The sequence below is a fragment of the Symsagittifera roscoffensis genome, chromosome 3 (assembly GCF_963678635.1).
Source record: "Symsagittifera roscoffensis chromosome 3, txSymRosc1.1, whole genome shotgun sequence".
Classification (NCBI taxonomy): Eukaryota; Metazoa; Xenacoelomorpha; order Acoela; family Convolutidae; genus Symsagittifera; species Symsagittifera roscoffensis.
Genome location: NC_087064.1, coordinates 44,430,442 through 44,574,620, shown reverse-complemented (window position 1 = coordinate 44,574,620; position 144,179 = coordinate 44,430,442). Strand labels below are relative to the sequence as shown.

The 144,179-nt window shown below is 38.4% G+C and overlaps 5 protein-coding genes and 1 long non-coding RNA gene across 11 annotated transcripts in view; 2 read left to right on the top strand and 4 right to left on the bottom strand.

Annotated features, from left to right (window-relative positions):
• LOC134841533 (heterogeneous nuclear ribonucleoprotein A1-like) overlaps positions 1 to 49,831 on the bottom strand; it is a 354,645-nt gene extending 304,814 nt beyond the window's left edge. Inside the window, exon 1 of the mRNA XM_063857562.1 lies at positions 49,827 to 49,831. The gene's annotated coding sequence lies outside the window, so the exon portion shown is untranslated. The remainder of the gene's footprint in view (positions 1 to 49,826) is intronic.
• A 24,214-nt stretch (positions 49,832 to 74,045) lies between these two features.
• LOC134841212 (uncharacterized) lies at positions 74,046 to 78,752 on the bottom strand. Its single transcript, XR_010162460.1, has 3 exons — positions 78,558 to 78,752; positions 74,708 to 74,916; positions 74,046 to 74,147 (listed from the first exon to the last, which is right to left on the bottom strand). It is a non-coding gene; the product is annotated as an uncharacterized LOC134841212 (long non-coding RNA).
• A 5,613-nt stretch (positions 78,753 to 84,365) lies between these two features.
• On the bottom strand, positions 84,366 to 86,081 carry LOC134842048 (negative elongation factor D-like). The gene has a single exon (XM_063858201.1). The coding sequence runs from the start codon at positions 86,076 to 86,078 to the stop codon at positions 84,366 to 84,368; it is 1,713 nt and encodes a 570-aa protein (XP_063714271.1). The 5' UTR covers positions 86,079 to 86,081.
• A 9,037-nt stretch (positions 86,082 to 95,118) lies between these two features.
• Positions 95,119 to 123,528, bottom strand: LOC134842887 (uncharacterized). Of its 5 annotated transcripts, none has more exons than XM_063859395.1 (11): positions 123,406 to 123,528; positions 123,170 to 123,291; positions 118,361 to 118,474; positions 118,111 to 118,176; positions 110,723 to 110,791; positions 108,973 to 110,026; positions 108,324 to 108,659; positions 106,391 to 106,636; positions 106,035 to 106,259; positions 105,468 to 105,931; positions 95,120 to 95,521 (listed from the first exon to the last, which is right to left on the bottom strand). In XM_063859395.1, exons 1-10 carry the CDS (start codon positions 123,515 to 123,517, stop codon positions 105,468 to 105,470), a joined length of 2,808 nt encoding a protein of 935 aa, XP_063715465.1. In that variant the 5' UTR covers positions 123,518 to 123,528; the 3' UTR covers positions 95,120 to 95,521. The 5 variants fall into 5 exon arrangements, with proteins under 5 accessions (XP_063715468.1, XP_063715469.1, XP_063715465.1 ...); XM_063859396.1 differs by having other exon boundaries at positions 108,324 to 108,638; XM_063859397.1 differs by lacking the exon at positions 108,324 to 108,659 and having other exon boundaries at positions 95,122 to 95,521.
• Positions 95,964 to 98,655, top strand: LOC134842890 (uncharacterized). Its single transcript, XM_063859402.1, has 3 exons — positions 95,964 to 96,951; positions 97,025 to 97,101; positions 97,416 to 98,655. Exons 1-3 carry the CDS (start codon positions 96,714 to 96,716, stop codon positions 98,106 to 98,108), a joined length of 1,008 nt encoding a protein of 335 aa, XP_063715472.1. The 5' UTR covers positions 95,964 to 96,713; the 3' UTR covers positions 98,109 to 98,655.
• LOC134842888 (innexin-11-like) lies at positions 111,284 to 118,118 on the top strand. 2 transcript variants are annotated; one of them, XM_063859401.1, is made up of 6 exons: positions 111,284 to 111,882; positions 112,196 to 112,782; positions 115,820 to 116,087; positions 116,235 to 116,588; positions 116,912 to 117,136; positions 117,387 to 118,118. In XM_063859401.1, exons 2-6 carry the CDS (start codon positions 112,665 to 112,667, stop codon positions 118,045 to 118,047), a joined length of 1,626 nt encoding a protein of 541 aa, XP_063715471.1. In that variant the 5' UTR covers positions 111,284 to 111,882; positions 112,196 to 112,664; the 3' UTR covers positions 118,048 to 118,118. The 2 variants fall into 2 exon arrangements, with proteins under 2 accessions (XP_063715471.1, XP_063715470.1); XM_063859400.1 differs by having other exon boundaries at positions 111,284 to 112,782.
• Positions 123,529 to 144,179: the final 20,651 nt, after the last annotated feature.

The following is a 144,179-nucleotide window of genomic DNA, read 5'->3' as shown; positions in this document are numbered from 1 at the left end:
AATCGTGGGTGGAACAGGGTCGAATCATGAGTCGAACAGGGTCGAATCATGAGTCGATCATGGTCGAATCGTGAGTCGAACAGGGTCGAATCATAAGTCGAACAGGGTCGAATCATGAGATCGAACATGGTCGAATCATGAGTCGAATAGGGTGAAATCATGAGTCGAACAGGGTGGAATCATGAGTGGAACAGAGTCGAATCATGAGTCGAACCGGGTCGAACCATGAGTCGACCAGAGTCGAATCATAAGTCGAAGAGGGTCTAATCATGAGTGCAACAGGGTCGAATCATGAGTGGAACAGGGTCGAATCATGAGTCGAACAGGGTCGAATCCTGAGTGGAACAGGGTCGAATCATGAGTGGAACAGGGTCGAATCATGAGTCGAACAGGGTCGAATCATGAGTCGATCTTGGTCGAATCAAAAGTCGAACAGGATCGAATCATGGGTGGAACAGGGTCGAATCATGAGTCGAACAGGGTCGAATCATGAGTGGAACAGGGTCGAATCATGAGTCGAACAGGGTCGAATCATGAGTCGATCTTGGTCGAATCAAAAGTCGAACAGGATCAAATCATGAGTCGAACAGGGTCGAATCATGTGTCGATCATGGTCGAATCATGAGTCGAACAGGGTCGAATCATGAGTCGAACAGTGTCGAATAATGAGTCGCACAGGGTCGAATCATGAGCTGAACAGGGTGAAATAATGAGTCGAAGAGGGTGGAATCATGAGTGCAACGGGGTCGAATCATGAGTCGAACAGGGTCGAATCATGAGTCGGACAGGGTCGAATCAAGAGTCGAACAGGGTCGAATCATGAGTGGAACAGGGTCGAGTCATGAGTCGAACAGGATCGAATCTTGGGTGGAACAGGGTCGAATCATGAGTCGAACAGGGTCGAATCATGAGTCGATCATGGTCGAATCGTGAGTCGAACAGGGTCGAATCATAAGTCGAACAGGGTCGAATCATGAGATCGAACATGGTCGAATCATGAGTCGAACAGGGTGAAATCATGAGTCGAACAGGGTGGAATCATGAGTGGAACAGAGTCGAATCATGAGTCGAACCGGGTCGAACCATGAGTCGACCAGAGTCGAATCATAAGTCGAAGAGGGTCTAATCATGAGTGCAACAGGGTCGAATCATGAGTGGAACAGGGTCGAATCATGAGTCGAACAGGGTCGAATCCTGAGTCGAACAGGATCGAATCATGGGTGGAACAGGGTCGAATCATGAGTCGAACAGGGTCGAATCATGAGTCGATCTTGGTCGAATCAAAAGTCGAACAGGGTCGAATCATGAGTCGAACAGGGTCGAATCATGTGTCGATCATGGTCGAATCATGAGTCGAACAGGGTCGACTCATGAGTCGAACAGTGTCGAATAATGAGTCGCACAGGGTCGAATCATGAGTTGAACAGGGTGAAATCATGACTCGAAGAGGGTGGAATCATGAGTGGAACAGAGTCGAATCATGAGTCGAGCAGGGTCGAATCATGAGTCGAACAGGGTCCAATCATGAGTCGAACAGGGTCGAATCATGAGTGGAACAGGGTCGAATCATGAGTCGAACAGGATCGAATCATGGGTGGAACAGGGTCGAATCATGAGTCGAACACGTTCGAATCATGAGTCGATCATGGTCGAATCATGAGTTGAACAGGGTCGAATCATGAGTCGAACCGGGTCGAACCATGAGTCGACCAGAGTCGAATCATAAGTCGAAGAGGGTCGAATCATGAGTGCAACGGGGTCGAATCATGAGTCGAACAGGGTCGAATCATGAGTCGAACAGGGTCGAATCAAGAGTCGAACAGGGTCGAATCATGAGTGGAACAGGGTCGAATCATGAGTCGAACAGGATCGAATCATGGGTGGAACAGGGTCGAATCATGAGTCGAACAGGGTCGAATCATGAGTCGATCATGGTCGAATCATGAGTCGAACAGGGTCGAATCATGAGTCCAACAGGGTCGAATCATGAGATCGAACATGGTCGAATCATGAGTCGAACAGGGTGAAATCATGAGTCGAACAGGGTGGAATCATGAGTGGAACAGAGTCGAATCATGAGTCGAACCGGGTCGAGCCATGAGTCGACCAGAGTCGAATCATAAGTCGAAGAGGGTCGAATCATGAGTGCAACAGGGTCGAATCATGAGTCGAACAGGGTCGAATCATGAGTCGAACAGGGTCGAACCAAGAGTCGAACAGGGTCGAATCATGAGTCGAACAGGGTCGAATCATGAGTCGATCATGGTCGAATCAAAAGTCGATTAGGGTCGAATCATGAGTCGAACAGGGTCGAATCAAGAGTCGAACAGGTTCGAATCATGAGTAGAACAGGGTCGAATCATGAGTCGAACAGGATCGAATCATGGGTGGAACAGGGTCGAATCATGAGTCGAACAGGGTCGAATCATGAGTCGATCATGGTGGAATCATGAGTCGAACAGGGTCGAATCATGATTCGAACAGGGTCGAATCATGAGATCGAACATGGTCGCATCATGAGTCGAATAGGGTGAAATCATGAGTCGAACAGGACGGAATCATGAGTGGAACAGAGCCGAATCATGAGTCGAACCGGGTCGAACCATGAGTCGACCAGAGTCGAATCATAAGTCGAAGAGGGTCGAATCATGAGTGCAACGGGGTCGAATCATGAGTCGAACAGGGTCGAATCATGAGTCGGACAGGGTCGAATCAAGAGTCGAACAGGGTCGAATCATGAGTGGAACAGGGTCGAGTCATGAGTCGAACAGGATCGAATCATGGGTGGAACAGGGTCGAATCATGAGTCGAACAGGGTCGAATCATGAGTCGATCATGGTCGAATCGTGAGTCGAACAGGGTCGAATCATAAGTCGAACAGGGTCGAATCATGAGATCGAACATGGTCGAATCTAGAGTCGAACAGGGTGAAATCATGAGTCGAACAGGGTGGAATCATGAGTGCAACAGAGTCGAATCATGAGTCGAACCGGGTCGAACCATGAGTCGACCAGAGTCGAATCATAAGTCGAAGAGGGTCGAATCATGAGTGCAACAGTGTCGATTCATGAGTGCAACAGGGTCGAATCATGAGTCGAACAGGGTCGAATCAAGAGTCGAACAGGGTCGAATCATGATTCGAACAGGGTCGAATCATGAGTGGAACAGGGTCGAATCATGAGTCGAACAGGGTCGAATCATGAGTGGAACAGGGTCGAATCATGAGTCGAACAGGGTCGAATCATGAGTCGATCTTGGTCGAATCAAAAGTCGAACAGGGTCGAATCACGAGTCGAACAGGGTCGAATCATGTGTCGATCATGGTCGAATCATGAGTCGAACAGGGTCGAATCATGAGTCGAACAGTGTCGAATAATGAGTCGCACAGGGTCGAATCATGAGTTGAACAGGGTCAAATCATGAGTCGAAGAGGGTGGAATCATGAGTGGAACAGAGTCGAATCATGAGTCGAGCAGGGTCGAATCATGAGTCGAACAGGGTCCAATCATGAGTCGAACAGGGTCGAATCATGAGTGGAACAGGGTCGAATCATGAGTCGAACAGGGTCGAATCATGAGTCGAACAGGATCGAATCATGGGTGGAACAGGGTCGAATCATGAGTCGAACAGGGTCGAATCATGAGTCGATCATGGTCGAATCATGAGTCGAACAGGGTCGAATCATGAGTCGATCATGGTCGAATCATGAGTCGAACAGGGTCGAATCATGAGATCGAACATGGTCGAATCATGAGTCGAACAGGGTGAAATCATGAGTCGAACAGGGTGGAATCATGAGTGGAACAGAGTCGAATCATGAGTCGAACCGGGTCGAGCCATGAGTCGACCAGAGTCGAATCATAAGTCGAAGAGGGTCGAATCATGAGTGCAACAGGGTCGAATCATGAGTCGAACAGGGTCGAATCATGAGTCGAACAGGGTCGAATCAAGAGTCGAACAGGGTCGAATCATGAGTCGAACAGGGTCGAATCATGAGTCGATCATGGTCGAATCAAAAGTCGATTAGGGTCGAATCATGAGTCGAACAGGGTCGAATCAAGAGTCGAACAGGGTCGAATCATGAGTAGAACAGGGTCGAATCATGAGTCGAACAGGATCGAATCATGGGTGGAACAGGGTCGAATCATGAGTCGAACAGGGTCGAATCATGAGTCGATCATGGTGGAATCATGAGTCGAACAGGGTCGAATCATGATTCGAACAGGGTCGAATCATGAGATCGAACATGGTCGCATCATGAGTCGAATAGGGTGAAATCATGAGTCGAACAGGACGGAATCATGAGTGGAACAGAGCCGAATCATGAGTCGAACAGGGTCGAATCATGAGTCGATCATGGTGGAATCATGAGTCGAACAGGGTCGAATCATGATTCGAACAGGGTCGAATCATGAGATCGAACATGGTCGCATCATGAGTCGAATAGGGTGAAATCATGAGTCGAACAGGACGGAATCATGAGTGGAACAGGGTCAAATCATGAGTCGAAGAGGGTGGAATCATGAGTGGAACAGAGTCGAATCATGAGTCGAGCAGGGTCGAATCATGAGTCGAACAGGGTCCAATCATGAGTCGAACAGGGTCGAATCATGAGTGGAACAGGGTCGAATCATGAGTCGAACAGGGTCGAATCATGAGTCGAACAGGATCGAATCATGGGTGGAACAGGGTCGAATCATGAGTCGAACAGGGTCGAATCATGAGTCGATCATGGTCGAATCATGAGTCGAACAGGGTCGAATCATGAGTCGATCATGGTCGAATCATGAGTCGAACAGGGTCGAATCATGAGATCGAACATGGTCGAATCATGAGTCGAACAGGGTGAAATCATGAGTCGAACAGGGTGGAATCATGAGTGGAACAGAGTCGAATCATGAGTCGAACCGGGTCGAGCCATGAGTCGACCAGAGTCGAATCATAAGTCGAAGAGGGTCGAATCATGAGTGCAACAGGGTCGAATCATGAGTCGAACAGGGTCGAATCATGAGTCGAACAGGGTCGAATCAAGAGTCGAACAGGGTCGAATCATGAGTCGAACAGGGTCGAATCATGAGTCGATCATGGTCGAATCAAAAGTCGATTAGGGTCGAATCATGAGTCGAACAGGGTCGAATCAAGAGTCGAACAGGGTCGAATCATGAGTAGAACAGGGTCGAATCATGAGTCGAACAGGATCGAATCATGGGTGGAACAGGGTCGAATCATGAGTCGAACAGGGTCGAATCATGAGTCGATCATGGTGGAATCATGAGTCGAACAGGGTCGAATCATGATTCGAACAGGGTCGAATCATGAGATCGAACATGGTCGCATCATGAGTCGAATAGGGTGAAATCATGAGTCGAACAGGACGGAATCATGAGTGGAACAGAGCCGAATCATGAGTCGAACCGGGTCGAACCATGAGTCGACCAGAGTCGAATCATAAGTCGAAGAGGGTCGAATCATGAGTGCAACGGGGTCGAATCATGAGTCGAACAGGGTCGAATCATGAGTCGGACAGGGTCGAATCAAGAGTCGAACAGGGTCGAATCATGAGTGGAACAGGGTCGAGTCATGAGTCGAACAGGATCGAATCATGGGTGGAACAGGGTCGAATCATGAGTCGAACAGGGTCGAATCATGAGTCGATCATGGTCGAATCGTGAGTCGAACAGGGTCGAATCATGAGATCGAACATGGTCGAATCTAGAGTCGAACAGGGTGAAATCATGAGTCGAACAGGGTGGAATCATGAGTGCAACAGAATCGAATCATGAGTCGAACCGGGTCGAACCATGAGTCGACCAGAGTCGAATCATAAGTCGAAGAGGGTCGAATCATGAGTGCAACAGTGTCGATTCATGAGTGCAACAGGGTCGAATCATGAGTCGAACAGGGTCGAATCGAGAGTCGAACAGGGTCGAATCATGATTCGAACAGGGTCGAATCATGAGTGGAACAGGGTCGAATCATGAGTCGAACAGGGTCGAATCATGAGTGGAACAGGGTCGAATCATGAGTCGAACAGGGTCGAATCATGAGTCGATCTTGGTCGAATCAAAAGTCGAACAGGGTCGAATCACGAGTCGAACAGGGTCGAATCATGTGTCGATCATGGTCGAATCATGAGTCGAACAGGGTCGAATCATGAGTCGAACAGTGTCGAATACTGAGTCGCACAGGGTCGAACCATGAGTTGAACAGAATCAAATCATGAGTCGAAGAGGGTGGAATCATGAGTGGAACAGAGTCGAATCATGAGTCGAGCAGGGTCGAATCATGAGTCGAACAGGGTCCAATCATGAGTCGAACAGGGTCGAATCATGAGTGGAACAGGGTCGAATCATGAGTAGAACAGGATCGAATCATGGGTGGAACAGGGTCGAATCATGAGTCGAACACGGTCGAATCATGAGTCGATCATGGTCGAATCATGAGTCGAACAGGGTCGAATCAAGAGTCGAACAGGGTCGAATCATGAGATCGAACCTGGTCGAATCATGAGTCGAACAGGGTGAAATCATGAGTCAGCAGGGTGGAATCATGAGTGGAACAGAGTCGAATCATGAGTCGAACCGGGTCGAACCATGAGTCGACCAGAGTCGAATCATAAGTCGAAGAGGGTCGAATCATGAGTCGAATCATGAGTGGAACAGGGTCGAATCATGAGTCGAACAGGGTCGAATCATGAGTGGAACAGGGTCGAATCATGAGTCGAACAGGGTCGAATCATGAGTCGATCATGGTCGAATCAAAAGTCGATTAGGGTCGAATCATGAGTCGAACAGGGTCGAATCAAGAGTCGAACAGGGTCGAATCATGAGTAGAACAGGGTCGAATCATGAGTCGAACAGGATCGAATCATGGGTGGAACAGGGTCGAATCATGAGTCGAACAGGGTCGAATCATGAGTCGATCATGGTCGAATCATGAGTCGAACAGGGTCGAATCGTGAGTCGAACAGGGTCGAATCATGAGATCGAACATGGTCGCATCATGAGTCGAATAGGGTGAAATCATGAGTCGAACAGGACGGAATCATGAGTGGAACAGAGCCGAATCATGAGTCGAACCGGGTCGAACCATGAGTCGACCAGAGTCGAATCATAAGTCGAAGAGGGTCGAATCATGAGTGCAACGGGGTCGAATCATGAGTCGAACAGGATCGAATCATGAGTCGGACAGGGTCGAATCAAGAGTCGAACAGGGTCGAATCATGAGTGGAACAGGGTCGAGTCATGAGTCGAACAGGATCGAATCATGGGTGGAACAGGGTCGAATCATGAGTCGAACAGGGTCGAATCATGAGTCGATCATGGTCGAATCGTGAGTCGAACAGGGTCGAATCATAAGTCGAACAGGGTCGAATCATGAGATCGAACATGGTCGAATCTAGAGTCGAACAGGGTGAAATCATGAGTCGAACAGGGTGGAATCATGAGTGGAACAGAGTCGAATCATGAGTCGAACCGGGTCGAACCATGAGTCGACCAGAGTCGAATCATAAGTCGAAGAGGGTCGAATCATGAGTGCAACAGTGTCGATTCATGAGTGCAACAGGGTCGAATCATGAGTCGAACAGGGTCGAATCAAGAGTCGAACAGGGTCGAATCATGATTCGAACAGGGTCGAATCATGAGTGGAACAGGGTCGAATCATGAGTCAACAGGGTCGAATCATGAGTGGAACAGGGTCGAATCATGAGTCGAACAGGGTGGAATCATGAGTCGATCTTGGTCGAATCAAAAGTCGAACAGGGTCGAATCACGAGTCGAACAGGGTCGAATCATGTGTCGATCATGGTCGAATCATGAGTCGAACAGGGTCGAATCATGAGTCGAACAGTGTCGAATAATGAGTCGCACAGGGTCGAATCATGAGTTGAACAGGGTCAAATCATGAGTCGAAGAGGTTGGAATCATGAGTGGAACAGAGTCGAATCATGAGTCGAGCAGGGTCGAATCATGAGTCGAACAGGGTCCAATCATGAGTCGAACAGGGTCGAATCATGAGTGGAACAGGGTCGAACCATGAGTCGAACAGGATCGAATCATGGGTGGAACAGGGTCGAATCATGAGTCGAACACGGTCGAATCATGAGTCGATCATGGTCGAATCATGAGTCGAACAGGGTCGAATCATGAGTCGAACAGGGTCGAATCATGAGATCGAACCTTGTCGAATCATGAGTCGAAAAGGGTGAAATCATGAGTCAGCAGGGTGGAATCATGAGTGGAACAGAGTCGAATCATGAGTCGAACCGGGTCGAACCATGAGTCGACCAGAGTCGAATCATAAGTCGAAGAGGGTCGAATCATGAGTGCAACGGGGTCGAATCATGAGTCGAACAGGGTCGAATCATGAGTCGAACAGGGTCGAATCAAGAGTCGAACAGGGTCGAATCATGAGTCGAACAGGGTCGAATCATGAGTCGAACAGGATCGAATCATGGGTGGAACAGGGTCGAATCATGAGTCGAACAGGGTCGAATCATGAGTCGATCATGGTCGAATCATGAGTCGAACAGGGTCGAATCATGAGTCCAACAGGGTCGAATCATGAGATCGAACATGGTCGAATCATGAGTGGAACAGGGTCGAATCATGAGTCGAACAGGATCGAATCATGGGTGGAACAGGGTCGAATCATGAGTCGAACCGGGTCGAACCATGAGTCGACCAGAGTCGAATCATAAGTCGAAGAGGGTCGAATCATGAGTGCAACGGGGTCGAATCATGAGTCGAACAGGGTCGAATCATGAGTCGAACAGGGTCGAATCAAGAGTCGAATAGGGTCGAATCATGAGTGGAACAGGGTCGAATCATGAGTCGAACAGGATCGAATCATGGGTGGAACAGGGTCGAATCATGAGTCGAACAGGGTCGAATCATGAGTCGATCATGGTCGAATCATGAGTCGAACAGGGTCGAATCATGAGTCCAACAGGGTCGAATCATGAGATCGAACATGGTCGAATCATGAGTCGGACAGGGTGAAATCATGAGTCGAACAGGGTGGAATCATGAATGGAACAGGGTCGAATCATGAGTCGAACAGGGTCGAATCATGAGTCGATCATGGTCGAATCATGAGTCGAACAGGGTCGAATCATGAGTCCAACAGGGTCGAATCATGAGATCGAACATGGTCGAATCATGAGTCGGACAGGGTGAAATCATGAGTCGAACAGGGTGGAATCATGAATGGAACAGAGTCGAATCATGAGTCGAACCGGGTCGAGCCATTAGTCGACCAGAGTCGAATCATAAGTCGAAGAGGGTCGAATCATGAGTGCAACAGGGTCGAATCATAAGTCGAACAGGGTCGAATCATGAGTCGAACAGGGTCGAATCAAGAGTCGAACAGGGTCGAATCATGAGTCGAACAGGGTCGAATCATGAGTCGAACAGGGTCGAATCAAGAGTCGAATAGGGTCGAATCATGAGTGGAACAGGGTCGAATCATGAGTCGAACAGGATCGAATCATGGGTGGAACAGGGTCGAATCATGAGTCGAACAGGGTCGAATCATGAGTCGATCATGGTCGAATCATGAGTCGAACAGGGTCGAATCATGAGTCCAACAGGGTCGAATCATGAGATCGAACATGGTCGAATCATGAGTCGGGAGGGTGAAATCATGAGTCGAACAGGGTGGAATCATGAATGGAACAGGGTCGAATCATGAGTCGAACAGGGTCGAATCATGAGTCGATCATGGTCGAATCATGAGTCGAACAGGGTCGAATCATGAGTCCAACAGGGTCGAATCATGAGATCGAACATGGTCGAATCATGAGTCGGACAGGGTGAAATCATGAGTCGAACAGGGTGGAATCATGAATGGAACAGAGTCGAATCATGAGTCGAACCGGGTCGAGCCATTAGTCGACCAGAGTCGAATCATAAGTCGAAGAGGGTCGAATCATGAGTGCAACAGGGTCGAATCATAAGTCGAACAGGGTCGAATCATGAGTCGAACAGGGTCGAATCAAGAGTCGAACAGGGTCGAATCATGAGTCGAATCATGAGTGGAACAGGGTCGAATCATGAGTCGAACAGGGTCGAATCATGAGTGGAACAGGGTCGAATCATGAGTCGAACAGGGTCGAATCATGAGTCGATCATGGTCGAATCAAAAGTCGATTAGGGTCGAATCATGAGTCGAACAGGGTCGAATCAAGAGTGGAAGAGGGTCGAATCATGAGTCGAACAGGGTCGAATCTCGAATCATGAGTCGAACAGGGTCGAATCATGAGTCGAACAGGGTCAAATCATGAGTCAAACAGGGTGAAATCATGAATCGAACAGGGTGGAATCATAAGTGGAACCAGGTCGAATCATGAGTCGAACCGGGTCGAATCATGAGTCAAACAGGGTCGAAACATTAGTCGAACAGGGTCGAATCAAAAGTCGAACAGGGTGAAATCATGAGTCGAACAGGGTCGAATCATGAGTCGAACAGGGTCGAATCATGAGTGGAACAGGGTCGAATCACGAGTCGAACAGGGTGAAATCACGAATCGAACAGGGTGGAATCATGAGTGGAACAGAGTCGAATCATGAGTCGTACCGGGTCGAACCATGAGTCGACCAGAGTCGAATCATAGGTCGAACAGTGTCGAATCATAAGTGCAACAGGGTCGAATCATGAGTCGAACAGGGTCGAATCATGAGTCGAACAGGGTCAAATCAAGAGTCGAACAGGTTCGAATCATGAGTCGAACAGGGTCGAATCATGAGTGGAACAGGGTCGAATCATGAGTGGAACAGAGTCGAATCATGAGTCGAACAGGGCCGAATCATGAGTGCAACAGTGTCAAATCATGAGTCGAACAAGGTCGAATCATGAGTCGAACAGGGTCGAATCAAAAGTCGAACAGGGTGAAATCATGAGTCGAACAGGGTGGAATCATGAGTGGAACAGAGTCGAATCATGAGTCGAACAGGGTCGAATCATGAGACGAACAGGGTCGAATCAAGAGTCGAACAGGGTCGAATCATGAGTCGAACAGGGTTGAATCTTGAGTCGAACTTGGTCAAATCATGAGTCGAACAGGGTGAAATCATGAATCGAACAGGGTGGAATCATAAGTTGATCAAGGTCGAATCAAGAGTCGAACCGGGGTCGAATCATGAGTCGAACCGGGTCGATTCATGAGTCGCACAGGGTCGAATCATGAGTCGAACAGGGTCGAATCAACAGTCCAACAGGGTCGAATCATAAGTCGAACAGGGTCGAATCATGAGTGGAACAGGGTCGAATCATTAGTCGAAAAGGGTCGAATCATGAGTCGAACAGGGTGAAATCATGAATCGAACAGGGTGGAATCATAAGTGGAACAGGGTCGAATCATGAGTGCAACAGGGTCGAATCATGAGTGGAACAGAGTCGAATCATGAGTCGAACAGGGCAGAATCATGAGTGCAACAGGGTTGAATCATGAGTCTAACAGGGTCGAATCATGAGTCGAACAGGGTCGAATCAAGAGTCGAACAGGGTGAAATCATGAGTCGAACAGGATGGAATCATGAGTGGAACAGAGTCGAATCATGAGTCGAACAGGGTCGAATAATGAGACAAACAGTTTCGAATCAAGAGTCTAATAGGGTCGAATCATGAGTCGAACAGGGTCGAATCATGAGTGGAACAGGGTCGAATCATGAGTCGAACAGGGTCGAATCATGAGTCGATCAGGGTTGAATCTTGAGTCGAACATGGTCAAGTCATGAGTCGAACCGGGTGAAATCATGAATCGAACAGGGTGGAATCATAAGTGGAACAAGGTCGAATCATGATCGGAAACGGGGGTCGAATCATGAGTCGAACCGGGTCGAATCATGAGTCAAACAGGGTCGAATCATGAGTCGAACAGGGTCGAATCAAGAGTCGAACAGGGTGAAATCATGAGTCGAACAGGGTCGAATCATGAGTCGAACAGGGTCGAATCATGAGTCGAACAGGGTCGAATCATAAGTCGAACAGGGTCGAATCATGAGTCGAACAGGGTGAAATCATGAATCGAACAGGGTGGAATCATAAGTGGAACAGGGTCGAATCATGAGTGCAACAGGGTCGAATCATGAGTCGAACAGGGTCGAATCAAGAGTCGAACAGGGTGAAATCATGAGTCGAACAGCGTCGAATCATGAGTCGAACAGGGTCGAATCATGACTCGAACAGGGTCGGATCATGAGTCGAACAGGGTTGAATCTTGAGTCGAACATGGTCAAATCATGAGTCGAACAGGGTCGATAGAGTCGAACAGGACCGAATCATGAGTCGAACAGGGTCGAATCATTGGTGGAACACGATCGGATCATGAGTCGAACAGGGTCGATTCATGAGTGGAACAGGGTCGAATGATGAGTCGAACAGGGTCGAATCATGAGTCGAACTTGGTCGAACGATGAATTGAGCAGGATCGATAGAGTCGAACAGGGCCGAATCATGAGTCGAACAGGGTCGAATCATGGGTGGAACAGGGTCGAATCACGAGTTGAACCGAGTCGAATCATGAGTCGCACAGGGTCGAATCATGAGTCAAACATGGTCGAATCATGAGTCGAACACGGTCGAATCATGAGTGGAACAGGGTCGAATCATGAGTCTAACAGGGTCGAATCATGAGTGGAACAGGGTCGAATCATGAGTCGAACAGGGTCGAATCATGACTCGAACAGGGTCGGATCATGAGTCGAACAGGGTTGAATCTTGAGTCGAACATGGTCAAATCATGAGTCGAACAGGATGGAATCAAGAGTCGAACAGGGTGAAATCATGAGTCGAACAGGATGGAATCATGAGTGGAACAGAGTCGAATCATGAGTCGAACAGGGTCGAATAATGAGACAAACAGTTTCGAATCAAGAGTCTAATAGGGTCGAATCATGAGTCGAACTTGGTCGAACGATGAATTGAGCAGGATCGATAGAGTCGAACAGGGCCGAATCATGAGTCGAACAGGGTCGAATCATGGGTGGAACAGGGTCGAATCACGAGTTGAACCGAGTCGAATCATGAGTCGCACAGGGTCGAATCATGAGTCAAACATGGTCGAATCATGAGTCGAACACGGTCGAATCATGAGTGGAACAGGGTCGAATCATGAGTCTAACAGGGTCGAATCATGAGTGGAACAGGGTCGAATCATGAGTCGAACAGGGTCGAATCATGACTCGAACAGGGTCGGATCATGAGTCGAACAGGGTTGAATCTTGAGTCGAACATGGTCAAATCATGAGTCGAACAGGATGGAATCAAGAGTCGAACAGGGTGAAATCATGAGTCGAACAGGATGGAATCATGAGTGGAACAGAGTCGAATCATGAGTCGAACAGGGTCGAATAATGAGACAAACAGTTTCGAATCAAGAGTCTAATAGGGTCGAATCATGAGTCGAACATGGTCGAATCATGAGTGGAACAGGGTCGAATCATGAGTCGAACAGGGTCGAATCATGAGTCGATCAGGGTTGAATCTTGAGTCGAACATGGTCAAGTCATGAGTCGAACCGGGTGAAATCATGAATCGAACAGGGTGGAATCATAAGTGGAACAAGGTCGAATCATGATCGGAAACAAGGGTCGAATCATGAGTCGAACCGGGTCGAATCATGAGTCAAACAGGGTCGAATCATGAGTCGAACAGGGTCGAATCAAGAGTCGAACAGGGTGAAATCATGAGTCGAACAGGGTCGAATCATGAGTCGAACAGGGTCGAATCATGAGTCGAACAGGGTCGAATCATAAGTCGAACAGGGTCGAATCATGAGTCGAACAGGGTGAAATCATGAATCGAACAGGGTGGAATCATAAGTGGAACAGGGTCGAATCATGAGTGCAACAGGGTCGAATCATGAGTCGAACAGGGTCGAATCAAGAGTCGAACAGGGTGAAATCATGAGTCGAACAGCGTCGAATCATGAGTCGAACAGGGTCGAATCATGACTCGAACAGGGTCGGATCATGAGTCGAACAGGGTTGAATCTTGAGTCGAACATGGTCAAATCATGAGTCGAACAGGGTCGATAGAGTCGAACAGGACCGAATCATGAGTCGAACAGGGTCGAATCATTGGTGGAACACGATCGGATCATGAGTCGAACAGGGTCGATTCATGAGTGGAACAGGGTCGAATGATGAGTCGAACAGGGTCGAATCATGAGTCGAACTTGGTCGAACGATGAATTGAGCAGGATCGATAGAGTCGAACAGGGCCGAATAATGAGTCGAACAGGGTCGAATCATGGGTGGAACAGGGTCGAATCACGAGTTGAACCGAGTCGAATCATGAGTCGCACAGGGTCGAATCATGAGTCAAACATGGTCGAATCATGAGTCGAACACGGTCGAATCATGAGTGGAACAGGGTCGAATCATGAGTCTAACAGGGTCGAATCATGAGTGGAACAGGGTCGAATCATGAGTCGAACAGGGTCGAATCATGACTCGAACAGGGTCGGATCATGAGTCGAACAGGGTTGAATCTTGAGTCGAACATGGTCAAATCATGAGTCGAACAGGGTCGATAGAGTCGAACAGGACCGAATCATGAGTCGAACAGGGTCGAATCATGGGTGGAACACGATCGGATCATGAGTCGAACAGGGTCGATTCATGAGTGGAACAGGGTCGAATCATGAGTCGAACAGGGTCGAATCATGAGTCGAACTTGGTCAAACGATGAGTTGAGCAGGGTCGATAGAGTCGAACAGGGCCGAATCATGAGTCGAACAGGGTCGAATCATGGGTGGAACAGGGTCGAATCATGAGTTGAACCGGGTCGAATCATGAGTCGCACAGGGTCGAATCATGAGTCAAACATGGTCGAATCATGAGTCGAACAGGGTCGAATCATGAGTGGAACAGGGTCGAATCATGAGTCTAACAGGGTCGAATCATGAGTGGAACAGGTCGAATCATGAGTCGAACAGGGTCGAATCATGAGTCGACCATGGTCGAATCATGAGTCGAACAGGGTCGAATCATGAGTCGAACAGGTTCGAGTCATAAGTCGAACAGGGTCGAATCATGAGTCGAACAAGGTCGAATCTTGAGTGGAACAGGTTCGAATAATGAGTCGAACCGGGTCGAATCATGAGTCGAACAGGGTCGAACCATGAGTCGAACAGAGTCTAATCATGGTTCGAACAGAGTCAAATCATGAGTCGAACCGGGTCGAACCATGAGTCAACCAGAGTCGAATCATAAGTCGAGCAGGGTCGAATCATGAGTGCAACAGGGTCGAATCATGAGTCGAATAGGGTCGAATCATGAGTCGATCAGGGTCGAATCAAGAGTCGAACAGGGTCGAATCATGAGTCGAACAGGGTCGAATCATGAGTGGAACAGGGTCGAATCATGAGTTGAAGAGGGTCGAATCATGAGTCGAACAGGGTTAAATCATGAGTCGAACAGGGTCAAATCATGAGTGGAATAGGGTCGAATCATGAGCCGAACAGGGTCGAATCATGAGTCGAACAGCGTCGAATCATGAGTCGAACAGGGTCGAATCATGACTGGAACAGGGTCGAGTCATGAGTCGAACAGGGTCAAATCTTGAGTCGAACAGGGTCAAATCATGAGTGGAATAGGGTCGAATCATGAGCTGAACAGGGTCGAATCATGAGTCGAACAGCGTCGAATCATGAGCCAAACAGAGTCGAATCATGAGTCGAACAGGGTCGAACCATGAGGCGAACAGAGTCGAACAGGGTCGAATCTTGAGTGGAAGAGGGTCGAATCATGAGTCGAACAGGGTCGAATCATGAGTCGAACAGGGTCAAATCATGAGTGGAACAGGATAGAATCATGAGCCGAACAGGGTCGAATCGTGAATCGAACAGCGTCAAATCATGAGTCGAACAGGGTCGAATCATGAGTCGAACAGGTTCAAATAATGAGTCGAACCGGGTCGAATCATGATTCGAACAGGGTGGAACCATGAGTCGAACAGAGTCGAACAGGGTCGAATCATGAGTCGAACAGGGTCGAATCATGAGTCGAACAAGGTCGAATCTTGAGTGGAACAGGTTCAAATAATGAGTCGAACGGGGTCGAATCATGAGTCGAACAGGGTCGAATCACGAGTCGAACAGGTTCAAATCATGAGTGGAACAGGGTAGAATCATGAGCCGAACATTTCGAATCGTGAATCGAACAGCGTTAAATCATGAGTCGAACAGGGTCGAATCATGAGTCGAACAGGGTCGAATCATGACTCGAACAGGGTCGAAACATGAGTCGAACAGAGTTGAATCTTGAGTCGAACAGGGTCGTATCATGAGTCAAACAGGGTCGAAACATGAGTCGAACAGGGTCGTATCATGAGTCAAACAGGGTCGAATCATGAGTCAAACAAGGTCGAATCATGAGTCGATTAGGTACGAATCATGAGTCGAACAGGGTCGCAACATAATTTTGGGTCGCGCAAATCGCAACATGGGTCTCGCAAAGCTGAAGTAATGTAATTGTTGTCGGATTTTTTTGCTTGCATAAGTGTTATATAGCAGCAGATTGCAAAGTCATCCAGTGTTTTTAATGTCAGTTGCGTCGAACACAGTTGAAAACGTTTTCGTTTAGTTGGGACGTTCGAAACACCGCTAATTTCTTCGATTCATTCGAAATATAATGGGCTGCGCTCGATCAAGTTTTTCATTCGGCTGAGTGCGTTCAAAACTAAATGCCGAGTCGAATGGGATCGAATATTGAGTCGAACAGGGTCGAATCATGAGTCGAACAGTGTCGAGTCATAAGTCGACCAGGGTCGAATCAAGAGTCGAACAGGGTCGAATCTTGAAGTGGAACAGGTTCGAATAATGAGTCGAACCGGGTCGAGTCATGAGTCGAACAGGGTCGAACCATGAGTCGAACAGTGTCGAATCATGAGTCGAACAGGGTCGAATCATGAGTGGAAGAGGGTCGAATCATGAGTCGAACAGGGTCGAATCATGAGTCGAACAGGGTCGAATCATGAGTGGAAGAGGGTCGAATCATGAGTGGAACAGGGTAGAATCATGAGCCGAACAGGGTCGAATCATGAATCGAACAGCTTCGAATCATGAGTCGAACAGTTTCGAATCATAAATCGAACAGGGTCGAATCATTACTCGAACAGGGTCGAATCATGAGTCGAACAGGGTTGAACCTTGAGTCGAACAGGGTCGAATCATGAGTCGAACAGGGTCGAATCATGAGTCAAACAGGGTCGAATCATGAGTCAAACAAGGTCGAATCATAAGTCGATTAGGTACGAATCATGAGTCGAGCAGGGTCGCAACATAAATTATGGTCGCGCAAATCGCAACATGGGTCGCGCAAAGCTGAAGTAATGTAATTGTTGTCGGATTTTTTTGCTTGCATAAGCGTTATACAGCAGCAGATTGCAAAATCATCCAATGTTCTTAATGTCAGTTGCGTCGAACACAGTTGAAAACATGTTCGTTTAGTTGAGACGTTCGAAAAACCGCTAATTTCTTCGATTCATTCAAAATATAATGGGCTGCGTTCGATCAAGTTTTTCATTCGGCTGAGTGCATTCAAAACTAATTGGCTTGCTTCAAATACTGTCGAAACTTTTATGCTTTGGTCGAGTCGGTCGAAACATAGCCAGCATGTGTCGAGTCGATCGCAACATATTTAGCTTACAACAAACACAAACAAAGCCATTTTTTCTATAACCAAGTCGATCAAAACATAGCAAAATTGGGTCGAGTCGGGTAAAACATAGTCATTTTAAAACACACCGGTTGAAACATCGCCATTTTTGGTCTGTTTGATGTATTGTTTGACGTAAGTCCAACAACTCCACTCGGGCTGCGTGAATCTACGATGCTCAATTTTGTGGCATTTTCTATTATTTTTTGTGGCTGCCCATGTTGAGGTTTTTGAAAGATGATTTGACAGAAACAGTCAAATGGTGTCCAAGTTTCGTTGTAGCTTAGGACTCTTCTGCTAATTCCCGATAAAGTCGAACAAAGAAGAACAGTGTCCGCTAAATTTGAACAAAGTCGAACATAGTTGAACAATTTCCAGTATAGTCGAACAAAGTCGAGCAAAGTCGAACAAAGCAGAACAATGTTCGGCAAACGGACATCGTTCGACTCATAAAGTCGAAATCGGACATCGTTCGACTAAAAAAGTCGAAAACGGACATCGTTTGACCATTTCGGTCAAATCATGAGTCGAGCACCTCAGCCCGGGCTTTTGACTGTTTTTGACGGAAATTCTTACACTATCTGCAAAATTATAAATCATATTTCATATGCGATCATTATTTAATAATCATAATAAACAGTTTCCATACTCTAACCCAGACAAGTAGACGGTTTAGGTTCAAATTTTAATACTGTGTGAAGCCTGAGAAAACTTTATAGGATCAAATTGTTCAAATGGTCTTTGAGTGAAAATCTTTTTTCTTTTATGATTTTTTTGAAATATGATTTTTAATAGCTGAAAATGTAAAATATAAAAAAAAAACTATAAAATCAAAAATTGGAAATGCATACCACAGTTTTAATTTTTGGAATTGTATTTAGTGCTAAAGCTACTATGTAAACGTTGCTGATAGCTGTTTTCATAACATTCGTTTACATTTTACTGGTTTAAAAAAAAAGTCTAACGGTTTTTGATCTAGTTTCTACGCTTGTAGGAGTTGATGTGTTTGTTAGCTTAATGTTATATCTTAGCAACTATTTTTTGCAAAGTTTTGGTTGGTTTGAGAACCTACCCGCATATAAATTTAGGCGCGGTAAAAGAAAAAAAATCTTCCTAATCAATCATGAAACTAAATCAATTTGCAGATGTTTTGGTGGTTAAAAAAACTTAAAAAACGTCGATGTGGAAGAAATGGAAGAAAAACGTTATAAGTTTGAATTGATTTGAAATCTTTAAATACTGTTTTTTTATTTTTCACAAGATTCAATGTCTACCAAAAGCATAAAATGTAGGCCATTTAGATGCAACTTCGAAGACAAAATGGGCAAACAAAAGAAATTATAATCAATTATAATCGATTATACTGGATTTTTGTACAAACTCAAAATTTATATAGATATTGGAATAAAAATAATGGATTATAATCAGACATAATTGATTACAATTGTATCGAAAGATAGACGGATAAATAATCGATTATGTATTGATTATAATTTGATTTCAAAAAGAGAGATTATAATCGATCTTTAATTGATTAAAATCGATTGTGTCTGAATTTTAGTAGGACTGGTATTAAAATTGTAATATATTTGATTATTAACGATTGAAACTGGATGCGGGACACTTTGAGTGAACCGCGATAATTAAAGTGTGCTATATCTTTTTCAATTACTGTAATAAAAATTGCGCTATGAACATCATTGATTAAGTTTTAGTAGATAAATTATCACTCAACCTAGTTTCGCATAGGGCAAGCAGGTCTTTTTTCAAACAAAAAACAGATTAAAATTACTAAATAGCAAATGAGTGAACTGAATTGTAGTTTTGAAACATATTACTTTACTGCAAACTGAATTACAGTTTTGATTACCAATCAAAAATTGTCATTCTCCTCGTGTGATTTCTTTTTCATCACAATGTTGATTTTTTTACGAATAAATATAGTGTTTGTCGTTGCTCTATGCCTTGTTGTTCACCTTCACATACTATCCGGTATGTCAAAGTACAAAAGTGGTGGCTGGTAGTAGAGATCGCCCGAACAGCTGTCGCTCTGGCAGTAAAACCAGTTCTGAAAAGATGATCTCCATAGGTTGTCACCTCTCTTAATCGACAGCCAGTCGTAAGCCCATCGCCCATCAACCAAAGTGTTCACCCCGTAATCGACTCTAAATCACCACAGAGATACACTATCGTTATACTAGTCATGAACTAACTCTAGTAGTCATGAACTAACTCTAGTAGTCATGAACTAACTCTAGTAGTCATGAACTAACTCTAGTAGTCATGAACTAACTCTAGTAGTCATGAAAATGTGAACACTTACGATCCAGTTTGTCGCTCCATGCACCATCCATCACACTCCATCCAATAACAACTCTCTTTGCCTGAAATGGAACGATAGATAGCATCCAGAATCTAGGTCGATAATTTATCTTCAGATTTAGGCAATGAAGTTGTTTGGGACCGCCGTGTGAAACTATCCGCTCAAGACTTTCAATATGGGCACTGTGATCAGGATACCATTATAACTCTCAATGTAACCGAGTAAGTTGAGCATTTGAGAAGACAAAATGATGTTTTCAACATTGAACGAAAGACATCCCAACCGACTCTCAACGTATAACAATATATTCCGAAGCAAACAGCTCATTAATTTCAGTCTTTATGAAAAAAAAAATGATTTCAGTCTGAAAGATATTGATGCTCTGACCTCAAAATTTAAAAAGTATATATTTTACTCGTGATCATTTTCGCAAACTTATAAGAGCTTGAATTTGCCAATTTGGGATAATGCTAATGCCCACCTTGTACCAGTTTTCGATTAACTCGAAAGCGGCGACTTAAACTGTCTTAAACTGTCTCAGAAACCGAACCATTTCAATTCGAGTCGAAGTCAGCGACTCAGGTCTCGACTTTCGCGACCGAGTTTAAGTATGCTAAAATTTTCTTGACCGAAGCTTGGCATTTCCAGAATTAGTTACTAGATGAGAAGCGTATCACTTTGTACTTACCATTGAGTATAGGAGGGGATTTGGATTTTTGAAAATTTCCTTGGAAAATACGTAATTTTGTCATTCTATGACCAAAAATTTATTAACATACACGAAAAATTAGTCACAAACACTAAGGCTCCCAACTATTACGAGCAGGGGTGGATTTAGGGGGGGGGGGGGTGGCGGGGAAGTGGAAGCCCCCTTCCCCCCTCAGGGATTCGACCCCCTGCCGACCCAAAGAGTCCCCCCTTTGATACTTTTTCAGAAATCCATTTTTGGCCGACCGACCCTAAATTTTTCTAAAGGCGCCTTTGGCGCCAATATATACTAACTTTGAGGGGGAGCGCGCGCCAAATAAACGCGATTTTTTTGTCAAAATTTTTCAAAAACTTCCCAAAAACGGCTTTTTTGACTGTTTTTTCAAAAATTTTCGATTTTTTTTGAAAATACGCCCCCCCCCCTCGAGTAAATCCTAGATCCGCCCCTGATTACGAGCTATTTTTTTATCCCTTAAAGCCAAAGCAGGGTCCATAATTTGTCACAATTGTCTATGATTATTAATTGCTCGGCCCAAAAATCAAATGAAGCTGAAATGCTAGATTTAAATGCAAAAAATTAAAGTGTAAATTCAATTTCGGATAAGTAATTTGAAAAAAAGTTTCCATCGAAAACGTTGTTTTTTACTAATTTTTTTTTCAATTTCAATAAATATTATACGTCTTGGCTTCAGCGTTTGGATCCATGGAAACGATTCTTGACCTTACACAAAGTTCTTCTTGACCTTGCACAAAGTTCAAGGTTTATACTTCCATTCCATTCATTTAGTGTAACGACAAATATTCAAATAGAAGAGACGCGTAAACTTTGACCATGGAAACTTGAATGAACATCATCTTTTTATTGCAATTTGAGTTAATATACAATCATAATTGTATGTTTAATATAAAATCTTAGATATGCGTTTAATTTGGGCAAGTTCAACATTGTTCCACCAAAATCAAGAGGCGGAGCTAAGTTGGTTGTTGATGGTTTCAAGTTTAAAAAAAGAACAGTAAAAACCAAAAAAGCCGAATAATATACTTGCGTAAAACCATTTTGCGCATGTCGACTTATTATATTTTTGCAATTTACTGATATTATAAAAAATGAAAATGAACACATCCATGATGCAAAATTTGAAGATTTGAACAAAGAAGAACGATTTCGACAGGAAGTTTTTGATCAAATTGAAAAATTTTTGATTAACCAAATAAAAAAATACGACGAGGTAATTCAAAAATTTTTGTCTAACATACATGATTTTATTCCACGGGAAAATTATCGAATTAGTTGTTCACTTATAAGAAAACCTAACAAATTTCTACCTCCAATTCCAAAATCTTTATCTGAAATTGTAATTGAATTTTTTTGAAGAAAAAATATGGATGGTCGGCTTTTTCTTCACTTGACATCAGCTTTTTGCCGGGTTCTGCAATTTTTGCGAACAAAAACATTTTGCGTTATCTCCAACAGTCCAAAGTTATTTTTTGCGATGCACCTTCAAAATGGCAATTCGGCCCTACCAGCAAATTATACGTTTTTTGGTTGTTTAGCCAAATAAAATTTCGCTATGTTGGGCCTTACTTGCCGGAAAATCTCAATTGCATTACGACTACCTATTGCTGACTCTGTGTCAAAAAATTCTTGAAACTCTTGAAACATTTTTTTTGCCAAAGCTGATCATATCAGTTTTCAAAACGGGATTTATCGCTGCTGCGAATAGCATTTTCGGAAATTGAGCAATTCATAAATGATGTTATTTTCATTACAATCAAGCAATTTACATAAGAAATCAATTGGTTGGTCCTACTACGGCTTACAAAAAATTCCGCATCTCCAAGAGTTTCCAGAAAAATTTTCAGTCTCGGTATTTCGCCTGATAATTTTTTTTCCGAGATACGTTTATAATAGACAACAAAATTTGCGAACAACTAACGTTCGTGAGAAATGGCATTCTACTTGGAACAGAGAAATTGGCCGAGTGCGATTTTCAATTTTGACCTCAAAATTTGCAAAAGTGTCCTCAAAAGAATCGAGAGAGGTGGTATTCAGCCAATACAGCAAGTGAAATGGCAAAAATTAAACGCCAAAATCAACTGTTTGAAAACTTTGCGCAAAAACTCTCTCATTAATACGAAAACTTACTGGATTAATATAGGCACTCTCTGCCGATGTTTGTGAAAAACTGACATGATTTATATGATTACTTTTATGTATAAAAATTTTGATTTTGGTAATAGATGAGTCTTGTATTTCGATTTTTTATGCTAGTTGATGCGGTTTCAATTTTGACATTTTTGTGCTAGTCGAGCTTTATGCTAATCGATACAATGCTCATTGAGGGTTAGTAAAAAGCTATGCGTTGATTACGGTTAACACTTGATAAAATGAATCAATTTTTCAGATCAAATCTTTGCTGAAGGTCAACACACACATGAGGTTATTATAATTTGAATACTTAATCAACATACCACCGAAACGTTTGAAATTTTTTTTTTGCACCTTGATAACACATAGCCATGCGTACCCTATTTTTTTGGTATATTTAAATCACAACACAAATATTATATTCCACTAATACTAACAATAACACAATAATTAGGTTCAAAAAAGTGTTTGAAGTTGTTACTTTTCTTTGTCTTTTTGTCCGACTCTGATTCCTTGAACGATCCCCGTCTGTTATCTCCAGGAAACATATCTTGGTAAAGGTTTCCCAGTATGCCATCTTCGCACAAGCCATTTATGCTCACTAGGCTTCGCTTCGTAGAAGTTTTGTTGCATGCGTCCTTTTGTTTTTTGAGTGCCAAAAAATACTCCTAACTGGGCAGTCTTTTTTGTCTAATGAGTCCTGCCTGCCCTGTTGTTGTTCTTACTTTCTCGTTTACTCGATACAATCGCAAGAATTTCCTATTGTAATTTAATTCAGATGAATATGCTTCTGATTACAGAAGGCTCTGAGTGGCCAGAATATAATCTAATAATCGAATCAGGAAAGGGTCAGCGATTTTTCAGCTCAACTGTCTATTTACAATTTGGCTTCCAACTGACTCCACTAAACGATTCTCTCTCTGTAGAGGAGCCTATCTAATCAACGCACAGTAATTTGACGCAAACACTCAGTTTAGCCTGCTAAAATTAATATTATCTCCGCGGATCACTATTCTTTTGAGGTACATTAACTGATCTCGTTAGCTTCAAGAATTACTGTTCTCTCTAACTAACTGAGAACCACCTATACTCTATCTCAGTATCAATTGCTCTGCCTCTTAAATGCCGTCAGGTACCCTCCAATTCCTTATCTTTCTTTATACTTAGTTTTAGTTAAGTCACGCCATTACCTATCATTCCTGGCATTCGCTTAAATCATCCGTCCGCACATAATCTCGACTATATCCCTTCACCGGTCAACTCTGCTTTAAGCCAATATCGGTTTCTTTTAAAATCTTCTCATGCTCATTTGATACCCGGTATGCGGTAGGTGTCACAATTTGACCAAGCAAACAAATGTCATACGATTCTAATCAACTATTTCCTAACCTGCGTGAATTTGAGTACTCGAGTTCAACTCCACCTCCAAACCATTCTATGTTTACTCAGTGACTCTCTCAGGGTCTTTACTCTTATTATACCAATAACGTTCCGACCTGCCAAGTGTAGGGGGAGACCATTTTCACGGTAGCTAATTCATTTCAGCATCTAAATTTTTTTCTGTACTCTATTTTAATGCAGGCCTTATAATTATCAGGGGAACGTAGTTTGTCTGTTAAGGGGTCAAATTAAACCACAAAGTCACCTCCAGAAGCCAAATAAATTCTCCGTTTATTCATTCTATTTAGGAGATTTATTTTTCTTGCCGCGGTTCTACTGCTATCAGTTTTTCTGGGAAAACTTTTTTATTCAACTTGAATTGCTATTAATAGGTAATTTGCCAACCTAAACTGAACCCAATTTTTACCAAATAAACTTTCAATTAAAATTACTACTCCAAGGTTGCAATGTAAAAGCTATATTACTGTCAGCTTGTGCTTCAGTTCCCAATAGATAAAATTTCTCCCAATTGTTAGTAAGTGGCCGGTTCATATTTCCAGGGGTTGGGCTCGGGAATACGCCAGCTTTTGGTTTTAATCTCAAGGTTTTCTATTCAATGTTGGGGTCAAAACGTCCAAAAATCAACTTAAGGTCATCCAGGGGTCACTCAGGGTCAAACTTCCATATTTGGATTCAGAACTTTATGGGGGTCCTAACTATCAAGCTGCATCCAAATCCCATTAATATTTCGCAAGTTATTCCAATTCAAATCCCATTAATACTTTGCAAGTTATCCCATTTCTAAGGTCCTTTATCAATTTCCCGGAATTGGCTTTTCACATCGGAAGGAGTCGTCGGATGCAATTTACTCACTTGGGGTCTTTTTTTGGGGTTGGTATCTTATGTCTATTGCCAAATAAAATCATTATAACACCCCTCATTATTTTTGCTTGTTTCCGCTCTAAAAAGGTAATTTTCAAGGGCTAATTTCTTCAGATCCAACCATTGGAAATTATTCAGCTAACAAATCAAAATCCATGTTGCCACCACCCATCATTCCTCTACGTTTCAACTCCCTGCGTTCATTGGAGGTCGAGAAACGACTTACCGAGCGTACTGTAACTTCTACTCGGGGCACAAAACCGGAAGTGGAGGTCCTAGCGTTCTGGAGCTTCAAATTTAAGCTTCCGTCAACTAGGCCTACAACATATTAAAGTTTGAGTCCAATACCGCTTCTGGTTTCCGAGTTCTGATAAAGCCATTTATGCTTCCGGGGACGGTTATCACTTGCCCGCAAAGGATCTGAGGGGTCCCGTTTTTTTATGCCCGGTTCAAATCATCACTAATATCACTTCTCTGAATTTCATAGCGTTAGCTTCCTTATTTTCCATTAGGGGGTGGGGTTCGCCGATTCAGTCAAATTGTTTTTTCTGGCGTGGGAAGGACGATATCTTCGAAATTTGAACTATTTTAAGCTCAAACAATTATTTGCTGTACTAATTAGCTTAAATACTAATCAATCTTACGCTCAACTTACTATTAGCGTTAGCATACTGCATGCAAATCTCAAGTAAATACCTTCTCCGTTCAGTTCTTATTTTGTCGAAAGTGAATTATCTTCACCGAACCTACAATTAAAAACAAAATAGTCCTAAAAAAATCATAATTTTGTTGATCCGATTCCGTAATCCCTCCAATGCTTATTGTGAGAAATTCTCAAAATTCCCATAAGTCTGCTGCCTAAGCAACCTGCAAACAAGAACTTACCACTGATTCGCTGCATTCCTGGGCCATACGCTGACACAATCAGTTCCCAGCAAAGGCTCTTCATTTTTTTGCTGGTTCTGGCGCATGAACAAAGAATCGTGGCTTATGCTTTTTGAATGCAAGGAAGGCTTTTAAATATCTATTTTTAGCGGTTCCCACTCCTGTACTGACCATTGCCGAGTGTAAAATTGCAGTTGCTTGGAGTTGCTTGTCTTCTTGATCTCCATTGACTGCAAATCTCAATTCTGGTTCCCTGCTGGAATCATCGGCATTTTCGATGTATCTATCTATCTGATCCAAAGTATTTGTTTCGTAACTCTTTCGCGTCAAACTTGTTAACCAGCTCAACGAACTTAAAGACATTCCAAACGTGTAATTCTTGACTAGAGAAAGATATTTTGTATTTCTTCCCAATCATTTATATGGATCACTTAAGCGTGATTAATTAGGTTCGGCAAAGACAATGATATTGCTCCTCCCAATCTTGTTCCCTGCAACGTGACAAATTTCTACCTCCGATTCTAAAATTTTTTGAAGAAAAAATATGGATGGTCAGCTTTTTCTTTACTTGACATCAACTTTTGCCGGGTTCTGCAATTTTTAAGAACGCAAATATTTTTCGTTATCTCCAGCAGTCCAAAGTTCATTTTTGCGATGCACCTTCAAAATGGCAACTCGGCCCTACCTGCAAAATATATTTTTTGGTTGTTTAGCCAAAAAAAAAATTCGCTATGTTGGGCCTTATTTTCCGGAAAATCTCAATTGCATTACGACTACCTATTTTCGACTCTGTGTCAAAAAACTCTTGAAACTCTTGAAACATTTTTTTTTGCCAAAGCTGATCAAATCAGTTTTCAAAACGGGATTTATCGCTGTTGCGAATAACATTTTCGGAAAACGAGCAATTCATAAAGGATGATATTTTCATTACAATCAAGCAATTTACATAAAAATTCAATTGGTTGGTCTTACTACGGCTTACAAAAAATTCCGCATCTCCAAGAGTTTCCAGAAAAATTCTCAATCACGGTATTTCGCCTGATAATTTTTTTCCGAGATACGTTTATAATAGACAACAAAATTTGCGAACAACTAACGTTCGTGAGAACTGGTATTTTATTTGGAATAGAGAAATTGGCCGAGTGCGATCTTCAATTTGGACCTCAAAATTTGCAAAAGTATCCTCAAAAGAATCGAGAGAGGTGGTTTTCCGCCAATACAGCAAGTGAAATGGCTAAAATTAAACGCCAAAATCAACTGTTTGAAAACTTTGCGCGAAAATTTTCTCATCAATACGAAAACTTACTGGAATAGTATAGGCACTCTCTGACGAACTTCGTGAAAAATTGACGTGATTTATATGATTACTTTTATGTATAAAAGTTTGATTTTGGTAAAAGATGAGTTTCTTTGTTATTTGACGCGGTTTCATTTTTGACATTTTTATACTAGTCGAGCTTTATGCTAGTTGATACAACGCTCATTGAAGGTTAGTAAAAAGGTATGCGTTGATTACGGTTAACTTTTGATAAATTGAATCGACTAACATTGGTTATTTTTCAGATCAAATCTTTGGTGAAGTTTTGATCACAAGAGGTTTTGATCACATGAGGTTCTTCACAAATCTTTGGTGAAGAACACATGAGGTTATTATAATTTGAATACTTATTCAACATACCACCGAACGGTTTGAAAATTTTTTTCGCACCTTGATAACACATAACCATGCGTACCCTATTTTTGGTATATTTAAATCACAACACAATTATTATATTCCACTAATACTAACAATAACACAAAAGTTTAATTCAAAATTTTTTTTGAAGTTGTTACTTTTCTTTGTCTTTTCGTCCGACTCTGATTCCTTGAACGATCCCCGTCTGTTATCTCCAGGAAATATATCTTGGTAAAAGTTTCCCAATATGCCATCTTCGCACAAGCCATTTTTGCTGACTAGGCTTCGCTTCGTAGAATTTTTATTGCATACGTCTTTTTGTTTTTTGGGTGCCAAAAAAGACTCCTAACTGGGCAGTCCCTTTTTTGTCTAATGAGTCCTGCTCGCCCTATTTGATCTTACTCTCTCGTTTACTCGATACAATTGCAAGAATTTCCAATGTAATTTAATTCAGATGAATATGCTTCTGATTACAGAAGGCTCTGAGTGGCCAGAATATAATCTAATAATCGAATCAGGAAAGAATTAGCGATTTTTCAGCTCAACTGTCTAAATACAATTTGACTTCCAGCTAACTCCACTAAACTATTCTCTTTTTGTAGAGGAGCCTATCTATTCAACGCACAGTAATTTGACGCAAACACTCAGTTTGGCCTGCTAAAATTAATAATGTGTCCGCGGATCACTATTCTTTTGAGGTACTTTAACTGATCTCGTTAGCGTCAAGAATCACTGTTCTCTCTAACTAACTGAGAACCAACTATACTCTATCTCAGTATCAATTTCTTTGCCTCTTAAATGCCGTCAGGTACCCTCCAATTCCTTATCTTTCTTTACACTTAGTTTTAGTTAAGTCACGCCATTCCCTATCAATCCTGGAATTCGCTTAAATCATCCGTCCGCACATAATTTCGACTATATCCGTCCACCGGTCAACTCTGCCTCAAGCCAAATTCGGTTTCTTTTATCAATCTTTTCATGCTCATTTGATACCCGGTTTCCGGTAGGTGTCACAATTTGACCAAGCAAACAAATGTCATACGATTCTAATCAACTATTTCCTAACCTCCAAACCATTCTATGTTTACTCAGTGACCTTCTCAGGGTCTTTATTATTATTATACCAATAACGTTCCGACCTGCCAAGTGTAGGGGGAGACCATTTTCACTGTAGCTAATTCATTTCAGCATCTAAATTTTTTTTCTGTACTCTATTCCAATGCAGGCCTTATAATTATCAGGGGAACGTAGTTCGTCTGTTAAGGGGTCAAAATAAACCACAAAGTCACCTCCAGAAGCCAAGTAAATTCTCCGTTTATTCATTCTATTTAGGAGATTTATTTTTCTTGCCGCGGTTCTACTGCTATCAGTTTTTCTGGTAAAACTTTTTTTATTCCACTTGAATTGCTATTAATAGGTAATTTGCCAACCTAAACTGAACCCAATTTTTATCAAATAAACTTTCAATTAATTTTACTACTCCAAGGTTGCAATGTAAAAGCTATATTACTGTCAGCTTGTGCTTCAGTTCCCAATAGATAATCTTTCTCCCAATTGTTAGTAAGTGGCCGGTTCATATTTCCAGGGGTTGGGCCCGGGAATACGTCAGCTTCCGGTGTTAATCTCAAGGTTTTCTATTCAATCTTGGGGTCAAAACGTCCAAAAGTCAACTTAAGGTCATCCAGGGGTCACTCAAGGTCAAACTTCCATATTTGGGTTCAGAACGTTATGGGGGTCCTAACTATCAAGCTTCATCCAAATCCCATTAATACTTCGCAAGTTATCCCATTTCAAATCCCATTAATACTTTGCAGGTTATCCCATTTCTAAAATCTTTTATCAATTTCCCGGAATTGGCTTTTCACATCGGAAGGAGTCGTCGGATGCAATTTACTCACTTGAGGTCTTTTTTTGGGGTTGGTATCTTATGTCTGTTGCCAAATAAGATCATTATGCCACCCCTCATTATTTTTGCTTGTTTCCGGTCTAAAAAGGTAATTTTCAAGGGCTAATTTCTTCAGATCCAACCATTGGAAATCATTCAACTAACAACTCAAAATCCATGTTGCCACCACCTATCAATCCACTAAGTTTCTGCTCCCTGCGTTCATTGGAGGCCGAAAAACGACTTCCCGAGCGTACTGTAACTTCTACTCGGGGAACAAAACCGGAAGTGGAGGTCCTAGGATTCTATTTTCAAATTTAAGCTTCCGTCAACTAGGCCTACAACATATTAAAATTTGAGTCCAAAACCGCTTCTAGTTTCCGAGTTCTGATAAAGCCATTTATACTTCCGGGGACGGTTATCGTTTGCCCCCAAAGGATCTGAGGGGTCCCGTTTTTTTATACCCGGTTCAAATCATCTCTAATACCACTTCTCTGAATTTCATAGCCTTAGCTTCCTTATTTTCCATTTGGGGGTGGGGTTCGCCGATTTAGTCAAATTGTATTTTCTGGTGTGGGAAGGACGATATCTTCGAAATTTGAACTATTTTAAGCTCGACCAATTATTTGCTGTACTACTTAGCCTAAATACTAATCAATTTTGCGCTCAACTTACTCTTAGCGTTACCATACTGCATGCAAATCCCAATGAAATACCTTCTCCGTTCAGTTCTTATTTTGTCGAAAGTGAATTATCTTCACCGAACCTACAGTTAAAAACAATATAGTCCTTAAAACATCAAATTTTTATTGATCCGTTCCGTAATCCCTCCAATGCTTATTGTGAGAATTTCTCAAATTCCCATAAATCTGCTGCCTAAGCAATCTGCAAACAAGACTTTACCACTGATTCGCTGCATTCCTGGGCCATACGCTGACACAATCAGTTCTCAGCAAAGACTCTTCATATTTTTGCTGCCTCTGGCACATGAACAAAGAATCGCGGCTTATGCTTTTTGAGTGCAAGGAAGGCTTTTAAATATCTATTCTTACCGGTTCCCACTCCTGTACTGACCATTGTCGAGTGTAAAATTGCAGTTGCTTAGAGTTGCTTGTCTTCTTGATCTCCATTGACTGCAAACCTCAATTCTGGTTCCCCGCTGGAATCATCTGTAATTTCGATGTATCTACCTATCAGATCCAAAGTATTTGTTTCGTAACTCTTTCGCGTCAAACTTGTTAACCAGCTCAACGAATTTAAAGACACTCCAAGCGTCTAATTCTTCTTGACTAGAGAAAGATAACTTGGATTTCTTCCCAATCATTTATATGGATCACTTAAGCGTGATTAATTAGGTTCGGCAAGGACAATGATATTGGTCCTCCCAATCTTGTTCCCTGCTTTGTTTCTTTGTTTTGGTGATTATAGATTTGTAATTTGAGTGTGAATATCTTTTAGAAAATTGGTTCTCAAAAGAGATGCTGTCAAATTCCTTCACTCTTGGTATTCCGCTTTTCTTGTGTCGCTGCTTTCACCTGCAACTCTTCTGCACTCAGATCTGATGAAGAATACCGCAAATCAGTGTTCTCCTGTAGGTGCTAAAGGGTCGTTTTTTAAATCCTCAGCCGAGCTTCGCTTAAATTGGATTGCGAGTGTCGTTTCTTGCGGGAAATCAACCTGACTCGTCTGATGCACACTCTCAGCTTCGGTCTTTCCCTCATGTCCTCGGGATGACGATTTGACTTCACTCAACGACGATGAAGAACCCTGCATATTCATTGTCCCCAGAGTAGTTGATGTTTCTGGCCCAGCAGCTCCAAGTTATTTCTTATCCTCAGTTGTGCTTTCCTTGACGAAGTTTTTTCTGCAACCTCAGTTTTGCTTTCCTTGAGTTGGATTGCGCCTCTTTTCTTCCTCGACATTAACCTAACTCATCTGTTGCGTACTCTCTCATTTTCTGCCTCCAGTTTCATATCCGCTGTTTTTGATCTCCTTCTCGTAGTTCTCCTCGGTTGCCATTATTCGCACTTCCTGTCATCCTACCTTTGTTTCATTTTCCCGTTCTATCTTCTTCTCTTCTTTTAATCTCTCTGTGATTGCTTTGAATTTTCCGCTTCTCTGGTTTGCCCCACTCGATGTTTTCTAGTACTCTTTAGTCATTTCATTCGCGGCTAGTATATGTCTCGTAACATCAATGAGAACAAGTGTTAGTGCCATCCCTTCTCCATCTCGGTTTTCTCGAAGTTACACCGAACCCTATCATTGCTTTCATTACTCTGACCTTTTGTGGCATCATTCACTATACTCAGAAGCTTGGCTACTCTAAATCATTCACTTTTTGTGTTTCGCTCATTCTTCCGTCCACTTCTCGTGTCTTTTTTTCGATTTGTTTTTCTGTTAAATCTTTTTCTTTTTTCGGTGTAAACTTGGTGATAGTGAAATTATTACTGATAAAATTTTAAGTAATGATCAAATCGTCAGCCGTTTTTACCGTTTGCCACTTTTTTTAATCTGCTTTCTTCAGATTTTCAAAAAAAAACCACAAAAAGAGCATGTAGTTTTTAAGCAGGGGCACAACAGCGGTTCGCCGTGATGAGCTGTACAGCTCGAATTTTGGTCCTTTCCCTCGTGGATAAATGGTCTCAATACTCAGGGGCGGATCTAGGATTTTCTCGAGGGGGGGGGGGGGGGCGGATTTTCAAAAAGAAATCGAAAATTTTGACGACCTTTTTTTTAGGTCCGCCAAATTGATTTTTTGAGCTCTCCCAAAGCACTGTTTTGCCCCTATTTTGGCTACATTTTCTGCGCCGCATGCAAATTAAAAAAAAAACAGTCAAAAAGGCGTTTTTAGGCACTTTTTGGAACATTTTGACCAAAAAAATTGCGTTTTTTCGGCGCGTGCTCCCCCCTTAAAATTAGTAAATATTGGCGCCAAAGGCGCCTTTAGAAAAATTTTAGGGTCGGTCGGCCAAAAATGGATTTCTTAAAAAGTACCAAAGTACCATTTATTTTACTTACATTCTGGTTCCAAAATTTCAAAAACATTTTTGGTTTTGCTGGTCCAGAGTCTTCTATCAGTTAAATTACTATTGGGTTCAGTTGTTTTTTCGTGTATATTAGATATTCTCAATTAAAAAAATTTGCATACCCCTACGTGATAGCATGGAAATCTACCTTTCAATCCTCTCTGACCTCCTGTCTCCAGGGAATTTTCTGTGCAAGATCTGAAGTTCTTTGTTTCTTACATTAGTTGATTATCAGATCTGAAATTCTTTATTTGATACCTGGATAAAATTTTATAAATTTCAGATTTGAAATTGGATTTGATATAAAAAATTTCAGATCTGAAATTAGATCTGAGAAATCTTGTGTTAACTTTATTCATTTCAAGCTAAAAAATTAAGTTTATATATTTTTTGATTTTTCTGCAATACGCAATTATTTTTAGATAAACTAGCGGTAGAAAAAAAATTCCCAAACAATTTCAACTGTTTTTTTTTCAATCTATATTTCTTGCTCAACTGTGATAAAAAGTTTTCAACATTTTTTAGAAAACTTATCGTTTTTTTCCATTGTTTATCTCAAGCTTGGGAAACATATTTTGGCAGTCTCCCATTGGAGACTTTGCTGAGTACGTGCTATTAGCTAGCAGAAGCTATCAAAGACAAAAGCATCAAAATTAGCAAAAAAAAGTGTCAAAATGATTGATTTTTCAGACTTAAATTAACCAAGAAAAACTAAATTTCAGATCTGAAATATTTTTTATCAGATCTGAAATGACCAAGAAGAACAAAATTTCAGATCTGAATGTAAATCTTAAATAACCCATTCCTAAAGTATCTAAGCGTTATTTTAACAATTCACAACCCATTTCAGATCTGAAAAGTAGATCTGAAAAAGATTATTTCAGATTTGAATTAGAACATTTACTAGGTACGGGCTGTTTTTGAATATTTTTATGATTAAATTACGCCTTATTTATCCCCTTCCGCTCATTGTTCTTCACTTACTTCATGCTGCGAATTCTGTTGATATCACTGTTCATGCTTTCGATGACCATCATCGGCTCTGCTTTTTCTGATTTTCTTATCCGGTGTACATAGTAAATTATTTAGAAAGTTTGTGTGATCAATTTTGAACTTTTGATTGCTTCAATTCCAAATAATAATTAATTAAGACCATTTATCCACGGGGGAAAGGACCAACACAAGAGCTGTACAACTCATCACGGCGAACCGCTGTTGTGCCCCTGTTTAAGACATGCTTTTTTTGGTTATTTTTCTGGGCTGGGTAATGTTGCTTCACCCTCAAGCAACGAGCACGGATCATGGTGGGCCTCGAACATCCGACCTTTCGATAGAGAGGCGGAGACGTAACCACTTCACCACCGCTACCATATAGAATTTCGTCACCTAAAACGTCGATTAACCTCCTTTGCTTCTGTTAACTTGATTGTTTTATCCGTTCACCTGTTTCTTGCGATCTTTGATTCAAAGATAGATGATCCACATCTAAAATATTCGTTTGTGTGAGCTCTTCTTTCCCGATTTTTTTGTCCCATTAATACTTTGCTTCGGTTAATTCTTAAACTATTTCTGTAAAGCCGCTTATTCCTGTCACTTCTTGTTCCAAACAATACGTTAGATGTTTGTTGTTCCCTGAATGAGAAACGTTTTATAATTAGTTATAACTTAATTAGGTCCATATTTGATGTTCTGTTCCCTTACTTTTAGCAATCTTATCAAAATTTGTTTCTCTTGCCTAGTTCAAAATCGATCCTTCCAGCAATGCAACACCGAAAATTGGCCTATGTTGACATTTCAGTTTGTTCCAACAGCCTTTGCTAATAGTTCATCTGTTTAATGTATTCGTCCCAAATGGTTTTGGCTAATTTGTTGCATTTTTTTGTCTGACGTTATGTTTGAGTCGATTTTAAAAACGGATTAGGTGATAAATATTTACCAAGTGCTCTCAGTAATTTTTCAAACTCAGCCATCGAGTGAGCGTTGGTACAACCCATAGTTTTTGCTATTTCGTTTATTTCAGGATTTAAAATATCAGACATGATCACTTGAGCTGCCGTATGTTAGTTATATTTAAAAAATACTAACTCCAGATACAATTTTTCTGCCTCATGATTCTTCGATGTTTTACGAGTCAGTCGTCTTTGAACTTGAGATAATTACATCTTTCAACTTGATAGTGTTATTCACACTGGCCTTGTTTTTTTCTTGGGATATTAATGGCTAGTCGATCGTACCATGTTGTTTCTAGTTTGTCGTCCTCTTCGGTTTATCTACTCGACTTTCTTGCCGCTTCTGTATTTATTTTAATTCTTCTAGGCATTTTTATTAGTAAACACCTCCTGGTTACCATGTTTAAGGCTCCTTTCGGTCACTATTTGTTAGTTAAAAAGTCAAGTGTTGGTCACGGTTAATTCGTGGTATAATGAGTAACAGTATTTCTGTTTCAGATCAAGGTAAGGCTCAAGTTCAATACGCACATTACCTTTATCAGATGAATACAAATTCAACATAGCAACCTTTAAAAATAGTTGAAACTTCAAACGGAAAACCTATAAGCTCAAGCGAAAATGTCAACTGGTATAGCTATAGACTTCAGAAAAGACTTAAGCGGCGCGACATAAGAAAAAACTTAAGCGGCGCGACTTAAGAAAAGACTTAAGTGGCGCGATTTAAGAAAAGACTTAAGCGGCGCGACTTAAGAAAAGACTTAAGCGGCGCGACTTAAGAAAAGACTTAAGCGGCGCGACTTAAGAAAAGACTTAAGCGGCGCGACTAAAGGAAAGACTTAAACGGCGCGACTTAAGAAGAGACTTAAGCGGCGCGACTTAAGAAAATGACACTGACCCATAAAATTAATTGCTTCGCTGCGTATTCATATGACACGAAATTTAGAATTCAATGATTGTAGTATGTTTTAGAAACTGTGGTTGATATGACACGACTAACCAAAATTTCCAGTTTTATCATATAATTCTACTCACAAAAAAAACTTTATATTGGTCTTCCTAAAAAAGTAACGCATTTGGGGTTCAGATTTGTACTGTTCTGTTATTCAGACGCATTTCCGCAACAGAAACAAATAATTTCGACAAAATGATTTCGTACGTCAAAAAAAGTTTAAACTACTTGATTTCAAACTTAATACCTTTACAGCATTTGAAAACAAATCTGGGGTTTGCTAATTTGGCCAGGTTTTTTTCCGGCTAACTATGCTCGTTTTAAGAGTTTGGTTTTAATTCTCAAAGCGCAAAAACAAATTATTGAAAAATTAATTCTTTTTCACCCATTCCAAATTTGTTTGAGGCAAACTATTTGGTCATTACTAACTTCAGATGCACTTGAAATTAAAACACTTACCAAAAAAAGATTAGAGCAATAAGTTTAAGGCAACAATAAGATTCGGAATTTGACTCTAATACGAGCAGTTTTGTTTCCTTAATATATTTCATATTCCTTTTTTGCTGTACAGAAAACTGGTTGTTTTTCAATTTTGTGTCTAAAAAATGGCAGCCTCAATACAAAGATGGTTTCATATTTCTCGTGTAACAATTCAAACAAGACTGCTCGTATCAGGGCGAAACCCTGAATGTTCCGACTGCCTTTTAAGGTTCATGGAGCAGTAATAACATTAAGAAATTAAATGTAACAAAACAAAATGAAAAAAATTTTTTATAAAATTTGAAATTTTTAATGAAAATCATAAACCCACACGCCATATAAAGTACAAAAGGATAGATTTTGCTCCTTATAGCAAAGCAATTATGGAAAATAAGCTTCTTTCAACCAATTTGGAACGATTTCTAAGACGCATTAACTCTCCGCTTATGCGTTAATAGCGCGAAATATATCGCGCGTTAATTGTCCCAAATTGGCCAGAATGGCAATCTTTAAACCCTCATAACTTTACGAAAAACGATCACAGGTGAAATATCTTTCCAAATTTGAGCTCATAACAACAATACCTTTCGAATGATATGAAAAAATTCCGTCAAAAAAGGCTAGTTAAAAAGTCGAAATTTGTCTGAAGAAAAAAAAACCCACCCCGAGCACAAACTTTCCGTTACTTTCGTATCGAAAGTCGGAACAATAAGGTAGTTTTATAGAGAATTTGAATTTGACACCAGTGGCACATTTAAGAAAATTCGACTCCGCCCCTCCCCAAGTATGCTTGCCATTTTTCTCCAAGGAGTTACCCAATTGGTATAATAGTTGTAGTAGATAACAAATTTTCACTCGCTTGACTTGCTGGATATTTGTTTTGAATAACGTTTATTAAAAATTTGCATAACTTGCATATCAAACTTCACTTTTTTGAAAACTATTCTTTCAGGTAATGTATCAAACATTAGAGGTATAAAGTCTTTACACGCTATATTCTTTACAAGTTATGCGATTAGTTCTGTTTTTTTAGTGTTCTTCAATTTAGTTTAAAAGACGAAATTTTCACAAATTTACAGAAAAAAAACATTTTGCTAATAATTATTTGCTCAAGCAAAAAGTTTGTGATATTGAAATGATATTTTCCGTATATTTGCTACATTGTAATAATCACTTATTGCCAGATCCACCTTTTTTTATGTTTATACATTTTTTCTGTTTCCAAGATTAGCCAGAGAAATGATGCTTCGACCATGGTGTTTTGATAAAGCTAGAAAATGCGTACGCGTTTTCTATTGTTTTCACCCAGTTAAAGTATCTCGAGCTAATTTCAAAGGCTCTGGCTTCCGCACTTCTGAGCAAGATATTTGAAAGAGCGAGACTGTACTACTGAAAGGGAACCTAGAGTTTCACCTATTAGTCTTATAATTTTTTTTCGACTGCTATATTTGTGGTGTACCTTTTGACCTGTCCGAGTTGGCCTGATCAGTGGGGTGGTGCCAGCAATGCGTTCCTCCCTGCACATAGAAATCACTGAAGCAAAGGCATTTGAATAATAGCACCCGCGATGTAGAAAAAAAATGTAGCTGTGAATATTGTATCTGGGTTAACAAAACTTTTGGTCAGACAAGCCGAAATTTTTTTACACGCTATATACCAGCTTTGGTAAACTAAAAAAAAGGGCTTTAATCACAAAAAAAATTAAATAGGGGTCGTTCTCGTCACCCAGTTGCGGCCACTTGAATGTACAAAATAAGTCTAGACCACCATGTTCATCTTATCCACCCCAAGTAAAAGAAAGCATAGCATGCTTTCAAAAAATATATATTTTTTTTGCATCAAAACCATGGAAACTAGGAAACTTAGGTTTTAACTAAAAATTTTTTAATAATACGTAAAAAGATGATAAATTGTAACCAGGGGTGTTCAAAAATTGATTGCAACAACGAAAAATCAATTAGTTCAAATCAATCAATTAAATTGATATTGCAAAAGAAAACAAAACTGCTCGTATCAGGGCGAAGCCCTGAATTTTCCGACTGCCTTTTAAGGTTTTATGGAGCAGTAATAACATTTAAAAATTAAATGTAAGAAAAAATAAAATGAAATTTTTTTTCTTCAAAAATTTGAATTTTTTTAAATGAAAATCATCCCCCACACGCCATACAAAGTACAAAAGGATAGATTTTACTCCTTGTAACAAACCAATTATGGCGAATAAGCTTCTGTTAAACAAATTGGAACGATTTCTAAGACGGATTAACTCTCCGCTTACGCGTTAAAAGCGCGAAATATATCGCGCGTTAATTGTCCCAAATTGGCCAAAATGGCAATCTTTAAACCCCAATAACTTTACGAAAAATAATCACAGGTGAAATATCTTTTCAAATTTGAGCTCAGGACAACAATACTTTTCGAATGATATAAAAAAAAATCCGTCAAAAATGGCTAGTTAAAAAGTCGAAATTTGTCTGAAGAAAAAAAACCACCCGAGCACAAATATTCCGTTACTTTCATATCGAAAGTCCGAACAAAAATATTAATTGCACTTAATTGCCAAGTTACAAAATCAGTTCAGCAGAGCTTAGAAACCATCTTTTCGTCACAAAACTTGTTGTTCATCTTCAGAAAAAGCTGTTCTGTGAGATGAACCGGCAGATGCGGTTGACGGTGATCATCAAAAGCAACGCTGATAAAAACCGTTCAACATGGTTCTCAGATGGCTAACTACTGAACTAAAGTTAGAAATTTTTCAAGAAATAGGTCGACTAAATTCCAATATAAAAACATCAATTAATTGCAATTAGATGGTAATATCAATCATTTAGTTGTAATTGGAGACAATCAACAAGCAATTAACTTTACTGTAATTATTTGCAATTAATTCCACTGCAATGTAAATTTGAACACCCCTGATTGTAATGTGACAAAAACTGAACTATGTATACGTCTAGTGAAAAAAAGTTTCACCCTTTTTGCCATGATTTCATTCAAGATTATCTTTTCAAACTGCTTTTGAGTTGTACCGAGTCGAAGCTCGGGAATTAATTCTCAAAAAAAAAGCATAGAATGCAATTTCATTAAAGTTTTCTACTTTTTTCCTTTCATTTTTTGTGCAGTGATGTTTTTATAGAAAAAGCTTTGGAGTGAATTGATCTTTGCTTATGTTTAACACGATATAAAGTTTGCAGTCATTTCTGCATTTTCTATTTAATTTTTTCCAAAGCAGTCATTGGACGGGTTTTGTGTCATATTTCGATCTTTGCAAGTGTGATTTTCTCTATTGTTGAGTCGGCTTGATTTATAAATCATAATATACTCTTTCAGTTTCTTCGATTCTATTTTCAAATTTGCCTGATGCGCCAAAGGAAATGGCAAAAAATTTAGAATAATGAACAAACGAATTTAAAGCAGTACAAGACTGCTCGTACCAGGGCGAAGCCCTAAATGTTGCGACCGCCTTTTAATGTTTATGGAGCAGTAATAACATTTAAGAAATTAAATGAAATAAAACAAAATGAAATCTTTTTTTCTAAAATTTGAATTTTTTTCATGAAAATTATCCCCCCACACGCCATATTAAGTACAAAAGGATAGATTTAACTCCTTGTAACAAATCAATTATGGCAAATAAGCTTCTTTCAACCAATTTGGAACGATTTCTAAGACGGATTAACTCTCCGCTTACGCGTTAATAGCGCAAAATATATCGCGCGTTTATTGTCCTAAATTGTCCAAAATGGCAATCTTCAAACCCCCGTAACTCTACGAAAAACGATCACAGGTAAAATATCTTTTCAAATTTAAGCTCAGGACAACAATATCTTTCGAATGATATAAAAAATTCTGTCAAAAATGGCTAGTTAAAAAGTCGAAATTTGTCTGAAGAAAAAAAAACCCACCCGAGCACAAATATTCCGTTACTTTCATATCGAAAGTCGGAACAATGACTTGAATGAAAGTCTCTGTAAATTCTACTCACAAGTTATTGGATCTGGGATAATCTGCTCCGTCGGTGTGGTGTGTGCGGTGGCATAGTCTGAAATAATTTACAGAATTAAAGGGACGTGCATGTTGGGGTGCATGTTGTTCCCAATGCCTTGAAAACGTTTCACACAGTTCAACTAAATGATCAGAATTCAATGCTGCAGAGATTTTCAGATTAGAATCAATTTGTTGAGAATTATTGAAACTCCGCCTGCTTATGCCAAAAACAATACATTCGACCAGGCCTGAAAATCAGATTTTTCAAATGACATTTCTCAAAATTATTGTTCCGACATTCGATACGAAAGTAACGGAATATTTGTGCTCGGGGTGGGTTTTTTTTTCTTCAGACAAATTTCGTCTTTTTAACTAGCTATTTTTTACGGAATTTCTTTATATCATTCGAAAGGGTTTGTTGTCCTAAGCTCAAATTTGAAAAGATATTTCACCTGTGATCATTTTTCTGAAAGTTATGAAGGTTTATAGATTGTCATTTTGGGCAATTTGGGACAATTACGCGCGATATATTTCGCACTATTAACGCGTAAGCGGAGATTTAATCTGTCTTAGAAATCGTTCCAATTTGTTTAACAGAAGCTTATTCGCCATAATTGGTTTGTTACAAGGAGTAAAATTTATCCTTTTGTACTTTATATGGCGTGTGGGGGGATGATTTTTATAAAAAAAAATCAAATTTTAGAAAAAAAGTTTTTCATTTTGTTTTATTACATTTAACTTTTTAATGTTATTACTGCTCCACAAACCTTAAAAGGCAGTCGGAACATTCAGGGCTTCGCCCTCTGATACGAGCAGTCTTTTTTCCCTTAGTTTCTATTTGAAAAAAGGTCAAGAGAGTCCCGAAACCACGATTGCCTGCAGCTGCCATTTGATAGTTTGCTTAATTTATCTCATAGAAGAACTTTTGTGCACGTACCGCCTGACAGAATCTACTTCTGATAAAAGCGTTAGTTTAGTTTGACGATAATTTTTCAAATGCTCTGATAAGTGACATAAAAGAAACAAGACTGCTCGTAACAGGGCGAAGCCCTGAATGTTCCGACTGCCTTTTAAGTTTTATCAAGCAGTAGTAACATAAAAAAATTAAATGTAATGAAATAGAATGAATTTTGTTTTCTCTAAAATTGGAGTTTTTTAATGAAATTATACCCTCACATGCCATATAAAGTTTAAAAGAGTATATTTTGCTCATTGTAACAAATCATTTATGGCAAATAAGCTTCTTTCAACCAATTTGGAACGATTTCAAGACGGATTAAGTCTCCGCTCCGCGAAACACATCGAGCGTTAATTGTCCCAAATTGGCCAAAATGGCAATCTTTAAACCCCCATAACTCTACAAAAAATGATCACAGGTCAATTTTTTTTCAAATTTAAGCTCAGGACAACAATAGATTTCGAATGATAAAAAAAATTGTCAAAAATGGCTAGTTAAAAAGTCGAAATTTGTCTGAAAAAAACCCACCCCGAGCACAAATATTCCGTTACTTTCCTATCGGAAGTCGGAACAAAAATAAGACTGCTGGTATCAGGGCGAAGCACTGAATGTTCCGACTGCCCTTTAAGGTTTTTGAAGCAGTAATAAGATGAAAAAAATTAAATGTAATAAAATGAAATGAAAAAATTTTTTTCTCTAAAATTTGAAATTTTCTTTGAAAATCATTCCCCCACACGCCATACAAAGTACAAAAGAATAGATTTCGCTCCTTGCAACAAATGAATTATGGCAAATGGACTTCTTTCAACCTATTTGAAAAGATTTCTGAGATGGATTGAATCTCCGCCTACGTGTCATCAGCTCGAAATATATAGCGCGATAATTGTCCCAAATAGGCCAAAATGGCAATCTTTAAAGCACATAATTTTACGAAAAATGATCACAGGTAAAATATTTTTTCATATTTGAGCTCAGAACAACAATACCTTTCGAATGATGTAAAAAAATTCTGTCAAATATGGCTAGTTAAAAAGTCGAAATTTGTCTGAAGAAAAAACCCATCCCGAGCACAAATATTCCGTTACTTTCGTATCATTCGATTTTAAATTTTTTGGAAACATGTTTGAAATAACTAGCTTTTATAACAAATTAGAGTTTGAGTGACGTTGGTAAGAGTTCATTCATTTAGTTAGTGAAAACATAGGTTAAGGAAACCTCTTAGAATGACTATATTATACATAATTCAACACAGATCGTTATAGAGGTAAGTGCTAATTGGGTTTAAAATTTAGTTAATCAATTTATCTGTTGATAGTTTTTTTGTTTTATGTTTTTTTGTCACAATTTTTGCTTTTCTTTGCTTTTTTTATCATGACAAAAAAAATTTCCGACTATTGCAAAAAAAACAATTGTGTGATGACAACTTTCCCGGAGAAAACTGTCTTTAACTGACAGTGGAGTTTAATTGTGTGAGTCGTAATCTCGCGATGATCTGTTTTGATCTTCAAAATTAATGGTTCAAAAAATTGCAGATATTGATACTATTAATTCTTTCAGTGTGCCAGTGCTTTAGCAGACAAGTCCTTGCAGCATAAAATTAATGCATTGATAAGTGGCAGACATGAGAAAAAAAACGCTACTTCTGGAGTTGTGCTTCCCTAATGAGGGCAATGAGGTGCTAAATAATTTTTTAGCAGAAATAAAATTAGCAAGCATATCTTAAGCAGGCTCAAAACAGTTAGCAAGCTAGAACGCGAAGTTCAGACGCGACATCAGCAACTAGCGACCTTTTGCTTCCCTACGCTTGTTTTCGACACAAGTTTTATAAAGCGCAGCATAAACCTGAGTTTTGCCGCTTGCTTAGACCATTCTTGTTCTGAAGTTGCTAAATTTATTGACAAACCGTGAAATAAATGTCCTAATTAGGGAAGCTTGACCCAAGATAGAGCGTTTTTTTTGTTGGTAAATCAGTAAAAAATCATTTTCACTTTTATACTAAAAGCTTGCTTTGTTAAAAGGACTTGCTCTGCGGTTTTTTCTGAAACACATTGATCCAAGTAAGTGGTTAAACTGATTATTTTTAGCAAACGTTAGCCCAGCACGGGGACTGAGCGATTTGATTTGTATACGCAATTGGAATAAATGCTCACTTTGATGCGGCACGCATCAGTTCGAGTTTTAGTTGCAAATATGAAAAAAACTGAGTTCAATATTACACTAATGAAGCCACATGATAAGCGGCAAGCATGCAAATGTGCCAGTCCAGTGCAGCACAACGAAAAGAAGGAAGCGGTCGATACTTGCCAATCTGCGTTTGAAATTAGCGTTCTAGCTAATAAATTGCTTGATATTTTCTGTTGTACGGCTCAAAAACTGATCTGATAACTATCTTGAAAATTTGACCATGATGCTCGAATCTGATTGATTGAAATTTATATCAGCGAGTATCAATCTGGGTTTTCAAGAAAAAACAGAACTCAATAAATGGTTTGATCATCTTGGGACGTGTAACAGAAAAGGCATAATTGTTTTAAGCCCGCGTAAGAATCGGTTTGCTAAAAAACCGTTCTACGAAAAAACCTAGCACTTTTTTGACCCACAATATTTTTTATTAAGTTACAAAAGTCTGAAATTTAATTTGCGAATGTTGGGAACTTTGTTGCGAAACTATGTTTAGAGTTTGGCGTTTTTATTTGTAAATTTTGTGAACTTCAAGGTTGAAGTGACCCAGTCCACGACTTAGCAATTTCTTGTCCTCGTTTTTGTTCGGGATAAAATGCGTTCCCGACGATGGAATTTCGGCCACGACTTGTCAACGAAACTCCATTATTTTTTTAACTCATTGATTTAAATATGCGGTTAACAGTGATTCCTTAGCAAATGTTAACAGTCGTGTTAACACTTTTAGCCTGGACATAAGTAGCAGATCTCGAATCTAGGTTGTAAATAGGAACACACAATAGCCTTATACTAACAATTGCTCGGCGTAGAGAGCATTTATGCATGCACGTTACAACCCGGGTCGAGGTGTTCGATTTATATTTTGACTTTCTCGACCAAGTTTGGAGCGCATTAGTCCGGGCTTACGCGCATTTTTTTCCACTTACAATGCTTGATTGTGGTAGGCCGTGTAGATGGTGAATTTCTGCCTGTCCTCCAGTAGCATTTCTGACTCGGCTTCAATCTAATTATTTGAAAGTAAAAAATACTTTGCAGAAAAGTTAATAATTTTATACTTCAGACTACTCTCACGGGGTGAAGTGCAGACGAACAGGCCTAAGGTGGGTTTCCTTTCACGCAATTTCAGGCAATTCAAGCAAAACTATTAGTTCCTGTGCGAAATGGATAATTTTAAAAGACTGGAAAGTTCGGAGTACAAATAGTCCGTCATTTTTTTTCGAAAGTCGGAATAAACATTTGAATCGTAATTTATTTTTTTGGACGAACATTTCAAACGATTTTGGGAAAAACTTAAATGGTTTATCTTCATTGCTTACGCATAAATCACTCCCTGCGTTAAGGTTCTTATATAACCTCGGTCCTAGAGCTCGGGTTATTTAAACACTAGTTCCAAAAACTGTCTGCGGAAAGCGGCCCGTGTGTCTCTACCGACTGATCAGAGAGTCTCAAGAGTTTTATTGCGGCTAAAACTGTACAAAATATCCTGTTTCATCAATCTAAAGAGTCTACCAGACTAAATTTTGACCATTTCGCGAAAACAAATGCTGTCTTTGGTACAATTGGTTCCAACAAAATAGGGCAAACATAGAACCCTGAATGACCTAATCAAAAACCAGGTGAAAACAAGCGCACTCAAACGCAATAAGTTATTTTAAGCATTTGCTTACACGAACTGGTACATTAAATCTCATCCTAATCGATTTCCTCAAAAAACTTATCTGGTCCCAAAAAAAATTGTTATCTAAAAATAGAAAACGAGCTGACAATTTTCAAATGCAAGTAAACTTGGCTCATTTCAACAAATACTACGTTTTTTTTAGCAAATACATGTTCTATTTTTAATACAGTGATTCATGTTTCAAAACTTAAGGCTAGAGTGTGAAGAAACCTTTTCGATTCCTTATAACCCAAAGAAAAGATCACATTCTATAGCAGATTGTTTGTTATTTTAATTTATTCAACCTATAACACTTTTTTTTATTCCAATAAAATTGTTTTTTTTTCAGTTTTTTGTAGAAATTATACTATTATAGTCAATTAATAACTACCGAGCTTCGGCGCGGATGTGAAAAGTTATTGCGACAAGTACAAAACTCAATTTAGTCTAAACCGCTCAAGAGCTGTCCGCGGATTTTTCAAAATAATTAAACAGAAGGAATAGATATGAATACTTTCTGGTCCCGAGTTTATTCAAAAGGTACACGGTGAAGTTTTAGATTTACATTCTGCAAAATCAGCTGTTTTATATCAGGGATTTAGTTTGTTTAAATGAGAATGGTTATTCTTTTAACTTGCAGCATTGATTATAAGCATTCAGGCGTGGATCTAGGCTTTTCCCGAGGGTGCGGATTTTCACAAAAAAATCTAATATTTAATAACAGTTTTTCTTTTTCATTATTTTAGGTCGGCTAAATTGAATTTTTGAGCTTTCAAAAAACACTATAGAGACACTTCACTGCCAAAATAGTGTTTTTTTAAAAAAAAAAACGCTACAAAAATGTCGTTTTTGAGCAAGTGTTGTCCCTACTTAACCCGCAACTGCTGGCACAAATCAGCGTTTGCTGATTTCATGTACCTCAGTGAGATTGAATTTTCAGCAAAACATCTAAAATGTGAACTCACAACCTACCCAGAAGTCGTGGTATGTTCGCAGGTTGAGAGCCCTAAACTGGACTATTATAGGGCTGTCTGCGCAGTCGTAGGATATTCGCCTGGTGTCTGTGTTTTTGTAGAAGAACTCTAAGTTCCTACACACTCCCAGGGGCTTCACTGTGAAAGTGACACTGAAGCAGGAGGCCTCGTAGGTTACTGTAACAACAGTTCAAATTTTATTTTACTAATGGTGTCGTCGCGGTGAGGCCCCACTAAGTAGAGAACCCATTTTTGAAGTGTAACATAACGTACAGTTCTTGACTTTTCCTGTCGGTAGAGCTCTATATTTCTCGGCGATTAGTGTTCTGTTTAAATATTTAAATGAGGGGTGGGCTGATCACGACTATTACTTTTGATTTACGCAAATTATACGCGAACTTGAGTTAACCTCTTAGCTATTTACTGAATATCATAACTAACGGTTCAAAGCAAACATTATAAAAATGGATACGATACGAGACGTCGCCTATCTTTGCCTACCAACAGTTATTGAAAAAAAAACACCTTTTCTTCAAATCATTCCAAGTAAGACATTTTAACACAATTGACAGCAAATGATATAATATCACCTTACTTCATGAAAAGCGACTCGGAGGGAACAGATCATAACGGGACTGATTAAAATCAATTTTACAGTCTGTATTATACTACTTTAAGCGTTTACAACATTTCTTAGTAGAGGAAAAATTATGCGTTTTTCAAAATGTTTGCAATAAAACTCAATAAAACTACCTTTTAATAGCAGCATAGCCAAAAAAAAATTAATGAGCTCACAGCGCCTGAAACGAGTGAACGTGAGTTGACATGAAACTCAGCACTGTTTATTAGTAGAAAAAATAAGCAAGCGAATATTTTCTGAAAGTACTAGATTGAACTGATTTTTTATTTTCGTTTGGACGTTGTTTTTCAATCAGAATTTTTTGAGACACTTCGGCGAAGAAAGTTTTTGGGCACAAATTTTTAGAGGCACAGAAAATATCAAACTCCGACATGAGCAAGAAAAAAGAAAATTAGAAAAAAACATCAATTTACTCTTACGCTGAATTTAGTAACTTGGTTTCAAACACTTTATTTTGCAGTTTTCATATCACTTTTGAACTCTCGATGCCATCGAAGTTTTGTTTTTTGTGCGCGAATTCATTGTTAATTAAAAGTCAATTTTTACAGAAAAAAATTTGTTGTGTACGTAACTGTGATTGATAGTGTGATAGTATTTGCTAACTTGTTCTTCAGTTAAAGAATCTGAGTCTTCAGCTGGAAATCTGGTTTGCTTGAAGAAATTATGAAGGCGATAAAAGTCAGCACTATATCTCAAAAAGTGTTTTTCAAGGTTCCGCAAGTTTCAATTTACTTCTTTCTGAAATAAATGTGACCACCAGCCAAATTGAGACATTTTCGTCCTCAGCAGATAGATGAATGTCTTTGTTTTTGACAGATCTGAGGGAGATCATTTATGTAGATTGAAACCGCAAGTGGTCTAAGTGTAGATTCTGTGGTACATCACTTCCAATTTTAAGCTACGAAAATGTGGCACCCTTTATTTTTACACAATGCAAACAATTCCTTAAATAGTTTTTGAATCAATTAATCATTTTGCTCAGTATACTGCATTTTTCGAATTCCTTTATTAGAAACTTGTGGTCAAAAGTATCATTTTTTTCAAAAGAAAATCAAAAAATTCTTGCATCAAGTTTATTAACAAAACCTGACTGTTTTAAGTTAGCTTGGCAAGTGAGTTTGTTCTTTTATATTGCTTGCGGCAACGAAATTGTTTGTAAAGGAAAAAAGATAGGCTTTCGAAGTACAAATACAACGATAGAAAACAGCTTTTTTGTATATTATTTTCCATACTATTAGAAAAACAATTGGTCTGTAGTCACCGTATTTGGCTTTTAATGCTTTTTTATGACGTAATAAAATTTGTAGTTTCGAGAGAACTTCAAAACTCCTTATTTCAATGATTCAAGATTAATTGGTTATCTTGCAATGGTATTTACTTTCCGCAGGTTTTCAATTTACAAATTTATAGGTGTGATGTGACTCTCAAATACAACCAAAGGACTTTGATTTAGAAAAAGTTTTCTCTGATAATTTAATTTGTGATTCAACTCTCAGCCTCAATTTTCTGAAGCATAGGAAGTTTCGAAAAACATTTTGCCTAATTTTTTTTAAGTGTGTGGTACTTGTTTGGAGTTGAAACTTATGTTTCTTGTTGGTTCAATTTTTTTTTTCAATACTTTGATGTAGTCTTTTATACGAGCGCAGCTGTACCTCACTTGCATCAGACAAGAGTCAATCAAGTAGAAAAAACATCTGCAATTGAGCATGCTATAAATTTGCTGATTTTCGAGCCAACTTTTCTGATTAGTTCTTTCATAATGTTTCACTTCAGCTGTATGATTCAGAAAAGCGACATCTCTAAGCCTCTGTTTTTCTTCTGAATTCTCTTTTCCCCGTTTAGCTACGACTGGGAAATGATCAATGAAATAATGATGCTGAAATATTGTAAGTTGTCTTTAACATGTTTTTGGAAAATACTGCTGTGAAAAAATTTCAAGTTAAGAAAAAATTTACGCAAGAGATCATTGCTCATGTCACTGTATATAACATTCGGAGTATATAGTGAAATGAAGCTCTCGAAAAAAATGTCGATTTTTCAAAAAAGCAAATTGCGTCGGTTTTCGGTTTTATGAGGAGGCAAATGTGCTGAAAAAGAAACCCGTTGTCATGAATGAAAGCTGCTACTGACTCCTAAAATAAATTTCTAAGACTTTTAACAAATACTTTTTTTTCGTAATTCAAGCACTACTGTTCGATCAATATTAGAACATTTTTTAATCTTTGTACTAAAAAAATTTGCATTAAGTTTTGTTAATTTTTTGTTATCACTGAAAGCCGTGTTTCAATTTTAAAGATCTGAACGCTGCGGCTGGGCGAAACACTTTTTCATCAAATCATTTCATTCCGTCATAAATCATTAAATCATCTATACCAGTTTTAAGCCTTTTTCATACCGTCCTGTCACTTTGTAACTTTTTCCATCATTTTTGCAAACGTAAAATTTTGACTCCTCCCTTGTCCATGTATCTGGTACACTAGAGTCGCTTTTCACACGCTTACTAAAAAGATTACTCCCAGGTGAGGAAGGTCTTCGAAAATTCGTACGTTTTTCAAATTGGCGCTGTTCCCTAAGGATTTTTTTTCTGTAATATTTCGATGTTTCCTGCTCTTCAACACAAACGCACAAAATAGGGCGCGATCTTTTCCTCCTACTGGGTAGTCTATTGGCAATCGATTTATCATTTGTTTTTCTTTTACTTCAAATAAATGCGATCATTTGATAACCAGTTGGCTAGTAGTTGAGTAACTTCACGTTCATCTGATTCTAATCCAACTATACGAACCTTATCTCTACTGTTGTAGTTCTTGAGTTGTTCGGCATCGGAAAAAGTTTCAGCGAGATATTTTTTTATGCGTATGCAATTTCATTTTTTGTTTTTTTCAGGATGCCATCTTTGGAATTAGTTATAGTTTCCAAATCATTGTGTTGATTGAAGCTTTGACTTCCTGTCTGAGGTTTTTCAAAGATACATGGAATCATCTCAATCAATGAAAATTGAAAACTTTCCATGACCTTAATCTTTGCTGCTCTTCAAGAAAAGCGTGCAAAATAGGGCGCGGTCCATTCCACCTATTGGGTAGTTTATGGGCTATCGATGTATCAATTGAGTTTACTATAGCTTCAGTTAAAGGCGATACATTGACAACCAGTTGTCTAGTAGTTGAGTGACTCCGCGTTCATCTGACACTAATCCATTTATGTGAATGTTCTCGCTCCTATTGTTTTTCTCGAGTTGTTCAGCTTGTTCATTTTGAATATTTTTTTCGGAATGTTTTAGCATGTTCTTCTGCTTCTTGTCCTTCTTGCAATAGACTCAAAACTGTGGATGGTAGTTTTGAGTATTTTTTGCTACCAGTCTTTCAGGCGTCTGGTTGAGCAGTTGGACATGATGTGGCTGTCTATTCAAATGAGGTTCCAAGGAATTGAGATCGGTTACGATTGATGTCTTGGTTTTGCTTTTGTTTTCTCTGAAACTATTTAATAAGTATAACAAAACAATTGGCACATTCATTCTTGTGTGGAGTTTGTTCTTCTTTTCAAGAGATCTTTGAAACCATTACTTTGCTAACTGATTTTGATTATGAGACAGAGGACTACAAAAGGATGACTGATTTCAAAGAAACTCTGCTTCGCATCTTTTATCCAAACTGCACTTTTTTCAAATTGGCCCCATTTAACTTTTCCCCGTTTGGCAATGCACGCCAGTTAATTAACCCCGTACGTACTATTAGTGAGTCAACACAGCTACAGCAAACATCCACAGACATCGCTCGAAAGTCAGCCATTTTTTCGATCGTCTTACATTACTGTCGATAAAAAGATGTAGATCAAAAAGTATTCCAAACAAATAATGAGCAAAGCTTGGGACTACAAAAAAGTACTAAGAAACACATGCCTATTGGGTATCCTGGTCGAGCTCCGTATCGAACTAGCAGTGGATGACTCATCTTCTTAGGTCCCCCATTGTACTCAACATATGCCCTCACTTCGATGTCAACTGAGGTTCCTGGCACTAAGCCAGTTATGGTGTAGCTTGTCCTCGCCCTGTTCGGGTCCGGCACTGTGCATTCGGGATAGCAGGAGCCAGAAGAAGACCTGCCAAATTTTTTAAATTGTAATTCAGGCTACTTATACGCTTGGACAACCATAATAAAGTCTTGGCGATAAAAAATCGTAATAATAATTACCATAATAAAATTAAAAAGTTTTTAAAAATAATTTTCTCATATTTTTCATGTTCTTTATTTTCATTTTTATTCGCCTGTTTATGTCTCAAAAAACTGAAGGCGCATTCTACCTACAACCACCTGTCACCTGAAGGTGCATCTCACGTGCCTTGACTTCTCTCACGAATAAGGGTAACTGATGAACTAAGAGAAACTGTATTGAACAATTTTTTGTTAATGTTGTTTCACTTATAGCTTAAACTTAAATTAAATTTGATTTTTACTGTGTTTTCATGCAGAATAGCTAAACTATAATCCTTTATAATTGATTTTTTTTGTGCGATAATTTTTTGACAGAGAAAGGGATTTTAATCTATTATATTAAATTATAAAAGATTAAAAGAGATTTTTGGAAAAATTATAATCAATTATAAATTATTATTATAATGCCACCAAAATGTAATCATTTAAACAAATTGGCGCTTACAGTTAATCATAGTTTTGATGAAATCACGATTAAATTTATAATATTATCGATTATTATCGTTTTGTACAGTGTGCGGGTACTTGCACAGCAACCAGCTATTGTTGCTTGTCATCATTGTTTAGTTGGTGGAGAATGTAAAACCACTAACTAATCTACTTTAGTTATTCCGTGCAAAAAACACGAAAAACTTGATATCGCGTAAATTTCGTGAAATTCCACTGTTCATAGAACAGAAACTTATCGTTTTAACTTCATCTGCATGTAATTGCTGTTGAACACACTTGCCTTATGTTCCACCCGTGGTATTCGGATCCATAAAGGTAGAAACTGACGGTTATGGAATTGGTGTCTGAAGAGGGGGAGTACGCATACTGCAGAGGGGCGAAGGGGTGTGTGTAGTCGGAGATAGTGTGACTCTTTGTCATCGGATCCGACCCCTTGCTGTAGGCTATGACCTCGAACTCATAGAAGCCACCTGCCTTCAAATCATTATACATCATGGTCTGATGGGTGTACCAAGTCGTCTCAGTTTCTCTGGGAACCACAACTGTGGATCTCATTATGAACTGGTGTTTGCTGCCTGTTCCAGACTTCGTACTAAACCGTAGTTGGATACTGGTGGGAGTGTCAACAGTAGTTGTGGTGGAAATGGAAGACAGGTCGTCAGTGTAAGTTGCTTGAGTGATTTCCAAAACCCAGCTGTGTTTTTCATAGCTGATTGATTTGAAATAAGTCGTGTATTCTAAACATTAGTTTGATGGCATTTGAAAATAATATTACAAGCCATACATCGCTTATGATATCAATGTAATACTCAAACCCATCGATGAAATGTTTTCCCTAAGAATCAGATTCCCAATTTAATTTCAATCTATCTTCAGCTCGTCAAAAATATGACTGTTTTTTTTTAATTTTGGAAGAAAGGCTCAGGGGCTATTTCTACCAAAAGATCCGTGTCGTTTTTGCAAAAAATCTAGTTATTGGAAGAGCTGTCGAAAAATGGAAATAGTTGAGTATTTTGCAAAAAAAACGACAATGGTTCTGAAAAAACGCCACTCGCTCTCAACCCGCAGTCAAGGAAAGCGTTCAAAAATCCCTCCGTATACCACAAGTAAAAAATTGTCAGTTTTAAATGCTGCAGAAAAGTATGTGTTGTAGTACCTTCTCCAGCTGTCAATCCAGTTACAGTCAGCTCATTTTCTTTCACGTCCAACTCACAGACGCCTGAAGGGGAAGCAGCACACAGGCCATGGGCAGGCTCATTCCATATATGGTACTTGTCAGCTGCTCCTTCCAGGGTCCAGTTGAAGTAGAGCCAGTACTCGGACACTTCATATTCACCCTGCGTCGGTCTGGCGGGCATGAGAGACTCCTGGGTAATGAGTGGAAACTGCAACTCAAGAGTCGGGTTGTAAAACAGGCTGTAATGCAAAAAAACATCATTTTCGAAAAAAGGAGTAATTTTTCTGGCATAAAGACTGCCAAAAACACTTAATTCTGAGCAATTACAATTCCGACTAAATGAGTTATATCCTTTTTGGTTATACTCATAGAGTAATTTCGGATAAGGTACACCGTCTGCTCGTCACGCTATCTTATTTTCGGCCGGATAGATTCGTGCAACTTCTTAGTCTAATACCAATCTTAATCTTACTCTTATATCTCCTAGTCTCAATAGATCTAGTGTACACCGGTTTATGCGAGTTAGTTCCAGAATGAGAACAACTGTATTCTAAGCTTAATTCAAATTGTTCTGGTGTTGAAACTACAAGTAGTTTCAACACTTACAAATAAGTGGGTTGTTAGTTTGATGGAGTATGATTGGTTAGTATTCAATATTTTATAGAGATAAAATATCAAAATAATATCCAATAATAAATTCTAGTTTAAATCTGGTTCCATAAACAAAAATAAGGAAAAATGCAGTGGATTTTTGGAGAAGAATTGCGAAATCCATAGTCAAAATATGAAACCAGAGACAAAACGGGAAATCCAGAAACAAATTATGGTACCCCCAAAAACGTCACATGAGGGGGTTAAATCTGCGGGTTTCAGCGACCAATTAATGAATACAATGGCTGTTGCTAGTTCCGCAAACGGATAACTTTCTCCACAAAGAAATATTTTTTGTCTAGATGTCACATATTGTCACTATGTTCTATTATTTGTTGTTGAAGTCTTAAAAGATGAAAAACAAATGCGCATTTTGACGGCGTTCATCACTTAAATCCAAAACAACAGTAGCTTACAATACTTCTCAAAAATCAGCACTGTCCGAGGACTCAGCAAAAAACCTTAAGTTTAAAAAACTTCAAAATCTTCCGGTTTGCAGCACAATTTTTTTCTACTCCAACGAAATTGTCTGATAGTTGGCGTAGTATCGAAAATGGTTAGGCGACAAGTCGTGACCGGCGACAATTTGTAAGAGGCAACAACTCTTATGTATTTTTTATGAGGCAACTATTCAAGCAAAAATTTGTAACGCGGTTCTTTTTGTTTCCTGTAACGAACGAATTTTTTACTTCTGGTGAGACAGATTTAACTTTAATTTTTTAACGACCAAAAAATATTTTGAATTGTTTGAATGCTAAAGCAAGGATTTTCTTGAAATTTTTAATTGTTCGCTTTTTAATTCTGATCAGAAATAAACTAAATCGAGGCTATTTTTAGCTAGAAAAAAATCTCATGGTCGAGTTCGGCGGACCCTTGATCTCCAGTTGGCTAGAGTTAATTGGCTAGTGTTAATCGCTAGGCCCCTTTCCTGACATCTAGTAATAGTTATAGGAATCCAATGCAAATCAACGCTTGTTATGACAAGTGTTAATTTACGTTTTACTGCTACAGCTGTTTAATATACTCCAAACATGTAGAATAAACGTTTATCTCGTTGCGGTTGAGCAGTGAACTGTCTTCAAAATATTTTTTCTAGAAATTGTATATTTTTAATGGCAGAGAAGAAATAAATTGCTTTTATACAGGAAATACAGAAAATTAGGTTAAATTATATATATATATAGAAATTTTATCCAGATTAGAAGCTTTGTTGGGTACGGGTATTGAGCAATTAAAAGAAACAAATATAAATTAAAATGGCGTCAAAGACAAAAATTAAAAAATCTTAGAAATCAAATTTGGTGGCCAGTAATTGCAAATTTTTATTAGTTCGATTTTTTTGATAGTTTTTAGTTAGCTCAAACAGTTGATCTTGAGGTTTTTCATATATTACTGTTGTTTTTGGTGGCATGCCTACAATTCTAATCTGCAGAGTTTTCTTCCTTTCGCAGAAATTTAATGTATTTGTGATATTTTGGGTGGAACGACAACGACTGGTGTTAGGCTTCAACGGAGTCGCTTGTTTTCGGCTTCTCGTCCCGAGCACTTTCAAACTGTTTCCACATTTGGACGAAATATGGCTTTTTGAAGTACTTGGTATATGGAATGATCGGCGAGTCTTCGTCTGTTAGATCAAGGAGGCTTTTGAACAAATACTGTAAATCAGCCTCCGTTATCAGGGCTAGCGCAATGAAATAATTCATTATTACGAGTCAGCGTTTGCTGACAACAGTCACCTGATATGAATCGTCACCGATAACAAAATGCCGGCCAGCGGTTTGAAAAGCTTGAGTTTGGCCGCTCACTAGTTCTTTTTTGGAAAAAAACTCTTTGAGCAAAGCGAATATAGCTTTTAGGCTGAGTTTTTTTGGGGAGAGCCCATAAAACTAATCTGTGTACAAAAAATTTGAAAACAATCTACTGAAATTACTCAAAAGGTAAAAGGAGTGAAAAAAATCAAGTGAAGTGTTTTATGTCCTTATTTTACCAATCAGACCAAAAGCATGACTTTGATTTTCAATAGGCATTTTATACGCAACTTATTATACGCAACTTGAGTTACCGCAAAGTGACGTTGTACAGTACTCCTGGGATGAGAGGAGTGAACACAAATCTCCTCACAGTGCTGGCCACCTCCTCATCCACTACAGAGTCGGGAGAGAAGTCCTCCAGCTGCCCACGATGGAAGGCTTTCTCAATTTTGATTTCTTGTAGGTCCTGGTTGAACATCGCAGAAAATTTACATTAGACTCGCTGGTTGATCAATTCGGACAATCAGTCGGAGCAATTGGGGGCTGACATAAGCTTGGGGATAGAAATATAAACACTGTCTAATCTTAACATAGCAAGCAGGAATGTTCAAAAATTAATTGCAATTAGTGTTTTGAGTTTTTTTCCAAGGCAATCAATTAATTGTAATGGGGACTTTCTATCAATCAATTATTGCAATTATTTTGCAATTAATGGGCTTTCTCTATCAAAACATACTTTCAACAAAACATATTTTTTATTGTTCTGCAATTTTAGTATGATTTATAACAAACTTCAGTGTCTTTTTGTCCCATAGTCGACTATTGTATTTAAGGAATAACTGACATTCCAAGTTTGCTGGCAAAAGTCGATGCCGGTAGTCGCTTAGAGCTATACCTGCTGTGCTGAAAAAGCGTTCCACAATGTTTGACGTAGGTAATACACAGAGAATTCCTTCGTAGTCGGACCCGGAGTCGCGCATTCTCTTCTTTTGAATTATACTCTGTACGCTTGCTTTACCATCAGTTAACGGGTTTAGAAAAATACCACAGTAAATTAATTGCATCCCAATAATTGCAACTAATTTTCTCCCCATTTATTTTTGAACACCCCTGATAGCGAATAGCGAGAAAACTAAATAAACGTTAAAAACGCCATTAGCTTTATTTGCTTAAACATCGCATTTGATAACGTCAACTTCTGGTGATTTCGAAAAACATGGCTGAACATTGCCAGCAAAGTGAAACTGAAAGAAGACTCCTAGGCTAAAACTTCTCAAAACCGTTAACTGAAGTTTTAAGTTTTGAAAAGATAAAAATGCAAAATTACTCGAGGGGCAAAATGCAAACAAGGATAGCCAACCGCTGTGTAGCATAGAAGATCCCATCACAAAAAAAAAACTTTTTTTTCAAATCGATCGTTTGTTGTCCGTGGTGTGTTCATTCAAATCCTGTGACAGTTTTTTTTAAAAAAAAGAAAGTCCGCCATTATATTTCTTATCATTGCGGTCGGAACATTCTGTGCTACTTGCCGAGCAATCAGCTATCCCTGGGCATAATTGTTACAGAAATTAGGCGCACTCAACTTAATTTCTCCACAAAAAATGATAGGATCACAAAAAAATCAAGAAAAAGTTTATTTTTCTTTTAAAATTTTCAAAGTTTTTGCAATTTTTTTGGTAAATTTTAAAAGTTTTAATTATCAGAATACAATTAGATTAAACTTATTAGATTAAAACTAAGTTTTCATGTCTTAATTTGAATTATAAGCCTTCTATTATAAACCTTTGTATGCCTGCGCGCACGCTAGATTCGCTCGAATTGAGACTAAAAACCGAAAATTTCAAACTTTTTTTATACCGACAGTAAAAACAAAGTTGTTATTGGTCAGAATAAAAACGTATTTTACAAAAAAAATGAAATCCTTTGAAAAATATGCAAAACTTTTTCAGCAGCTATTTAGTCAACAAATATGCTGGAGCTAGAACTATTCGACAGCTTCTCAAATATGGGATACAGCTTTGGTCTTTCAAAACAGGCAACGGTGCTATTCACAAGGCATAAGTGGTCAGTTCGTGTCAATCTCAAACAAAGTTGATGACATCAATCGGCAAATTTATACTTCTGGCTCATGTATTATAGAGGTCACCGTTTGTGGAGAAAAAATCCAAAATGGCAATAACAGGTATAAAACTGAAAACATTTATTGCTATGACGTGTATAAGCTGAGGAAAATTCAGACAGCAATCAAATCCCAATGAAATTGCTAAAACGATGAGCAAAAATATTCCCAACATGTTGATCATAGAGGCAAAATTGAGATAAGTTTTTTTGGATTTTAACCGAAAAAAAATTCTGGTAATAATTTTCTATTAACATTTTTTTTTAATTTGTGCTGCAAATGTTTTGATGACGCAGTTTTTTGTCAGCAATAGCGGCTTTCTACAGAAACTAAATGAAAAAAAAACCAGCTAAGAATTTTCAAAACACTTGCTTTTAATAATACAAATTTAATCAAAACATGCTTCATAAACACGCTTAAAATGATGGAAAAAAGTTTTTTTTTTCGCAAAAATGATAAGCCTTTCCAAAACATAAAGAAACCTGCTTCTGAAAATTGTCTGCTAACACGCAATGTCAAGTACTGAGTGGTTTTTTGCGTCTAATTTAACATTTTGTGTATTATTATCTAGCCACAGTTCGAGTTGTAACAAAATGTACTGAATCTCTAACTAAACTAGCTTAAAATAAATAAAGATTAGAGTTCATTTAAAATGTGTGTAATTTTAAACTAAGACACAATAACACTGCCACTCACCCACTCCGGAGGAGGTCACTTGCGATTGACAAGGTCATAAAAGACCGGTTAATTAAAATAAGGTAATTGAAATAAGAACAATCACAACACATGACCTAATTGGGAAAAGTATAAGCTCAGCACATACAAAATGAGTGATTATTTTCTCCCTATCGTAACGAGGAAAGAAAATAAATAACTTTACAACCAACAACTAAACAGCACAAAAGTAATTTTTGAAGTGTAACCGCAAAAGGTACACTTTGAAATTTTAAATTAATGAAGTTGCACATAATGACAAAAATTACGAATGCAGTTTGGTTTATCCGGTGGATTTAGTAGATTAAATCTGAAATCCAATGTGAGGTGCCTGGACCAAAGGAAAATTTATCCGTAAAAAGTTCCAAACGTCACTTTTTTACATACTATTAGCGAAAATTTAAAATTGTAGGCATAAAAATGGTTTAAGCGAAATAATCCGACGGATTATTAAATTTTCTGGAAAAAGTATAATTCTATTATAAATAACTAACTGCACTAATGGTTAATGGCATAGACTGAAATTTCAGGTTTGTTCAAGGTTCGAGTGTAAGTAACACCCCAGCACGTCATGAAAAGTGTACAAAATCCGAAGGAAAATGAAATATTCAACAAGTTTTATTTTCTTACGACGGGTTCAAATTTCTTTAAGAATTTCTCGCATTGCCTGATTAAGTCTAAATTGATGTCCAAATCGTTTGAATTTTCCTCCACTGAGGACAGCAATGAGGTAACTAGCTCCTCTTCTTCTTCGTCGGTAAACGTTTTCGTTTCTGGCGTTACTTCCTTTGTAATTTGCGAGACGATAGGACTTGACTGTTCGACTGATTGGGCGACCAAAGTTTCACTGTTCCCTCTCATTCTCCGAGGTATTATCGCTTGCAGTGACCTCACTAAGTGTGAAAGGGTTATCTGCTGTCACCGTTGCCTGTTCCCCTAAAACAATTATAGACAAACTTTCGCCATAAAACTCTGGTGGTCCAACATTTTGTCTTGGTCTAGCAGGATATAAATTATTACGTTTAGGAGACTCACCCACTTCTTATACCGGGATTTGAAATTGTCTTCCAAATCCAGTAACACCGGATTGATAGGTTGTTCTCTGGTAGTTTGAATCAATTCCGGCGTGTCATAAAAGATAAACGCTGAAGGCGGTTCCGTCAGTTCGAGAGATTCTAGTCCAGTTTGATGTGGAGATAGGGCCGCTATTATGCTTATCGGACATTCAGCTGAAGATCCTTGTGAGTTCCAATCTAAATATACGTTCTCAGATTTAACGTGATTATCCGATGAAATTTGTTTGCTGCTAAAATGTTGTTCGTGATTATTTAAATCATCAATGAACCTTTTCCTGCCTATGGTTCTACATAGAAAACCGCCTACGGTCCATTTTCATTTGGTTAAGTCAAATTTTTCAAAGAGTAAATAGGTAGATTCATCTTCGGCTAGGTAACCTAGTGAAAATTTCTTCCCTGAGTTACGTTCCGGTTGGAATCTTGTCCTCTTCTGAGGCGGGTTTCTGGATTGTCTCGATTTCTTCGATGATGATTTTGTCTTTGTCCGACGAATTAATGGCCACTTCTTTGCGCAAGCTTTTCTCTTTTTTGTTTCTGTTTCCTATAAATGATTAAGGTCAGAGACTGTGACACTGCCTTTGAATACTTTAGGTTGTTTCGAACAATTATCCTTGGTGGCTATATCGGATTTCCTTAAGATCTTCCCCCTTGCAAGTTTCACCGCTGAATTAGTAGAAGGTATTTTTTCTGCCCCAAAAATTGATGATAAGGCTCTCCATTTGTTCGATTCGATACGTTTTAGAAGATGTTACATTTCTTTGAGGGGTTGTAGACTGGAAGTATCTTTGAATTTTATGCTGTGGGATTCTTTGTTGGTGAAGTGCTGGGTTCTGAATCATATCCTGTGTCTTCGGGTTTTCGATTTTTGTTATCCATTGGTGTCCAGCTATCTATCTTTGATTTGATCATTCAAAACCCGATTGTGTGCCCTGTTTCTGGACATTATTGATTTTCCATCGTCTAAAAAGTCACTACTGTTTTGGTTGCTCAAGATCTTCGATAGTGTGTTTGGTTGTTCTGTTGAAATGTTGTGTTATTCTGCTTAATTGGAAAGCAATTTATGTTCGATTGTTTTGTGCTCCATAAATTTTAATTGATTTTTTTGAAGGTTTTGGAAGTTCAGAAGACATTGTTTGTAACTTTGATTTAACGTTAGGAACAAGTTTTTCCACTAATCTGCTGAAACGGTGACCGGCAACTGTGCAAAAAGTTATGCTCAAACTATGTGAATCACAAATGTATTCAAAATCTGCTCTAGTAAAGCAAAAAGCAAGGTCGACTCGAATTGAGATAAGGATTCCACGTAAGGATTCCACGAAGATGAATATATAATTCAAGAAAGTCGATCAATGATTCGGCTGAAGTACTTGAAGTCTTTTTTGCCAAAGGGAATTTAGAGAATCGAACTATACAAAAAAACATACATTTACAATGGACCCAAGAAGTTTCTAATGGACTTACGAAATTTAAATCTATTTGTACATTTACAAAGTTGAGGTCAGGAAGATGGTTGTAAAATTTTTCAGGAATTAGAGGCTTAAAACTTTTACCTGCTTTTATGCAGTCCGAGCAATTCTTCCCGTGGAGGTATTAATTCTGTTAATATGAGGCCACCAGACAAATTTCAAAAAAAAATTCTTTCCAACTACTCCAGGATGGGTTTTATTGAGAATTTACATGGAAAGTGTAAATATAATTTGTTGTCCATATAAATTAGTTCGTTAGCAGTTTGTAAATCTTTGGAGAATTGGTTGAAACATCTGCCTGATTTAGTAGTTTGAATCTCCCATTTCTCGTCTAGAAATCTAGCCATGGGATGTAAAATGCAATTTTCTTTAGTAAGCCAAGCAGCTATTTTGCTATCAAAGAATTTATTTAATTCCAAAGGTTTTTCTGGCAAAAAAATAGAAAAAGAATTGGAGATGGTAAATTAAGAATCAATAAATTCAGAATAAACCAGGTTAAAACACTTAGAACAAAGTTTGGAACGTAAAAGATCAAAATTGCAAATTTTCAATCTGGAGCTAACCAAGGTTAGAATTGATGCGATAAACTTGTTATGAAGTATTACGAAATGTTTGAGTGTGACTTTAAATTGTCTAATATCTGAATATCCGACGGATTTATATTTGAGTGTGACTTTAAATTGTCTAATATCTGAATATCCGACGGATTTATAATTGAACAGTTTTACTAATTGCTGCTACGTGCAATTTTTTGTCATAATTTGATGTAGCGATTAGTTTTCCAATTGGAACTCTTAAGATTAAAACGGTGAAGCCCATAACTTTGCCCGCTAGATGATGTTTTATTTATAAATTGAACTTTAAATGTCTGTCTAACCATTTTTTTGAACGGCTATAATAAGTTTTATTTCCATGGTTACAAGCAAATGATGATAAAAAGGCTGTATGATTGGTTATGATTTCAAATCTCGAACCGTATAGATAATTATTGTAGTGTTCTACAGCCCATCAACGCCGAGGAGTTCGAACTCGTTTGTTGAGTTTTTAGCTTCAGGTAGGTTTAAAAAGTGGCTAGCAAAAAAAAACCAATCTCCAGTCGTTCTCGTGGGATTGTTCGAGCGTTTCACCAAAGCCGTTATGTGATGCGTCAGATTTTACTCTTGTACTCAGTTTCACATCGAAGTGTGTTTTTTCGGTTCAATTATCAACTTCTGATTTAATTTTCTCGAAAGCTATGGTACAGTCATCTGACCAAGGTACAGTCATCTGCACTTTCAACGGATTTCCCAATCATGCGAGGTTTGGTACCATTTTCATAACTTGGTTGGTTGATCCGAAAAATTAGCGAAATTCCTCCAAGTTCCGAGGGTTTGGGATAGATTTTATTGCGAAGGTTAAATCTTCCAAAAGGATTACTCCTTATTTCGTTATTTTGAAACCTAGCCATTCTTTTTCTTGTTTAAAAGTTTTGCAATTCGGACTTTTGACGGTGAAGTTTGATTATTAGTGTCTAGGGTAGTTAAATTCTTGCTTTATGTTGGTTAATACTTCCTTTGGAATAGATTTACAAATCATCGAGGTAAACATTACAAAAAGGATTACTTACAATGGTTGAATCCCTTACCTTTTACCTCTTCGAGTTTATTTGGCATATGGCAAATTCCCGTTTAAAACTGATATGTACGGGTTATTTTTCCTCCAACGATCTAAAATTACCTTGTTAACTCGTGAAAACGTCTAAATTTAGTTGACTGTAAGCAGTGTTAAGGTCTTGTTTGTAAAACAAACTTCTCCGTCAGATTTGTCTGAAAGTTTTGATGCAACGTTTTTTACTAGTTCGGGTACGTTTGGCATCTCGTATTTGTTTTTCAAAACTTGTTTGTTAACAAGTTTTGAATCCAGCGCGGGCTTAAATGATTTATCTTTCTTGCAGGTAATTACTATTCGGCTGATGAACCTATCTTCGTCGCATGACTCCAGCTTTTTAGTTTTCACTTCTGAAAATGTAGCGGAACCCTACGCCCTTTTTTGTATTGTTTTCAGCGGATCTTGAAAATCGATAACAATTAATTGATTTTTTTTACCAAACCTGCTAAATAAATAATTGAAATTCCTGAAAACTGTTACTGTTTCATTCTTGCTTATTCCGACGGAATTTATGAATGTTTTACTTTCGATGCTGTTCTTGTAGTGAGGGAATGGTTTTCGCGCGATTTCTATTCCGACGTCTGATGATTGCCATTTCCTAGGATGTTTCGTTCGTGCCCATCAGTTATTGAGAAAGCTATTTTGTCGCGCGTCCATCCATTGGATCTCATTGGTACGATGACTTTTCTCACGATCTTTATCGGGTCATTCGTGAAGCCGCAGTAAAAATCTTTCGTAGCATGGTCAACTGGTTTAAAATTCAATTTAAAATTCAATCCTACATGAATTCTTCTATCTTCTGCTAAAGTAGGTTCCCGTTTGTTAAATTTCTGTTGTTCTTTACATCATTTTTATTTACACTGTAAGAAGACTTAAAACTTTTTCTCATCTCTGAATGATTTGAGATTCCTTTTTCGTCTACTCAGTCGACATTTAGGGCTTCTTGGGATGGTAGCGTCTCGGTCAATAGATTCCTCTGAATTTCAAAGTTTTCATGTTGTTGATAAAGTTGGGGCGGATCCACTCCTTCTCTCCACTGGATATATCACATTTCTTCGCCATTTCTGCTAGAGCGCCCCAGAATTGTTCCGAGCTTTCTCTGCCTCTTTGGCGTCTATTAAGTACGTTGTGCCGTCCAAATGTTACATTGGGTTTTTTATTAAAAGCTTGATTTTGGAGATCCCAAAATGTGGCGAAATTTGTTCGTCCGCGAATAGTTTTTGGCCAGAGGGAATCGATTTATAGACTTCATAGATTCGCTTCAATGTCAAGTACTGAATAACACGTAAGGTAGATTGCTATCAAGTCTCGCTTTGAGTTGGAATAACACTTAGCCAAATTGATTCACTAACAGAAATTTGAAATTTCGTACAATTTTTGGATGTCAATTTTTCAAATTTGCAGCTTACAAACCCCCATAACTGTACAAAAAAAATTAGCAAGAAAACAGTATAATGATTGCAAAAATTATAAGAATAATTTGAGATAAAAGCCTGAAAAAATCTTTTTCAAATTTCAGATTTTGCAAAAGACTCATCAAGGGAAAAAACAGTACAAAAGAACAATTGAACCAGCAAAAAAAGCACAAAAAATGTTAGTTTCGATTGGGTTAATAAAACTATCACGAGTTTCTGATTTTGTTTGCATCCCAAAAACAGCGCAGTAATATCGAAAAACGTACAAACCGTTCGCAAGTTTCACCCTTGAATTAGTAGAAGGTACTTTTTCTCTGCCAAAAGTGGATGATAAGGCTCACCAATTTTTTGAATTGAAACGTTTTAGAAGATGTTACCTTTCTTTGAGTGGTTGTAGAGTGGAAGTCTCTTTGAATTTCTTGCTGTGGGAGTCTTGCTTGGTGAAGGGCAGGGTTCTGAGTCATATCATGCGTCTTCGGAGTTTCTATGTTTGTTATCTATTGGAGTGTCCAGGTATGTATCTTTTATTCGATCATCCAAAGCCCAATTGTGTGCCCTGTTTCTGGACAATATTGATTTTGTATTGTCTAAAAAGTGACTACTATTTTGGTTGCTCAAGGTCTTCCATAGTGTATTTGTTGTTCTGTTGAAATGTTTTGTTATTCTAATGAATTGGAAAGCAATTTATGTTCGATTGTTTTGTGCTCCGTAAATTCCAATTGACTTTAGTGCAGGTTTTGAAAGTTCTGAAGACATTGTTTGTCTTTTTGATTTAACGGTATAAACAAGTTTTCCCACTAATCTGTTGAAACGGTGATCGGTAACTGTGCAAAATATTATGCTCAAATTATGTGAACTACAAATGGATTCAAAATCGGCTTCAGTAAAGCACGAAACGAGGTCGACTCGAACTGAGATAGGGATTCCATGAACATGAATATATAGTATAAGAAAGTCTATCACTGTTTTGACTCAAGTACTTGAAACCATTTTTGCCAAAGGGAATTTAGAGACACGAACTATACAAAAATTTATACATTTACAATGGACCCAAGAAAAAGACCCAATTTTTCAGGAATAAGAGGTTTGAAACCTTTACCTGCTTTTATACAGTCCGAGCAATTCTTCCCGTGGAGGTATTCATTCTGCTAATATGAGGCCACCAGTCAAATTTCAAAAAAAAAATCTTTCCAAACACTCCAGGATGGGTTTTATTGAGAAGTTACATGGAAAGGGTAAACATAATTTGTTGTCCATGTAATTTAGTTCGTTAGCAATTTGTAAATCTTTGGAGAAATGGATGAAACATCTGCCTGATTTAGTAGTTTGAATCTCCCTTTTCTTGTTTTTATGACAATGTTAGAGGTTCCCAGTATTTTTTTTACTAGTGATGATTGACCTGAAGACATATTTTCTATATTAAAATTTACAACAATACAAGATAATGAGGGAATAATTATAATTCCGCCATTTACAATTATAATATTCACAATATTAATTTCCATGGCAGATTTTAGTTGATTCGAATGTAAAAATAAAAAATAGAAAAAAACTCGGAGACGGTAAATTAAGATTAATTAAGTTTAGAATGAACCAGGTTAAAACTTTTAGTACAAAATTTGGAACGTAAAGGATCAAAATAGCAAATTTTCAATCTGGAGCTAACCAAGTTTAGAACTGATGCGATAAACGTGTTAGGTAGTATTACGTCATTGAAATTTTCTGAAATGTGTCCAATTAAATTTGAGTTCGACTTTAACGTGTCTTATATCTGAATATCCGACGGATTTAAAATTGAACTAACTTTACCAATTGCTGCTACGTAAAAGTTTTTGTCATAAATTGATGTTGCGATTAATTTTCCAATTGGAATGCTTGAGAATAAAATTGTGAAGCCCATATCTTTGCCCGCCAGATCTTTTAGTTAAAAATAGAACTTTAAAAGTCTTGTCTAACTATTTTGTTGAACGGCTATGATAAATTTTATTTCCATGGCTAGAGAAAATGCTGATAAAACGCATTATATTGGTTATGATTTCAAATCTCGAGCCGTATAGATAATTATTGTAGTGTTCTACAGCCCATCAACGCCGAGGAGTACGAACTCGTTTTTTGAGTTTCTAGCTTCGGGTAGGTTTAAAAACCGGCTAGCAAAAAAACGATCTCCAGTCGTTCTCGCGGGCTTGTTTGAGCATTTCGACAAAGACGTTATGTGATGCGTCAGATTTTACTCTTGTACTCAGTTTCACATCAAAGTGTGTTTTTTCGGTTCAATTATCAATTTCTGATTTTATTTTCTCGAAAGCTATGGTACGGTCATTTGGCCAAGTGAATGCCAACTTCTTCTTTGATGGCAGTCTTAATGGACTTGCCAAGGATGCGAGATTCGCTAAGAGTTTCATAACTTGGTTAGTTGATCCGAAAATTGAGCACAACTCCTTCAAGTTCCGAGGGATTGGGATAGATTTTGATGCTAAGGTTTTATCTTCTGAAAGGATTACTCTTGATTTCGATATTTTGAAACCTAGCGATTCGTTTTCTCGTTTAAAAATTTTGCAATTTGGCCTTTTGACGGCGAAATTTTTTTATTATTAACTGGGGTAGTTAACTTCTTGCTTTATGGTGGTTAATACTTCCTTTGGAATAGGTTAATATATCGTCGAGGTAAATGTTACAAAAAAGAATATTTCCAATGGTTGAGTAAATTACCTTTTACCTTTTCGAATTTATTTGGCATATGGCAAATTCCCGTTTAAAACTGATATGTACTGGTTATATTTCCTCCAACGATGCTAAAATTACATTGTTAACTCGTGAAAACGTCTAAGTTTAGTTGACTGTAAGCAGTGTTAAGGTCTAGGTTTGTAAAACAAGCTTCTCCGTCAGATTTGTGTGAAAATTTTGATGCAACATTTTTTACTAATTCATGTTTGCTTGGCATGTCGTATTTATTTTTGAAAATTTGTTTGTTAACAAGTTTTGAATCTAGCGCATATTTTAATCAATTACTTTTCTTGCGGGTAATTACTATTGAGCTGATAAACGTATCTTCGTCGCATGATTTCAGCTTTTTAATTTTTCTTTCTGAAATTTATCTTACGAGCTCTTTGTTTACCGCCGGAATTAGATGTAGCGGAACCCTACGCCCTTTTATTTGTATTGGTTTCAGCGGATCTTGAAAAATGATCAACTTTAATTGATTTTTTTTTACCAAACATGCTAAATAAATAATTGAATTTCCTGAAAACTGTTACTTTTTCATTCTTGTTTATTCCTACGGAATTTATGAGTGTTTTACTTTCGATGCTGTTCTTGTAGTGAGGGAATGGTTTTCGCGCGATTTCTATTCCGACGTCTGGTGATTGCCATTTCCTAGGATGTTTCGTTCGTGCCCATCAGTTATTGAGAAAGCTATTTTGTCGCACGTCCATCCATTGGAACTCATTGGTACGATGACTTTTCCCACGATCTTTATCAGGTCATTCGTGAAGCCGCAGTAAAAATCTTTCGTAGCATGGTCAACTGGTTTAAAATTCAATTGTGGATCGCGTAGCTTAAGTCCGTGTAGTACGTTTCTTTTCAAAAAGCTTACTTGGCTGCTTGAGTCCACCTAGATAATTTGTTGTACGAAATTTTCCTTTCCCAATCCAATGTTAAGTAGTTTTTTCCAATTATTTTGTAATTAATGTGGTATCTACAATCTTGTGATTATTTACAATATTTACGTTTTTTCTCCGAGATTTACATTTTTCGTGAAGTGGCCTTTAACCTTACAAAATGAACAAATCGCGTCCTTCGCCGGACAGACAGTAATATTTCTCTTCAAAAAATTCTTTCACATTTCCTACATGAATTCTTCTATCTTCTGCTAAAGTAGGTTCACGTTTGTTAAATTTCTGTTGTTCTCTACATCATTTTTATTTACACTGTAAGAAGATTTAAAACTTTTTCTCATCTCTGAATGATTTGAGATTCCTTTTTCGTCTACTAAGTCGACATTTAGGGCTTCTTGGGATGGTAGCGTCTCGGTCAATAGATTCCTCTGAATTTCAAAGTTTTCATGTTGTTGATAAAGTTGGGGCGGATCCACTCCTCCTCTCCGCTGGATATATCACATTTCTTTGCCAATTCTGCTAGAGCGCCCCAGAATTGTTCCGAGCTTTCTCTGCCTCTTTGGCGTCCAATAAGTACGTTGTGCCGTCCAAATGTTACATTGGGTTTTTTATTAAAAGCTTGATTTTGGAGATCCCAAAATGTGGCGAAATTTGTTCGTCCGCGAATAGTTTTTGGCCAGAGGGATTCGATTTATAGACTTCATAGATTCGCTTCAATGTCAGGCACTGAGTAACACGTAAAGTAGATTGCTATCAAGTCTTGCTTTGAGTTGGAATAACTTTTAGCCGAATTGATTCGCTAACAGAAAACCGAACTTTCGTGCAAATTTTGGATGTCAATTTTTCCAAATTTGCAGCTTACAAACCCCCATAACTGTACAACAAAAATTTGCAAGAAAACAGTATAATGATTGCAAAAATTATAAGAATAATTTGAGGAAAAAGCCTGAAAAAATCTATTCCAAATTTCAGTTTTTGCCAATAGACTCATCAAGAGAGGAAAAACAGTACAAAAGAACAATTAAACCAGCATAAAAACGACAAGAAATGTTAGTTTCGATTGGGTTAATAATTCTATCACGAGTTTCTGATTTTGTCTGCATCCCAAAAACAGCGCAGTAAAATCGACAAACGTACAAACTTGATGCAGCTTGTTTTGCGTTCAATTTCAAATCGGGACTATTCATGTCACCATCAACGAGGTTTTTTCCAAATACAATTTCGTCGGCTACGTTTAAATTGTTAAATTGGGAAAAATCCATTTTTGAAAATTCAAAATTTTGTAACGCAGTGATCAAAAAGTGCTGAAAAATTGTACATACGTTTACATTTTAATAAAGCAATTTTGTAAGACATTTAAAAAATCTTAAAGCACTGATTTAGACACGAAGATCTAGGTTTTTATTTGAAAATGTATGAGTCAAGTAAATAATTTTCTATCTCAAGATTCTGATTTTGCCAGCAAGTAGAAAAGCACAGTCATTTAGATTAACATATAATTTTATTACGCAATTGTAACGTATCGATTCGAAACTGAGACAATTTAAATATGTCGCATGCCAAGATGTTTTCTTTCGAATGAATTTGGCGGCCATAGAAAATTAGTTATTAGAGAGAGTCATTTCATTATAAGCTTATAATTTTGACAATAACACGATAAAGCTAAACTTTAAAAATGCATTTGAAGAATCTACGATCAATATTGACGAGAACTTCTTAAATTTTCACGAAACCATATGCCCAACAAATTGGAGCGTGTAATATCATAACAAATAGAGTTCATTCAATGATCGAAACTATTTTTTTTCAAGTCTCATAAATTTCAACGACACCTTTTTTCTAAAAATATTGTTACAAAAATAACTTTATGGTCAGTACCATTCAAAACAGCTTGAAATTTCAGCAGACCTCAGTATCGGATGCTGAGTGCGTTTCTAAAGAGTGATCGAGGAACAATTTTTGGAATGATCCCTTCTGCAACTTAGCTTTGCTTCTTTAAAAAGGAAGGGTATGGCTTACTTCTTCTTAGAAAGGCATCATTACTTCGAATGTAATAATAATACAAGAAAAAACTGATACGCTAGTAAACTTTAAAAATGAAAAAAAAAATTCATTTCAAACAACTAATAATTTCCTGAAAATTGTCACCAACAAAAGTCATTTGCTTGCAACCCAGGCTGTAGCGGAGATATTTTATCCAGAAACACTGGTAAGTAATGTTTTTCTTCGTTTCAAATTAAAAATTTCTAGGGCTGGTTTAAGGCCAAATTTTTTGGGTGATTTTTTGAATCAAATGATTTTTATCAGCTTCAATTATTCGATGAACTCTTCATTCTTGGTTTTTGCAAACTAATTTTGACAACGTTTCTTTTCCATTAAGTTTGAGAAATATTTTTTTGTTTTAATTTTCCAAACAATGTATAGAAAGCAAAATTAAACAAAAAGTAAACTTTACAATTGATCGATCTAAAATGAAGAAAGTTTTCGACATAGAACTATAACTAAATTTTAAACTCTTTAATTAGCGACCAAAAACCTACCCTTATATAGAAAGACTTGTCAAACAGAAAAAGCGCCTTAGAATACATAAAATAAGACAAGAAGTAAAACGCCCGTAGTTGTATTTCTACTACCTTTTTCTTGAAAAAAAAAAAATAAAGTAAATTATCCTTTAACTTTGAATTTTTAAGTTTTTAATAACTTTTTTTAAATTTGGTATCATGCCTAACTACAACTCTAAGAAAAAACCTAAGCACACGCAATTTGAGCCCCCCCCCCCCTACCCCCCTCAGGGATTCGACCCCCTGCCGAATCAAAGGGTCCCGTCTTTGGTACTTTTAAGAAATCCAGTTTTGGCCAACCAACCTTAAAATTTTTCTAAAGGCGCCAATATATACTACCTTTGAGGGGGGAGCACGCGCCAAAAAACGCAATTTTTCGGTCAAATTTTCCAAAAAGTGCCTAAAAACGCCTTTTTTGGCCTGTTTTTTTCAAAATTTTGCCTGCGGCGCAAACATTTTGGCCAAAATAAGGACAAAACAGTGGTTTGGGAGAGCTCGAAAAATCAATTTGCAATTTGGTCGACTTAAAAAAGGTCGACAAAAATTTTCGAAAATTATTTGAAAACCCGCCCCCCCCCCCGTCGAGAAAATTGTAGATTCGCCCCTGATTTCGATATATCCTTTTTTGTCTGACCGACCCCCTAAATTTCTAAAGGCACCTTTGGCGCCGCAAGCTATACTAGTTTTTAGGCGTGAAATCCTTGTTTGCGCACTTTTTTATACCAATATCGGCTGAGACCAATATCGGCTGACCGACCCTAAATGTTTCAGTTTTTTTAAATTGCCTGATGCGCAAAAAAATTTTGTAAAATAAGTTCTCTTTGTCATGTGAGAATTGTGGGAAGTTGAAAATCGATTCGGTTCGCTAAAATGTTGACAAAGTTCAAGATTTTTTTTTGAAATTTGCTCTTCCAGTCACTTAACCTCAATACCAATATATAGTTCACTAAAAGCGGACTACTTTTTTGAAGTTTTTAACCCTTCCCCCTTTCTCGAGAAAATAGAATGTCCACCCCTGCCTCTGAAGCACAAAAAAGTCCTTTCAGTTTTGGCCTCTTATATGTTCTTTCTCCCTTTTGAAAGAGTTATATACAAAATTAATAGCTCTCAATCTGGTGTTTTTTGCCATCGGTAAACGGTAAATACACCTGTTTCATAAAATGCTTTTCTTTTACTAAAAACTCTTTGTTTTTCCACAAGATTTGCTTTTTGCAATTTTTTTTGGTGTTCTGATTTTAAAAAATGAAGCAGACCGTGAGATTTGGAAAAATAACTTTCTGATGTCACCATTGGACTAAAGATGAATAATTGAAAAAAATTTATAAAATCGATTGATTTAATTTCAAGGGCTCAGAAAACTCAGAATGAAAAACAAGTTTTTATTCCAGCCAGTAGTTAACTTCGGAAAAGTGAAATAAAGGCATAGATACTCCATTCCAAGCTAGTTCAATTGAACAGATAATTTGAAAAAAGTGAATAATTGGTTCATGTGTCGAGAAATCTATCACTTCGTATGTGACGTTGTACGAGGTAGAGAGGGATATGTAGAAAAAATAAAGAACTCCAAAATACTAAAACTTTCTTAAAGAATTTATTGAAGTCACCAACAATCAAGTACTTAACGATATATTTTGCATTTAGAAGGGAATTATTGAGACTATGTTGAATCAATTTATCAGCATCAGCCCCCCCCCCCCCCTAATTTAACAAAGCCTTTTATGATTTTTTGCTTTTCGAACTTGCGTCGTTGACATTTATAACTAGTTATAAAATATCTATGTCTCAACTTGATTTTTGCTACTTTAAATTGTGAACCGAAAACTCCCCGAGCTGATATATTCCGTTATTTTCCTCCCAAAAGTCGGAATGATCAGCCAATTATTTATTTTGTCGAAATTCACTCTGAATCCCTATGAATAATAAATATATACAAAACTGCTCGTATCAGGGCGAAGCCCTGAATGTTCCGACTGCCTTTTAAGGTTTATGGAGCAGTAATAACATAAATAAAATTAAATTAAATTTTTTTTTTACATTGGAATTTTTTTTCTTAAAAACATCCCCCCACACGCCATATAAAATACAAAAGGAATGATTTCGCGCTTTGTATTAAATCAATTATGGAAAATAAGCTTCGTTCAACCAATTTGGAACGATTTCTAAGACGGATTAAATATCCGTTTACGCGTTAATAGCGCGAATTATATCGCGCGTTAATTGTCCCAAATTGGTCAAAATGGCCAAAATGGCAATCTTTAAACCCTCATACTTTTTCGAAACATGATCACAGGTGAAATATTTTTTCAAATTTAAGCTCAGCTTGACAATATCTTTCGAATGAAATAAAAAATATCCGTCAAAAATGGCTATTTAAAAAGTCGAAATTTGTCTGAAGAAAAAAATCCACCCGAGCACAAATATTCCGTTACTTTCGTATCGAAAGTCGGAACGACAGGACTGTTCGCACATCAGTGCTCGTATATTCCAACTGCCCGTTATCTAGTTCTTGAATAGTTTAAATCAACTTTTTTGATAAACTCAAAATTTTGTACTACAAACATCAAATGCACGTGCTATGACTTGCGTAGAATTAAAATGACCCATTATAATTGGCTTCAATTCAAATGATAACGTTTATGAGTGCTGATAATTTGCCACGCATAATTAGTTTGCGTTTCATCACTAACAAAGTCACCCGCATTTTAGTCTATAGCAATTATTTCCGTATCGATACCCATACGCTGTCAATTGGTGCCAATACGCTGACATCGGTCTGAATTTGAAAAAAAAACCACCTCAAGCGTATTAAATCCTCACTTTCTTCAAAAATCTGATTAAAAATTGATCACAGCTGAAATTTTTTCTTTAAACTTTTTTTCGATTTAAACTTGATCAGCACCTTTCAGACCATATAAAAAATCATGTCAATAATGACTGGCTAAAAAATTGAAACTGGTCTGGAGAAAAAGACCTCCAAGAAAAAAGTATTCGGTCTATTTCTTCGAAAGTTGAAACAACAAGACTGCTAGTATGAGCGCGAAGCCTTGAATGTTCCGACTGCCTTTTATGGTCTATGGAAAAATAAACTTAGAAAAATCGTCAAGCACAGGTCATCTGTGCAATTCTTGCTAGCATGCAAAAAAATCTGAACTTGTGGGTTTGCTAGTACAAAGGGCACCGTTGGTTATTGCGTTTTCGGACAGAACACTTATTTACTGTAAAAAATGGGGAGTTTTTAAAAAATTCTCATCACTAAAAAAGTCTCATCATAGAGTATTTATACATTCCTATCAGGTAAGATATTGCATAAAACTGTATGATAAGCATTTTTCCATGTATGAAAGTTGTATGACAAGCATTTTCGTTAAACCCGGGTAAAAAAAACTGTTTTTATACAGTTTGGTTGCGTAAGATTTGTAAAAAACTGTAGGACAAGCATTTTTCATGTATGAAAGTTGTATGACAAGCATTTTCGTTAAACCCGGGTAACTGAAGCTTGTGAACAATGGTTTTTTATCCTATACAATTTGCAAAAAATTTGTTCTTGATGACTTTTTCCAATAAATTGCAGCGAGACCTTAGCTGAGCACTCAAAAGCCAATCTAATCTTTTTAGGTGTTTTACAGTCATGGAACATAAAATTTGCTTTTTGATTATTTTTTTTCACATTTTTGTCTTTTGCGCTGAAACTATTCAAAATATAGGTTTCTAATTTTGGCAAAAAAGTTGAAGTTTATTAGAAGCGTTTACTCGGGCTTAAATTTGAGAAATCTTGTATAGAAGGCGTGAATAAGACAGTAGTTTATAACTAGTTACAGAAGTGCTCTTGCTGTGGAAACATGCTTGCAACCAAAAAAAAGCGTATAAATTATTGGGCCCAAGTTAATTTTTTGAGAAGCTGACGAGCTTTACTTGCTCTTTATGCCGCCGAAATTTGACTGATAACAGAAAACAGAATTGAAAGAGCTACTTAGTGCGCGTCAAAAAATGGGCATATCTGTGTTGACGACTCATACATTAGAAGTACTTGGGAGCTTATGCCAGAAAGTTGATCTAAATAACTCGAAAGTTTTACGCGCAACATTATTCGAAAGTTTTAGCGATTTTTGAAGCCGACCAAGTATTTCTTTCACTTCTGTTATATGTCATTTTTTGGCGGGATAAAGAGCAATTTAAGCTTGTAAGCTTTTTAAAGAATTATTTTGACCCCAGTAATTCAAACTGTTTACATTGACTGCGAGGATATTTCCACAGCAGGAACACAACTAAAAGTAAATATGATATAGTGGCTAATTTACGCCTTCGAAACATTTTTTTTTCTCAAATTTGCAAAGCCCTTTCAAATAGTTTCATCTTGCATTTGTCAAAATTTCAACCCCATATCTTATAGTTTCAAAGAAAATGACGAAACTTGAAAAAAAATTGTTCATTTGCTCGTTGAACTCAAAAAATTGCTACTTTTATGTCACGTGACTGTCGAGGTTTCAGAAATTTTGAGAGCCCTTTCACAAAACTATTAATAACGCAATTAAAACTTCTATAGAGGAAATTGTCACAATTGTCTAAACCCTTATTTATGATCGACAACCGTTTAGGTTTGCTCGACACAGCTAATAACTATGTGCAAAAGACTTTCAAGTGTGAATGTGATACCAACAAATCAGAATGACAAACGAATGGTAAGAGAAATTCAAAGTCTACTGTCGCGGTGATCAGCTTGTCGCAATGATTTGGTTATCAGCTTTGGCTAAGCGAAAAACCTTACCACTAAATAGTGAGTTTTTTGGTCGCTGTCCGAAACTAGCTTCCACTCGAGTACCATCTCATGAGTAGTGTATGACTGGACCCAGAAATGCACACAGTCAGATAAGACTGCAGAGGTGTTGGGACATCCTCGGGGTAGGGGACCGACACTCTGGTGCAACCACACCCCATCTTCATCAGCGTCTAAAATTAGGGTCAAATCAACTACTTTCATTCAACTTGGGTGATGTTCCTTACTGATGTTACACTGATCAATTAACTCGAATGTGTTCTAAGTGAACAGATCTTACATCTGAGTGGTTTCTTGATCCTTTGGCTGAGTGTTTTCTTATCACTATCCCTTTTTGGCTGAACGACAGTAAATTTTTACTTAAGGCGTCTCTAGCGCTTATACATACTAATTATAAGACGACAGAACGTGCCAGAAGAAAATATTTGAAATATTTATGGTCAAACTCAAAACCTTCACAAAATGTCTAAAATTCAAAATTGCATTTTTGTCTACTATTGCTGAAGTGTCAGAGAATGACTTCCACTCGGGCAAACGTGATTTGTTTTTACTGTTTGGAAAGAGCTCAGAAAGTCTATTTATACTCGAAAACTCGCTCCCGCTTAAATTTTTTCAATACAGCCACCTCAGACTCAGACAGGAAACATGCTTAAAAGTACGCGTTTAAGTTTAATCGGATTGCCTATTGAGTTCTAGAACACTTAAATGAGGGAGGAACTTTCGGGAAACTAACAATCAGAAGAGGATATATTCTTCAAAAGAATATCTGTAGCCAGTAGGTTGCACTGCTTCACTGCGAGGTTGTAGTTGAATGACTTGCACTCTGGGTGGAACACGCACTGGCTCCCACAGAACATCTCCGACACTATTTGGTTGAAACTCAAGAACCCAAAATCAGCCAGCATCGGCTCAGAGGAACGGATAGAGTTTAACTGCGGGAACCTGTTTGCAAACGTCAAAAATGAAATTGGCTGCTTCCTACTATTTTAAGATATACAATTCAGTTTGTAGTACAAAACATGGATCAACTTAACAATTGCCCCCCTTTTAAGAAAAAGGGGGGCAATTGTTAAGTAGATTAAAATAACGCATTTTCGACCAATCCGAATGCAGCTAAATTATAATTCTCAATAGAAAGCTCAGTTCTAATTTACTGCTTTTATTAATAGGGGTGGCAATTCTTAAGTAGATACCAAGGGGGGGGGGGGGCAATTGTTAAGTAGATCCCAAAGCATTTGCATTTTATAAATAGCTTCCGGCTGATTCACACGCGGTGAGAGTTCAATCAAAAAGAACTTAAGGTAAAATCTAAAGTATAAATATAAGATCAGCAAGTATCAAGGTCAGGTAGCATTTGCAGCAAAACCAATTGTTAAAAAACAAAATATAGCCAGTTGCTGCACAATTCATCTTTTCTTTCAATTGTGTCGTTTCTTTTTAGTGATTAGATGAGAGGTTCTGAAAATGAAAGCCTAGAATTTAGGCATATTTGACAGTGTTAGTAAATTGACAGCAGTTTTACTTAATTTCGTACTTAATTTCGTACTTGTCAAAGCGGGTAAATAAAATTTTAAACGGGTCTAAAAACCCACCGGAAGCTTCTTAGTCAGTCACCACACGTCATAGGTTTGACATGCAATACTTCAATTCTCGAAAACTATTCAATGGTTTTTTACCTTGGTTATCACCTAGATTTTCGCTAAAACTTTTTTAACACCTCATGCTACTTCTCTTAGACAATGCAAACCCTATTTTACAGTTATATCAAAAAACGGTAAGTAGAAAGAATTCTAAAGAAGAAGAGTTTATTTATCAAAAATACGGAATATATTTTCAAACACTTTCCAATTAGAATAAATGCTGTTAACGTTGAAAGGATAGGTAACGAGATCAGATAATCTGATTCAAACCTACCTTGTCTATTTAAACACAACAAAATGAGTAAATATACATACAAAAAAGGTTCCCAGAAGGGATCGTGTCTATGAATCCAGCGATGAATCCCGGCGCTCTACCGCTGCGCCATGAACGGTACGAGCCTTTCATGTAATACGAACACTTAGTAAATAGGTTAAATTTATTCCAAATAAGTTCGAATAAAAATTAATATAAATTATTAATTTTCCTTTTACCCTTTTTTTCTCTTTCTATCTTCTCCTATTCTGCCCATTTACCTTCTCGTACTCATCCCCAGTTAATTATTCCTCTGTTAGTTTAACCCAGTGAGCTCCTGAGCCCTTGTTACCCTTTTTATTTTTCCCGGCACGCGCAAAAAGCAAAAATTAATGATAATTCTAATCTGAGCCTTATAATACTGTAAAACAAAGAAAAAAGATATTTAAATTCAAGAACAAATTAAATACAAAAAAGGGCTTGTCAGAGAAATTAGGTCCTAGAGTAAGCTGAGATTTCTGTTTCCTTTTATCAAATTTAGCTTTTATTAGTTATTAGACTCACAATTAAATAATTTCAAATTTGAATGCTTTGACTCTAAATTATGAACAAAATACGGTGTGCATGCACTTGATTCCAAGCTTCTTTAATACTTTACAATTAATTTTAGTCTTTTTACAAATGAAGGTATTTCAAAGATGCTTAGCTTGTCACTTATTTAGCCAAAAGCAGAGGTAAAATGTCGTTTGTTTTATGTAATAGGCACAAAGTTAAATTTCTTTGTTTCAAACTATCATTAGACAATTATACAATTTTTTTGCTTTTTTCGGGCTAGATAAAGCTGGTCAATTGCCAACAAGCAAGCACGCAACTTACTCATACAAATTCAAAACACTTTGGGTCATTAATAAGGCCAGAATTACAAAACGGACGAATTAATAAACTTTTCATTGATTTTAAAATAATTTTCAAATAAACCTTTCTTTTTCGTTATCTTATTATGAGAAACGATAGTTAATTTATCTATAATCGTATACACCTGCTTATTTTCTTTTTGACCAGATCTTTCTCTGTTTTCCTTTCTTGCAATTTTTTTTTCAAGTCATCGACTTGTATGCAATTCTGAATACGGCCATGAAAGTTTTTCACTGGTTTGCTTAACTGCATTTTTGTGTCATTTTCTTTGCCAGTATAAGATACTGATGCAATCTTTTGTTGTTCCGACTTTCGTAACCAAAGAAGCGGAATATTTGTACTCTTTGTTGTTTTTTTTCAGACAAATTTTGACTTTTTAACTAGCCATGGTTGATCCATTTGTCAAAATCATTCGAAAGGTATTGTTACCTGAGCTTAAATTTGAAAAGATATTTCACCCGTGATCTTCGTAAAGTTATGGTGGTATAAAGGTTGTCATTTCGGTCAATTTGGAACAATTAACGTGCGGTATATTTCGTGCTTTCAACGCGCAAGCGAAGGTTTAATCCGTCTTAGAAATGGTTCCAAATTGGTTGATGGAAGCTTATTTGCCATAACTGATTTGTTACTAGGAGCGAAAACTATTTTTGTACTTTATATGGCGTGTGGGGAGATGATTTTCGCAAAAAAATTTTCAAATTAAAAAAAACTTATTTTTTTCTTTGACATTTATTTTTTTCTTGTTCTTACTGCTCCATAGACCTTAACTTAAAAGGCAGTCGGAAAATTCTGGTTTTCGCCCTGATACGAGTAGTCCTGTTTGCTTTTGCATCTCATTCGTTTTGTATTTAAAATTTTTACACTTGAAACGCATTTTTTCCTTCAGTTTTGCGCTAGCTCAACGATTATTATAGCCAGACTTTTTAAAGCACAATGCATCACTTGTGTAAGGGACGCATCCAAGATTTTCTCAAGGGAGAAGGAACGGATTTTTAAAATCGGTTTTCAATAAATTTGTTGACTTATTTAAGTTGGCCAAGTTGATTTTTCGAGCTCTCTAAAATTACTTATAAAAACCTTATTTTAAAAAATCTGCCCTTTGCCAATTTGAAAAAACAACAGGCCAAAAAGCTGTTTTGGACACTGTTTGGAAAATTTTGGTAAGAAAAATGGGTTATTTTGGCGCGCTCCACTTTAAATTTAGCATATCGGATCTTTGAAAAAAATGTGTTTCTAGATTAATATTAGTGTTGCTCGCCCGAAACGGGATGCCGTAGATAGTAACAAAGTGGGGACCCTTCGGATGGTGAGAGAGTCTAATTCCCAAGGAAAAAGAAGCATTAGCCACCGCCCCATACACGCCCACGTTTGTTATTTTTGATAAATTGCACGTTATCACTTAATCGATAGAACCTTTTAATCCGACGATGAGTTGGTCTAGTGCCCAGAATTATTGACTAACTATTGCCGTTATAATGCTCTCATAATGATTTCTCAAGGGTATCATCACGAATTGAAAGGATAGTCATTGCAAGTAAAAAATGTTAATGAAATTTGCCAGACCAAAAACAAGCTTTTCTCAATTCAATTACCACCGCAAAAATGCGATAAGAACTTATTTATGGGCTCCGTTTGTTTTTCCTTCGCACGAATGTATACAATGAACCTGCGCTTTTTTTGTTGACCGCTGTGTTTTACTGGGTTGTTGTCCGCAAGTTTCATCATGTTCAGTATTCAGCTCAGCATAGTAGAAAAAATTAAAAACTATTACTGACCTTGCCACCCTGGAATCTTCGGGAACGATAGCAGGTAAATCTTCGTCACAAATAAAACATTTCGAAACCTCAGGATTCACTTTTTCCAGTAAAAACAGCCAAAAAAGTATTAAAATGAGGACGAATTTTGGTTCCAAGGACATTTTTCCATTACAAATTATCAGGTGTTCCTTAGAATGCACAATTCATGTCTGTCAAAATACCATCATCAATTGTAATCACAGTATACAGCTGCCAGAGTCTACGCACACTTTTGTTGTATTTTGTTCACGCAATTTTATTTTTTAAATCTGTAGTATATTTAATCAGCTGTTTCCCTGGAAACAAAAGACGGCGAGTTCTGTCAGAATATTTATTAATTTTCAGCTCATGCTCTTACATAAATGATAAAGATTGTAGACCAATTTGTACCAAATATTGTGGTTAGAAAACCTATATGGCAAATGTATTACTTACAGATTCGAGACATAGGTATCCACTTAGACTTCAAGACTTAAAACTTGCTTTTTTTCTGATTTTGCCAAAGATTTCTGCATCTTTTTTGGCACGCCGATCTCGCAGCTGCGCTCAATGCTTATAATAATGTTCACAACTGCAAAGATCACATCGTTACAATTTTTGACTGCCAAATTTCTGTTAGTTTTTGAAATTGCTCAATTTTTGCTTTGTAAAATTGAAAAATCAACCTTGACCAAGACAAGTTGAATAAAAAACTACATCTCGTGCTTTCAGTAGCGTGCCGAAGAGGGATTGTGCTAGCGCGCGCGCGCGCGTGTGTGTGTGTGTGTGTGTGTGTGTGTGTGTGCGGAATGGGATGGTGGGGGTTGGTTTTTCTCAACTCTGGTTGCCACATTTTGTCTTCCAATGTTCTCCCTTTGGTATGATTTACTTATATTACTTATTGCAAAATATTCCTTAAATTCCTCTAAAATCACCCGAACCGGTGCCAATATACTGTCTAAGCTGTCCAAAAAGTTTCTCAGAACGCAAGTTCATTCTCTAAGAGAAAAAGGCAGTGGACTAAAAATATTTTGGTACATAAGATCACTCTACGGCAAAGCTCCTACAACACAAACTGCTAACCTATAAAAATCATAATTTAAAAAAACACTCGCCACTCTTCAATCTTAAACCTCATTACAATGAATTTTACACGAAAAAGTTGATCCTCCAAATAGTTGGCAAATTTCGACAACTTTTCAACGCAGAGAGAAAACTAGTTATTAAGATTTGTTAAAGCCGTAATATATCCCATAAAATACACTTAACAGTGCGAGAAAACCACGACAAAAAATTTTAAAAACAAAAAAACTGTTGAAAAATTTTTGGATAATTTTGCTCATGCAGAAACCTTTGACTGTTGAACTTTTTCAATTCCCCTAGGCAACCTACATGACATGCGTTTCGTATTTTATATTTTACTTGGGAAAATAAAGGGCCATATTACAGCTGTTATTAAGACATAGGCCACAAAATAGTTTCAATGAAAAAAAAATTAAAAACGCCATAACTGCTTGCTGTGTAAACAGTACAGAAAATTACGACTACCATGATTTCACTTGAAAATTTCGAATAAAGGGAGAAAAAAATTCGACATTTTCTTGGAAATTATAGCTGATATAGTTTTAATACAACACTACACTTGAACCTCTACCATCATTCTTTGAGCTAATCAAAATAGCGTCAAAACACACCGGTGAAACGGTCAAGTGTTCGAACAAAATTCTCAATAAAAAGCCAAAAAACCTCAAATAGTCCTTTTAAATCAAAAAAACAAAAATTTAGAAACACTTGGTACGATGAAAATCATTGATAGCTTGGTTTTTGAAAAAAAATTAGATTACCTTAGCCCGAACTAAGTTGTTTCGCCCATTAAAAATAGGTGAGTACTTTGTTTTCGGGTTTATTTCTGTTATGTTTTGTTCCGTTTAGACGAATTTGTTCAGTTCAGTCGAAAACAATGCTGAAAAATGTCGCAGCGTCGAGAGAACCCGGTTGGAAATTTCAGAACTTTTTTATGTTTCGAGTAAGTAGAGCTAACAAGAAACACTCATTATATGCAAATCGGTCAATAAGGCAGAAAAACTTGATATCAATAAAAACAACTAGTTTCGACAGCTTCATCTAGAGCTTCTTTGGCAATAAACATATCTTCTAAAAACTTAGCAAAAAAATGAAAACTTTATTCAATTCTTTTCAAATTAATTTTATAAAAATTATGATTGAATTTTTTTTGTCATTAAAAAGACAACTGTTGCAAATGATGCCTAATTCTTTAGTTTTCTATGCACGCGTTTGTATAACTTTCTCATCACACCACGAACAAAAACCCGCACCAACTCGAAGTAAAAAAATGACATTTTTCTGTATTTTTTCAATATGGTCGTAACATTGTTCTTTCGCACAGCTAGCGACTCTTCTTATTTAATTTGAGTCGCTATTTGTAAAAGTTATATGGAAAAGCATTAAATACGCACCTTTCCAAAATCTCTGGGGATCGCGCGTCCTGGATAAATTTTTAGAAGTCCGCATAACTTTGTCCAAATTGACAACGTTTGTAACCCCAGATTTGTATCAAATTTGGTCACGTTTTTATTTTTGCATTCAGGTTGTCAATAGCTTCATTGGGTCATAAAACTTTTGAATTTAAAATGATTAATTCAATCGTCGAATTTTGTCTGAAATAAGCAAATCCACCCGAGTATAAAGATTCTGGTGTTTTTTTTAAACTTTTTTCCTGCAAAAATGCTCTTTTTTTATTTTCTGATTTTAATAAATAAAGCAAACAACCATAAAATTAGAGAAATTAACCTTCAAATTTCAAGACTGAACTATGGATGAAAAATAACAAAATTTTCAATATCGATTGATTTAATATCAAGGACTCAGAATGAAAAACAATTTTTTATTCGAGCCAGTTAACTTAGGAAAAGCCAAATAAAGGCATAGATACTCCATTCCCAGCTAGTTTAAATGAATTGATGAGTTGAATTAGGGTAGAAAATTGGTTGTGTCGAGAAATCTTTCACTCCAAATGAAATATTGTGCTTTGTAGAGAAGAGGGGATGGGATATAGAGAAAAATAAACTCACACAATACCAAAATTTACTGAATTAAATTTTTAAAGCCACCAACAATTAAGAGAAAGTACTACATAAAACTGAGAAAACAGAATATTTATGCTTGAGGCGGTTTGTTATTCAATCAATTTTCGGCGACCGAATTCGATTTTGGCAAAGTTTTTTTATACTCATTGAAAAGATATTATAGCTACAATCATTTTTTACGAAGTTCTGGGAGTTTAAAAAGTTGACAATTTGGCCATGCTTTGAACTAATTTATGCGCGTTTTGAATATTTTATTTTGAATATTTTAAGATGAAGGCTTAAGGCGAATTATTTATGCATGGCGAATTATCCCGCACAACAAAATCCCTCCAACTTTCAATATTTTTCCCCAAAAGCTATTCGATATGGAATAAGGGGAAGTCAACATTCAGGGCATTGCCCTGATATACGAGCAGTCTTGTTTTCTTCAAAAGTCGGAGCAATTAGCAAGTCTTACTTGAAACTATTTGGGGGCGAAATTAGTATCTCACTGAGTGCATATACATTCCTTCAACAGGATTTATGCCACTATCATGAAGTTTTCACATTATACATTATAATATCTAACACACCACTCGCAATCAAGTCATTCTCCTTCCCAAAATTAAACCAAAAATCGATGTATGAAAGTTAATTTTTTTTAATTTAAAAAGTTTGCTTGAGGATCTTACTGAAGACTCGAACAACCTTTTTTCACTTGTAGAGACTTTTCTTATTCTGGAAATTTAGTATATCCTGAACCACTGCATTTTTGAAGGGTCCAAAGCTCACCACAAAATTCAAACCAAAAAAAAACAAAACGCGTAGCAACGAATAGCAAGCTCCTATTCTTGAAATATAAGCATTCAGCAGATAGTTGTAAAAATGTTAATGAACTCAAAACAAGTAAACCGAAAAAACCTATATCACATTTTCAGGCCAAACAGTGCACTGGATAGAAACATATCTGGAATCAGGAGACAGTTCTTCAAACCTGTTAAATTTTGTCGAAACAATCAAGGAAAACAAAAGAACAAAAGACGAACAAGAGAGCGTCCTTGTTGCGGAAACCACTTACAATTCACAGCATACACAGTTTAGCCTCGTAATGCACTATCACAATTCGTTATCAAGTTGGATAGCCAATTAATTTTAACCAGGGTCCGAGGAAATTGAATAAGTAAATTGGGCTTTGATTTTAATCAAGGGGCCTAGGAAGTTTTATTAAAAAAATTAGAGATGACCACAAAAATGAATTTATACGCCAATGCAAAACTGAAATTAGGAGAAATTAAACTAAATTTATTCTTTTAATCGCGTCTGAAATTTGTTTACTGACTACAATAAAAATGTGTTCCAGCTTTCTTAAATGAACATCAATTTTCATATGTCGCAATTGTATATTCTATACAATTCAGCATTATTTTATAATATTCAGATTCATGTTTTACACAGAGGCGAAGCTGCGCTTCGCAAACACTTGTGAGAACACGACCAAAAAGCAGCTCAATCAAGTTAAATATGAAAAAGTAGAAATAAGCCTCGATTTAGCAAAAACTCGGCTACGTGTACGATTGGAATCTGCGACCTACTGCAATCAAGAGATTTTGAGTCTCACGCACAATCCCCTCAGCCACTCAAGCTTAACAACCGACAAACACTAGTCACGAATAAAGCAGCTACATATGCTAACAAAGTGCCAATGCGATTCAGCACCAAATACAAATAGACTCAATTTTGCAATTAATAATTTGGAATATAACAAACTGAAGGCATCCACACTAACTTTGCATGTAACAAATCGCAAAGCATAAAGCCACGTTATGTATAAATTATGCATTTCAAAAAATTGCGAGGATATTGAGTAAGAAAATTTCTGATATCGAGTTTTTATATTGTGATGTTGTTTGAAACAAATAGCTTTTTTCGGTTCATTTGATGAATTCAAAATTCATCAACTGCGTTAATTTATTACTATTCGGATGTCAAAGCACATGCTATCAAAAAGCTGTAAAGGTGCCTCACCATATTGGGGTGCCGCGCCAATATTTTCGACTTAGGTTGAAAAAAGAAGGTTCGTACTAATACACTAGCTTCACAAATAAATATTTGAATATGCAATGGAATTATTAATTTTTTTTTAAAATTACTTTGAGTTAACAGGGTTTTTTACCACATTGTTTTTCGTCCAAAATGCTTGTTTTGCAATAAATCTAAATTCCGTTTTATTAATGAAGTCTAATTTGCTTTCCGTCACCCTGTTATCAGTATTATATTACGCTTCATACTATATAAATTGTCTTAAATTCGAAGAGGTCTATTGTCGAAAAATTGTTCGGACTGATTTTGCCTAAGCTGAAAATAAGCTGATAAAAATACTTATTGAAAATTCGAAATTCTATGATTTGATATTCGGTCGAAATCTCTTATGATATTCGGTCGCAAATTTTTTAAGCTCAACACATTTGCGTTAAAGCAATGTCGCTTGAGGTTTTTTGTTTGATTCGTTTAAAAATGCCTGCCGAAATATATATTGAGCTTGATTGTGTCCTGAACAGCTAAAGATGATCAAGTCAGTTTTTTTTTCGGGAAATAACAAAAACTTTATTAAAAGGCTGTGATATTGCATGTCACTAGATTCCGAACGACGTCTCTTTGCTGCAACTAATTTTTCATCAAAAAGAAAGTACTCCAAACCGGCGGTCAAAACAAAAACTGAGTTCTAAATAGTTTCTATTCGGTCAAATAAGGCCTGGATATCGAGATTTTCATTCGCTTTACTTTGCACTGCATGTATCAATGAGTCATCTATACATAAAGGCTGAATAGCAATTACAAACTCGTCACTAAAAGGAGCCCCAATCAAATCCAGCAACATCGAGAGAAAGTATCTAATTACACTAGTATCAGAGTTCAAGTTTTTCAAACAGTCTGCAAAAAATTGAATAACCGGTATGACAAAATCGTTACAAACGAGATGAATCATTCGATCGGCTATGACCTTCTCCATCTCCAGTTTGGCATGCGTGGACAGAAACGAAAAAGAGTGAAGGAATAGTTTTTTCAGCAGCTGGAAAACATGTTCATGCTGAAGCTGATGTACGGTTATGACCTCATCGAGTAACAACAATGGAACGGGTATGGGGTCTGTTGTTCGATCATAAAATGAGTCATCTTGGACAATCTCCTCAACCCAATTTGTAATGCCAAAAGCCACGACAGGAACCCGAATGCATTCGTGGACTAGTTCAACCTCCTGCACCAGTTCTCTGCCACTTCCCTTGTTCCAGAGCACCTCGTTTACTCTGTCAATTGCAACCAAGGTCGACTGCAGATCCTCCGTGTCAATGGACGTCCGTCTGTAAGATCCATCACTTTTACAGTACTTCCAGTCTTCCACGACTGACACCGCGTAAGCAAGTAGATAGATGTACTTTGCTTTATGATCTGTGTTAATTTTTGGCTCTTTACAGAACACACATGCGACTAAAAGTTCTAGAAAAATTGGATCCTTCAACAGGGAAACTGTCGGCACGGCTGACTCGTCGTGTCCAACTTGATATAGTTTGTACAATATAGTTATGTCAGCAGGGTTTAGCTGATTTTTACTCAGCATCGAGCTCATTGCATGTAAAGCTCTTGGATGCATTTGTGTTTTTGAAACAGCGAAATTGATGGCAATAATATCCGTCAAGTTTTCACTGCCGCTCGAAGATTTGATTATCTCTTGCTTAATTCGATATGCCATTGATCCACCGTAAGGGCTTTCTTCTAAGTACGACAGCAAAATAATTGAAAACAGAAAAGAGTGTTCGCCGTAATTTACCATTGAGCAGAGTTCTTTAATGTGATGCTGAATCGCCGAAGACTTTTCGTTAACGATGTTCATTATTTCAGTGTTGAGGACGCCAGCAAAAACTTCAAGCTGCTGACTAGCTGTAGCAACCCCCGTTATTTCACCTTGAAATCCAGATTCTGCTATCAACTTAACAGTAAATGTTAGCATCAAACAATCAGGGTACTCCTCAGCTAGCTGGTAAATCAGCTTCCTCCATTTTTGGTTCTCAACTAGTCCGCCAAGCCAGTCAGGAATTTTTCCTTCCACATTGAAAATTTTGTCCGCTTTTTTAGGATCAAAATATTTGATTACCAAATTGTAATAATGATTTTCAATAAGATCTTGGATTTTAGCCGGCTCAAGGCCTAATTGAACCATCCAATCTGCAAGCAAGTTAACCATTTGTGCTAAGGACAAGTAGCTTTTGGAAAGCTCCTTAATAGCAATCTCTGGAGTTCCACCTTTTTCAATGTATCGAGTCAAAAATTGAATAACTGAAGGCTCCATAATGCAATCTGTTTTTCGGAACGCCTCTAGGCAGTCATCCAGACTCATGGAATCCAGAATTACTTGTGTAGAGGAAGACACAACATCCATAATTTAACTGAAATTGAATGCAATTGTTTAACACCTCGGCTAAGCTGCAATTCGCATACACAAGCGAAACATGGCCTGCTACAAAAAATAATGTGATAAAATCGAGATAAGCTAAGCTTTGAAAAGCAACAACCATTAAGCCAATTACAGGAATTCAACCATGGACCTCCAGATTGCGAGTCAATCGACTTCTCCACTAGCCCTTTTGTTGTCTTACGTAGTTAACATATCCTCTAACGTTAAAAACAAATCATCAATGAATGCAGATTATTAGCATGGACAAAACATAGCCAACAGAAGGTTGGAAGAGAGTTAAAGAATAAAACCTTTTTTTCGAATTTCGACGAAAAAAAATATACCAAGTTGAAGCTCTTTGAATTTCAAGATTAACTTATGATTGGCCCTTTTACGATAAAATTAAATCAATTCAAGATTTAATCAATGGCTAAATTTTTCATTCCGCTGGGAAATGTAAGAATTTTTTTTTGAAATTAGAAGCCCTTCATGTTGGATCCTTCAACGTAAAGGACTTCTGATTTCACTTTGAAGCGCCATTTCGCTTTCGTAATTGGGTATCGCCAAAGAAACTGAACAAAACTGGGACACAAAAATGAGCGAGCTGGTTGGAAAAGTAAGCTCATGAGATTGGAAAAGTAACAAAATCATGCTATCATAACACAAGCAATTGCTAGCGTAAATTAAAAAAAACCATCAGCCGATGTTTCTAAAAAAGTTTCCAACGTTTTCAAAAGTGAAAGTTTTTGCAAGATATATGAAATTTGCGAAGCCATGCAATGGTTTTACTTTAGTAACGCTTAACGATTATACGAAATGATACAGAGGATAGACAATAGGATAAGTGTTAATGAACAAGAAAATCAAACAAATACGACTGATTAACTCGATCTTCATTAAAAGTTGACATCAATTTTGAGCTGTTTACACAGAGGCCAAGCTTACACAGAGGCTTCGCTATCACTAGTCGGAACACGACAAAAAGTAGCTCTATAAAAGGCAATAAGAAAAATAGAAATAAGTCTCGAATTAGTAAAAATTTCGATTACATCTGAGATTCGAACCTGCGACCTAAAGATTATGAGTCACACACACTAACCGCTCAGCCACGCACGCTTAATAAATCACAAACAATAGCCAAAAATAAAGCAGAGAACAGATGCTATGAAATTTCCAATGCTACAGATCGTGATTATAGCAAAAGTGCCACCAAATAAGAGAACATCTGTCGTAAACACTTTTAATTGCGAGTTAGATTAGAACAAAAGGTTCTTACTAAAACACTACGCTGCCGGCTAGTGTAAAAAAGTAAACACAAAGAGTTAGAATTTTCAAAAGAAAAATGGGAAAAATTATTTTTTCTAAAGTTTTTATCAGCAAGACATAAGATAAGTTAAAATAAATTAAGATATGTGAGCAAATTCATTGATTTGATACGTGAACAAAATTGACCAAAATGCTTCATCTTCAACTATGACCAGTAAAGAACTTTTGATGATTTATTTCATCCAGACCAAACGTACAAAACAGAAAATTTTCAATGCGTTTCCTCGTATTGGGTTGACATTTGACAAAACTTGAGAAAGATTATTATGATTTCTTGTTTACGCGCAAAATAAATAGACAAAAGCAGGGAAGTGAGAATTTTCAGAGGCAAAGCTGCGCTTCGCAAACACTTGCGAGAACACGACCAAAAAGAAGCTCTATAAAAAAAACAGAAATAAGCCTCGAATGAGCAAAAACTCGGCTACGTGTCGGATTCGAATCTGCAACCTAGCAAATTTGAGTCTACTGCACTAGCTACGGATGCTTAAAATCCCCAAAAACTAGCCACCAATAATGCAGCTACATATGCCAATAAATTGCCAATTCCATGCAGCAAAAGTAGCCAAAAATACAAAAAGACACAATTTTGTGTGTAATAAATTGGAAAGCATGAAGCCAAATTATGTATAAATTACGAGTTGGAAAATCGAGCTGTTTATCATTGTACTGCTGTTTGATACAAATAACTTTTATCGGTTCATTTGATGCGGTGCATCAGCTGCGTTAACTTTTTACTAATCAAATGTCGAAGCACATAAGATAATTTACTGCTACCGCAGCCTACCGATTCAAAAGTTACACCAAAAGTAGCTCTTTTATTTGCGGCTTAGGTTGGAGAAAACAGTTCGTGCTAATACACTTTGCTTCGTGAACTTTTAATGAAGACTTTAAATGACGTGTTATTTTAGAAGAAAAAGAACGCTCGTAATATTACACAATGCTGAAAGCTAGTGTAAAAGGCAATGAGCGTAGTGAATACTCTTATATAGGCCTTTTCAGTTTTTTTTCGTTTCCTTTGTCATAAGCACGGCAAACTCCGCTATTGAGCAGCAAAAACGAAAAGGTCACAAAAAGCGTCGAATTGAATTTAATTATCAGATTTCTCGGCAAAATATAATTTTACCTATTGATCCAGTTTTCTCAAATTGAGTTAATTTTATCAAAAAAACACCAAACATAAATTATTCGCGAAATTCAAAGAGATTTTGTGCATATATTCTTTTTTTTTAATTCAAAAGTTGATTTTCTTTCAAAAAAAGTCAGCTTTTTCTGTTTCCTAGCGTTCATTACTCCTTCCAACCGTCAGTTGGCTATGTTTGAATTTTTAGGCATCTTTTAATTATAACATTTTCGTATTAATTTAACTCAATTTAAGACTGGAACCGACAGAGAATTCCATTATTTGTAAAATTTTGATCTTCCGGATTTCAATGAAAAAATATATTATTATCACGGTCTTTGAACTTCAAAAATATATGTTCATTTTAACAATGGGAATCAATCACTGACAACTAAGCCTAATTGTTGTGATAAACTTATTAAATAGTTTCAGAGAGTGATGAAACACTAGTTGCCATTCTTTGGGCACTGACTACTAACTTCAGCATATTATCCTTGACACCAACAGCACCATTATTCCTGGCATTTTTCTGGCTTCACACAATGTCAACACCAATGCTTCTGATGCTGCCCGACGACTTCACGAAACTCAATCCCGAACAAAAAGATAAGTACTACGTTCAAATATATAACCTTGTCAATGTACTAGCAACATCCAATAATCCTCCAAACAGTAATCAAAACGCAAAAGGACTCAGAGCACCTATTGATTTTGCTGCCAAAGTAATCCCCACTGATACTCAAAACTTGATTATTGGTTCGAGTTTTTTAGCGGAGTTTGACACGAAGGAGCTGCCCAAAGACGTGGCCGTTCATTCTTACCGCGGGTCATTTTGCAGCGAGAAACAATCAGTTGTGAAAAAGTACGACGATACTGAGCTGAAATCAGTAACCTTCCAGGACGGCACCAATTCACTCACAAGGGAACTACACAAACCTGTAGATGATATATTTGAAACTTTTTGCGCCACCATTAGTGAAATTGAGACAAAGTTTTCACCTACAATAATCAATATATGCCAAGTCCCGCCTGTGAAATCGGGACCCGATTCTGTAAGTGGTAAACGTATAACTGAATTCAACAGCCTTATTGCCCATAAATTTAAGAAAAAAAAGTATCAAATTGTTCCTATATACGATAAAATTGTCAGCATAAACGACTATCAGTCAATCTTCTTTGATGAAGTACATTTGATGCGTTCTGTTAGTACTTTAAAAAATGCAATCATGGAAAAGGTGCTACCATTATCCAGCTTATCACCTCGAGTTGTTTCTCCGAATACTTCCAACTCTAGGGGCCCAGCGCACCCTCAAAGGAATCGTATGAAACCTGGTTCAAGCCAAGTCTCGTGGGGCCCCGAGCACCCAAAGAGTCTTGCGAGCCATGGTTTCAGCAACAGTCAAACCTACAATTATATGAATACCAATCGTAGTAATTATGACTTACGCCATAATAGATACTATCCATACTAATGCTGTTTTAGTAGGCTATTACCCAATGATCTGGATCTATCAAATTTATGTTTAGCCAATGGCTTTTAAAGACTCTCCTTATTTTCTCCCTTTTAACTAGCATTCCCATTAAGTACAATGAACCCAACAGCACCGCACTACTCAAAACTAGAAACATGACGTCTAACCGCCACTTTAGATTCACAGCTGGCATCTATTGCGCAGTTGTGGTACTAACCTTTCAGATTGGAATATTGGAAATCCTGCTTCTTCAATGTGGGGACATCGAAGTCAATCCAGGTCCCGCACTTTCATATGAAATCCTGGCAAACAAAGCAAAGGAACACCACAACTTCCTCAAATATATAACTCTAAATTGTAGAAGCATAAAGAACAAACACATGGAAATGCGTTTCCTGTCAGAAATAGTTGACTCAAACACAATTATCGGTCTTACGGAAACCTGGCTTGACGAAACATGCGATCATCAAACTTATTCATTCTGCAAAACAACCCATGAAATTTTTAGATGCGACCGTAACAAAAAATGCACTGGTCAACACGCAGGTGGTGGTACTCTTCTTATTATTCCGAAAAAATTTAACCCTAAGATTCGAGAAGATTTAAATTATCTACGTCCCTCCCATTTTGAAGGACTCTGGGTGGAATATAGCCCAATCATCTCAAAAAAATCAAAAAGACAGATAATTGCTATTGCCTACAATCCACACAAACAATTCAAGGAAAGTTTTATAGAAGATACACTAAAGGGTATCGATTACGCTGCCTCCGAAGCGCGAGATGTTACGATTTTGGGAGATTTCAATATTAACTACTTGAATAAACATGAAGCTAAATTTCTCAGCGATTCTATTAAACCATACAATTTGTCAATAACCAATAAGTCGATACCGACATACAACTCTAAAAACAGCCAATCCATTTTAGATAACATTATAGCAACCAAATCTCTTTGTAAAGAAACTATTGTAGCAGAACCACCTATAAACACGGACCATTTAATAACAATGTGTATTAGCAAACTAAAACGATTCGAAAAAGCCATTCCAATTCGAACTTTTCGCTTCAACAAAACCAATTATTGTAAAAATAGGTTCTGCGAGGAACTTAAACAGAGTCCATGGTTTCTCGTCTACCAAGAAAACGATATCTCTAAAATGTTAATAAAATTTGAAGATATTTTCTCGCATGCCCTAAACGCTCACGCACCACTAGAGCAGAAGTATATCCGAAATAAACCGCAGCTACAGCTGTCTGGTAAAGTACTTAACTCAGTCAATAGACCTTTAAAACAGGAAAAAGAAAATCTTCTAAAGGCATATCAATTATCAAGAACAGATGCCAATTTTGAAAACTATAAACGAATAAGAAATAAATACAACAATCATCTAAAACATTTATACAAGAAAGAGAAAACAGCTCAATTCAAAATGCTTGACTGTCCAAAAAAACAATGGAATTTCATAAACTCTATCAGGAACACCATGAAACAGTCAACGCAAATAGGTGATCTACGGAATTCGTTTGGCGACACTATAATTGAAAATAAGAAGAAAGCAAATTTCCTTAACTACAGGTTCTCAACATTAGGAGAATACAAAAACGCAGATCCTCCCATAGATGTACCAACTGAGTACAGTGTACACAGCAAAACAAATAGGCACTTTCAATTCAGGTTCATAACTCACAAAGAAATGAAAGATGCAATTTTATTACTTCCCTTAAACAAGCCATTAGGACCAAGCAAAATCCCTGCTTGGGCTCTAAAAGACAGCATTAATACTGTAAACCCAATTCTTACGATGATTATCAATGATTGCATCTCGAAATCCGTATTCCCATATACCTTAAAAAAGGCACACGTTTTTCCCATATTCAAAAAAGGCGACTCGACAGATCCAGTAAATTATCGTCCAATTTCTATTACACCCACGCTATCGAAGTTGTTTGAAAAAATTTTTTCATCCCAAATTCACGAATTCTTAGCAAATTCCAATATTCTAAATCCAAAACAATTTGGCTTTCGTCCAGGTTATTCAACTAATGATGCTCTTTTATACACAACAGAAAAAATCAGATTCCATCTCGATAAAAATAACATAGCAGCGGCTGCATTTCTTGATTTATCTAAAGCATTTGATTCACTCTCTCATTCAGTCCTTGAAAGGAAACTAAGTCACATTGGCTTTGAACAGTCAGCAACAACTCTTATTAAGTCATTTCTAGAAAACAGACAGCAATTGACAATAGTAAACGGCGAACACTCAGATTGGCTTAAATTAGAGCAAGGTGTTCCCCAAGGTACTGTACTAGGACCACTGCTGTTCAACTTGTATGTAAATGACTTACCACAAACAATAGACAAATCATGTACGTTAGTACAATATGCCGACGACACGACTCTGCTTAGTTTTCATTCAGATCCCGAAACAGCAACAAAGAGCATTGAAAACAATTTCAATAAAATTCTCTTGTATTTTCACTTAAATCGATTAATGATTAATGTAGACAAAACCCAGTTCATTGTATTTTCTGCACCGTCGAAAAAGAAACTAACTGAAAATCTTTCATTGAAAGTTGGAAACTATCAAGTTAATTTAACAGAGACAGTTAAATTTCTCGGCGTCAATATTGACATAAGCTTAACATTCGACAAAGAAATTAACAAAATTTTACAAAAAATGGCTACAGCAATCCAAACGATAAAATGCATCCGTGACGAAATCCCTCTGCGTACTAGAATTCTCCTGTTAAATACTCTTGTACTGAGCCATTTGCACTATCCATGCATGCTCTTAAACGGATGTACGCAAGATAATATTGAGAAACTCGAAAAACAAATAAAATGGGGAATCAGGATAATAATGAATATAAGCAAACGTGATTCCGTTACACTTCTAAGGAAACAGCACAAAATTCCTACTGCTCGGAATATTATCGAGTACCGATCAGCACACTACCTTCACAGGTTATGCCGAAACGATGCCCCAGCTTTCACGCATATAAGATTCCCAAATTCTGAATTCCGCTATAACCATCGAACTGGAACATTACTGTTCCCTTTAACATGTAAAACTGATTTCCTTCGTAAGTCTTTCTTATTTACATCAATCAGGAACCTTAACATAATAATCCGAACCTTGTTTAATCGAAAACTGCCGTACACATTGACAAAAACTCTGATTAAAAATTTCATCATAGGAAAAGATGACACCCTGTTACCCAATAAGGAGAGTCTTTCCGTATCCAAGGACATTTATTTTGTTAAATCAAATATTTGATTCAACCTCGTAGTAATTTATGTTTTTTCTTGTTATGTTATATAACCATTGCGTAATATTGTACACTAGATTCTTATACAATCAGTTCTGCAACTGCATAAGTATATTGAAACAATAAAGTGTCCCCTCTCTCTCTCTCTCTCTCTCTCTCAAAAAGCCAATATGAAAAAACAACTGCAATAACGGGTAAAATTTTTTATTCCGCTGAGAAATCTAATAATATAAATCCTATTTCGAAACTGGAAGCCAACGATGAGTGGAATGTACTGATTTTTCAGCAAACGATTTTAAAAAACAACATAAAACCGCTAAAAACAAATTTGAGTGGGATCAACTCAATTTTTTAGTAAAAAATACGATTTATACAAGTGTTTTCACTTCGTTCATTGAAACTTAAGAAAAAATGCAGGATCCATTCGCGTGCTTTGTTGAAAAATATCACGTAACAAATCAGAAAAATGCAAAATGATTTAGTCTTCATAATAATGCGTGCCTCAATATCCCAATGTCTTATTTACCTTGCAACGGAATTTTTATCTACTAAGAATTACTCAATTTTCGATTAACTTGTCTAGAAAGATCACTGAACCAAGTGAATTATACTAATATGTTACAAATGTCTTAGGTCTTATAGAAAGTTTTCTAAGCCTTCAAAGGTTGTATTTTTCTTTTTGTATAAATTTTTGCTCAGATTAATGACTTGTTAATGGGATCTTATTCTCTTATTCTCAAACCCCCCCCCCCCCCCCCCAATGTTGAGTATCAGAATCAAATATGTTTTTCATGGCTTAATTATACCGCATGCCCATTTTCATCGCAATCGGACAAGGTAAAGGTGGAAAAGGTGAGGGGAAAAGGAACAAGAGCCGGTTAATATCGACTTTACGAGAATATTGAGCTAGTGTCACACTTAAAACATTGGACTTGTATCACAAAACACGACAATAACTGACGTAGGCCGTACGTCCTCCAATGCTCCCAAATCACACTTTTCCATGAAAAGCATACTAAACATAGCCAACTGACAGCTGAAAAAGAGTAATGAACGCAAGGAAACAGAAAAAAAACGCTCACTTTGATGAAAAAATCGGCATTCGAAGAAAAAGTGCCCTTTAAGCTCTTTGAATTTCTATAAAAAATTATAAATGGCGCTTTCTAATAACATTAACCCAACTTGAGAAATTCCACGTTCGAAAATAGAAAAATTGTTCACGTTTTTTCGCATCATTTCCACATTTGTATTTCGAGAGTGCTATTTACGTAACTTTCAGCAGATAAATTTCAATTGAACTCAAAAAGTGCATATGTACCTAAGTGCATTCATATATGCATTAACATGTATGAATGTGCACATCTGTAGTTAATAGAATATTTTAAGACTTTTGGGTAAAAAAAAAAAACAATCATCAAGACCTATATAAAAGTCTTCGCTACGTACATTACTCTTATAAAAATTTTATTCCGCTTGAAAATCGAAAACTTAAATTCCACTTTCGAAACTAGAAACCGATTAAGTTTTTTATGACCTTTACAATTTTGCTGTTCGAAATTGGAGTTTTCTTTCCATTCAAGACGGAAATGAACTCAACATTAGAAAAAAATCTTAAGTCAAACCGCGAAGTACCGCGTAAATTTGAGCCTGAACAAAATACTTTTCGTAAAAATAAAATCAAAAAAATCATCATGACCCATATAACAGTCTGAACTACGTTCATCGGCTCTTTAATCTGTGAACACAAGACCTCCTCCCTAGTAATTTCAACTGATTCTAAAATGAAGTTTTAAGAAAACTTGCGGAGATAAATTCTATTCAGAAATTCAACAGATTAAACTTTAACAGAATAACAAAAAATTATTTATTAACAGTTGGAATTTAAATGATAATTATAAATTACAGCATTCTGGATTTTCTAACTAAAGATGACAAGACAACGTGAAAAACGATTCAACAGATCGATTATGGTGGAAAACTTCTTAACAATCATGTGATAAAAAATACAAATATAAATTACGTATTTGATGCACCATGCTAGGACACTGTATTGCACTTGGAAAAAATTTCAACTGAAAAGCAGGAACATTACAAACACAACTTATTTCAGATTTAGATGGTTTGACGGCACCGAGAAGAGATTCAGAAACAGTGTGAAGAATTAGTTTGTAGATTCCGTTGACCTTTGAACTCAGAGATGTTGACCTCCAGTTTGATTTTGTGCCGTGGACATTGGTCTGAAGCAAAAGATAAAAAAGTAACTTCACCTAGTTTTTGTGTTAAACATTGTTCTTATTGTAGAGTTTTCATTAATTTGGCGCTTATTTTGATAAAACCTGAAATAACTTGCACGGAAATCTTCAAGCATCTTTAATATCCTCGTGTATAAGACGAGGATCTTGCAAATAAATGAATACATCAACAGGTGCTTCAACATTTCCAATTGGCATTATTCCCTGATTCAATTTTAAGCTGTCGATTAACAACTGATTGCCCAATTGGCACTCGAGATGAAGAGAGAGAAAAAGATACAAGTTAAATGTTCAGCAATCGGCCACTAGTTTTTAGCTGCCGACTGTTTTTCCCTAATTTTCTCCCCTGGGCATTGCTGTCAGTGAGAAACTGTGCGAACATAATGCGCGGTTAAATTGATAACCTACGGATTAGGTGGACAATAGGCAGCATATAAGTTCCTCAATTGATTTAACAATTCCGCAAATCTTATTTTAGCCAAATCAGAGAAACAAAGGCTTATCAATTGAGCTCAAATCGAATTATCACAATCAAAATTGTAGAAAATCTGCTCAAATAATGCCCCCCGAAAACTAATCAACAGCCCAAATAGTTCAAATGAATCGATCAGTTTAGTTCAGAGGAGCCCATTTCAAAGACAGGTTTAATCAACTGCTGTTTTAGAAGTTTGAACATAACATAAAATCAGAAATTGAAAATTATCAGAATTAGCAGACTTCTATCTTCATTAGTTTGGAACCTGTCTATTTATGAGCGGAGAGAGCTTGACAAACAAGCAATTTGTGTCACATTAAATATGAATAAACGAGGCGAAAATGACATTTTCAGATGAATTATCTCCAAAACTCATTGCCGATTATTCCAATTCCCATATCTACCTAATCAGGCGAACGTGACACCCAACCAACATACCAACACATTAGCCCTGTCTTCACTTAATCACACTCGACTTAACTGGCCTAATTGACACCAGATAACACACAATAACAGATTCCGCTGGATGATTGAGAGAAGGAATCTAATTGATGGATTGACACATTCTCCCAGCCTCAATTTGATCAAGTCAGCTCCACTCAACCTACGTCCAGTCACATCGGCTACAATTCATTAGCGGCAGATTCATATTTCCAGTTTGAAAATTCAGAAGAACAAACATTTGTTCAATTTCAACTGATTATGTCTGACATTAACTCAGTCATTTCTTCGAGCCCCATCAGCAAAAACACTAAAAAAGAAGACACGAGTCAATGCAGCGAAGTTGAGCAGTATCGTTGCCCCTATTGTTTCAAGTCAGTGCCCAACAACGAAAAGAGCATCCAAGAACACCTCCTGTTCGAGTATACAACACGAGGCATAAATGAGCAACTCATCCAATTCTATCTCAAACAGGCGAGCGACAGTTCCAAACTACGAGGTGCGTTAAATCCGATACATTTTGAATGAAGGATTTCATTATTATTGGCACATAAATAAAAAATTGTTTCTAGATAACAGTAAGGAAGCAGATACTAATAACTTCAACCGGACCAGTGTAATCACGAACAAGGATCACTCAAAACTTCAGGTTGGTTGTTTTCAAATTAATCAATAACAAACAAAACTAAGCCGGTTGCTTCGCAAATAGCGCAGATTGTCCCGACCACGGTAACTTATAAAAAGTACGCCTGATGAAAAAAAAACGTTTTCCCCTTTTCCAATTTTGCCTTTTCAACCGGTTTCACGGGCAACAAGATTCACATCTTAAAAAATTTTAATATTACAAATTACAACCTATCTTATTTATGGTACCTTATTTTGCATGAAAAAAAGACGCCCTGCGCCAGGAGAATCACAATAATTACCAATTTACTGGCCAAGTTACATTTCCTGTTTTTTCAGGACTATAAGCATCTGGTAGCATGGCAAGAAACATGGAAAACGTCACTACATGCTAATCCTCAAATATTCTACAACAACTTTTCTCAGCACTACCCTATACAAGACTTGTACAGCAACACAGCAGCCATTCTCAACGACCCACAGCAAGTTGCTCACTTGAAATCCACCCAACCACTCCACACTCACAACCAGAACAGACTAGTGCAAGGAAACCCTACTCACTATTTCAACAATTCGGGTGGCACATTCAATCTGAACCCCGTGAGTCAACTGGGCGTTTCGCCAGTTCTGAGCGCCAACTTGGGTTCCGCAATTGAAGCTGTCAACTGGTGTGCACACTGCAGCATCTCATTTCGACTAACGAGCGATTTAGTTCAGCATATGCGAAACTTCCACGCATGCGGGAATTCAACAGCCAACGAAAAACCCAACAGTTCATCAATGGCAGGGAAAATCAGTTCTGATTCCGTGAAAACATCGGCGTTTAAAAATGTGATCAAGAATTTCAAGTGTTCCTCGTGTGGGGAAAGTTTCAAAGAAAGGCATCATTTGACTCGTCATTTGAGTTCACATACGACTCCAATTAGCCGACTGGCAAGTAATGCGAGATACTCTCTTGCAGCTTCCAAGAACAAGCTTCAGGTTGAACAACAAGAAACAAGTGACTATAAAAGAGCAAAAATAACCAACTAGAACAAACAACTCTCAAAACATTAATCCAGAAGCTTGCTTATTTGTGCACAACCACTATACTGATGACTATAATACTTTTCAGGGTAATAATAGGAAAAAAAACTGATTTAGCATTAGAAAAAACTTCGAAAATCCAACGCAAGAAATAAACCTGAAAGTTTCAAATGACTGGGGCATAGTAAATGACTGCTGGAGCTAGCCTAATAATTTTTCATTCTTTGCAATGGCATCCACCTCGCGTTCTAATCAAAAACAGCTACTACATATTTAAAACATAGCCAATCGAAGATTGGAAAAGAGTAATGAACGCAAGTAAACATGAAAGAAAACGCTGACTTTCTTGAAAAATCTTAATTTTCGAATTTCAAAGAAAAAATAGATGTCCTTTAAACTCTTTGAATTTCTAGAACAATTTAAGATTGGCGCTTTTTTGATAACATGAACCCAACTTGAGAAAACTGGATCAATAGGAAGAGTTTTCGCTGCGCTCGAAAACCTAGAAATTAAATTCCACTTTCGAAATTAGAAACCGTCCACGTTTTTTGCGCCATTTACCTCAACTTCAGCAGATGAATTTCAATTGAACTCAAAAAGTGCATTAAACCTACGTGCATCAATTTTTAACGACTTTTCCCTGAAAAAAAAATCAGCAACACCTATGAGTTTTCACTACGTTCATTACTCAAAAAAGTTTTCGGCCACAATGGAAATTTTCCCCTATTTTTGGTATTCGAATGAAATAAGGTTTGCAAAATGACTGAATAAATACCGAAAATCGAATATGTGTGAAATATATGATGAAAAAGCTTGCTTTTCAATTTTGAATTAAATATTCTGCAATTCATTTTCTCTTATATCAATTTTGACCAAAATGTATGTGAGAAAAACCATTAGATGTTACAGAACGCAAAATCATCATGCCAACAATCTTTTAAAAAAACAATTCTAACATTTATATTGAAATGAGAATTTGAAAAAAAAATTACAGATTTTCTTTTGAAACTCATTTTCAACTTCAAATTTGTTTACGGTAGAAACTTTTCTCGGTGAGAAAATTGCAGTTCTCATACAGAAATAATATCGTTAAAACATTAGTAGACACTGATTTTTTGTTTTCTTTCACAATTCTTTTAAATTTTGGCCAAAAAAAATAACTAATTAACTAAGAAAATTAACCAAACTTCAAAACTCAAGATAAATTAATAATCGCTCTAGCTGCTAACATTGTCATGTGACAGAAACAGATAACTTGTTTCCTTTTTTCGATAATTTTGAGCATTTCCTCTGGCCTTATTAAACTTCTCTCAGGTTCCTTCTTTTGGAAACATTATATTGACACATACCCTTTACTTAATTGACGCTTACAAAACAGTACAAACGAAGCATGACAAATTACCGGGCATAAAATGAAACGAAAACCGCTGTCGAAAAAATTCACAAAAAACAAGATCTATCATAAATTTTAGGTTTTGTCATAATTTGGCTTGAATTACTTTTAGTTTGAGAAAAATCTGTCAGGGACAACAATTAAACTTTGCAAAAAAATATTTACTAAGCGGTCACAAAGCCGACAATACTAGAGCAGCCACCCTTTTCAGGCGAAAAAAAAACGAACATTTTCATCTAAAAAATTGGAAGTCAGAAGAAGTTTCCAAGTTCCCTCTCTCAAAACACGAACACACTCTTATAAAATATATTTGCTCATACGACAGAATACGAGGCCACAAAGCTGATAAAATAACCAGAAATCTTTGTAACCGATAAGTTAAAAAAGAAAAAGAAACATAAAAGAAATTTCAACAAATTGGAATTGGTAAATTTACAACCAACATTAGACAACTTTAAAAAGTGACGGGTATTTAGAACGCAGACATGCTAAAATAATAATTGATGAATTTCGAAAGTACAAATTAGAAAATCAGTTAAGTTTTGCGATCCTGTGAACAAAATAATTTACGGGAAAGTCTACTACCCGGATTCAATACCCTTACTCATCCCAAGGGTACATATGAGTCAAATATATCGGTAATTATCTGATCAGCTTGCAAAACGCAATAGCTGATCATCAATTACTAAAGACTTAATCTGCTTTGATTTATTTTAGATTTCGCAGCCACCCTTTTGAGGCGAAACTGATTTAGATTTCGTTCAGAAACGGATGTAAAAACAAACTTGCCAGTCTACGTTCCAAAATGAGTTATTTCACGCAAAAAGTATCTGGATTGCCAAAAATCTTCCTTTTTTCAATGGAAAAATTTTAATACGTAAAAAAACACCAAAAAATATCAGTAAAACTATGTGAAATCGAGAGACGAAAACAAAAACAAAATTCAAGAAACTTTTATGAAAAGAAACTTCAAGAAACTTTTCATTCTGAGTCAAAATGCACTTCTCAGACACAAGCAAAAAAAAACCGCAGATAACTCTCGTTCCAACCGGCTCCCGATTTAACTTCTAACCAAAAAAAAAATGAGAACAAAATTAAGGACTAGAAGACGGTTCAGCAATAATCGTTTTTGCTTCTTATATTGCCATGTGATAGATACAAGATAGAAACACCATTATCAGTTTTTTTTCTAACTTTTTTTGATAAGTGCGTGATAGAAACGCTATCCCATTTTTTTCTCATTTTAGCACTTCCTGTGTCACATTCTCAAACTATCTAATTCAGTATCAGGCGCAAGTATTTGCTGAAAATGTCGCTTGTATGACCGACTTACAGACAGCAACAGACGTGCTAAACCGGGAAAGGTGGTTAGTGTGCAAGTAACACAGAAAATTCAAGTGAGAAAAACCATTAGATGTTACAGAACGCAAAATCATCATGCCAACAATCTTTTTAAAAAAAACAATTCTAATATTTATATTGAAATGATTACTGAAAAAAAATTACAGATGTTCTTTTGAAACTCATTTTCAACTTCAAATTTGTTTACGGTATAAACTTCTCTCGGTGAGAAATTTGCATTTCTCATACAGAAATAACTATCGTTAAAACATTAATAGACACTGATTTTTCGTTTTCTTTCACAAGTCTTTTAAATTTTGGCAAAAAAAACTAATTAACTAAAAAATTCAACCAAACTTCAAAACTTAAGATAAACTAATAATCGCTCTAGCTGCTAACATTGTCATGTGACAGAAAGAGATAAGTTGTTTCTTTTGGAAACATTATATTGACAGAATACCCTTTACTTAATTGACGCTTACAAAACAATACAAACGAAGCATGACAAATTACCGGGCATAAAATGAAACGAAAACCGCTGTCGAAAAAAGTCACAAAAAACAAGATCGATCATAAATTTTAGGTTTTGTCATAATTTGGCTTGAATTACTTTTAGTTTGAGAAAAACCTGTCAAGGACAACAATTAAACTTTGCAAAAAAAATCTTTACTAAGCGGTCACAAAGCCGACAATACTAGAGCAGCTACCCTTTTGAGGCGAAAAAAAAACCAACATTTTCATCGAAAAAATTGGAAGTCAGAAGAAGTTTTCAAGTTCCCTCTCTCAAAACACGAACACACTCTTATAAAATATATTTGCTCATACCACAGAATACGAGGCCACAAAGCTTATAAGATAACCCGAAATCTTTGTAACCGATAAGTTAAAAAAGAACAAGAAACAAATGAAATTTCAACAAACTGGAATTGGTAAATTTACAACCAACATTAGACAATTTTGAAAGTGACGGGTATTTAGAACGCAGACATGCTTAAATAATGATTGATGAATTTCGAAAGTACATATTGGAAAATCAGTTAACTTTTGCGATCCTATGAACAAAATAATTTACGGGAAGGTCTACTACCCGGTTTCAATACCCTTACACATCCCAAGGGTACACATGAGTCAAATATATCGGTAGTTATCTGATCAGCTTGCAAAACGCAACAGCTGATCATCAATTACTAAAGACTTAATCTGCTTTGGGAATTGACATTTTGTAGAATCAGCACAAAATCAAACAAGGGACAAAAGCATTCAAAAAACTTATTCGGCTGGAATCGCACTGACGTCATTGCACCACTTTTTTAAAATCACCTTAGCCGAACATTCCAGTCACAAGCATTATCAGTGAAGAGCTCAATATAGACATGGAATCATCTTTGGTTCGCGAATTTAACCAAGTTTTGAAAAAGGTCGAAAAAATAGATATTTTTATACGTTCCTCTTGATTGGCGCACACTCAACTTGAAGAAAACATGCGAACTAAGACAATTGCAAATGTTGGTAGTATTTGTTTCGGTTAGCATCGAAACATAAATTACACAGCGGTAATAAAGCCGAAAAAGAAACTTTGAGGCAGAAAAAGCGAAGTCACCAAAGTACACAAGCGCATAAAAAACTTACTTTACAACGCACTTAGAGTAGACCAAGACAATGCTTATTAAACAAGCCAACAACTGTTGGAAAAGAGTAATGATCGCAAGTAAACAAAAAAACTTTGTTGAAAAAAATTTCAATTCAGTTTCTTTCGAATTGCAAAGAAAAAAAATAGATGCCTTTTTAAAATAAATTAGTTATGCGGCTATTGACTTAGATATGCGGCTACTCAAGATTCATCCAAATTGCCGAAAAACATTTTTGCTAAACTGATTTAGATTTCGTTCAGAAACGGATGTAAAAACAAAGTTGCCAGTCTACGTTTCAAAATGAGTTAATTCACGCAAAAAGTATCTCGATTGCCAAAAATCTTCACTTTTTTTCAATGTGAAAATTTTTAATACGTAAAAAAAAACAAAAAAGTCAGTAAAACTGTGAAATCGAGAGACAAAAACAAAAACAAACTTCAAGAAACTTTTCATTCTGAGTCAAAATGCACGTCTCAGACACAAGCAAAAAAACCGCAGATAACTCTTGTTCCAACCGACTCCCAATTTGACTTCTAACCAAAAAAAAAAATGAGAACAAAATTAAGGACTAGAAGACGGTTCAGCAATAATCGTTTTTGCTTCTTATATTGCCATGTGATAGATACTAGATAGAAACACCATTATCAGTTTTTTTTCTAACTTTTTTTGATCAGTGCGTGATAGAAACGCTATCCCATTTTTTCGCATTTTAGCACTTCCTGTGTCACACTCTCAAACTATCTAATTCAGTATCAGGCGCAAGTATTCGCTGAAAATGTCGCTTGTATGACCGACTTAGGTCTCAGAAACAGACGTGCTAAACCGGGAAAGGTGGTTAGTGTGCAAGTAACACAGAAAATTCATGTGAGAAAAACCATTAGATGTTACAGAACGCAAAATTATCATGCCAACAATCTTTCTAAAAAAAACAATTCTAATATTTATATTGAAATGAGAAACTGAAAAAAAATTACAGATGTTCTTTTGAAACTCATTTTCCACTTCAAATTTGTTAACGGTAAAAACTTCTTTCGGTGAGAAATTTGCATTTCTCATACAGAAATAACTATCGTAAAAACATTAGTAGACACTGATTTTTCGTTTTCTTTCACAATTCTTTTAAATTTTGGCCAAAAAAAATAACTAATTGACTAAAAAATGTAACCAAACTTCAAAACTTAAGGTAATTAATAATCGCTCTAGCTGCTAACATTGTCATGTGACAGAAACAGATAAGTTGTTTCCTTCTTTCGATAGTTTTGAGCATTCCCTCTGGCCTTTTACAACTTCTCTCAGGTTGTTTCTTTTGGAAACATTATATTGACAGAATACCCTTTACTTAATTGACGCTTACAAAACAATACAAACGTAGCATGACAAATTAGCGGGCATAAAATGAAACGAAAACCGCTGTCGAAAAAAAATCACAAAAAACAAGATCTATCATAAATTTTAGGTTTTGTCATAATTTGGCTTGAATTACTTTAGTTTGAGAAAAACCTGTCAGGGACAACAATTAAACTTTGCAAAAAAATATTTACTAAGCGGTCACAAAGCCGACAATACTAGAGCAGCTACCCTTTTGAGGCGAAAAAATAACAAACATTTTCATCGAAAAAATTGGAAGTCAGAAGAAGTTTTCAAGTTCCCTCTCTCAAAACACGAACACACTCTTATACAATATATTTGCTCATACGACAGAATACGAGGCCACAGAGCTGATAAAATAACCCGAAACCTTTGTAACCGGTAAGTTAAACAAGAACAAGAAACAAATGAAATTTCAACAAACTGGAATTGGTAAATTTACAACCAACATTAGACAATTTTGAAAGTGACGGGTATTTAGAACGCAGACATGCTTAAATAATGATTGATGAATTTCGAAACTACATATTGGAAAATCAGTTAAGTTTTGCGATCCTATGAACAAAATAATTTACGGGAAAGTCTACTACCCGTTTTCAATACCCTTACTCATCCCAAGAGTACACATGAGTCAAATATATCTAATTCAGTATCAGGCGCAAGTATTTGCTGAAAATGTCGCTTGTATGACCGACTTAGATTTCAGAAACAGACGTGCTAAACCGGGAAAGGTGGTTAGTGTGCAAGTAACACAGAAAATTCTGACCAGTAACAAATCGTGGGCGGAGAGAAATATGAACGAAAAACTGAAACGTTTTGCATAATAGTAGCAAATAAAGCACATTCGAAACCAATTTTCTGGAAAGTGACGAGAAAAACGAAAAATAACTTAGAAAAAATCAAAAAATGTTTCCAAAATTTGTTCTCAAATTTTTAAGTTTTCATCGCTTAAATGGAAGCTTATCACTCTATTAGAGGCCTGCAAAAATCAAACCGCAAAAAAACGAACCTGAAAAAAAACGGAAAAAATCATCTTTACTATATGAGAGTCTGAACTACGTTAATCGGCTCCTTAATCTGTGAACAATTATGACTATTGGTGAAGACATGTCTGTTGGGAACGCAGATTTTTACGGGCAAAAATGTTTGAAGACTAATCGCACGGGTTATCACTCAAACCCAACTGATGTTTTTGTGTGGTGCCTGGATATGACCCGGATCTAATAATTCTCAACACCATAGGTCGTCCGAGCAAAAAGATAACTTCACATGGCAGACCACATAAGATTTCCTTCCCTTCAATATCCCTTTTTGATTTCAAGTGAGATAAAAAAAAATAGGTTTTCTTTCAACGACAGCATTATGAAAACAACTTTTGGGGTGAACGTAGAAACACACCGGAATTTGTACTTCGCATTAGGAAGCAGAAAACAGCCAAACTATATTGGGAAGTTTTACTCCAGGAGCAGTATAGGTTTTTTTCCAGAGTAATTGGGCTTAGCTAAGAGATATTGGAAAGTGTTACTCCAGTAGCAGAATAGGTTTTTGCCAATGACGAACTGTGCTCACTTTGGTAATTATATTCCAACAGCAGAATTGAGTCTAAGTTTTAGGCTCGAAGGAAAAACTAACCTATTTTTTAAATAGATTTGGCTCGCTCGTCGATAACCTCGAGTTCTTCAATCTGAACAACGCCTTCCTGATTCCAAATTTATTGGGTGGCCGTCTCATTTGTTGCGATGAGTATCCGCCACTGTTCTTATTCGTACTTGGAGTCGTCGGTGGCTTATCTTGGGGAGTGAGAGAGTCTCCATTCGGTTTCTTGTCGATTCCAACTTCATCGCGAGTTCCCCCCTGGATCGAAAACTCCTGTCCGTCTGCGCCTCCTTCGGATCCATTGGAGTTAGCTTGTCTTTCTTGGGAATTTGCAGTTGCTTGACTCTCCTCCGCTTTTGAAGATACCTTGCTTGGTGACTTAAGAGGCGATCTTTCATGTGTTGCTTTGGCGGGCCTTCTCTGCACAGTGGATGTCTCATCTGCTTCGTCTAAGTTGTCATTCAAACTGCCCGAGTTACTGTTACGACTTCGCTGTGAGACTGAAAAAAAAACTGTTCTCAGGTCCAATTTTTTTAATCCACTTAACTCCTATTGACATAGTCCCAGTGAAATTTTAAGACTAGACCTCGAAATTTTTTTTACCTCGATCTAATGTCTCCTCCAGGCCACTTTTACGTCCGTCGTCGCTATGGAGAGTTTGTAACTCCTCATATGCCGGGTTCCTCTTGTTATCCGAGTCAGATTCAGCTGCTGCCCAGAACATGGAGTATTCACGCAGTCTGCTGTTGCTATAGTTCACATAGCTGTTCGAACACTGGTCGTCAAACACTGCATCATCTATCTGAGCATCGTCCGCTCCCAGAACACCTAATAGAGCTCCAAAGTCATCAAGGTAAACGAATACGGTCAAATGTTGCACGTAAAATTTCATTTCTTTTACCAAATATGTCAGATATTCGCATATAAATCTCTTCATAGGTCACCTCAAAACTATTTACCTTCGTTGGATGCCGCCTCGACGCAGTTCCGACACATGCAACTCCTGCAAGAATCAGGCAGGGAAGGAGCAGATGACCAGGTGTGGTTGAGGTTGCTGTAGATTCCCTCTTCACCAGAAGTGACAGAATGCTGTGGAGTCTCAACTGCAGACCTATCCAGGGGCAGACCAGAAGGGGGATGGATATCATCACAATCGGGCTCCACAGATGAGCCAACAGCATTGCTCTGATTTTCTGGCTGCTTGCCTAGAAAAAATCACCTCACACTTTTTGAGCCAAAAACTGGTTGCATCAACATGCAAGCAATACCATGATTTCAACTTCATGCTGAAATTACAAATATTCCTAAATAAATTATTCACCACAGAGGCAAGTCTGTACTTCGCACACACAAAAAAACTGCAAAAATGAGCTCTAAAATAGCAGAAAAAATACAGGTCACTACAAATATGCCATGAAAAATCAATGGCAAAATACAAAACCCTCTGGGGGATTCAGTATTCGACCTTCAGCCGCCTGCACAAGAGTCAATTGACTTAACCACTTGGCCATAGTGTAATCGATTGAATTAAGATCACCCATACTTGTATACCGGGGCGGCGAAGAAATTGAGTATATGGGAAAATCAGACTACATTAATTTTACATCAGAAAAAAATCTCAAATACATTTTTTTTCTTCAAATAATTGAAATCTGAATTCCCACTTTTTTGGATTTTTTAGACGCAATTACGTGTATACTCAAATTCCAGTTACCAAATCAGACAGCAAAGAATGCGCTTTACTACAGTAGATATAGCTAGATCAGACCTTTCACAAAACACTGAACGCTGCACTTAAATTTGTGAAGGTGGTTGGGAAAAAGTGGACTCATCTTATTATTCTACGCTAGCAAAGCTTACTTGTAATAAAGCACATCAGATTGATGAGCTCGGATATTTCATTTATAACTTGCGGTATTTTTTGAATTGAATCTCTTGAAGTTAAACGTTAAACACCGTGCAAGACATTGAAGAGCACTTAAGACCAGGATAACTGAACATAAAACTAAGAAACTAAAAGTCATTCAAACGTAGCCAACAGGTTGCAAAATTGTTAATGAGCTCAAAGAGACCAAAAAACCTGTTCCAATCTCAACATTGTTTTTGTGATTGACGCCTTTTTGACAGCGAATCTAAAGCGAAAATGATTTTTTTTTTTTTCAAAATAAAGCTTAAGTTCTATATGCACTTTTGCTATTGGAAAGCGTTTCATTTTCGCTTTCAATTTCGCTTTGTGTTCATCGAAGAAATCTGAAGTGAACTTAATTAAAAATCAAGCGTCAAACCACCAAAATTTAAAATTAAGCGTGAAAAATTTGCTGAAAACAGATTACCTAAATAAGTGAAAATTCATTTAATTCATTAACACAATCATTAAAAAACTAATTCTACCGTTACAATCAGTTTATTAGAATCAAGAAACATAAATTTTATCAAATGTTTGTTTTTAAAAAACCAAAAGTAAGTGTTTAGTAGTAAACGTCTGAAGGAGCGACTCGGATAAGGAAGTAAAAAGCCGTTCGATAGCAGTCTACCAGATTCTACTCCATGTACGTTTAAACAGTTACTGATCGCTCCTGTTCTGATGTTTTAACACTGTTTCAGTATATTCAAGCTATTTTAAAAATATCAATTTCAAATAACAACATCGGTAACGAAAACTAGCTGAGTTAGACCACTTTGCTCTAAAAAAAATGTACATTTACCCCATGAAAACAACCCCATGGACGTATAAAACAAACATATGGCAGATACAAATATGGTAGACAGCTTAAACAAGTTCGAAAACATATTCAACGAAAAGTTCAGGCACAATACCAACTAAACATCAAAGCAGCTACTGGAACTAAAAGTACAGACATTGAACAACAACATTTATCAAAGTTTGCAGACCTTCTGCCGCGGAAGTTTCAAAATGTTCGCTCTCTTCAACTGAAAAGAACGTGTCAAGCATATGGGACATCAAGTCCACATGTTCCAGACTACAATTAGAAGCCTTCTCTATCTCGCTGCCAGTTTTCGAAGCTCTAGCTTCCGGAGTTACTACATGAGTTGACTCTTTTTTGGTGGAATCTCTCATTTTGAGGTTCAAGTCCACACTGCCGCTGTGAGATTGCAGATGCTGCTGTCTCTTTAGTCGGTTTGTGAGCATTGTTTGAGCGTGCAAAGAACCCGAGCGGACTTTCATCCCGTCTCGACGCTTTAAAGCTGCTTGTTGTTGAGAATACTCTATCAATTGGTGAAAAAATATTAAAGTATAAAGTCATGGATTTAACCAGGTGATCGACTGCACAGCCCGAGTGTAAGAGGAAAAGAAATCAGTGAAAAGAACTTAAAAGAGTAATGGTTTGAGCTCATATAAAAGCTTCATATAACACCAGAAATGACAAAGATAAGCCCAGTTCCCAAACCAGTCATGTGAAACAATTTTTTTAAAATTCAGTCAAATTTACCACTTTGAATTCATTTCGCTGAAAAGGTGAAAAGCATTTGACATTTTACCGACCAATGTTCCAGATTAACCGGAAAACGTGAAACTAACCATCAAACTCTGCGGCTGACATCCTATTGGTTCTGTCGCAAGACATACTTAGATCAGTAGTGTCCTCCTTCGAGCCGCTACTGCATCTTTCACAATTCGGATTGCACTTGTTAATTAAGTTCAAGTAAGGCTCCTGAGAACAATTGGGCATCTCACAATGTGCCACTTGTTCGTTCATCTGGTTATACACACTAGCGAAGATCTTATTGGTTGAAGCCGCGTCCTTGAGCAGATTAGCCGGATCCCATCGTAGGGGTTGAGAATAGACTTCCTGGTCAGTTCCAGGGTCGTTGGCTTCCCCTGAAGGAGATACACTAAACTGCTTCTCACTTGAGAAGGGAGTCGTCACAATGGAGTTAGACGCTGCTCCTGTGACTGCGTCAGTCTGGCTTCTGCTTCTTCTGATCTGGTCAAAATCAATCGTCTCAAAATTTTGCTCGAAGTCGGAATCGTTCAAGTCAAACGTAGCTTCGTCACTGTGTATTTCATCGTATGCGTCCGTGAATTTTCCAGAGCGCATTCGGGGACTAGCTCCGTCTGAATTGTAACTACTTTCTCTATTTTGGTAGTACTTCATTCTGTTCATGCGTCGACATGTGTGAACCCCTCCGGATGTTTGTTGCGAGCCAGTACTGTAGTCTCGCTGAAGACCCGGGGATGGAGGTGAGTAAGGAGGAGGTGCGAGATTCAGCCTCGCTAGTGGGTTGTTAGAAATAGCCGAAGAAGTTGGGTAATTATAGAACGAAGAAGAGCCATGAGTCTGATACTGGGCACGTTTGAAAAGTGGCTCACAAAGATGACTACATTCTTGAGGAGTAGATCTAACTATTCCAATTTCCTGGGCAAGATTTTCGACCAAGTTGTTTGTCACATCTGCTCCTGGATAGCAGGAGGTGTTGGTGGGGTTGTTTGGAGTCGGGGTGGCAAGATGTACAGGAATAACTGGAATCATTTTGGAAACTTTGTGCTGACCCAGACTTATCTTTTCCATTCCTTGTGCCAAACGGACTCCAGCGTCACTTATCATCACCAGACTATTGCGCACCAAGCTTGCCTGGAAAAACAAAAACAAACAAAATTCTTGGCCAGGACAAATAAGTTCACACTTACTATTTTTCAGAGCACAAAAAATCATTAAAAAATGGGTAATTATATGCAAAATGATTGACAAGATAAGTCACGATTTCTCCCAATTCAGTGAGGTTCAATGTCAAGTTCAGGTGTCAATTTGTAAAACGAGCTATTGACAAGCTAGGCTACCTCGGTCAACTTTGGCTCAACTTTAATTCAATAGCTACCGATTTATTTTTTTGACTTTTCAACACATTTTAAATTTGACTTCGCTGACTTTACACGAAATCATTTCAAACTCCTGTTACATTAGAACAGAAACGGTTTCTTTTTTTTGACTGCGTTTTCAACAAAATTGTTGTGTTATCAAATTATTGCTGCTATATTTCAGCTCAAAATACGGTTAAAATATTTTTTGAGGTAGATAGTGTTGCTGTTGAAATGAGTTTGCATCAATCAGAGGGAAACTAAATTGGCACCCAATCAATGCTCACCCACTTCACACTCGTTGAGCAGCAGCCGCGCCCCAGAAAACAACCAGCACTTCACACACACCTTTCAAATGTTACCTCATTATAACTAGCTCAAGTGTTGGGGAAAAAGAAGATATAGCTCCTCTTTGAACTTATTCTTGAAGTTTATTTTTAATGAGATCGATATTCTAGTTTGCATAATTAACCTTCAACACTTCCAGACGCAGCACTGCAGCATCTAACTGTTCTTTCTTTTCCTCTTCGTGACTTCTCGCCTGAAACAAAACTCAACAACTAAAACATTGCTACTTTCTTCATACGCTTCACTAAGCTATGTTTCTCCTTGACAAATTAATCTCACTGAATCAGGTTTTCGCAAACTGATTGCGGACCAGAAGCACACAAGACCGTTTCTCTTTTCAATATCTAGTCTTCAAACACTTAGTCGCACCATATTTAATTGGGATAACATTAACTAGTGTCTCAATTATTTAGTTCTCAATTACATAATGATTGCATAACTTAAAAAATAAAATCAGACTTTTTCAGCATTTGAGACTAACTTTTTGAGTGATTAAATTGAGGGTAATAAAAGAACGGGAGTGTGTAAAGTGTTGCAAAAACAGTAGGAAAAGAAAGGGTCCGGGTGGTGAATGCTGAGTTGATTTAGGGAGATGGAATGATGGGAAGAAAAGTTAATGAAGCGTAATTTAAGAGACCAAAATAAATAAGCAACAGTGGGTGCCACGGGCCACCAATTCCACCAACAGCACCACATAACACCATAGTGTCTCCGCTGCTGCTTAAAAAAGGGGCGCCAGTTGGCTCTTAACTTAACTAACCATTCTTCTTTTCCACTTTAAAGGTACACTTACTAAGCCAACTTTTTACTCTCCGTACTTTTACCACTTTCGAGCCTCATTTCAAATTCAAAAAGTGAGCTCTGAAGAAATGGCGGAGCATAAAATCACTCAATGGGGAAAAGAAAGACTGGCAGGATTGAAGAACAAAGCGGCCGGCGGGATTTCATCACTTGTGAGAAAACAGGTAAACTCTTGGTGTAATTAACCAACAGTGCTGTTGACGCTAACCCACTTAATATCACCATTCATCAAGCTTCGCTTCAGATTCCCCGCTACTTTCTACAATAAGTGGAAGACCAACAACTGATTTTCAAACTCTATTTCCAAAGGGTATCCATAAACACGTCTGCTGTTCCTGCTATCTGGCCAAAACAATACCTACCTTCCTATATTTATCTTCACAGTTTGTTTATCAAAGAGCGCCTCATTTTTCATCTCATTCCTTCAATGTCCATTTTCTGATTAAAAATGACCAAAATGCAATATTGAACTTGGGGAAAAAAGTTTCGCGCCTTTACTTTTACTTTGCACTACTTCCGCCCCTGCCTTGAAGATATTACTATCCAATATCGGATAGTAATAATAACCAGAAAAATCATTACCATCACCCAACTTTTTCATACCAACCGGTTTATGGTTTATACTATTTTCTAATACTGTTTGCTCTACTGAATAAACAATGACATATGCTAATGAGTACCAAAATATGTAAAACTGGATAGAAAAAATTGACGTTTGAACATTCAATTTTTGCATAAGACTCAGCAGAAATCACTCCACCATCAAAAAATTGAAAGTCCAATGACCAGTGCAAAGTATTCGGTGAGGTGAATTGCATTTGAAAGACCTCATTTGACTGATTTGAAAAACGAAAATAAAAGGCGGAATGAATAATTTCAAATAAATTTCTCCACGGCAGATTAATGTCAAGAGGCCAATTTTACATAGAGCCGAGGAAAAAAGAACCCAAAAACCCAATAACACCTATTCTCCCTTCTAATTTACTACACATCATTTCACTTTATAGCTCACTCACTTTTCTATGTACTGGAAGACGAAACCATCAGAGTCAGTAGGATATACTCTTACCAATACTGGCTTCCATTGAAGCCCAACTTTTCATTTACTGAACCTCATCAGCCAACTTATTTATCAACCATTCTCACACAACTTTACTCTCCGTTAAAACTGGTTTTCTTTTCACATCAATTTGAATTTAATTAAACACTTCAAATTGAAAAATTTTGAACGCAAGATAGACATAGCTAGAAATTGATGTTGAAAGATGATCACAGAGATCATACATAGTCTGGGCAACATCAACAGGGGTCTGGACAGTGACTTCTCAGATAGACTCAACTTCAGATACACCAATGCTCTTCTCATTGGCTTAGGCTTACTAGGTGAGATTCAATTATGATGTAACTATTAGTTATGATGTAACCATTAGTAAGATATATTAGCATATGCGGTACAATTTCATGTAATTACAAGACAAAGATCTTCGTTTTTGTTAGAACATCTAGAAGGGTAATAAAAAATGACAAAAGGGTCTATAAGAACATAGCCAACAGACAGTTGGAAAAGAGTCAATGAAAGCAAAAAACCGAAAAAAGACACTTTTTTTGAAAACTTTCGAAAAAAATAGATTCCCTTAAAGCCATTTGATATGAAAAAAAGTGGATTATGAAAAAACTGGATTGATAGGTAAAATTTTTATTTCGCTGGGAAATCTGAAAATTGAATTCCACTTCCAAAACTTGAAGTCGATCACGTTTTTTTTTCACCTTTACATTTTTGCTGCTCGATAGAGCAGTTTGCTTTCGTTTCAACTAAGTAAATGAATTGAATATGAAAAGAAATCAAAAGTATATTAACGAAAAATTAATTTTATTAACACGAAAAATTAATTTCAATTAACAAAAAATTAACAATTATTATGACTTTTCCTGAAAAAAAACAAAGAAAAATCATCAAGACTCCGTTCATCGACTCTTAACAATATATATTCATTTTCTGATTCAGAAAATTTCATTCCAATTTCCTTCTGTTCAAAAATTGAATTGAATAAATTACTATACGAAAAAGGCATCATTTGCAAATGTACCACCGATAGATTAATTATGACGACTGAATGCACTTTGAAATGCAAATCTTTTTGAAGCAATTTTAAAGAAAAACTATGGCCTAGGAGCTTTTAGAATTTCAAGAAACTTCTATGATTCAATTTTAAGATGAATTTAAACCAATTTGAGAAACGAGAAATCCATCCCAATTTGCTCCTCACGAAAATCAAAATCCTCAATCGAAACAAAATGTTCATTTATGCTTTTTTTGCGCTATTTGCAAACCAAAAACTAAAAAAACTTCGTCATAACACAAAAAACAAGGAGTCATAACAAAACAAACATAAGACTAGCCGAAACTTTCTGAGTCGAAAAAACTTTTTGAGCGAAGGTTAATGAAAAATTTAAAAACAACATTAACATAGATCTCTGTTATCAGAATGGAACTGGATTTTAAAATGTAGGTATGCTCAAAGTATATCAAATGCCTAGATATGTCTTTTGACGCAATGATTCAGCTTAATTTTTAAACTGAAGTTCATTTTTGAACTAGTTGTTAACCTGAAAATAGGTGTTCCGTGGGCACAGCAGCAAACCTGTTTTTATTTCAACATGAGCTCCAACCAATCATAAGACACTATAAAAATAAACCAGACGAACGAAGCTAATGACAACTAATCAAACCCACTGCCGATATACTTCGGCCATAAAAACTGGTTTGCTTAATAGGATAAAACTTTTGCAGAGATTTGATGCAAGTTTATTATTAGTGACTGACTGTTAACACTCATCTGATTCTTACAAAATAGCCACCACACAGGATAAATTTTGACTAAATTGAGAAATTAGGATTAATAGCTTTTTTATTCCTTCAGGGCAACAAACCGACGGGAGTTCAAGCCAAAGGGGCCTCAGACGAAAATTAAAACTATTCCATTATTTCAAATATGTATTTCAATACTTCAAAGTTAGTTGGTTAAGATAAAACAGATTTAATAAATAACAAGGTTTATGAACAATTCACTTGATTTATGAACAACTAAAAACTCAGATAAAAATTAAACCAAATACCAGAAACATCAAATGATAGTTTGTCAGACATAATTATATTTAAAACTATCAACAGGTATACAAAGGAAGAGAATAGCCAAAGTACAAATTCATTGCCCACTGAGAGTTTGCCCAGAGCTTACTAAACAAACGTAATGGGTAAAGTGATCATTAACAAATTCTTTATTAATTACAAATTATTCATGTAAATAATTTCGTATGAATAAACATGGCCAACAGACAGTTGCAAAATAGAAAATGAACGTAAAAACAATAGATGGGATCAATTGATCCCATCTATTTTTTTTACGTTCATTTTCTATTTTGCAACTGTCTGTTGGCCATGTTTATTCATACGAAATTATTTACATGAATAATTTGTAATTAATAAAGAATTTGTTAATGATCACTTTACCCATTACGTTTGTTTAGTAAGCTCTGGGCAAACTCTCAGTGGGCAATGAGTGGGCAAATTTGTACTTTGGCTATTCTCTTCCTTTGTATACCTGTTGATAGTTTTAAATATAATTATGTCTGACAAACTATCACTAGATGCTTTTTGAAGTTCTAGAACAAGTTCTAGCTGCTCTTTTTCCTTTTCCCCCCACCTCACACGACCACCAATTTTATGGTGTAACGAATGGTTTTACAAGTTTAAATATGAAGACCAAATGTGTTTGGCACATCCTAATTAGTTCGCATGTCAATTTTCATAATGATCGGACAATGTGAACAGTAACTTTACTAGTAAAAAAATTGCAGGCGGGGGGAGGGGAAGGAAAAAGAGTCGTTCTAGCTTTTTTAAGTTCTAGAACAATGTATGATTGGCACTTTTGTGATAAAATTAACCCAAGTTGAGAATAAGTAAAATTGGATCAGTAAGTAAAACTTCTATTTCGCTGGAAAATCTGATAATTAATGTCCATTTTCGAAACTAGAAGCTGATCACGTTTTAGTGACCTTTAATTTTGCTGTTTGATAGTGGAGTTTGCCTTCCTTTTAACATAGGAATTAAGCTGAAATCAAAAGTCAAACAATGAAAAATTAATTCATCGCAACCTATATAAGAGTCTGAACTATATTCATAGACTCTTACTATGTATAATAAAAGTCAAATTCATGTTTAACTTGAATTTACTTATTGCAAATGTCTCAAAAAGCATGAGGGCGACGCCCCACTTCCACCACATTCAGAATTGTTCGAAAAATGTTGAAAATCATGAAAAAAAAATCAAATGTTTCGAAATTTTTTTTTAGGTTTTCCCATGGAAAAATCATGGCGAAATAGTTTTTTTTCAAATGCGAGGATTCAATGCACTTTCAGTTACAACTCGTCAGTTCGTGGGAGAAGCCATAATATGTTGGTCACCTCAACAATTTACGGGCCAGTGGGTAACATATGCAGACAATTTCTGCTGGATCTCAGACACCATGTACCACGGAGTCAATGACAGGAGCCAGAATCTGAGGACCCACTCGCCCTACTCGGGAGGAGAGAGAGTCATTTACTACCAGTGGACCCCACTCATTCTATTCACTATGTCACTCCTGTTCACAATGCCTCATCTTCTCTGGAAAGCAGTTTACGACAAGTAAGATTACCATTTGGGTCACCAGTACCTCAGGTCTAATGAACTTTTGCTTTTTAAGTCAAATTTGAGCTCTTACTCAGATACATTTAAAATTGCGACTCGTAAGTGTAAATTAACGGTTGATAAAACAGTTTTTACTTATTTCAGCGCTGGTTTCAATTTCGAAGAAATCGCAACGATGGCCAATTCATTCGAGACGATGGTGGACTCAGAGCAATGGGAGAGTGTGGTTGTGAAAATCACCAGACACGTGGACAGATACCTGGAACTGCAGAAGCAACCAGCGCCCTCCTTCTGCGGAAGAGTAAGGGCCATTCTGACTGGCAAATGTGTGGTGGATGTCAGCCGACACAATGGCAACTACCTGACCATAGTGTACCCTATGGTTAAGTGTCTCTTTCTCCTCAATATTCTGCTGCAGTATTACTGTCTTACTTGTTGGATCGGACAACAGTACTTGTTTTATGGCTTCACTGTCATCATCGATGTCCTTTACAAAGGGTGAGTCAGTCAACACTCTTTTCCACGTCTGCCATTCTTCACTTACAGCAGCAGTGTGCACTTTTTTTTCTGTTTAACAAGTTCTTCTGAATTGAACTGTATGCAACATACATATCGGCTCAACAGAGATCAGTTTTGTTGCCAGCTTTGACTATTACAGTTCTTTTTGGAAGCAATTTTACTTATTTTGTAAGACTTTCTAGAAGACATGTCATAAATTTTTTGCCCTTCCTCCATTGTTGCGATTGTTTTTCGTCCTCTTAGTGTGTATGTTGTTGCTGTTTTTAGCCCTCATTGGTTTTGTTTGTTTCGCATCTCCTCAGGTATCGTTTTGGGGATGTGATCTACATGTTTCCCCGTGTGACCTGGTGCACAGTGAAGGGGCGTGCGATAGAGGAGGTGCATGACTACCACATGCACTGTGTGCTGCCCATCAACATCTTCAATGAGTACGTCTTCCTCTTCCTCTGGTTCTGGCTCCTCCTCCTCTTCGCAGTCTCCTCCCTCAGTCTCATCCGCTGGTTCGCCAACTGCACCACCGTCGGGGGGTAATTTAATTCACATTAGGCCCACATCAATACTGTTTGAAGTCGAATTTGATATCTATTGAGACTAGACTGCTACTGGCAACTATAGATTTATCACAGATAATTTTTAACAAAAAAAAACTTTGAATGTAAATATCTTCACGCCGAAACAAGTGTAAGAACCTTCTGTGTCGAACAAGATTGTGGTTTGAAATATCTACAAGAGCAACAATATCTTGGTTTCTTGAACTTGCTTGGTTCCATTGTTCAGACACGACTACATTCGGAAACACCTGAAGTTCTCGGGCCGACTCCAGTCCACATCTGAGAAGAAACTCATGAAGCGGTTCTTGAGAGGGTACCTCAAATCTGACGGCATCTTCATTATCAAGATGCTCTCACGGAACACCAGCAGCCTTTTCATTTCCGATCTAACGCAGAACCTCTTTGACTTCTACATCCAGAAGTCAAAAGTCATCGTCGGGTCGGGAGATGAGGCCATGAAGCCGACTCCGAACAATTCAAATGATCGTAATAGGTCTGAAAAATGCACAGATTGTTTTGCGTTGCATAACTTAGACAGAGGAGATAGTCCACCAGCTTTACCCCCGAAGGCAATGACCTTGAAACCCACACGAGATATACCCCAACAGCGGAACTACATTCCAATACCCGTCCCCTCTCCACCGCCTCACGATAATTTTTATCTGAGAGACAACGGATGCTCGGGACTGACACTTGGACGCGATTCAGAGGGAGGGACTATGATGATGCAGAGACGATTGACATCATCGCAGGAACTGACATTGAATGAGAATAAGATTGGGGTAAACTACAGCATCAATGAACGAAGAACAGTGGATGACTCGCAGCTTATGAACATCATGCCCCCTAACTATTCCATGTCCCCCACGAGTAACAAAGGGCCTTGATGGTCACAGATCCCATTTTCATAAACAAAGCGAAAGTTGAATGCTAATTGAACTGGTACTCACAATTTGAAGCTCATTCTTTAAATTTTTCAGCTTCGTACTGTCGCGCTTCTTGGCATGCTGGTCAACCTAATGAAATAAACAATGAAATTATTATATTTATTTTTCACAAAAAAAATTGTTTTGAACATTCCAACACGAGACTGTTTGTTTAGTACTGGCCAGGGAATTATCACAAGATTATCATTTTATCTAACGGTTGGATTTAAAAATCGCCAAGACTTTGAGAGAATTAAGTGCAGTGGTAACTAACTTTGGCGGATAGTTTGGCAGCTTTCTTGGAGTAGTCGAGGTGTTGATTCCGCACCTCTGTCACATTGTGCTCCTCCTCCACCACCTGCTTCAGAACACGTCTGTGCTCCACGAACTAAACGTAGTCAGTCTCAAAAAAGTGCAATAAAAAATCAACAGAACTTGTAATAACAAGGATAGCCGGTTTCTCTGCAAGTACCCCAGAATGTTCCGACCATAGTCTTAAACAACTGCAAAAAAAGGTTTTTTTTTCAAATTAAGGTCGTTTTTTCTGCGTGGTGTGATAAAAGGATGACTGAACTAACAGATAAACGAACCCTTCCGCATTTAGGTGAAAATATCACGATCCCGCATTTTAGTGTAATCATTGTTTGTAAATCACCGACTTAACAATAGCGTGAAAACAAGTTGACTCGAATTGAAGATTACAACAAAATTTACACAAACGCTAGCCATAACTAAGGTAGCCCCTTGCCCTCCCCCCGTAGAAACAGGTACTGAGCAAAAGAGGTACGGAGTACATCCCACCCGAGATTTAAGAATCGCAGCTTTTAAAAACTATGGTCCGAACATTCTGGGGTACTTGCAGAGTAACCGGCTATCCTTGTTATTTCAAGTTATCTGTTGATTTTTATTGCACTTTTTTGAGATTGCCTTCTGCAGAAGACAAGGAATAACAATCCCAAATGCCGTACCCTACTACCCCTCAACCATCTAGCCTTGTCAAAGGATACGGGGTGTGATAAAGACTTTTAAAAAATTAGATATATTCGACAGCCATAGTAAAAGAAACAAATTAGACAACAGTTTTTGTAGAACAAACACAGGAGAAAAAATATAAAAATAGCGCTAAAAAACTCCCAAAAACTGACTTTACTCGAGTGAAAATAAATGTTTCATGGCTTACATCGAGCATAAATAAGCTATTCTAAGCATGCTCACTCGCTTTACTTGCTCAAAATTAGACTTAAATTCACACATTTTAAACCTGTTTTTCACGATACTAGATTAGCTGTTAGAAAAATTCATAATTTCGTTCAAACTTTCCGACCGTATTCATTATAAAAAACAAAAAAAATTTTTTTTTGTTTATTTTTCTCAAATAAGAGTCGGTTTTACTGCGTGGTGCGATTTGAGAGCTATACAAACGCATGGGAATTTATTGAATTAGACATTATGAACATTAGTCTTCCAAAAAAAAAAGAATTAAAAAAAGTTTTACATTTTTTGTTTTTAAAAATTTGTTCCAAATAGAATGCCAAGGAAGCACTAAATTAGACATCCAAACGAATTAAGACATAATCGACAAAGTTCGTCTTCAAAAAAAGAATAAATAATTTTTGTTTGTCAAAGGAAGCACTAAATTAAGTGCCTATTAAAATGAAACTTTTTTCGCTTAAAAGTTGTAATAAACGTAAGCCTTCATATAACAATCGTTACTCGATCGTTTTGCTCGCTCAAAATTGAACTAAAAATCAAGTAATTTGAACCAGCTTTTCTTGAAATTTGACCACTTTTTGAAAATTTTGTAATGTCGTTTGAATCACGGCTGAAATGTATATATTTGGTATATTCCTCGACCCATTCAAATGATTGTTTGTGGTAACTGATTTTGCGTGGAAAACAAAAAAAAACGAAAAACACCCAAATGAAAAGCTCCTCCGCATTTTCAAGGTTCGGAATAGTAACTAAATAACAACTGACTACAAAAGCTTCCTTCATTTTCAATGATAGGAACAATACTACATTGGCACCACTTAGGACACAAACTTAAGTCTTAAACCAAAAAGTTGTTGTTAATTTTCTGTCGAAAATCAATACGATAATGTAGAGCTTAAGCAGATATTCGCACTACTTTTGATAGCTTTGACATAATATGGTAAGTTCGCCGATAGAAAATGAGAAAAAGGAAAACAGGTCAGGAAAAACAATTGCCAGCGTTCACAACAGAGGCAAATAGAAAATGAAACGGAACTAACAAAGGAAAATAACATTTAAAACAGAGGCGAAGCAGAGCTTCGCATCGCTGGCGATAAAACACAAAAATCGACACAGAGACGAAACTGAGCTTCGCACCACTCGCGATACATTTGTACAATGCAATTGAATGTGAACTTAGCATCGAAAAAAAAATTACCGAGCAGTAATGTGACGTCCCTGCATGACGACATGCTTTTGATATTCGCCATTTTGATAAAAAAAAACGATTGAGTAATGAAACATTCAACTGGAGCTCAGATTTATATTTAGTGAACTATGTAAACATTGATAATTAACTCTACCATCCATTAAATTATTTATATATATTTATAAAACAACTGGTCAAAATAGAGAAAAAAAACATTCCAATCATGCCCTGACTTGCTATGAACGATGAGATAGAATCTAATTGTTTCGAAACATATCAAAACAATAATAAACACTGATAGCCGGCAATGCTAATTAATAACTAGCAGCTCGATAACAACCTACCACTAGAAAAAATAAAAAACAGGAAAGACTGTTTAAGACAGGGTGACAGCGTCGAAGAATCGATTTCTGGATTCAAAACAAGTCGACGGCAAATGAAGATTACAACGCTTGAGAGCAGGCCTTGACCACAAACACGTGCTGAACTGAACGGATCATTACAACCTGTTTCACACAGCAAGGTTCAGATGTGAATAGCAGAGCAACAATCATTGATCAGCTGAGACAGACCAGGGAGAAAGAAGACCTGTTCGACGAACTCCTGTTCTCGTTAACTGATCAAAGTAGAGAGAAATAAAATATTCCAATCATACTCTAACTTTCTCTGAACGACGAGCTAGAATCTAGAGGAATAGGTCTGACTTAAGCATGACTCAGGCGTCCCTAACTGCAAGACATGCCTAATCCGTGGAAACATAACAAAAATAAACACTGATAGCCAGTATGCTAAGTAATAACATAGCAGCTCGATAGCAACCTACCGCTATTCTTCGCCCTCAACGCTTCGTCTTCAACTTACACGCACACACACATACACGAAACTTTCATTTCTCGTCAAATGAACCAATATGAGGCCACTAAGCCAATAAAATAAAGTCCGCAACTAATGAAAAATGATTAATTCCCCCTCAGCCTCAAAACACACAGACACGGACACTTTTTTCCGCTGATCGAAAGACGCAATATTAGGCCATTAAGCCAATATAATATAGCCGAATCCAATTTAGGCGAAGAGAAAAAAAATGCCGAAAAAAACTGTCGTCTTGAAAAACTTCAACTATAATTTTTATTAAGATTTTAGCAAAAAGTGCAATTCAGATGTGAGCCGATAAAATATAAGTCATAAATAAGTCATTTAGATAAAAATATAAAACATTTGGACAGAAAAAAAACAACGAAAAAAAAAGAAAACATTCAAGTCAAGAAATTACAAACAGCAGAAGTAAATCAAAACACTTAGAGAAAAATTGCGCATAACAAGAAAACCCAATTCTATTATGTGGCAACTAGACCGACAAAACATAAGCAGACGGCCGACAATTTTTGTTAAATGGAATATTTGCCATTTTAAAAAAAAACAGGTCCCGCTGAGATTCAAACCCCAAGGCGAATTTGATACCTCCAGGCTAAGTGGGCTGGGAACGCTAAGAATTTGAAGAGGGCCAGGAACGCTCAGAAGGTACCTCTAGAGATGAGTCCAGACATCCAAACAAGAAATATAGGAAAACATGCCAAGCAAGTCATTTAAGTTTAAAATTAGCAACGGAACAAAACTGACGAAGCGGAAACAAAGCCGACACCAGTTGAAGCAAAAAACAAATGTTTATAAAAAATTTCAATTCCCCTAAAAACACAATGAACACCACTTGCAACTATAATGAACATAGCCAACTGACCGTTGGAAAAGACAAAGAACGCAAAAAAACTGACTAGTATTCTGAAAAATCTCAACCTTCAAAATTCGAAGAACAAGATAGATGGCCTTAAACCTTTTTGAATTTCTAGAACAATTTCTTATTAGTATTTTTTTGATTAAGCTAACCGAATTTGAGAAAAATGGATCATTGGGGAAGTTTTTATTCCGCTGGGAAATATGATAATTTAATTCCATTTTCAATATAAGAAGTCGATGACGTTTTCGTGATTTTTACATTCGATAGTGGAGTTTGCCTTCACTGTCAGAAGTCTGGATCCCGATTCCTAGACACTTGCTCTTGTAAGTTTAGAAAAACGAGATTCAAGGATTTTCAAACAATGAAACGATCGAAAGTTTTTGAAATTTTGAAGGAGCATCTATTTCGTCAAACTACACATTAACTACACGTGAAACTACAATTTTCATTATCTTGTTTTTCACATTGATGAGAAAGAAAGTAGTAGTTCGTCAAAACCACTGCATAAGGTTCCGAAATATTTCAGAAAAAAAATAACCAAAACTGGAAAAATTAGCGAATTACCAATCTCGAACGGACTACTGGAACACCCGTTAATTGCTTCCGCACACTGTTAAAGTAAAAATTACTTAGCAATGGCTGTGATATAAGGGATAAAACATAAAACACATGCAGTAAAATAAAATTTGAATAGCCGGCAAATACTGAATGTGATCAGAAAAATTTCATAAATTTTTGCGAGACATTGGAAAAAGCAAACGTGAATAAAACAAACGCGTTTGTGCTTGTGTAAAGAAAAACTGCTATAAAAATTATTGATTGAGATTAATTAATAACCTTAAAAGTTTATTCAACCACTTTAATCCGTTGATTTAAACACTTTTATCCTAAGAAAAATGGAACTAATCGAGCATTGCTTGTTCGTTGTATTTCGAGGCGATTATTACCTTTTTCATATAACCTTGAAGAAGTTTCACAACCAGAATTTCTAATTCAGCAAATCGCATCACTATGTCACGGAGAGCTGCATTGGCCTCGCTGGAAGCCCACATCCACAGAGAGATCGAATCTGTAAAATCACTTAATTGTTCCCCGCAGTTTAACTAAGGCTTTTCAATTCAAACTATGGAAATTTAAACGCTGTCGAGTTCTAAGTTCTACGGGTAAATAGGCATATACTCACTTTGTGTTTTTGATGACAAAACCTGCTTATAAGCTTCATAGATGTGTTTCTGATCCAAGAGCACACAGTTCAGAATACTTGAACCAAGGGCAGGCGATGACATAATGTTCATATTAGTAACTGAAAGCTTTAGGCTCTGTGGATGAATCACTATCAGGTTGAGATTACAAAGGTATGAAATAATCCCTACGTCGCATACTCCGAAGTCCTCTAACTTGGAGTGAACAACAAACTTACCAGAAATAGAAAAACTGTAGTAGAAGTAGTAGAATAGGCTTCAGAGCATTAGCTCTAGGGAATTTCACCCCTTTTACAGTCCATGTTGTGACATTCGACCAGAATGGCCAAAATGCAATTTATGCAGGATTCGAATTTTGAGCAGTAAGCCTTCCGAGTTGATGATTTCGAAGGATTAGCGACGTTATTGGAACGTTTAGCCAAACGGTGAGGGCTAGAATATTCTAGTATTTTAAATTTTCAAAAATTCGAATGATGACGTCACATTTCTGAGAAATGCTGAAACGGCCATTTTAACAAAAAGCGAGTGAAAAACAGAACAACTTTTATCTGCGATTGCGAACAGAACGAAAATCGAGATTGAAGAAAAACGACAACGAACTACAATAGCAGAGAACGTTCCAAGTTGCAACTATTGTGCTGCTACAATAGTTGCAAGGCCGTTGCCAACAACGGTGAAGGGTGAGAACCAGCCTTCCGGATTGGCGTGAAATTGAACTTAAGGAGCTTGATTCACTGGATTCAAGAATCCGGAAGGGTTTCGGGACTGGAACTTTTAGCCTTTTATATAAACTTTTAGCTTCTTGTCATGTCCTGAATTGAATTTAATTAACAACTGGATTCATTTTGATAAGGATGAGAAGCTAGGAGTTGGGGGAAAGGGTTGATCCATCTTCGATGGAGATGATGGTTTTTATCTACTGAACAAAAACAATAGTAATATAATAAGTAGTAGCCCTGTTTTTAGGAGTGACCTCGTGGTCTGGGGATACTGAGACCCAGCCATGAGCTCACTATTTTTGCATGTAATTCAGTTAATTTGAGCGTTCTGGTCGAAGCCGGAGAACAGTAACGTTTTTGTCGACCCGATGTAAGAAAGACCACCGAAAAGTACTGGCTTGGTAGAGACGGTGAAAAACATGCAAAGCTCTGTTTAGACGCTGGCCAGTCGTCTTAAGACTTAGTTTTGTTATCCGTCGATATGTATCTTCCGGGCGAATGTTACATGTATGTTTTTATGGCGCTCCTGGGTGTTATTCTTTTTTAACATCATGACCGGCAGAACCGTTAACGAGCACTCCGCGCCGAGCGGACGCTCACATTAACGCCCTTAATAGGCCTAAACCGCCGGGGCGGAAGGGTAGTTCGGAACGCGGAGGCCTTCCGAACTGCCGTGAATAGTTTTTTAACCTAGTTAAGACCGAAAATTCACGAACCAGGAAGGGTGGGGGGATCGGCCGTCCCCTCGTCCCCTGAGTGGTTGGTGACCAAAAACACTTAAAGATATAAGTAAAACCAAACAAAAAGTAGTATAGTACCCAAGAAAAACAAAAAACATAAAAAATAACCGAAAAAACCAAAAACAGTAAAAAAGTAAAAAATCAGTAGAAATCATCCCCCCAGACAAGATGTGATTCAACCCCCCCGTTTGTTGTTGATAGATATATTGTTGTTACAGGCATTTATATCAGTCAGGATCGTTACGATCAATTTTGAGGCCCGTTTGTGAGGCTTGTACTGTAGGGTTATTTGAGCATTTAAGCACGTTAATGATAAATTGCGCTCAGTCCGGAGGGGTCAGCTGATTTGCGCTCAATTCGGAAGGGTCTTGGGTGAAGACCGATCCGGCAAGCAGTACAAGGAGCAACAAGAAGGGGCTCAACGACAACAACAATCGACTGTTGGGTATCGTTAACCAGTTTTGTATCCCTTTTGGTACAAAAAGTAAGATAGTAATCTGTGGGGGGCTCGACAGTGCTGCACTGTAGTGACCCTTCACCGAACTGCGAATATCCGAGTTAAGCACCTTAATTCGGATAATAAACAAACCCGGAGGGGTATAGTATTACTAATATTATTATTTATATAGACTATATTAATAGTCTTATATCGTTTTTCAGTGAAAAACAACGAAAACAGACCGGTTTTTAGGGTCAAAATAGCGATATTTTGATCCCCCCACAAGTCGCGATTTTTGAGATATCGATATTTTTTGAAACGGAAAAAAGCGCTAAGTTAGTGTGTTACATCGTAAGTGCACTACTGTAATAAGTAGAACCGGTTAACTTTAGTTCGGAAGTGGTTGGAACTAGTTTGGTACCAAAAACCAAATTTTCCCATTTTTTGATAGTAAGAAGCACTATAAAATCAGAAAATTTTTTGAAATCTTTGAGTTAGGACAGTAAAAATAGTTGTTCGGACAACGTCCACTAGTGAATCTACGAGTTTTAAAACCCGCTACCCGAAAGCCTTCCGGGTTGCAGAGAAATCGAACATAACGTGTTTGATTTGGTGGATTCATCAATCCGGAGGGGTCCAGGTAGCATAGTTTTTCGCAAATTTTTTCTACAAAAGCGTTTTAGATCGGGTCTTTTGCGTTGAACTAGAAGAGTATAGGCCTTGTGAGCTCAGATCAATAATTTTTAGGTCGAAAGGACCAGATTTGCGGAAAAAGTTAGGCGGAACCTATAAGAGAAAAATTTTTTTGAGTTTGGAAAAAAGACGTTTTGGTTAATAACTTTGGAACTACTGAGCATATCGAGTTGATCTTGGTACCATTAGATCAGAAATTAGCTGAACTTACTAGTAGGAAAGAGAATTACTCAAAAAAGCGAGCGAGAAAATTTTTTGAGATTGTTTTTAGCAAATTACACAAATCCGGAGGGGTACACCCTTCACGTTTTATAAATTTTTCTGAAAAACCCTTATACCTCTACCAAAAGTTGATAGCGATTGATCTAAGTAACTTAAGACAGTTCTAGACAAAAAGGGAGGGCTGAAGGCACAAGACAACCATAATAGAGTCGAAATTAGGCAAGTGATAAGACCCTTCACCGTTAGTGTGAATTGTCAAATAAGTGCCTTAACTTCAATCCGGAGGGGTCTAGGAAAGGACCCTATACCCTTCCCAGTTAATTCAAACAGCATAAAAGCAACGCAGAACGTATCCGGAGGGGTATAAGCTGAAATTAAGAAAACTACAAAAAGCTACTTTGACAGAGCTAAGGGCTCCCAATCCGGAGGGGTCGAAATTTTTCAAAGTCAGAGGGGTCCGAATCCGGAGGGGTCTACTTTCCACAAAACCGGAGGGGTCCGAATCCGGAGGGGTCTTATAGTTGCTAATTCCGAGGGGTCCCAATCCGGAGGGGTCTATATTCTGACAGTCCGGAAGGGTCCTATTTGTGCCAATCCGGAGGGGTATCATTTTATTAAGGACTTAGGTGAACGAAAGAAAAACTAAAAAGCGAGAGGTATTAGGTTATTAATACACAGGCTAGGTATCAGTGACTGCACTGGTAACTTGCCTCTCAAAAAGAACCAGACTAATACAAAACAGGTCCGAACTCGGATATTCGCGACACTAAGTCTAAATTAAAAAGAGCGTGACTCATTGGTGTGGATTGAAACATAATACGTTTTTGGGAAAAGTGACTGCCCTGAGGATTTTAGTAGGTCTAGCTCGGGCAGTCCGAAGGCAGATAGGTAACACAGTACTCGGTGGGTGCAATAGACGCCCACTTGAGAAAATTACTGCCTTCAAAGTTTTGTCTGTTTGGTGCAGCACCAAGCAGGGAAAGCTTTTTCTTTAAAAGACAGGTTCGACTATTGTACTGCGACCGACTAAGAGTACAAGACACATACGTTTTTTATATATACATTCATATTGTGTCAATATATATTTTTTGTTTTTGATTTTAAATCAACCTAAACTGTGCTTGATTGGGTAGTGACTACACTATCTTTTAAATTGACTGATAACATCATATTGTGCTAGTTTCCAGATCTTTGGACCGATAATCGGCTAGTGTGAATAAATTTTATACAAACTGTACTCCGACAACATACAGGGATTCGTGGTCACTATTTAATAGAATCTGGTGAAATTTATTGTGTTGTGTCATTATTATTGTTAATAAAACTATAAGGTCTCTAGCAATTGAGTCAAGAGTAGGCATAGGAAAGTGACAAATAAAGAATGAGTTTAGACAAGTCAAGGATACCAAAACGAGGTAATAGCTCTAGGAAATTCATACCTGAAAAGCAAAGAAAAACGATGACCGATCCTTTTGTGGATTGGATCAAGCGAACCCGGTCCGATAAAGAGGGGACGGTTTCAGGCAGAAGGGTTGAAACGAGAAGTCAAAAGACCTCAGAAGAGCGAAGAGAACTGTTAGAAGTGGAGGTCAATACGGACCATACCATGAACGTCAACCAGGGAGTAAATGGACTGGAAGGGAGAGGCAGAAGGCTGGCGAGTGAATCTACTCCGGTAGAACAAGGCCATGATTTTGCCACTTCCACCGGGACGTTGGATCGAGAGGAGATGTCGGAACTGTCCGACATCTCAACTGAAGTAACGGTAACTAGAAGATCTCCGACAGACAACACTATGATGGCAAGCGGAACTGGAAAACAAACAACCTCATCATCGTTCTCAGAAAGAATGAAGAACACCTTCGGAAACATCTTTCCATTCAGCATGGGAGGAGGAGCAGGAAACGATGGTGAGTCCCAGGAGGAAGAGGATGAAGAGGAGCAAGGGGACTTTGAATCTCAGGTCAGCCTCAACAGTTCGATCCAGGAGAACGAAGCATACGTCGGAAGAGAGACGGGAACCATGGACAAATTTGGTGTAGTGACAACGATAAGCAAAGAGGCAAACACACCAGGCCAGTCAAAAGACTTCGCGATTAGGACAAGTTCAGAGCCACAAACTGGAGAGAGTAGAACCAGAGGGCTAGGCAACGCGTTAGCGGATCCTGAAATAGATAATGAAAAGACGTCAAGACAGAGAGTCAAGGCCCGGATCTCGACCAGCACGAAGCTACCTGGGACCGACAGAGTTACACCACCATTAGTGACGCCACTCATGGATAACGGGGCAGCACTAGAGGAAGCCTTAAACAACATAGTGGGCAGTTTAGGAGAACAAAATGAACAGATGTCGATAAGGATGAGTGAACTGGAAAGAGCAGTTCACATTGAAAGAGAAAGTCTGCGGGAAGAAATAAACCGCAACAGACAAGAAGTAGGCAGAAGCGAAAAACGCTTGAAAGAAAGAACGGACGAACATATGACGAGGTTCTTGTCGCGAATGACAAGAGAGGCGGAACAGAGGGAGTTACGCTTAAGAGCCGACATGGAGAAGTTAAGAATTCAGCAAGAGCAGTCTCTTGGGTCTCTTGACACAAAGATAGACGCGATGATGGAGAGGCGAACGCAGGCTATCATGGATAGGTTGGACGGGCTACTAAGCAGCAAGAGTGGACCAAAAGAAGGAGAGCCGAACTCGGGAGGTCCCAGCAGGGAACCGAGGGTGAACTTCAATGAAAGGAGGAAGACATATGGATCCACTAGAGGCAGGGGCAGTTCATCAGGCTATGCCACAAGGAGTAATACAGCATGGGGCCCGAACAGTAGAGCGAGTTCAACGGGGAACAGACAAACCTCGAACGAACGACCAACGCAAAGCACACATGCGACTGGGAGAAGCGATTCTGGCAACATGGGGCATACAAGCCCGAGGAGGAGTCACATGGGCCAAGCGGGAAACGCTCATGGTGATTCGGATTGCAGGGATGCACCGCACACAGAGCCTTCGACAAGGTGTGAGGACACTCAAGCGGGACACTCAAGGGATGCTACGGCAATGGCCACAGCATTTGAACCCCTGAACAGGTCTTTGGAGACATTCGTGACGCGGTTATCTAGAACCAATGAACGCAGTGAAAAGTCCAGAAGAGTCTTTAAGAAGCCAAGATGCTACAAGGACGAATCTGATGGCTGTATTGATACCTGGATAGAGGTAATGAAGCTGCATTTCGAGGAAGAGGACTTGTCGGAGAGACAGGAATGCAGCGCGCTCACCAGCAACTTAGAAGGGACAGCCCTGAACTGTGTCATGGCTAAGAAACAGTATCAACGTGACACTGCTGAGAAAATCTTCGAAATCTTGTTAAACCGTTTCGGATCAGGGGTGCAGGGGCACCAGGCGATGATGCGCTTCGAGAAACGGAGGCAACGAGAAGATGAAACAATAGACAAGTTTCTCGATGATTTGGAAATGCTGAGAAGACGCAGCCAACCGGATGAGTCAAACCGAAGGATGAACCTGGCCGTAGCCTCAAAATTCATCGATGGCGTGAAAAATGATGAACTTCGTACGATGCTAGCAACGCATTACACACCACTATCAACTAATGCGCCAACACCGGAGGAGTTGAGGCTCAAGTCAAAAGAATATCTTTTGTTGAAACCTCCTTCGAGATCTGGATATTATAAGAACAATTATGGCAAGTTTAACAACGGACCAGCAAACCAAGTGAACAACTGGTACAAACCGAGGGATGATATGGACAAGAGACGTTCTTGTGCTAATTGCAGTTCAACAGACCATCATGTGTCAGCATGTCCAGCTTACAAACAAGGCATGAAAGCAATAGGCTTTAGCCTCGAGGACGAAGATGCGTCAGAGTTGGATCATGAGGATTTCATGAGAGGAGTAATTGCGAAATTTGGCCCGAGGTGTTTCTTTTGTAACTTGGAAGGTCATTTTAAAACAGATTGTCCGCAATTCTGGGATGCAGTGGCAGACATCAAGCATCCAAGGCATGAAGAAGCTTTGTCAGGAGTGAAAGCAAGCAAGGCTCGACTTTTGAGCGAAGCAGAGGCACGCAGGAAGGACAAACCTCAAGAGCTGGCGGCAAAGAAAATGCAAGCAGTAACAGAAGAGGCACGTGAACCGGAACCAGCAACTGCGGCCGATGACTTCAAGATCGATTATAAGGCAGCCGCAAAGGATGCTTTAAATAGAGTACAGCAGGAATTGGTGACGAAAGAGATCGAACAAAAAGTGAAACTTGAACTGGAAAATGAAAAGCTTCAGGAGCAACTGAATACCTTCGAGGCAACGGAGTTCGAAGAGACGAAAACACCAAGCAGTTTAGATATGAAACTTAAAGTGATCTCCGGTAAGAGGTTCGGCATGGCGCCGCAGGGAAAGAAGATACAGTCGATAATCTCAGTGGCTGGACACCAGGTAATAAGAAATTTGAGTGAACCATCAGAGTTCACTTTAATGCATTTGGACACATATGCAGATTATCTGAGGCAGGTGGAGCCACGCACTGAGTCGAGAGCTGTGCGAGCACTACTAACGACGGGTGGCCCTCGCATGAAGAAACTTCATGGACGCTACTTGGAGGTCTATGGGCCGTATCAAATAATGCTGAACGTGGATGGAATCAGCATCTACACCAGGACTTACATAACAACAGATGATGACCAAATGGGGCAGATCTATTTGGGTGAAGAGGAACTCAAAGTCCGCAGGATAGGCCATGACGCCATGATGGAACAAGACGCGGTACATATTGGATATGAAGCAGATGTGACAGCACACCTGCTTGACACCAACGGAACAAAAATCGGAGTCACAGGGCTTCTGGACACAGGCGCGGTGGTGAGTGTGATGCCGATAAAAACCTGGGAGAGAATGGGCTTCACGCGGGAAGATCTGATTCCTACGAATCTCCGACTAGCCGCTGCAAATCGAGGAGCTATCTACGTAGCCGGAAGAACACCGGTGACGGTCCTTCACATGGGAGGACGGAACCTTTGGATGAGCTTCCTGGTGGTAGAGAATCTGGACGACGCCGACCAATTCATCTTGGGCAGAGATTTTGTCAGGAATTTTGATGTGATGATTGACTTGAACAACGGTCTAATACGGATTAGAAACCCGGACCGAAAGTATGTTAAGAGACCAATTAATAGGATAATAACAGATGAAAATAAGGTACCAGTTTTTTTGGACAGAAAAGTAAAGTTACAACCAGGACAAGCTGTAGTAGCAATTTTTAGAATGAGAAATTTAAATTCGTTAAGTGATAGCAAACAGGTTTGCTTAGTACCGAATCCAAATAGTCAGAGTTCGGTGATTTTAGGCCGGAGCTTCTCGGTAACGCGAAACGGACTGTGTGTCAGTGTGTTGTTGAACACACTGGACACCACGGTTTCAATCCAGCGTGGAAAGAAGCTTGGTTACGCATTGCCGATGAGGACCGACTATGAAGAGACACAAAACTTGAAGAAATATAGTGTGAAAGACTGTCCTTATCATGCCAATAAAGATAAAATTTTAAAGAGGATTGATGAATTAAAATCTATTCGTAAATTGTTTTCAATGAAATCCGAAACGGACGACGGCTTATCAAGCTGCTCGAATTTTCCGGAACGCCCCTCGTCAAATGAATTAGAATCTGACAAACCGGTTTTGCCAGAGATAGAACATTTAAAAGGGAAAATAGGTGAGGGAGATTTCGAAAAATTGCGGGACCTCCTAAATCGGAACGCTGATGTATTTTCAAAACATAAGGCGGATATCGGTTGCTGTAATTTCGTCGAACACGAAATCGAACTAGAAGAAGGCGCCGTCCCCCATAGGGAAGGCGCAAGGCGAATGACGCCACATAAATCGGAAGCGTGCCGAGCGGAAATAGAAATGTTGCTTGAATACGACATGATAGAACCCTCGAAATCGCCGTGGGCTTGCGGGGTAGTCATGGCGAAAAAGAAAGGGGGGCAGCTTAGATTTTGTTGCGACTTTCGTTACTTGAACGCGGTAACGATTAAAGATGCGTACCCGATACCGCGAATAGACGAGAGCCTCTCTAAGCTTGGTGATGCAAAGTTCTTCACCACATTGGACTTGGGTTCTGCCTTCTGGCAGGTTCCTTTGCGGGAAAAGGATAGGGAAAAAACCGGTTTCGCGTGCGAATTGGGGTTGTACCAGTGGAAGAGGATGCCCTTCGGCTTATGCAATGCAACAGCAACTTTTCAAAGGCTGATGGCTCAGGCTTTGACAGGAGTGACCAAAAAGTACGGGAATCTCTTGATGTGCTACGTGGATGACGTAGTCATAGCGACACCGACCCTGGAGGATCACATTGATCGGCTCGATGAGGTCTTCGGATGTATGAAAAGAGCAGGCTTGAAATGCAAACCATCAAAATGTGAAATCCTGAGGGATTCGATCAAGTACCTGGGAAGAATGGTGGACAGGCATGGTGTGAGGCCAGATCCGGAAGCAGTAGAGGCTGTGCTGACATGGAAGGCTCCGAGGATGGACACACAGCTAATGAGCTTCCTGGGGTTTGCCAATTATTACCGTGAATTTATCAAAGGATATGCAGACAAAGTGTATCCGATGCAGAAGCTGATGCGCAACAAAGGGAAAAAGTTCGAATGGAACGATGAGGCACAGGTTGCTTTCGAGAACATAAAGCGGGAACTGTGCGAAGCGCCAGTGCTGGGCATGCCAACAGAAAAGGGCATGTATGTTCTCGACACAGACGCATCGGTGGTGGCCATCTCAGGAATCTTGCATCAAGAGCAAGAATGGAACGGAAGAACAGTTCTCCGTCCCATTGCATACGGCAGCAAAGTCTTGAGTGACACAGAGATGAAATATGGCGCACCGAAAGCAGAAATGTTTGCAGTAGTCACCTTCGTGGAGAAGTACCGTGCATACTTGGGGAGCGCGCCCTTCAAGTTACGCGTGGAAAACAGAGCGTTATCCTGGTTGAAAACCTACTCGATGGATCAGAGTTATATTGGTAGATGGATAGTAAGATTGGATGGCTACCATATGATAATCGAGCATAGGATGCGCGATAAACACCAGAATGCCGATAGCCTCAGCAAGAAAACTGAGTTCTATGAAAGGTTGGAGCAGAAGCAAGCCAGTCAGGCGGAAATAAAGGAGGGATTCTCGTTTCTAGATAAAGAAACTTATGAAGCGCTTCCCTTAACGAGATGGTTGGATAAGTCTGGACATCCAATTCCAGGACATCCGGAGTTACCTGTAGAGAAAGCAGCCGAGATAAAGATCCTGTCAAAGGAGGACCCGATCCCGTTGGATTTGCTGCTGCGCTCGAACCTGGTCCAGCAAGAACTCTCTCGCATGAATATAAACAGCCTCTCATTACTGGATAAAACGGTGCAAGTCACACCACAAGTGATGCGGATGCTGGGTGGATTGTTAGAAAGAGAAGTGACCAGAGATGACCCCAGTGGACGGCAGCAGTGGCATCGCTAACAGTCAGGGAGAAAGTAAAGATCATGCCGTCCAGACGACAACACGAAGAGAACGAGAGGGATTGTAGGACAATAGTTCAGCAACTAGTATCCTCAATACCCCAAGAGATTTTAACCAGTACTTCTTACGGACAGAAAGAACAGGAGAGCGGCAAGCAAAAGAAAACTGTCACCTTTATGGACCGGGAGAAAGAGGGTGAAGTTGTAAAACAAAATCGGCTGCAAGACTATTTGTCCGGGGAGAAGGATAAAGAGAAAGATCAAAGATCACAAGATCAACACCCGGGACAAGAAAATTTGTCCGGGGAGTCCGATATAGACGAGAAAATTCCTGATGAGAAACAGGACCTAGAGAACAAGGTTTTGTCCGGGGAGTTCAGATGGATGCGAAGAAAGTACAGACATGACCTGGAGGAGCGTGCAGTCTCCAGCACAACACCTTCGTCGGATGATAATTCAGAAAGCTCAAGAATGAACACCTATTCAGACAGGGATTCGACCTCGGGATCAGAACTGTCAGAACTGGCGATACACACGCTACTAGTGGAAACTCGGGCGAGAGACCTGGACAGAGAGGTGTACCAGGATCCGGACAGCGATCGCTACCTGATACCGAGCGAAAGAGTTTTTGACAACGCAGCGGATGACTTGGAGACAATAGCGGTATCGAAACGCTCGATAAGCCTATTGCCGCAGAAAGCGGTAATCAGGACTGATCTTCTGCCGCTTGAACAAGAAACACAACCGTTGGCGAAGATTTGGTGCGTTAAGATGGAAGAAGACACACATCAACCCAACGAGCTGAATAGTCACATGAGGGTCATGAAGACATACTTGAAGGCGAGATACAGACTCTCGGACCTTCTGAGGGCGCAGAGAAATGATCGCATGACAAGCAACCTGAAAAGGTGGATCGAGAATGGTTCTCCGGATAAAGGGGACCTAGAGGAAGATAGTTATCGCATCCTGAGACAATACTTCATGCAGAAGGAAGGGAGGTTATATTTGAACAAGGACGGAATTGTGGCTTGCAAAAGAAGGGAGGAAGACAGAGTGCTGTACAAGTATAACGCGATAGTATTACCGCAACTCTATCAGACAGAACTATTATTCAGGTCACATGATCAAATGGGCCATCAGGGGATCGACAAAGTATATCAGAGGATCCTGAAGCGCTTTGAGTGGCCTGGGATGAAAAAGGCATGCGAGAAATGGGTGACAGCATGTCTGTCATGCCAACAGGTCAAGGATCCTAGGAAGTTGCGATTTCCTTTACAATCGATTGAGTCGTCTGAATTCAACGAGGTGGTGCAAATAGATCACCAAAAGATATGCATGACAGACAATGGTTACAACCAGGTACTGGTAATGATAGATCATTTTACGAAGTATGCAGAGGCCGTGCCCTGCATAACTGCCTCGGCGGAAGAGACATGCGACCACCTGATTAATACATGGATAGCAAGACATGGTTGTCCAATGACGTTTCAATCGGACAATGGAACAGCTTTCGTAGGAGAGCTTACGAAAGAGCTTATGAGACGCTCACAGGTCGCTCAGGCTCACTCCACGACATACCACCCGCAGACGAATGGCTTAGTGGAAAGACAGAATAGGACGTTAGTGTCGATGCTTAGGGTATATTGTTCCAGGTACATGACCGATTGGGACAGATACCTTCCACAGGTGATGGGAGGGAGCTTATAATAGCACGCAACACTCCACCACTGGAGTCAGTCCACACATGATGCTGACGGGACACGAGAAGTCTTTACCCTTGACATTCTTCTACCCAGAGTATGAGGGAAAGAAAACATCCCCACAGGTCTACGTGAGGGATGTGATCAGACGCCAACAGGAGTTGAACGACTTGTGTAGACGAAACACTCAGCAGGCACAGGCAAGGCAGAGGAAAAGATTCGACAAGAAAGCAGCTGGTGCAAAGGCTTACTCGGTGGGAGACTACGTATGGGTATTTCAGAACGTTATACCACCGAAAGGGACAAAAAAGCTTCTGAAGAAGTGGAGGGGACCCTTCATGATTACAGAGGTGCACCAAGAGGGACGCTTTTATAGACTGAGTACTGGCCGAGCCGCCCACTACGAGAACATCAAGCCACACAATCCATCGACAGAAGACTGGTGTATACCTGCAGACATGGAAGAAGGGGATTATCTAATGATGGATCCTGCTTGTGAGGTCAATGAAAAAGGCACCAGGGAGAAGAACGATGGAAACGAAGTCGTAGAGGAAGGTACGGATACACCATTGGACCTGGATCCAAACGAACAGATCGAAGCGGACGATGAAACCTTGCCCTACGCAGAGGAAGATTGGCAGGATTCCGAACAGACAGAGGTTCCCAAGAACATGGAACCAGATCTTCCGTTCACGATGCAGACTCGTCAGAAAGACGGGACGAGACTAAGAAAGAAATACAATCCTTACGGTGACGACTTTGTAGTGGATAGGATAGATCTAAAGAAAATAGTGGAGGAAGTAGTGGGTTTAGAGGAAATAACCGTGTCACAGGACATTGACATAGTCGATGATCACAACGATGAGTGGGTTGACGACTGGTCGAAACCCGAGGTGGAGTTCGACGATGAGCAACAGCAGTCAAATGAACAAGACCTGACGAACCTGCGTGTCTTAGAGTGGCTGAACGAAATGACATCAGACCCTAAAAAGACCAGCGTTACGATTCAAGACGTTGATCGCGAAAGCGCGAAATACATTAAGACCGAACGAGATGATCCTTCCTGGGCTGCCCAGGAAGGATAACTTCTCATTCCAGCTTCTAATCTTGACTTAATACCCGGTATGCGATCGACGGGGACGCCGATGGATATTTTTGTCCGGGGAGTGGGGGTAGGACTTACCCACACTGAAAACTTGATAATAAAAAAATTGAGAATAGCAAGAGAAACAGGAAACTTAGAAGCAGAAACAGGCGAAGAACCTAAGAAACCTGACATAGGCAGGGTAGTTGAGTCATATTTTAACTTACCAAATGAATATTCAAGTAACATAGTACTAACAGATAGTGATTTCATACTCACAAACAGAACATGTGCGATAGCAATCACCGCAGACATGAGTTTTAGGACGGCGCTAGCGGCAGATTTTAAGAGGGAATACAAAAACGTGGAATTCCTTTGGAAGCAAAGACCAGGGATAGGGGGCGTAGCAGCCTTACCCCCGGCGGTGTCGCAGATACCGGGAAAGTACTTATGCTTCTTGGTAACGAGGGCGACAGAGAAGCAGCACGTGGACCCAGAAAACCTAGTCTTGTCTTTGACGAGGCTGAGGGACTTCCTTGTGGAAATGGACGTGAAGGAGCTTTCGCTTCCAGTGTACGATCCAAATAGAGGAAGACTGCATCCTCGGGAATTGTACGCGCTTGTACACGTGATATTCTCTGATACGAACATACAAGTGTATCTACATAAGAAATATTACTTAAGTATAGGCTGAGTGAGCGAGAGGGTGTTAGGCCAAAGACCAAGTTGCATGTAATATGTGATATGTGTGTTATGTTATGTTATGTTATGTTATGTGTTAGGTTATTAAGATCATGGGTAAGTAAGCGTTAGTGACCATGAACAACTAAATGACGATTTTGGGAATAGATCCAAAGTTTGGACTGTCCAATCTTAGGTCGAATTCCAAAATTTTAGAAACCAATTGATTTTAATAAATTTTGGGATAAGATAAATATCTTTTTATCTGAACTGTCTTTAAGCAAATTTTAACGATATATATTAAGGTGAAACTGACAGGTGTGACAGTCGTGATTCCTTTTCTAGATCCTGATTGATCATTTAATTGCTCACTTGAGTCAAAACTTGAAATCGAAATCAAATCAAACTTGGAAAGAACAGTATGGACAATTTCAACCTGGATGAATTGATGGACCTGGCAGAGGCATATGTAGGACCGATGGTAGATGCGATCTATCGTCGGCTGATCGAACGAGACTTCGCTCTGGAGGACCCAGAGGTGGTCATGTTGCTGACCGCCCTGATTAACATCTTGGGGCACGACAACCATGGGGACCGCCCCACGGAAGTCCTGTTGATGGCAGCATATGGAGAAAGAGGAGTACTAGACCGCCCAAACATGAAAGTGATGAGGTGGAGAAACGGGGCTCTCTCAGGGAGTGACTTGGCGAATGAGCCTGGATTGGGAAGTTCTAGGACATACCAACCAGGTGAGATGCCAATGCCCTCTAAGCCTAAACCTGGGCTGACGAGAATGCATCGGGAGATGAACAGCGAGGCGACCTCGTCTGGTTCACCACTGAGAGCAGCTGTGCCACCAAAAGGGGCGAAAGTAACACAGAAGGTTCAGACGAACCAAACCATACAAGATCTGGACGAGATGAACGATCAGCTGAGAAGTACGAAGAAGGAGTTAGACGATATGACGAAGACCATGCTGGCGATGGAGGAAGACCGGGACATGTGGAGAAAGTTGTTTGAAGACTGCAACAAAAAACAGGGTCAAGAGATCGAACGCTTAAGGCAGGAATACAAAGAGCGATCGGAACAGGCGGCGTTGACGACGTCCATTGAGAAGGTGATACCTGCAAGGGATATTCCTCGTGGGCAGTCCCCGATGGAGCTCTTGACGCCTCGAGAAATGAGTCAAACAACGGAGACACGACCTCCAATGGAGACAAATCGAGTAACAATCCCGGATCCTAGCGACACCTTGGGTGACCCCGTCGTAGAACAGACAGTGAGAAAACTGATAGAGACAGCTGGACGATTGGTCGCTAACAAGAATGCACCAGGTTCCGGGGTGACTGCACCCTATGGAACGATTGACGATACGGGCAGAGTACAACTCTCCCAGACAGTAATCAGACAAGGGATGAGTAACGTGACACCACTCATGGGGAACTCGAGAATCCCAGAGAGGAAAGTAAGGAAGATGCCAGCGAAGAAAGTGTCTCGTGTAATAGACGTGCAGAAGAATAATCAATTGAAGTATAATTTCACGGGAGTTCCGGAGACAGATCCGAGAGCCTGCTTCAATCGAGCTACCTGGAGCCCGGCTGTGAACCTGCAGCAACCACCACTCGGGACATCTCACCTGATATTGGGAGACAGCTTAGTCAGAATGCTGTCGAATTTGAGGACCTCATGGGTCACCACGGTGATGGCCTTTGGAGGCGCGACGATTGCCCAATTATATCGCATGGTGGAACTGATGAATCCAGGGAAGATACCCAATGTGATGATCTTAGTTGGGACGAATGATATCTCCAGAGGATCAGATGAGCAGGAAGCACTGTGGGAATCAATGATGGTGTGTTTGTTTACTACTCTCTGGCAGAAGTTCAGTTGCGCGGTACTGACCGTTTGCACGGTGCCAATGAACGCAAGAAGCCTGACAGCATCAGGTAGAAGGCACAACGAGGGAGTCATGAGATGGAACAACATCTTGAGAAACCTAGCAAATCGAAATGCCGGAAGAATGATCCTCATGGACATTGAACATGAATTGAGAGCCATGGATCAAGCCAGACTGACCACAGATGGCATCCACTTCGACAGTGTCGAAGGACAAGCTTGGTTGAATCGAGTCTTCCAAGAACGGTTGGATGAGCTGGAAGCAGAACTCTTTGACACAGGAGTGCTGAAGGAAGAGGGAACGGTGAGTGATACGGTGATCACCACCTTTGTGCCTCCTAACCTGGAAACACGCTTGGGTACGGTCCCAGCCGTCACAAATTACCGGCAACAAAGCTCCGGTGAACCAGGTCGAAGAACAGACGTACAAGATCGGTTGGGAGAAGCACCGATGAGGAGGACAATTCATCCTAGGAAAAGGATAGGACCTGTCAACCAACCAATCGAGGAAGTAACAGGCACATCTAGATCGGACACTAGATCGGAGACGACGAGTACCAGTCGAGAGGAGAGACCGAGCAGAGGCTCATTGATGTGGTCGCGATCCATACCGTCTCCTTGGCATATATACAAAGACGAACTAATGAAGCTGGACCTACAGAGAGTGAGCTTCATCGAAGATGCAAGGAGGATGCTGAATGGAGCGACGCTATCCGTCAGCAGATTGTACTCGATGACCGGCGTAGACTGGTTGATAGCCGCTAGCATAAATTTCAGCTCCACGACGGCCTTGAGATTTGCCGACTTGGAGGGACTGCCCTCCAACAACACAATAGGACCTGTGAATGCAGACACGTTGGAAACGACTGAGCCAGCGGATGAAGGCAGCTCGACACTGGAACCTCCGTCAGCCTTTGAGGAGATGAAACGGAATTTGCCGGAGAGCAGCTCTCCTGGCAATACAAGAAATAACGATCAGAGAATCCTCATGGAATCACCTCGGAGGAGAAGAATAGAGGCCTCAGCCAGAGTACCTTTCTTGGGAACGCTACCCGAAGAAGAATGGGAAGTACATCACCGAGACCACGAGAGTAGGACGGGATGTAAGCTGGACAGAGTGGCGTTCATGGAAGAAGTCTGGACTGTGATTCAGAGCTATGGGACCCAGTCCATTCTCAAAACAGGTCTCAATCAACCCTTGATGAGAGAAGTACTTGACAAGCTTGATGAGTGTGAAGGGAGACTGAGTGAGTTATTGATCGACTCAGCCACTGATGAGAGTGAAGCGAATTCTCCCATCAAGATGACACCGCAGGACAATGAAGGAGAGGTGGTGTACCTGTCAAGGACCAGGAGAGGAACGATGCGATCGAAAATGGTGATTGATAAAATCAATGCGATGACAATGAAGTTAGGCAGCAGAGTGATGCCGAGGAGGATTGGAAAGACGAAAGTGGATTCGGAAATATCGATGAAAGCTGGTAACTCAGCGAAAAGAAAACGAGTCGAGGAAGTCATGGATTTGGGGCAAGCTGATTATCAATTGTCTGGCACAGATAGAATATTAACTGATATAGCGATGGTGCCACCCATTCTCATGGCGGGGATAAAGTCAACCGGTTATCAATCCAAAAGGAGTGACCGCACTCTGACTGGAGCAACTTTAGAAATGGAAATACTCAGTCAATGTGGAGAGAGTAAAATGAGGGACTTCAAACCATCTCCCATGAATCATGGAAAAGGGAGTGTTGCAGGACAACTGACACCAGTGGAATACAACCGACTAACAGTGTCGGAGACAGTGTCGATAGATGAACCCACCGGTGGATACATGGAGATGTTGGAATACCGGAACTCGGCTAGAGGGTATGTAGTGGCCCTGGAAGACGAAAAGGCCATGGAGGGTTATCTGGAAATGATGTTGCAAGGCACCACCCTCAAGCAGAAGGCGTATGGAACTTTGGCGTCGTCTGACGTAGAGGCGGAGACGATCGAGCAGTTAGTGAGCCTTCCATGGAAAGCAGTAGTATTGAGGTATTTCGAAGAAGAAATGAGGACTACGCCAAGAATACATGCTCTCGTGGCAGTACCTTACGTAAGGACAGAGTTACAACTCAGGTTCGCCTGGTGCATGATGGGACTGACTCGTGAAGAATATGACTCAGAAGAAAGAAAGAGGTCAAAAGAAGAAAAGGTGTTCCTTATGACAAATCTGAGGGATCTGATAGTCCAGGAGGGAGCAGCAGTAGCGTGTGCAAAGCGGAGAGACGCTCTCTGTTTCATTCGATTCCTGATAGAGCAGATTTCAGTACCTGCATTAAACACTTGTGTTAAAATGTTGAGGGAAGGCGATGAGCGAACGAAAGCCATGTTCTTACTAGCAATGCTGGATATGCAGCAAAGTAAACCGATGAGGGTGAACATGAAAGAACCTGAAGAACTGGAACCCATGAAAAAGATAGACGAGATCAGGAGATTCTCAAACAAGGAGTTGAGGCTCACTAAAGAATCTATGGGAGCATTGCCGAAATCCAGTGAATACTGTGGACCGATCAAGAAGAAGTCATATAGCTATGTGTCCGGGATTATAGGGATAGCATACAATCCTTTCTTGAGTGAAGACATACGCGATTGCTTCTTTGATTATGAGCAGGCGGTGTTACTAAGATTTTGGACGTCCAGAATTGTAACGATTAAAAGCGTCAACAATTCACAGGCCAAATTGGGACTGGTCTTGGAAGAAGAGGTGACTGCACCTTCAGTACCAAAATCCGACAAGAGAGTGGAATTTGGGTTGGGATTCTCAGATGAATTACTGAGAACGAGCTTGATGGCAGTGTGGGAATTGATGAAGCCATCATGGTGTCCTAGTCCCAACGCTGACTCAATATTACGGGCGACACAAGACATACAGAGGGAACTGAATGCGGACTGTAACCTGCGTGACCTCAACATCATATATAATGTGATGATAACAGCCTCTAAGAGCAACGGAGAAGATAAAGTGGAGTTGCCTGGCTGGGGACCAGAAGACTGGGTCAAACCTGGTAGCTGTCTGGCGGAAGTCTGTGGACTAGAGGGTCACGTTTGTGGAAGTCTAGACTGTGTGAAAACCCTGGAGAAACAACACAAGCAGTTGACAGTATTGTTTGGAAATGTAGTGATGAAAGCAAGAACGGAAACGGAACTGATAGCAGATTGCCATGGAGGAACCGATGTGAATCTAGTGACAGCACTAGGATTCTACAGCATGTTTGGTTCTTTGGAGTCACTATTGAATCTAGAACAGAAACATGAGATGGTCACAGCCATCAGCGTAGAAGTATTCCCAGGAGTTCTGCAGACTGAGCAGAAGTATATTGGGAAATGGAGGGAAGCAATCGAAACAGAGATGAACATCAGACACAGCGAAACTTATTGTAGACCATCAGGAGCACGATATTTGGTGGGTTCAACGTTGGCTCCAATGTGCAAGAGCAGATACCCTGTACATTTCGTGGCTGTGGACGTGAAGAGTACAAGAACGATCGTGGATCAAGCTTTCTCAGTGCCAAAGTGCGTGAGATTGGCGAGAATGTCTGAAAAGTCTTACGAGTTACTATGTAAGATGTTCTCAGCAGTTCCAGAGAGAACCAAAGAGGAGTTGGAGTCAATACTAGGAAAGAAGTTCATGGGATATGTGAGCGGGAACTTCAGTGACTTTGAAAAACAGAAACAGAGAGGATCAACTGTCACAGATTACAATGCAGTAGATGAGAATGATGAAATCCACCGAGTGATGATGGAAGTGGAACCATTGCTGGAAGCTTCAGGAAAACGCAATTGGAGGAGCATCATGTTGACACATGACGAGTTTCCTTGCCACTGCTTGCTGCAGACCTGGTGGTATCCCAAGCGTAATAATTTGGTGTTGATCTGGGACTCTGGAGAGCTGCTCTCCATGGGTTTACCAGATTCATCACAGCCCATAAAAATAGTGATAGTGGGAGTTATGATGGCGATACGATGGCTGGAAGCTCATGTGAGAGAAAATAATAGACAGGAGGCACCGACGAGAGAACAATTGCAGAAATTAGATTGTCTAAAAGATTTAGATCTTTTCGAGACAATGTGCAAAGTTCTAAACATTCCGATGGAAGTGAAGAAGATATGGGCAAGAAAACGATTGATGCCATGGTTCAGAGCTAACATGACTGCATGGTTGTACGAGTATGCGAAAAAGCATATGTCGAAACATGGCAGAGTGTACAGTGAATATCAGCTGGACATTGGGGCAGGAGCTTTCAAGCGAGCTTTCGTGACCCATCGGAATGCAGTGACCACCGCTGTGAAAAGAATTTCCAGGACGAGCGAGCGTAGTGGAAATGAGAAGGCAGAGATGCTGAAAGAAGATTTGGAGAGAAACGTGACGTTGTGTCTCCACAACAGCTTCTGTAGAAACAGAGAATCAAACGTGGATCCCCTACCTTGCTGTAAACAGAGGGTGGAAGAGCAGAAGTGTTGGAGGACGGCTTCCAACAGCGTCAGGATAGTCAATGACGTGCTACAAGACACGGAAACCGAAAGTGCGGAGTCAGTGTCACAGGAGGAGGAAATGGAGCATTGACGAATGGTCGAGAAAAAAAGAGGCAGCAAGAAAGAAAATTAGAAGAATTTAGAAGTTTTAGAACTTCTAAACGACGAAAAAAGAAGAGAACAAAGGGATGATGAAGAAACGTTAAAACTCAGAATTGTTTTATGTGTGTGAAAAACTCAAGTGAGAAACCAAGCAACCAAGTTGTAATTGAAAACTGAAACATTTTGTTGAGTTTTGAAATTGTTGCATTTATAAATTTGCATTTTGGTTTTAGTTGAAGTGGCTTTAGAGACACTCACTTATTATTTATTTAGAAAGGCTTGAGGGAAGAGTATATTTAAATATTCCAGCCTGCATGATTGTTTTTAATCACTTAGGAAGACTGATCACTTTGTGGTGACATGAAAAACTTGAGTAACTTCTTGAGGAGGGAGGTTGTTGCATTGTTCTTTCTAACCACAAGGTCTCTTGGTTTTAATATTCAGGACAATAAACAAGCAAG

What these genes read in the sequence shown, in the direction of transcription:
- LOC134842048 (XM_063858201.1), bottom strand. Translation starts at nt 86,078, where the DNA reads ATGGATGTTGTGTCTTCCTCTACACAAGTAATTCTGGATTCCATGAGT.
- LOC134842890 (XM_063859402.1), top strand. Translation starts at nt 96,714, where the DNA reads ATGTCTGACATTAACTCAGTCATTTCTTCGAGCCCCATCAGCAAAAAC. An exon ending in CGACAGTTCCAAACTACGAG is followed by an intron (nt 96,952 to 97,024) that starts GTGCGTTAAATC and finishes AATTGTTTCTAG; the next exon opens with ATAACAGTAAGGAAGCAGAT. An exon ending in AGGATCACTCAAAACTTCAG is followed by an intron (nt 97,102 to 97,415) that starts GTTGGTTGTTTT and finishes CTGTTTTTTCAG; the next exon opens with GACTATAAGCATCTGGTAGC.
- LOC134842888 (XM_063859401.1), top strand. Translation starts at nt 112,665, where the DNA reads ATGATCACAGAGATCATACATAGTCTGGGCAACATCAACAGGGGTCTG. An exon ending in ATCGATGTCCTTTACAAAGG is followed by an intron (nt 116,589 to 116,911) that starts GTGAGTCAGTCA and finishes GCATCTCCTCAG; the next exon opens with GTATCGTTTTGGGGATGTGA. An exon ending in AACTGCACCACCGTCGGGGG is followed by an intron (nt 117,137 to 117,386) that starts GTAATTTAATTC and finishes TCCATTGTTCAG; the next exon opens with ACACGACTACATTCGGAAAC.
- LOC134842887 (XM_063859395.1), bottom strand. Translation starts at nt 123,517, where the DNA reads ATGAACATTATGTCATCGCCTGCCCTTGGTTCAAGTATTCTGAACTGT. An exon ending in CTGCCAAACTATCCGCCAAA is followed by an intron (nt 118,177 to 118,360) that starts GTTAGTTACCAC and finishes TTATTTCATTAG; the next exon opens with GTTGACCAGCATGCCAAGAA. An exon ending in TAAAGAATGAGCTTCAAATT is followed by an intron (nt 110,792 to 118,110) that starts GTGAGTACCAGT and finishes GTTTTGTTTCAG; the next exon opens with GCGAGAAGTCACGAAGAGGA.